Source organism: Megascapheus bottae, chromosome 9 (genome assembly GCF_031878675.1).
Source record: "Megascapheus bottae isolate mThoBot1 chromosome 9, mThoBot2.hap1, whole genome shotgun sequence".
Lineage (NCBI taxonomy): Eukaryota > Metazoa > Chordata > Mammalia > Rodentia > Geomyidae > Megascapheus > Megascapheus bottae.
In genome coordinates this window covers 9,676,445-9,820,623 of record NC_143517.1, presented here as the reverse complement: position 1 = coordinate 9,820,623, position 144,179 = coordinate 9,676,445, and the positions used below count along the sequence as shown (strand labels likewise).

General features: G+C 39.0%; 3 protein-coding genes and 1 pseudogene across 4 annotated transcripts in view; 3 read left to right on the top strand and 1 right to left on the bottom strand.

Annotated features, from left to right (window-relative positions):
• The first annotated feature begins 17,313 nt into the window (after positions 1–17,313).
• Positions 17,314–17,774, top strand: LOC150058767 (nucleoside diphosphate kinase B pseudogene; annotated as a pseudogene).
• A 6,749-nt stretch (positions 17,775–24,523) lies between these two features.
• Positions 24,524–90,878, top strand: Nsmaf (neutral sphingomyelinase activation associated factor). The gene is made up of 31 exons (XM_090338852.1): positions 24,524–24,654; positions 40,711–40,800; positions 42,707–42,785; positions 42,879–42,946; positions 43,027–43,063; positions 47,913–47,963; positions 50,464–50,535; positions 51,359–51,406; positions 51,494–51,546; positions 60,677–60,806; positions 62,709–62,780; positions 70,623–70,731; positions 72,894–73,070; positions 74,077–74,156; positions 74,640–74,730; positions 74,837–74,900; positions 76,716–76,767; positions 76,869–76,989; positions 77,336–77,467; positions 78,468–78,510; positions 78,804–78,955; positions 80,221–80,329; positions 81,589–81,647; positions 84,797–84,864; positions 86,700–86,767; positions 87,085–87,208; positions 87,624–87,707; positions 88,560–88,710; positions 89,089–89,191; positions 89,321–89,430; positions 90,216–90,878. The coding sequence occupies exons 1-31, from the start codon at positions 24,605–24,607 to the stop codon at positions 90,308–90,310; spliced, it is 2,742 nt and encodes a 913-aa protein (XP_090194978.1). The 5' UTR covers positions 24,524–24,604; the 3' UTR covers positions 90,311–90,878.
• An 849-nt stretch (positions 90,879–91,727) lies between these two features.
• Positions 91,728–112,498, bottom strand: Sdcbp (syndecan binding protein). 2 transcript variants are annotated; one of them, XM_090338849.1, is made up of 9 exons: positions 112,416–112,498; positions 106,337–106,403; positions 102,488–102,566; positions 99,689–99,798; positions 97,817–97,975; positions 96,402–96,577; positions 95,131–95,302; positions 94,509–94,600; positions 91,728–92,790 (listed from the first exon to the last, which is right to left on the bottom strand). In XM_090338849.1, exons 2-9 carry the CDS (start codon positions 106,385–106,387, stop codon positions 92,736–92,738), a joined length of 894 nt encoding a protein of 297 aa, XP_090194975.1. In that variant the 5' UTR covers positions 106,388–106,403; positions 112,416–112,498; the 3' UTR covers positions 91,728–92,735. The 2 variants fall into 2 exon arrangements, with proteins under 2 accessions (XP_090194975.1, XP_090194976.1); XM_090338850.1 differs by lacking the exon at positions 112,416–112,498 and adding an exon at positions 111,559–111,578.
• A 30,339-nt stretch (positions 112,499–142,837) lies between these two features.
• Positions 142,838–144,179, top strand: part of Cyp7a1 (cytochrome P450 family 7 subfamily A member 1) — a 35,645-nt gene continuing 34,303 nt past the window's right edge. The window contains exon 1 of the mRNA XM_090338639.1: positions 142,838–142,973. The gene's annotated coding sequence lies outside the window, so the exon portion shown is untranslated. The remainder of the gene's footprint in view (positions 142,974–144,179) is intronic.

Genomic DNA, 144,179 nt, shown 5'->3' with positions numbered 1-144,179 from the left:
AAAAGATCAATGCATTATATAAAACTGGAAGATAAAAACAGCAAAAAAAAAGACTAGAAACTCAGGGAAGAAATATAAGAAAAGTAAATAATCTGAATAATTAACATGGAAAAATAAGATCTACAAAATAAAAAGGAACTGTAGAATAAATAGAAAAATGTATACGTATGTCCCTCTAAAGTTTAGATAATCAAGAATAAAAAAGCAATTTCTAAAAGCCTCCAGAAAGAATAAATGGGTTGCCTATGAAAAGTCAAGAATCAACCTGACACCAAAAGCCCCTTCAACAACAGCGACTGTGAAACAACACTGAGGCCACTTTAATAATTTGATGTAATGTAACTTTTAACTCAAAGTTCTGTATCTGGCTCATTAATGTGAAAGCATGTAATTGAGTCAACCATAATACAAACCGGGTTAGGATTGCTATACTGATGTGGAACCATTCTTTGTGCCCATCTGAGGAATTGCTGTGCTTGGATGTATATTTCCTAGTTGTGAGGGCTTTCTTGGGTGCAGAACTAGGAGGGCATGCTCTATGCCCCTCCAAACCAGAGAATGCTGTCTACCCGAATCTGATAACAATTGTTGCCCCTCAACCATGTGTTATCTCAGCTGGCACTGTTAACCATGATTCAATCCAGTCCTTCCAGGCCTTATGGAGACCCACAAAAATTGCCATCATGCACTGTCCCAATCATCAAAAAGGGATTAACGTGGTGACCAGAGAAAATATTTGGCCGATTGAGGAGCCAAGATGATTCTGTCTCTGTCCCTACCCCCCATTTGTTCAGATCAGGTGACTGGGTGCTCATCTGGAGACACAATCCTAAGACTCTGAAACCATGGTGGAAAGGGCCCCACATGGTGTTGCCGACAGAGTCACCACCTGGGTCCATTACTCGCAAGCCAGACCAGCAGATCCCTTTGACCTGAAAGAAGATTATCGTGGAGATAACTGGAAGGCCAGCAGTAATGGTAATCCACATCTCCCCTGAAACCTTGCAGGAGAACTTCGGAATCCCTGGGATAGGACTCGTGCTCACCGCTCTACAAGAATCATTAACCTCCCTATCAGAAGTAGTGTTACAAAACAGGCGTGGGCTAGACTTACTGTTCATGAAAGAGGGAGGATTATGTGCAGCCCTAAAAGAAGAATGCTGTTTTTATGCTGACCATTTGGGGGTAGTAAAGGAATCCATGAATAGACTGCAGGAGTGCCTTAGAGAAAGGCAGAGAGAGAAAGAAGCCCAACAAGGATGGTTCGAAAGCTGGTTCAACAGATTGCCCTGGCTTACTACCTTGTCATCCATCACAGGCCCACTCATCATCCTGTTATTAATCCTGACTTTTGGCCCTTGCATCCTAAACAAGCTAGTACAATTCGTTAAGGATCGTCTGTCTGTTGTTCAGGCTATGGTCTTAACTCAGCAATACCAACTACTTAGACAAGTTGAGCCTCGAACTGACTCACTTGGGGAGCAGGACGAATGGATATAAGATTCTATCCATGGTAAAGAAAGAGGGGGGAATGAAAGACCCCAAGTCAGAATCATAGGACTGCCATTCTAAGTTTTAGCTCATGCTTATAACCAGGTGTTTTGCTAACTAAGGAATTGGAGCCTGCGGGCCATAAAACTACTCCTTGACAATTGAATGAGAACTTCCCGTCAGTTCCCCCAGCTTGGGAAGCTCCCTAATCTTTATCTTATCTCATTCAACCACCTGATGGGTGTAAACCTGAGATTTAGCCTAAACCTACCCTTTTCCCTTAGTAGTAAAAATGGATTGCAGCAAGAGCCCCTCACCCTCCAAAGCAAGAGCTCACATCTTGCTGAATACCAAGGATTGTTTCCTCATACCAAGGATTGTTTCCTCATACCAGGGGCCAGAGATGTGCAACTTAGCACGAACACTATCTAAATGGTGATTGGTCAAATTGTATGGTTTGTTCTAAAATTATTGGCTGCCTGCGTGCAGACCTTGTTGTAATGCTTTAAACTTATTGGCTAAAGAAGCGCGGGCTCTGCTGTAACGGAGTGTGTGGACCTATAAAAAAACCAGCCCCAGGACAGTTCGGGGCTCTCAGCCACTGACCCGAACCTTGTGGATCTCGAGGTCACGTGTACCTGGGAGCCCGAGCATGCCCGAATAAAACCCTCTTGCTCATTGCATCCAGTGGTCCGTGTGTGCATCCTTGGGTGCGGGTCTCCGTGGCTCTTTCAAATGATTAAGTATGAGGACAGAATAAAAACAAGCTGAGACATAGGAGGACTCAGAAAATGTTACTTCCTTCCTACCCTGATTTCATAGGAAGTCAGTTAAGACTGAAGAGAAAGACAACAGATGTAGTTAAAAATTGGAAGGCTGAGCAATGAAGACAAATTCAGAATTGACATAATGCAGAAGCTCTTGAGAATATGTAGGCCAGATGGAAGTAGAGGACTAAAGAATGGGGAGATGTCTCAGTTAAGAAACAAAACCCCAGGCAAAAGATCACCAAGCAACAAGTCAGTGCAAAGGCTGAGACAGGAAACTATGACAGGGCGCAAGATTATAATTTTGTAAATAAAAATTAAAATTTAGTCAGATACTCTAGGCAAAACCCAAAAGTTATTAGTAGAAAAATATAGTCCACTTCAGCAAATTTAAATATGCTGTTAAAAAAGTTAAGAATACAGTGATTGTATATAGAGATTCCCTTCTTGATCACTTGCTTGTTAAACTTGTTATTTGAAATATGATGTAAAAATCAATGTTAATAAATTCTTTAATAAAAAAATTAAAATTTCACTACAAAAAACTTAAGAATAATTTCTTCTTTTACACATTTTCTAGAAATTATTTTATAGTTACTAGACTTTTGATTTAGATTAGTGTATGTATTCTTTCTCTCTTTTGTTGTTGCTGTTGTTGTTGTCAGACACAGGGCTTGAGCTCAAGGTTTGGGCACTGTCCCTGAGCTTTTTTGCTCAAGGCTAGAATTCAACCACTTTGGGCCTTAGTGCCATTTCCTGTTTTCTGGTGGTTAATTGATGATAAGAATCTCAAGGGGGACTTTTCTGCCCCAGCTGGCTTCAAACCATGGTCCTTTCAGCTTAGCTAGAAATATGGGCATGAGCCACCTGGGCCTGGCTATATAAATTCTTTGAAATGTAACAAACTTCAAGAAACTGTGTGTGTATACTATTTAAGGCAATTCTGTGGTTGTTCTTGGTCACACATTTGCAGTTTCTTGAGAGCAGTGAAGATTACTGCCAGGCACAACATGAACTCTGCAGAAAAGTGAACTGTTAGCACTCCATCAAGAAAAAGTGGTTCGTATGGTCACAGAAGTGGTGAGTTCCAGTCTGCAGAGTACTTTCCAAGAGGTCTGACCTGGATAGGTAAACTTGAGTTCACTTCCTTCCTAATATTTCAGTATTACTGAATTAAAGGGCTGTCACTTCCTGCTAGGTGTCTTTCATTTCCCATCACTCTCAGCTTCACATGCAGAGTGCTGAGAAGTTCAAGGGAATAACTGAAGCATACTTCAGTGCATAAGATTCCTTATTACACACAATCAACCAATGTAACCTTAAATAAACTTATAGAGGAATTTAGGAAGTATGGAACCAGGAGTCAGTGATTCTCATCTAGAATCCTAGCTACTCAGATGGCTGAGAGCTGAGGATCACTATTCAAAGCCAACGTGGGCAGAAAAATTCAGAGACCTCTGTCTCCAGCAAAATCTGCAACTGAAGGTGTTATTTAAGTGGTAGAGCACCACTGAGGGGAAAAGCTAAGGGAGAACACCTAACAGACAGCACCGAAGTTCCAGACCATGAGTTCAAGCCCCAGTACTGGCAGCTAAAAAGAAAGTTTGAAGTCACCACTCAAGATATTAAGTGGAAATGGGCGCTGTTGGTTCACGCCTGTAATCCTAACTATGCAGGAGGCTGGGACCACAGTTCAAAGCCAGTCTGGGCACAAAAGTTCACCAGATTTTTATCTTCAATTAACTATCAGAAAGCTCAAAGTGGAGAAAACTCAGAATGGTAAAGTGCTACCCTTGAACTGAAGAGCGCAAGGACAGTGCCCAGGTCCAGAGTTCAAGCCCTGTGACAGACAAAGAAAGTAAGTTTCATAAAGAAACCTGGTTGTTGTATTGTCAGGGATTATGTTGTGGACTTTGGGAGAGTTTCAGTCCTTGTTTTCCTGGTACTAAGTGAAAGATGGAATATAAAGATGCAGTAGTTAATTCATAGATAAAAGTAGTGTGGAACATTTAACAGCAAGCAACTTTTGTATCTGAAGACATCTTAAAATGTAATACCTAAAATAAATTCCTAATAATAAGATTTCTGAATTTTTTATATATTTTCTATACTTAGTTGTTTTCAAATTTATTCTTCACTTGAATTGTAATTGGCACTTTCTCCCCTTCCTTTCCCACTCCTTCTGTGTCAAAAGCTCTAATATCCTAAAATTTCTTTTAAAAGAACAACAAATTGTGGACCTAACATTTTATTGTCTTAAACCTTATTTGTGGGTGGGGGTGGGGGGAGGGAAATGGGGACCAAGACATGGGAAAGGGTATCAATGTATGTGAATTAATGCACCTTCTATATGGCAAATATCATGTAACCCTTCTATTAATTACAATAAAAAATCTTAAATAAAAAACCTTATTTGCAAACAATGTATATTTCTGATTTAACAAACATATACATTGGTTTGAAAATAAGACAAAATTACTATGTCAACATCTGAGACTGCATAATTGGTAAAACTCTTTCAGGCTTTCTTCCTGTCGTTTAAATTTTAATATTGCAGATTTTTATTTAAGTGTTTACTTAAAGGTAATGCCTGTACTCCTGCTACTTAGCATTCTGAGATCTGGAGGATCACAATTCAAGGCCTACTGGCAGAAAAATGTATTAGATTCCATCTCCAAAATAACCAGCAAAAGGCTAGGGGTATAGCTCAACTGGTAGAATGACAGCAGATCAAGCAAGCCTGGGTCCAAATCTTAATACTGCCAACACATACACAGTATCTTAAAGAATATTCTTTCTAGTGCTTTCTCTGAAGGTTTAAAATGGAAATGAAAGTATATGGGATTTGCTCTCCTGTGCCCAGATTTATCAATTCAATACCTTGTCTATATTCTCAATCACAGGCTGGAGAAAAAAAAATTAATGTTAAAAATCGATTTTATCTATTCTCTTGTTTTATAATCAATATACAGTTGAACTTTGTAAATTCTAAATAGCTTGCAGATATCATTTCTATTAAAAAATGCTGTAATTTTCCAAAATATTTTCATATTTCCTCTTTTACAATTATATAAAGGCAATTAAATTGATTAGAATATATTATATACATATATAGAAATGTCACAATGAAATCCTTCTTGTACCCTAATTTAAAAAAAAAGAATTAGGGGCTGGGAGTTTGCCTAGTGGTAAAGTGCTTGCCTAGCATGCACGAGGACCTGGGTTCGAGTCCTCAGTACCATATATATAGAAAAAAGCTGGAAGTGGTGCCGTGGCTCAAGTGTTAGAGCACTAGCCTTTAGACAAGTCCAAGGACAGTGCTCAGGCCCTGAGTTCAAACCCCACGACTGGAAAAAAAGAAAGAATTGGCTGGGCACACTGGCTCACCCCTGTAATCCTAGCCACTCAGGAGGCTGAGATCTGAGGACCAAGGTTCAAAGCCAGTCTGGGCACAAAAGGACCTGAGACTCATCTCCAATTAACCTCTAGAAAAGGAGAAGTGGGGCTTGGCTCAAGGGTAGGGCAGTAGCCTTAAGCTGAAGAGCTCTGGGACAGTGCCCCAGCTGAGTTCACAAAAAAATAAAATAAAAAAAAAATAAGAGAACTTATGTTAAAAATAAGTGAAACTGGGCCGGGAGTTTGGCCTAGTGGTTAAAGTGCTTGCCTAGCATGCACGAAGACCCGGGTTCGATTCCTTGGTACCACATACATAGAAAAAAGCCGAAAGTGGTGCTGAGGCTCTAGTGGTAGAGCTCTAGCCTTGAGAAAGTCCAAGGACAGTGCTCAGGCCCTGAGCTCAAGCCCAGGACTGGCAAAAAAAAAAAAAAAAAGTGAAACTAAAAGGGCCTGATGGTGTGGCTCTAATAGTAGAGCATCAAACCTCAGCACCTAAAAAAAGATAGCAAAGTTTTACAGCATAATTTTTACCACTACATACATGTGAATATATATGCATGTTATATATAGTATATACATATATAATTATGCATATATAGACATATATGCACAAAGATATAGAAAACTAGATCATTAGTCAAGAGAAGTCTGAACTGAAGTTACTGAGCTCTGTCAACTAATATTTTATTAATAAGTAACAAAAATCTTGAAATGAACTAATGATTAGTTCTATTATGACTGTCCTCAAATATCACATTAATCTGAACAAAACTGTAACACAGGACCAAAGCCATTTGCAGCCCTTCATCCCTAACCATAGCCCATAATTGAAATATGAAATTTATCCTTTAGGATATATGCCAGCAGAAGACTACCCACAATCATTACAGGGTTGGTTACCTGTGTCTCCAAAATTCTCCTTTCCTAACAGTCATAAATTGAATAATTATTCTCCATTTGTAAAGCTGAACATCACTGTGTTGCATTATATTGCAAACACAGCTCATATTATTTTGTTTTGATGACCAGGTCTTAGCAAGCACTGTGAGATCAAATGGCTGCAGATGCTACAGATGGATGTTCCATAATAGCTTTATACCGCCAGAAGGAGCTCTAAAACAGACCACAGGGAAAGATGGGACCTGCTGGCAGAGAGAGGAAAATGATATACTGCCTACAGATGGAGAGTTTAAACCACATTAAAACTTAATAAAGAGTTACAGAGTGGCTGAGGGAATTACAACAGTAAAAAGTCTTCCATAGACAAAATACAAATGCCTACAGGCATTATGTTAGCACTGTGTTTGTATTCCTTTTAAAGGGAAAAACTACACAAGAAATATTGATTCAATTAGTGAAGCCAAATAAGCCATGAGATTGTAAATGAGAAAAAATTTACAGTTTCTCAACCCTTCCATTTGCCAAAATATTCCTTTCAGTGGAGTCATAGTCATGCATGAGCTACTGGATGGTATTTCAGAAGAGGCCCAAGCTTTCTTATTGTTTTATTTTGTCAGTTATGAGGCTTAAACTCTGGGCCTGGGAGCTGTCTCTGAGCTCTTCAGCTCAAGGTTTTTCCACTTTGAGCCATAGCACCACTTCTGGTTTTCTGGTAGTTAACTGGAAACAAGTCTCATGGACCTTTGTGCCTGAACTGACTTTGAACCCAGATCCTCAGATCTCAACCTCATAAGTAGCTTGGATTACAGGGGTGAGCCACCAGTGTCAGGCTATACAATGTATTCTTATGGTCATTCCACTCCTCTAGTCTAGTAGTAGTAGTAGTAGTAGTAGTAGTAGTAGTAGTAGTAGTTGTAGTAGTAGTTATTGTTGTTGTTGTGAGAAAAAGCAATCTTTTCTGCCACATTAAGATGCTTCCATCTTAGTGGGGCGTTGTGGCTCACACCTGTAATCCTAGCTACTCAGGAGGCTTAAATCTGAGGATCAAGGTTCAAAGCTGGCTCAGGCACAAAAGAACCTGAGACTCTTATCTCCAATTAATCTCCAGAAAGCAGGAAGTGGGGCTTGACTCGGGTAGGGAGGTAGCCTTGAGCTGGAGAACTCTGGGACAGCACCCAGGCCCAGGGGTAGGGTGGCAGCCTTTAGCTGAAGAGCTCAAGAGGAAGGAAGGAAGGAAGGAAGGAAGGAAGGAAGGAAGGAAGGAAGGAAGGAAGGAAGGAAGGAAGGAAGGAAGGAAGGAAGGAAGGAAGGAAGAAAGAAAGAAAGAAAGAAAGAAAGAAAGAAAGAAAGAAAGAAAGAAAGGCTTCTATCTTGTAACCAGTCACCATTTTATAGTGGTATTTCCTGGGAATTCTTTATCTCCTGACTTCAATTGTAACTATCAACTGTGTTGTGTAACTACCATCTGTGTTTGTAACCAGCTAGTCATGTCAAGGTTACGAGTACTTAAAAAATACCCCGGAGCAGGAGTTTGGCCTAGTGGTAGAGTGCTTGCCTAGCGTGCACAATGACCTGGGTTGAATTTCCTGATACCACATACATAAAAAAAAAGCCAAAAGTGGTGCTGTGGCTCAAGTGGTAGAGCACTAGCCTTGAGAAAGCCCAAGGACAGTGCCCAGGACTGGACAAAAAAAGACAAACAAAAAAGAATAGACACCCCCTTGAGTGGGAACTTTCCACCAACTTTACCTACTTACTTCAAGTACATTCCTAAGCATCCATGTTCCCATTCCTAACCAGCCTTGGTGAGAAAAATGTGTGCCTTTGCCTCCAAAAACACAGCTCCTCCCCCTTCCCTCCCCCCGCCCCACCCCATGTAGAGACTTTCCACTGATGGTTAGTGTGCTTTCTCATTGTTTTCTAATTATTCCATACTCTTGGTGAACAATTATTTTAAAAGTTGTGAGCCTGCCTTCTTCGCATCAGGAGTAGGTACATTACCCCTTGAGTCAAGATAAAACTAATCAGACCATCCTGCCTTTGTGCCTGCCTTCCTCTGGGGAGAGGAATGGCAGAGCATCCTTCTATACAGAAGTAAAATGTCATAATGAAATCTCCTGAGCCTCTTGTGTTTCTATGCATTGTCTGACATTAGAGAATTATTGTGTCTCTAACATTGCTAATGTCTTAATGTACCTAATTTATTTTATTTTTTTTGCCAGTCCTGGGCTTGAGCTCAGGGCCTGAGCACTGTCCTTGGACTTTCTCAAGGCTAGAGCTCTACCACTTGAGCCTCAGCACCACTTCCGGCTTTTTTCTATGTATGTGGTACTGAGGAATCGAACAAAGTTCTTCATGCATGCTAGGCAAGCACTTTAACCACTAGGCCAAACTCCCGGCCGTTAATGTACCTAATTTATAAAGTTAAATTTTATATGAGGATTGTATGGAAAGGGTTAATTCTGCCAAGGGTTTCAGGCCTGCCTTGAAATAAAGGGAAATTAGGTTTTGTGTAACACCAGCTAAGTGAAGAAGTGAAGCCAGACATTGATGATTCACACCTGTAATCCTAGTTACTCAGGATGCTGAGATATGGGGATTAAGGTTTGAAGCCAGCATCAGCAGGAGAAAAAAAAAAAAACATTAACTACCAAAAAGTTGGAAGGGGAATTGTGGCTGGAGTGGTAAAGTAGAATGCTAGCTTGGCATGTAAAAGCTAAGGAACAGTACCCAGGACCTGAGTTCAAGCCCTACTGGCACCAACAAAACAAAACAACACAATCTTAAGTTTGAGGTTGTGGTAAACAGGCCAGGTCCTTGCAACCAAAACCTCCCAACAAATTCATACTCCAGAAACTCCCTAGTTTTCCTCATTTCATTTGCATGGCTCTTCCCTCGTCACACTTAACAGCCTCTTGGTGTTTATTTAAAAATAACCTATCCACCACCCCAGGTGATTCCGATGGGAAGGAAATCAGAGTATGTCACACAGGTATTTCAGTCTTCTCACATGGTCTTACCAAACTTTTCATCTTTCTATCTTTATAATAATGACAACAAGTATAATTAAATAATTCATTGGACAATTTGTTGTTTAATCCTTGATTCTTCTCCAAAATGTAGGCTACGTGCCAAGAAAAACCATGTCTGCTTTGCCCAGTCTTCTGTACCTGGAAGCCCTTGTGTGCACTCAATACTATACCTGAATTAATCAAGAAGTCAACTTAGGCCAGACACAGTGGCCCATATCTATAATCCTAATTCATCAAGAGGCTGAGATCAGAAAATTAGGGTTTGAAGCCTAGCTAAGCAAAAGTTTGAGACTCCATCTCCAATTTAACTAGCAAAAAGCCAGACTAAAGGGGTAACAATGTTCAAGAAGTAATGTACTCACTACCATAGGAATGTAACTGTAACCCCCTCCATATATAAAATTTAAATAAAAGAAAAGCCAGACTAAGAGTGTGGCTCAAGAGGTAGAGCACCAATAAAAGCAAGCCTTAGTGAAAGCCTTCAGTTCAAGCTCAGGAATCCCTGGACAGATTTCTGATACTTTTTTTCTGCAAATGTCAACATAAATCTGTTTGCTTCTAATAGAAAATTGTCTCTAAGAAATTTTAAAATTTAGAATACTTGTATATATTTATGTCATTTACTGTAGGAACAAGAAATTCTGATGGAGTAAAAAGAATCATCACCAATACAAATGATGTACCTTTTTAGCCAGTAATAATAATAATAATAATAATAATAATAATAATAATAACCTTTCTGGAAATCACACCATAAGGAAAAGGCATATTATACCATATTGCTATCATTCGGATTAGAAATATCCCTCCACAGGTATAGGTACTAAAGCTTTAGTCACCAGTCTATGGTACGATTGGGCTGTGGCGGAATCTTTAGAAGGTGGAGCCTGTAGGAAGTCAAGTCACTGGTGCAATGTGCTTGAATGTGCTTCCCCTCTATCATTCTTTTTGTTTCAAGCACACAATAAGATGAGCAGCTGTGCTCTACCGCATGCCCCTGCCATGATACTACTAAACTACCACAGGCCCAATGTGACAGAAATAAAGTGACTATGAATTCTGGAACCATGAACCAAAGCAAACATTTCCTCTTTGGAAGATATGTACCTCACATATTTTGTCACAGTGATGAAAAGTTCATACATATCTCTTGCATAATGGGAAAACAAGACAACTGTACTTTGTCTTAGCTTTCAGAGTGGCATGCTTGAATGACATTTTTTTTCTATTTGTCCCTTTTTTTCATGAAACAGCTATTTCTGAAGAGAGGATGAAAGACAAAGTTGTTGAGAACACTGTTGTCACAAAACAGCCTTTTATTCTGGCTTCTGACATCTGCCATACAAGTTGTGGGCAGGATGTACCCTCCACATAATTTCTTTCAGTCACATAACTGACTCCGAGCTCACTGAAGCTCAACCACCATCCATATTCTGCACCAGCTGTTGTGTTAACAAGTACCCATTTAAACCCATAATAGAAACAGAATGCAGTTAGTTATATAATCTCAGTAGTTCAAGCTTAACTCTACGGAAATTTAAAATTAAGAACCTGGGACATTCCCAACAGGAGAAAAATGGATTGTGGCTACTGAGACCCACACGTTGATTGGCAGCCAACATAAGAGAGAAAAATTCTAGACCTAGAAAACTTCTTCACCCAACAAATTTCTGCTCCATACCTACTCTACTATCTTAGGTGTAGTAATAAAACTACAGTCTACAGCTGCAGACTCTGACTCTGTTGGGGATAGAAAAGGGGACTCATGCCAAGCGCAAGGCTCTGTCTCTGGGCCTGTTGCCACCCAGAAGATTTGGAGCACAATCACCCACCCATTCTGTAGCTCAGAAGTGTTCTGTCACTATTATTTTCCTATCTTAAACAAAATCATCATCTATCCATTGTCTCCAGCCTTCCAATCTTTCCCATCCTTTTCCAATTCATTTTCAGCCACATAGCCAAGCTAGCCATTTTGTCTCCTTTCTGTCCAGTCTTTGTTTGCTCTGAGTTGTTAATATATATAGAGAGAGCAAATTGATCACACATTTGACTCTCTTTTCCAATTCAACAGTGTCTAAGTGCCAAGCTCTGTGTTCAGACCCTAGGACTGGCAAACGCCAGGCACATGTGCACACACACACACACAGACACACACACACAGACACACACACAAAATCATCCCCAGATTCTTTTAATTTATGGAGGTGATTGGGTACCAATACATATGGTCAATGCCATGAAAAGGAGAATTTATTACTTAATATTTTCCAAGAGAAAATGACCACAGAACCTGGAGTCATAGGGGAAGCACCAAGTTTGGACAAGAAACAGAGGCAGGGGCAAAAGAAAAAAATGAAGATATCAGCTTTTCCCCAAGCCAGCCTTTATCCAAGCTTCTGCAGGGCAGGGATTTAAGGTACAGAGGCTGTCCTTAATTGCATGATACCTAGCCTTGGGTCATTAAGGGCAAGGTAAGTAATGCTTTGATGTATAAATTATATAAGAAGATGGGCAGAGAATAGCCTTGGATAAGCCAGCCAGCATATGAAAGACAGGCTCCACTACCCTTGGGAATTAGCCAAGTCACAAAAGATCTACCAGGCCCCTGACAGACATGAAAAAACTTTAAGGTACAGAAAGCTTAAAAAATTCTACTGAATACAATGTCTCCATGCCTATTGCCGCCAGACAGTTACAAAAAAAATTGAATTTATCACCCTGTATCAATGACCATGAATACTCTTTCACCATCTCACTATCTCTATTCTACATTTGTGGTTTACCCTTTGATTTCTCCTGCTCTTGCTCCTTTTCTTCTTCCTCCTCCTACTCCTTTAATTCTTGTTTTGAGGGATTTTTAAAAAATCTTTTTGGTGTTTTGTTTTTGTTTTAGTTTTGTTGTAAAAACAGGGTCTCACTATGTAGCCTAGGCTAATCTAGAGGTCTCTATGCAACATGAGCTGTCCATAAGTCAGTGGTCCTTCTGTCTCAGCCTCCAGTACCCTTCTGTATTCTGAATTCAATGCGTGAGAATGTCTTGTTCTTTTTCCATGGCCTTTTCATTCTGTTTTGTTTTTGTGCTGGTTCTGGGGCTTGAACTTGGAGCCTGGGCACTGTTCATGAGTTTTTTGTTGTTGTTGTTGTTGTTGTTTTTTGCTCAAGGCTAGCACTCTACCACTTTAGCCAAGGCTCCAAGTCTGACATTTTTGTTCATTAATCAGAGATTAATTGGAAATAAGAGTCTCATGGACTTTTCTACTAGGGTCAGCCTTGTACTTCAATCCTCAAATCTTAGTTTCCTGAGTAGCAATAATTATAGGTATAAACCATTGGTACCCAGCCAAGAATCTGTCATTTTAATCTCCCTGCATTCCGTTAACCAGAGATAACTTCCTCGGCCTCCCTATCTGGAGAAGTCCAATTTATTTGGGGGCAAATTTAATTTCAACTACTTGCTTTGAATGACTTGATGAAATCTTTGCTTCTGAGTTTCCATCATCCTTTCCCTATATTGACTGTATGTATGAGTTCCTGTTTACTCTATAGCTCTTCCAAGAATATGCAACTATTTTTATTATTTTTAAATTATTGTTATCTTTAAGTAGTTGTACAAAGGGGTTTCAATTCAGGGGCCAGGAGTTTGGCCTAGTGGTAGAGTGCTTGCCTAGCATGCAGGAAGACCTGGGTTTGATTCCTCAGTACCACATACATAGAAAAAAGCCAGAAGTGATGCTGAGACTCAGGTGGTAGAGCTCTAGCCTTGAGAAAGTCCAAGGACAGTGCTCAGGCCCCGAGCTCAAGCCCAGGACTGGCAAAAAAAGAAAAGAAAAGAAAAGAAAAAACAAAGGGGTTTCAATTCAACATGTGAGTGTGTAAATGCAATGAATCTTGACCAATGTCATCCCTTTCATCATTCTCCTCTATATCTTCCCACTCCATCCATCCTCTCAATTTACTTGGCTCCATGTTCACATATGTACATTGAATATTATGACTGTATTTGCCTATACATCCTCTCTCCATTTGTTGTGTACCTAGCCATTAGTTGCTGATGAACCTCCACTAGATTAAATCTGATGAGAGAGAAGACAGTCTCCAGAAGGAAATCAGCATTCTATGAGAAAGGCATTAGATGCTATGCACCAGAAAACCACCAATATCCCCTACACCGCTGTCCTAAGGTCAGGTTTAACTCAACACTAGCATTCATTACAATGCAATCTTTACCGAATCATGTCATTTTAATCTATAGCTTCTCATTCAAAGAAAATAGACCCTTTATCCAATAAAAGGCCTTTTTATTTGTCTAAACTAAGGGATAGGGCACTAGATAGCTTGTGACAGGGCTTGGTAAAAGAGTAGTGAAACAAATGGCTAGAAGGACAGTAATATCAGCACATTCAAGCCATCACCATCCATCTGGATCACCATGAAAGCATTACTGGCATAGCAGAAAAGTATGTGGCAATGGGATGCTGAAATAGCCTTTTCAACCTAGTGCTATTACAGCCCACTTAGCTCCTGTGTATGGTTATTAGAGTGTGAGCACTGAGGGACTCATCTGCTCAATTAGCCTGCATTAAAATTCTGTACCTTTAGAATTATAACTGGAGAACATGACCATTTACTCGGGAAATACCTGATGCATTTTCCCTATTGGATTGAGGGAAAATTAAATTATATAAAATAAATTCCCAGTTTTCCATGTGAGGACTCTCCATATGTTGTCAGTTCGATAGCTGCCATTTGTCACTGTGGCCATGGCCTTGAGCCAGATGGTCTAGAAGAGGCAGTTGAAAAACCCTATAGACCAAAAAATGTGTTTCCCTGGTTATTTATGTTGTATACTTTATTCTTAAAAAAACGACATAAAGAAAGAATATTTCTTCAGCTCAAGGCCTTATTTTACTTGGCATATTACTCTTCTTGTTGCAAGTATTCTTTCAGCCAAGTTAGAAATTCTAGTCTATGCATGTTCAGAATACCATTGATCCCCAATATGTGGCCTCCATACACTTACAAGTTATTACCTTACACATACACTCTTATTCCTGTATATTCTAACAATCTGCTCTCTTAGTTTAAAAATGTACTATTTTTCTCTTATAACAAAGTATTAGAAATGTGTCATACTTTCATATCATTTATTGCTTATAGGAAAGAAAACCCACTCATATTAAAGTAATAAACTCAGGATTCAGGATATCATAATCAGAAATCTGATCAGACATGTGGATGAGTGAGACTGTTTTTAGAACTATGGTATTTTTAGCCTCCTTGAAATGCTAGGTATATCAAGCAAGGCATAGAGACTATTTTCCTTTTAGGTCCCTTCATTTGCAACTATTAGATTCTACAACTTCATGGTTTTGTTTATCTAGGACTTCTTGAATGTTTGTTCTCTCAAAGCCATTCTATTCCCATAGTTTACTGAAAAACTTTTGATAATGTAGGTCATAGTAAGAAATACTGAAAGGTTTTTAAAATATCTAAAGGCTTTAAAATGACATTAATTAAAACGGAATTCATTAAAATGACATTACTGAAATTCTGAAATTATTGAAAATATGCTTCTAAAACATCATCAATTAGGAGAAGGGCAGACATTATTTTACATTTGGGACCGTGTGTGTGTGTGTGTGTGAGTGTGTGTGTGTGTGTGTGTGTGTCTGGCTTTAGAGAAAAAAAGGCTGGATTTTCTAATCAGCTTCTGATATGGGTCATTGTGTTGAAGTATTTGAAGTAAATCCATCTCCATGTAAATATGTAGAGAAAATGAGGAATTTGATAGGCTGGCAAGATAACTGGGTGTATGTAAGTTCTGTGGAAAGGAAACCTACTGCATGGTTCAGGCAGAAGAGAGTCTATTGGGGGGAGAGCAAACTGCAGGCTCACATATAAGGTGGAGACATGCAGAGACAGAAGGGAAAGAAAAAGAATAAAAGAAGAGGGACGGACGTTGAGCAAGATTATATTGAGAAAGATGGGAGAAGGAACCACAGCAGATGAAGAAATGATCTCAGAGCTTGGGGTACCTCCCATTGTCTTAGGAAGACATGACTAGAGTGGTTCAGGATGTGACCTCAGCCAATGAGGAAGTGACCTCAGAGTTTAGGGTCCTTTTCTGACTCACAGTCAAGTGAAAAGAAGATTAATTTTATTTCATGTAACGTATACCTTAATAAATCCAACTGAAAATGGATTTACAAATGTTTTAAGTGGCTACTAACAATCTAAGTAAAAGTAAAGTTGAAGATTGATGTTAGCAACTTAATCTTGCTTTTTGCTCTCCTTTCCTTTACCCGTAGAAGCCATAGTTTCCAGGGACAACTTTTGAGATAAGAATCTCTTTTATACTCAAGTTATTGAACTTCCCCTATAATTATTTGCAGAAAAAGAACAATTTGTTTTCTTCCACTGATCTCCCTTAAAGTTTTACTTCAACAATGAGAAATTCTGATTCTTATCAGTTTCTTTTAAAAGCCACAGAATTGCTGGCTCAAGAGACATAATTGCAAAGAAAGTAGACCCTGGGTCAGACAACCAGGAGGTTAAATCATGTCAGTGTCACTTATTTGTTGAGTAGTCCAACACACATTATTAAATGGCCAAAGCCTGTGGCTCTCTTCCAAAGATTGGAAATAACAGAATAATCTCATGAAGTGACCTATAAGATATGCAGAGAACTCAAGTGGTAGGTGTTAGATTGATTCTCCAGATGTTTCCAGAGTTGGTTGAGGAAACAACAAGCTCAAATGGATTTAAACAGCCTGTTATGGAAGGCAGGTAAGGCATCATGATCTCCATAATGCAGTTTTTCTTTGCTCCTCAACTACCATGGGGTAAAGCAGAGCACAAGTGGGTGCTTGCTGTTCACCAAGTCTGAGTAACACCTGAGATAAGGTAAAGTTATTAAGCTTGGACTTTTCTCAGAGCCTCTGGCAAACTACCCACCCTACCTCTGGAAACTAACTTGCTACCTGGAATGTGAGCAAATTCCCCTGGGAGCAGAAAGTGAGGTCTTTATCTTTATTATCATAAAATAGAGAGAACCAGAAAGCAAGAGTGAGAATGAGAAAGAGAAAGAAGGGGGGTGGGTAGATAGAGAGACTTACTCAGACTGCAAATAAAACTGGACAACTGATTACTGATATTTAACCATGGGGATATGTGGGTAGCCCACAGAGAATTTCCATCAGAATCAAAGAAGAAAAATGAATTCAAAGTATCAAACTCAGTGTTTTAAACACATAACAAATTCAGACAATTGATATTGATAATTACAGTGAAGCAACAATGCAAACAATAGGGTATTTTCTTTGGAACCATCTATGTGAAACAGATTAGAAGAATGTCCAAGTTTTTTGCTTTTTTTTTTTTTTTGCTGCTGTTAAAATAAAACCATTGACTGGGTAAATTTTAACAATACAAGTTTCTGGAGCTTGCAATCTGATCCCATAGGAGGTATTTAAGCACTTGTGTCTCTGTTCTAAGTCCTTCTCTTGACAGTCACTTTATGATTACCTTGATATCAGCAAAGCATAGGGTTGATTGACATACAACTTCATGACAAAGCACCAGGAGAGCCCACAAATCCTTTTATTTCCCTAGCCAGTGATAACTTCTCCAGAATTCTTCCCAAAATAAAAGTTGAAACAATGATCAACTAGGTCATATCTTAAATACACTTAATAATTATGCATGCGGAACCCCCAGCTACCCAAACCATGGCTAGCCTGGAGAGGACCTTTATCCCCATCAAGCTTGATGGTGTGCAGCGAGGCCCGGTGGGCCAGATCATCAAGCGCTTCTAGCAGAAGGGATTCCGCCTGGTGGCCATGAAGTTCCCGAGGACCTCTGAGGAACACCTGAAGAAGCCCTACTTTGACCTGAAGGACCGTCCCTTCTTCCCAGGGCTGGTGAAATAGATCAACTCCAGACCTGTGGTAGCCAGAGTCTGGGAGGGGTCGAATGTGGTGAAGACTGGCCGAACGACGCTTGGAGAGAACAATCCAGCAGATTCTAAGCAAGGCACCATGCGAGGGGACTTCTGCATCGGAAGTGGCAGGAACATCATTCACGTCAGTGACTCATAGTCAAAAGTGCTGAGAAGGAAATCAGTTCATGGTTTAAGCCTGAAGAATTGGTTGATTGTAAGTCTTATGCTCATCACTGGATCTATGAATAGAAGTGGACACAGCAGAGACTGGTCACTTTTTGCAATACCCAAGTCTCTGGACCCAGCTCTCCATTTTACTGACATGATGGAACTTTTCTAAAGCGTATTTACCAATAAAACCTTTAGAATTAGGAAAAAGAGAATTATGCATATCTCTCTTTGCTTACCTCAATCTTTTTCTAAAAACCCTTGAAGATGACTGAGGGTTAATTGTTTCACCCGGATGCTAGTGGTTCATGCCTGTAATCCTAGCTACTCAGGAGGCTGAGATCTCAGGATTACAGTTCAAAGCCAGCCTAGGCACCAAAGTCCATGAGATGCTCAGCTCCAACCAGAAAATTAGAAGTGGCTCTGTAGCTTAAAGTGGTAGAGTGCTAGCCTTGAGCAAAAAGAGCTCCAGGACAGCACCCTAGCCCTGAATTCAAGCCACACAATCAACAAAGAAAGAAAAAGGGAAGATAAAATGGAAGCACAAAAATCATATATCTGGGAATCAATGTACTTTAGCTTTTTTAAGCTTTTTAACTTTAATAACTAAAAACAGAAATTGCCACTGGTTGTGCATTCACCCTACACTTCCATTTTCTTGAAGTAAAACCATAAATATCTTTGCTTTCCTCTTCTGATTAATTTTTACTGAAGGTCAAATTTATGGCTTTTATACTCTTCCTTTGTTATATATAAAGATATCAATAAGCTGAGCAAATTATAATAAGATCCCATAAGTTAAATAAAAAGTTTTGGTCTCCAAACTTTTGACAGGTAATATCTCCTTCCATATGTTTTAATATTAGAGAAGAATGATTTTTTCCCTCGTATCCACTCACAGCCTTTGTTGGACTCATTATTGTCATATTCTTGTGGCTGTTGTGGTTTAGATCTTAAATGTCCCCCAAAGGTCTGTGTGCTGAAGGGGTTAGTCCCAGCCTGTAGTACTTTGGGGACTGCTGGAACCTTTAAGAGATGGGATCTCATGGAAGGAAGTTAGGTCACTGGGGATCCTGTAGTCCATCCTCTTTCTTTCTCTCTGCTCTCCCCTCAGGAGATAAATAGCTTTGCTCTATTCTGTATTCCCTGCGATTGTGGTTTGGTCTTACCACAGGCCACAAAGCAATGGCACCAACCAACTATGGATGAGACCTCAGAAACTATGAGCCAAAATAAGTCCTTCCAATCTTGTAAAATGATTTTCTCAGGCATTTTGTCACAGTGATGCTCAGGTAACTTTCACTGTCCCAGAACACCAGTTGACACCCTCTGTTCCAGAACTCTGATTTATAGATTAAATTGGCTGTAAGACTCATGGAATTTAAAGCCCTTTGCGAAATATCCCTCCTTTCGATACCCCTTCCTGAGGTACTATTTTGCTCAACTTTGCCTTTGCCTTTATAAGGAATTTCACTATGTGAAATGTCCTTTGAATTTATCTTATTTCAGTTTCATATGGACATTCAATTGCCATTACGACAGTAGTAAGAGGTGGAACTACTGGGTGCCAATGGCTCATGCCTGTAATCCTAGCTACTCAGGAGGCTGAGCTCTGAGAATTGTGTTTCAAAGCCAGCTCTGGCATATAAATCAGAAAAAGACTCATTTCCAATTAACTAGCAAAAGCTGGAAGTGGAGATGTGGCTCAAATAGTCCAGTGCCAGCCAACCTTGAGTGGGAAGTGCTAAATGAGAGCCAGAGGCCCTGAGTTCAAATCATAACAATACCATCAACAAAAGATGAGGAACCTGCAAGTTAGGTTTATCCTCATGAATAGATAAAAGAGAGAGAGGGTGAGTAGTGTTAGAGAATACAAGAAGGATGAGTTTGGCCTGATTCTCATGACTCATGTCTTGCATGAGTTCCCTTTCTCTTACAGAACAAGCTATTGGACTTGCTAGGCCTTGAAAGAAAAAAAAATTGTTAACATATTTAGGGGAAAATAAGCAGAGAGCTTTATTTGTTTGTTTTTATTATGGCCAAGCTTGAGTATAAACATCGCCAACTGATAACATATGTTCTGGGAATCAACAGGAGAAAGGAAATCAAGCTGAACTCTTAAGACCATAGCAACAGAGAAACCAGAAACCTAAGAGGCAAAATTGAGCTGGAGAAATAAGTGGCGAGGACTTAACAAAGAGGAAATTTAAAGAAACATATCTTCAGTGGTTTCCTACTCTAAAAACTGAGGAAAATGCAAAAAAAGAGAATGCTTTGGAGTTGCTTTCTAAAGCATTATTTATGTACTGTTTTTGTGACAAAATTACTACTAAAAGCTGTTTGCTTTCCAATTTCAGAAGTATACACAATCTTTGAAAATATATATATAGGAACATAAAGAAAACAAAAACATCTTTAGTATTTCCATTCAGAAGCAAACACTTCTATATTGCTTTCCAGAGTTTTTGAACAAGTTTACATTCCCACTAAAAGTGTAGTAATGTTCCCTTTTGGCTACATCCCTACCAGCCTCTGTTATTATTAGTTTTCTTAATAAGGGCCATTGTAACTGGAGTGAGATGGAATCTCAATGTTGTTTTGATTTTCATTTATTTTAAGGCCAGATATGTTGAATGTGTCTATTGGATATTCTTACTTCTTCCAAGAAATCTCCCTTTAAGATTTTCACCCATTTATTAATTGAGTAGTTGTTTCTTAGAGGGTTTATTTTTGGGGTAGGGGATTAAGTGTTTAGCTAGCAAGTCTTCCATTCTTTTTAATGTGTTTCTTTAGTTTTAGTACTTTCTAATGCATTTCTTTCCTTCTTATCAAAGATAATCAAAGTAATACCCTATAGATGTCAGGACAACTTTTACTCAGAAATATATTATTGTGATAGAGAAAAAGATTCAGCAAGAATTTCATTCACCTTGGAATTGTGTAAAGGGATAATGGGGAAGTAGGAAGAAGACCAATTGGTGGCTTAGTAGAGTCAGGAAAGTGAAAACCTTCAAAAGGATTTTCCCTATAAATGATTATGTAAGTGTATCTGCTAGCTGGCAATTATAGACATTAGGAATCTATTTTCCCATGAAACCTATGAGACAAAGGCCCTATGGTTCCTGGTGAGCACATTTCAAAGGATGGCTTTCAGGTCCTGGAGAAAGGTACTACTGAGTTGTAGGAGACATATATTTCACAAAGGAACAAAGGAGTGATTTACAGATCTAAGTCCCTTTTAGCAATTTTTCTGAGGAAGAGGCCTACAACAGAAGTTGACAGGAAGAACAAGTAAATTTTGAAAAAGCATTGAAAGAGAAAGCTAGAAACAAGGCCAGGGCTTGTTTAAAGCTATTACTGTGGAGAGAAAGAGTAGACAAAATCATGTGTGTTGGGAGTCAACAGTTCTTAAAGGTCAAGGTCAAGACCTAGTTATGAGGGCTCAGAGGAACTTGACTAGAATTTGCTTGGTCTAGGAGAAAATCTGTCATTCTCCACCTATTGGAATTAAAAGATGAAAACATTCTTGTCTGTTTTAATTTTTTTTCCTTGCCTTATTTCAGCTGAAGTAATTTTCTTCATAGCATCTTCTGTAGTACTTCTCATTTAGAAATTTGTCATGTGGTACATGGTATCGTTTTGAAATTTTTATCATATTATCATGTGTGTTCACATATATATTTGCTTCTTGGTTGTTTAACAATATTACAATTTCTTACAAGAACATTGAACCAATGTCGTCAATGATAATGCTAGTCCCGGGATTTGAACTCAGGACTTGGACTTTGTTCCTGAATTTCTTTTTGCTCAAGGATAGTGCTCTACCACTTGAGCCACAGCATCACTTCCAGTCTTTTCTGTTTATGTGGTACCGAGGAATCAAACCGGGGTCTTCTTCTATAGTACTTGGGTATATGGAAGGGATTCAAAGTCACAAGCTACACAGGCATCTTCATTCATTCTAAAATATGTAATAGATGTCCATTCTTTACATTGCATCATTGTCCAATGATGCTAGAGGTGAAATTCAAAACACCCAGTCCCAGATTTTATTCTTGATTCTCCCACCATCTCTTCAAAGTCCTGCATATACTACAGAAAGTCCCTAGAAATTTAAAAAAAATTCTGATACTGCAGAAGCTTGTCCTTAAGACAATATTAAGTTTGTTTTAGTATATATACAATTCAGAAGATTACTATTCATGAGTACAAGGTAAAACTCCTAGGCTCAGTCTCAGAACTTAAGAAATCATTATTCCTTTGATATAGCAGTCATATATGCTAGGGCAGTACTAATAAAACTCACATAATAACAAGTATTTGTGAAGTGGTAGAAATACTGGAATCCTTCTGTACTGCTAATTGAAGTGTTAATTGGTATAACCACTTTGGAAACCAGTCTGCTGGTTTTTCAAAATTTAGAGATGGAATTACTTAACTGGTCACCAATTACATGCTTAGACTTCAGTTTCACGCAAGAGAAATGAAAGCACATTCATACAAAAATAAGTACAGGGGCCAGGAATTTGGCCTAGTGGTACAATACCTGCGTAGCATGCATGAAGATTCAGGTTCAATTCCTCAGTGATGCTGTGGCTCAAGTGGTTGAGTGCTAGCCCTGAAGAAAGCCCAAGGACCTTGCCCAGGCCCTGAATTCAAGCCCTGGGACTGGCAAAAAATAATAATAAATACATAAATGCAATAGCTACCTTTTCTTTTTGGTGGGAGGGTTGTGGGGCTTGAACTCTGGGCCTGGGTGTTGTGCCTGAGCTCTTCAGCTCAAGCTATTGTCTACCATGTAGAGCCACAGCACCACTTCCCATTTTCTGGTGGTTAATTGGAGATAAGAGTTTCACAGCTTTGGGGCTGGGAGTTTAGCTTAGTGGTAGAGTGCTTGCCTAGCATGCACAAGTACCTGGGTTCGATTCCTCAGTACCACATACATAAGGGAAAAAAGCCAGAAGTGGGTGCTTTGGCTCAAGTGGTAGAGTTCTAGTCTTGAGAAAGGCCCCATATTCAGGCTCTGAGCTCAAAGCGAAGGACTGGCAAAAAAAAAAAAAAAAAAAAATGAGTTTCACAGCCTTTTGTTCCTAGGCTGGCTTTGGCTTTGAACCATTATCCTTAGATCTTTGCCTTCTAAGTAGCTAGAATTACAGGCGTGAGCCACTGGTACCTGGCAACTACATTATTCTTGATAGTCAAAAGTGGAGTCAGCAACCCAAGTCTCAGGGTTACAATCCCAGCTACACAAGAGTTCAACCTCACCTGGTGGATCATGATTCAAAGATAACCCTAAAAGAACATGTCCAAGACACTTTATCTCTAAAATAGCCAATAAAAAAAATGAGGCTGGAGTTGTGGTTCAAGAGGTACAACATCAGCAGATAGTAAATAGCCCAGCAAGTACAAGGCCCTGTGTTTAAACCCTGGTTCTGCAAAAGCAAAAGAGAAACAGCTGACATCATCTTGGGTTGCTAAACAGAAAAAGTAAGTGCAGAATATTCATACAGTGGAATACATTTCAAAAATAAAAAAGGGCTAAAATACCAGTTCATGCTACAGCTTGAATTATGCTTAAAGAAAGCATAATTTCAAGAACTTTGTAGGTACTATATTAAATGAATGAATCCAGACAAAAGTCAGACACATATTGTACAGTGGTCTTTATTTGAAATGTCCAGACTAGGCATGTTGCCCTAGCGGCCTCCTCTTATAGTTTAGCATGGCCCTTTCCCAGGCAATACGAGGTCCAATTGGTGAAAGCAGTAAATAATCAGCCTCCCTCCACCCCTTTACCTTGAGATGGCACTTCTTTGGGGCAGCTATAACAATATAAGGCAACAAGATCCCCTCAGTGTTACTGTAGGCTCCTAATCTACCATTTGGGTAGCAGCCATACATCCTAGTCTACCGTGATGAAACCCCTAGTTCTCATGTCCAAACCAGGGGCTCTGTCTCTGAGACCATTATACAGGTCACCTCAGACAGTATCCTGCACTTCTGTGAGAAGGGTTCTTGCCTGTCCCTTTGCAGGCAAGAAACCTTTCTTTGTTTTCTGTACCTGGATGCCTGCGTGGTATTCTGGCAATCTACTGTACTCTAACAAGGCAAATTCACAGAAACTGAAAGTTTATTAGTGTGTGTGTGTGTGTGTTGGGGTGTTTATTAGGTGAATGGTTTGAGGAAGGATGGTGTTGTGTTAATGATAATTAAATGATACAGGTTTGTTTTTGAAGCAATGAAAATAATATTTGGGTGACGATTGCATACACATCTTTGACTATTAACAAAAACCACTGAATAGTCTACTCTGAAAGGGGAAATCTGTATGAGTTATATCTCATTAAAGCTGTTCCCCCCAAAATTGAGGGTTGCTACCAGTTATTTCAACCGTTGAGATTGGGGACTGAGAAGCCCAAAGACTTGGTTATGTCAAGTCCCTGCAGCGAACAGTCCGGAAGTTCAGGGCTAGCTTTGGTTTCGGGTCCTAAATACTTGCCACGCAGCCCTGCCGTGGTCTCCTAGGGAAAGGATTAGTGCAGAGGGAAGAGCGGCGAGTCGCGGCCTGGGAGAACCCCTGGGGCGGCCCGAATCTGGGGCGCCACGGGTCAGCGCGCGCCCCTCCTCCGGCCTGAGTCACGGCGCCGCCGGCGGAGTCCCCACGCGAGGCTGCGGCGCTGAGCGCGGCCGGGACGCCGCGGGGCCCTGGCGCAGCGTCGGGCTCCCTGCCGCCCAGCGGCGCCGCCCGGGCAGCCAGGCCCGCAGCCGCGCACCCCCGGCGGGCCTCGCGATTCGCCCCCCCCCCCCCCTCGCCTCGCTCACTGCACGACCCGCGGCTGCTCCGGCCTAGTCCAGGACACGGCGGCTGGCGGCTGCGGGGCCTCCGGGCGCCCCATGCCCGCCGGCCCTCCATGGCGTTTATCCGGAAGGAGCAGCAGCTGCAGCTTTACTCCAAGGAGAGGTACGCGCTCGGGGGCCGGGAGACCCGGGAGAAGGAGAGGGAGTCTGGCTGAGATGTGGGGTAGTGGCGGAACCGCCGTGCCGGCCGGGCTCACAGGCCGCGTCGGAGCCGGGGGTCGTGGTAGGAGCCCGAGGCCGACTCGGAGAGACCCGGCGTCGGAGACCGGGCGGCGGCGTGGTCCCGGCTCACCCGGAAGGCCGCGCGGTGGGAAGCCGAGCCGTCGGCGGGCTCGCGGGCCCGGCGGGGGACGGGGCGCCGGCGGGCTGGACGCACGCCCCCTTTCGCACGCCCCCTCCCCAAACTGAGCGCGCGGCGCGGGGTCCGCGTCACACCGGGCGGAAGCGCTCGGGCCGGCGGTCGTCTCCGCCTGTTCCCGGGCCGACGCCTCAACCCCTGCGCCCTTTCCGCCGGCTTTCTGCCGACTGGCAACGCACGCAGCCCTGACCCGGGGAGGACGGGGGCGCCTTAGAGGCCGGGTTCCCCCGGCGGCTCCCCTGCGGCGAGCGCGGTTCTGACGCCGCCGCCTTGCAGGGAGGGCTGGGCGTCGGGAAGCGCAGCTGGTGGGACGCGCTCACTGGCACCGGCGGCGTCCGGAGGGCGCGGGGGTCCCAGGCGCCAGTGGGCAGGGTCCCGATGAGTTCCTGAGCCTGTGCACGCGGGGGCCGGCGCGCCCCGAGGCGCCTTGCTGGTGACCCCAGCAGACAGTCCGGCTGCGGTCACCGCCAGTGGGACCGGTGGAACTTGGGCCGAGTCTTTTTTTTTTTTTTTTTTTTACCAACACCGATTCTGAGAGCCACAGTCGGTCTAGCGGCGGCTGTCGGGTGACCCTGCGGAAGCCCACGGAACAGATGGCACCCTGGAACGCACGCGCGGGGTTCGATTCGGGGGTGATTTTTTCAGCTGGAACGCCACCCCATTCACTCGACCATTCGTACGCCTCGCTAACCTAGAGTTTTGTGATCCGGTCTGAAAGTTCATTTTCCTCCTGAACAAGGATAGGGATTTGGGGGTGTTTTACCACCCCCCTTAGGCCCAACAAGCTTATTGTTAAGACTTGTGCTCGTGTTTTTCAATAAAGAGATGAACACATCCACGTTAAGGTTTGAAGGACTTTGAAACACTTGAGTAGCCCTCGTGTTCTGCCACTCAGGAGGCATTTGTGACAGTTCTGTGGTTTCCTTGGTACACAGCAAAACCTGATTTCGATTATTTTAGTGGAAATAATTTGGCTAACTTTTTATAGCTTTGCAGAGGCAAGAAAACCTACTGTTGTATGGATTGCTTTATTAATTTTAATGTGCTCTGATCAAAGACTTCTTGACTGGGAAAAATATTCAAGATAAGAGTTCCTTACAACCAAGCATTTGTTTATCAGCAATGAGCCCCTATAGTCCTGTGTATCAGTGCTTCAGGGGGGAAATGGTGTCATGTGTTTTATAGTTGACCGCCCAGATTTTTAATACTCTGCCTCACAACTTTGCAACCTTAGGCAAGTGCTAAGGTAGGATATTAGTAGGGTGCCAGGCATAGAATGTGGATTTGAAGTACTGACATCTTTCAGAATTCATGAGGACTAGACTAAAATCGAGCGTCTTCATAAAGCTTACAACTGTTTCAAAAGACAAGAATATTTTAGATCAATTTTTGAACCCTGAATTGACCATTTCTGCCTAGATTTTTCCCCCCTCACTTATATGAGTTTGCAACAATGAATACTTACCCAGATTAGTGTAGGCCACTGGCTAGGGTATACTCAAAAGAACGGCTGCTTTTCTTGGGACACTTGAAAGTCTTTTTAAGAGGTTGCTCATCTTTCAGAGGCTTAACTCATTGTAAGTTAATTGGCTCTTCTCACGCTGTTAGGACTTTCAGATTTCATATTTTAAATGTTGCATTTTCTGTAAAAGTAAATTTGGAGAATTGATTGAGAGAATCTTGAATTGGTGGCTGAGATCTCAGTTATGGAAGAGGATGTAGAGGAAAAAGTGGATACATTTTAGATGTTTTTATGAGGTAGAAGGGACAGGTTTAACTATAATACTTTGTGTGTGTGTGTGTGTGTGTGTGTGTGTGTGTGTGTGTGTGTGTGTGTAGGTATATACATTCATATCCAGGCTTAAACACCCGTCCTTCCTTTTACCCTTGCTCATAGCTAGTGCTCTATCATTTGGGATGTTGCTGATTAATTAGATATGAATCTTGAAGACTTTTCTTCCAGGCTAGCTTGGAACGTGGATCTTACATGTCTCAGCCTCCAGAGTAGCCAGCATTACAGGTATGAATGAATCATTAACGCTGGCTAATATTTTGGTATATTGTAAGTAAAGGGGAACAGCTGGGATGTGAGAATTCCAGCTAGGATAGTCAGGTGCAATATGAAATACTCAATTGTATTTGAATTTCAGATAACTAAAAATGCAGGTATGCTTATCTGAAATTAAATTTCAGCTGGGCATCCTGTATTTTATTTGCTAAACTTGAGACTTCTATCAGGTTTCTGCTTTGCATTAACCACACAGACGTGCTATTTGTTTGTGATGTTCATAAAGAAATGTTTTAGTAATATGGCTAGAAAGCAAATAAGATCTTGCTCCATCCATATGATGTACAGCACTAGTATGGTTAAGCTGAAGATAGGAGGAGCCATATTGGTTTTACTAGTTATTATGTTCTAGGCAGATGTTGATGAGGGTAAATGAAGATAATTTCAAAAGACATTTACGTGCATTCCTTGGATTTGTTGGGAGTGGCAGATGTGGTAGTGGGTTAGCAGGTGAGGAATTTCTGTCATTTCAGCTACATCTACTGAAAGATCAAGGAATATAGTTTGTGTTTTTTTTTTCTTTTTATCTAGATGTGGCAGTAAAACTGTAGCTGTTTCCATCATGTTTGTAGAAATTTAAATAGTTGAGGCATTGCTCTGTTTCAACAATGCCATAACTAAATGATTTACCTGTGGTTTGTAAGCTGTTATTTGGGGCTAAAATATAAATAATCTTGAATTCTTTGCTCGGCCCCTAGACATCCCATTAATAGTTTTACAGCATTTTTGAGACACCACTCTTGCTTCAGAAGACATCTGAGTATATAATTCTCCCAGTTCTACTGACATTAAATTTCTTTTACTCAATATGCTTGCCTAACAAATTGAGTCATATTATTATAAATGAATATGTTAATGTATTCATTATATTAAAAACACTTGAGAAAGCAAAATATACTCCAGTTTAATCTTCCATTTCTTAGTTATGGGGATATGCCAGGCTTGGGACAAGGAAATAAAGTTACAGAATCAGTTAATTAGTTGGGAATTTACCCAAGAGGCATTTTGCTCACATGACCAAACAGTGGGAGAATAAATGCAAGTTGTAAATAATTTGAAATAGCTGTTTTAAATATTTTGAACAATAATTTTTCTTTTGTCTGATATTAATATAGCTATTTAAGTTTCTTGCAGTCCTATGTATTTGCACCATATACAGTTTTATTTGTGTTAGGTTTTAAGAATATTTCTTAGTTGGGTGTGGTGGCTCATGCCTGTAATCCTAGCTGCTTGGGAGGCTGAGATCTGAGGATCAAGGTTTAGAGCCAGCCCAGGCACAAAAGGACCTGAGACTCTTATCTCCAGTTAACCTCTAGAAAAACAGGAAGTGGGGCTTGGCTCAAGGGTAAAGCAATCGCCTTGAGCTGCATTGCTCTGGGACAACGCCCAGGTTGAGCTCAAGCCCCATGACCACACCTCCCCCCAAAATAAAAGACTATTTTTTATAGGACTTGGAATGTGACTTAGTGGTAGAGAACTTGCTTAACATTCATGGAGCCCTGGGTTCAATTCCTTAGAACCACATATACAGAAAAAGCCAGAAATGGTACTGTGGCTCAAGTGGTAGAGCAAAAGAAGCTCAGGTCCTGAATTCAAACCCGAAGCCAAAAAAAAAAAATCATCTTTTGTACTTTTTATAGTTCATTTTGATGATTTTTTTCTGAACAGATTGTTTATATTTATTACAAACATGAATGATTATTACAAAAATGAATACATTTATTTCTCCTTTTTTAAGACTTTGTTCTTGTCTCCCTCTACACTCCTTTCTTTGGATTCAATGTAGTCCCCTTGTTCTCTTTCACTTTTTTTCTTGCAAAGTATAGAGATTACATATTTTGTTTCTGTTCTCTGGTGCTTACCCCCCACCTTTTTTTTTTAAACAAATTTAAGATCTGAAGCTAATTGTTCTGTTTACTCACTTGTGTTAACACCTTGGATTAACTAACTCCTGTTTTCCCATCCTAACTTGTAGTCTGCTGTTGTCAAAAAATTTTGAGGTGTACTTTAAATATATTCACGAGACATGATTTTCTGGTTAGTGCTTTTTATAATTTTACATGCATAGTAACCATTGCCTTTGTTCAGTTTTCTCTTTCTTTCTTTCTTTCTTTCTTTCTTTCTTTCTTTCTTTCTTTCTTTTTTTCTCTCTTTCTTTCTTTCTTTCTTTTTGGCCAGTCCTGGGGCTTGAACTCAGGGCCTCAGCATTGTCCTTGGGCTTTCTGAAGGTGCTGAGCCTCAGGACCACGTCCAGCTTTTTCTATGTATGTGGTACGGGGAATGGAACCCAGGGCTTTCTTAAATGCTAGGCAGGCACTCTACCACTAGGCCACACTCCTGGTCCCTTCTTGCATTCTTCATGAAATTATTTTTTCTTTCTTTCCTGAAGGATAGCTATTAGAAATTACTCCAGTTAGCATCTGAAGATAGTGTGCTATGGTTTTATCTGTTTGAACATATCACTATTTGCCTTTGTGACAAAATCAGCCTTGTTAGATATGTCATTCCATGTTTTGAATGGTGTGCCAACAAATGCAAAGGGACTGGGACTATACTGTAGACTTGCTGGAGAAGCTTAACGCAAAAAAAAAAAAAAAAAAAAAAGTCACTACAGGTCTGACTTGCATAGTTGGTGCCTGTCTGACTTGGCTTCTTCAAACTCCAGGAGAAACCAAGACCCTATAGTCACCACGATGCAGAAAGGCTGTGGGCCTTGGTGGAACAGCTGCATTCCCTGTGAAGCTCAGATTTGTGACTGTGGGTTGTCTTTAGTCCTCCTCAGAGAGGGCAGCAAGGCCCAAATCCTGTGATAAGGCGGGAGCGGAAGCAGGAGTTATTGGTTATTGTATCTGAACTCATGGACAAGGAATCTGTAGCACTTTCCCTGGCATGATTAGGGCTGCCAAAATCCAAGTCTTGAGCTGATTAGGACTGAGTGCCTAAAACCTAAAGTCACAGTAGGATTCAGGGGACTCTTTTGTCTGATTTTTCCCCCTAGTCCTAGTCAAGGGCTGGGAAGTCCTTGAGATTTTTTTGCTCAAGGCCAGCACCCTACCACTGGAGTCACAGCTTCACTTCCAGCCTTTTGGATGTTTAATTGGAGATGAGTCTCATAGACTTTCCTGCCCAGGCTTGCTTTGAACTATGTCCTTAGATTTCAACCTCCTAAGTAGCTAGTATTATAGGCGTGAGCCACCCACTTCTGGCTCCGGAGCTTTGCCAAAGGTTTCCTCTTCTAGCAAGCCTGAAGCAAACACATATTGTTCAGGTCTAATTATTCTTTGTATGTGTTATGTATCTGTCTTTTCTCTGGATGCTTTTAAGACATCTTCTTTGTAGTCTTTAGCTGTTTGTCTACATATAGATTTCTTCTATTCTGCTTGAGGTTTCTAAAACTGAAGAAGATGGAAAATGTAGCACTAAGATATTAGAATATTGCTTTTCCACTCTTTTATGTTTCCTCATGCCTCTTTAGTATTTATCATATTCAGCTTCCTGTTGTGTACTGTGCTGATATAAATTCATTTTAAATTACTGATTTTTCTTTCCAGCTACTCAATTTGCTCATTACTTAAATACTAAATTTATTTTTTTAATTTGTAGCTTTCGTTCTTTAAAAAAATTTTTAACTTTGAAATTTGAGTCAGTCTCATTGCGTAGCTGAGAGTAACCTTGAACTCATGCTCTTCCTGAATCAGTTTCTAAATGCTGGGATTGTAAGTATGTGTCACCATACCAAGTTTGTTGATTCATTTGTATAACCTCCTGGTTATTTTTTCCTTAAACATATGGGATTGTCTGATGCATTGTATGAAAGCTATATAAGTTTGATTGAATAGTTCGTTGGTTCCTGAACTCTTAAATCCTTATGTATTAATGATTTATGTATTCATATTTTATTTATATAATCTTTTATTATCTTTAAATAGCTCTGCAAAGGGATTTCAATTCAAAATGTTAGTTTATAAGTACAGTGTATCTTGATGAGTGTCATTCTATCCATCCTTCTTAACTATCTACCCAACTTGTTTATTTTTGGTTGTAGCTTTTTGTTCCTTAGAAATTTTTCCTTTGGGAATTCTTCTAGCTTAACTGTAAAGTGCATTTTTCAGAAAGTTGGTATTTGTTACTTGTGCTGGTTTTCTGCTTTATGTGTGTTTCACACTTCTTTTTTTTTTTTTTTTCCATTCCTGGAGCTTGAACTTTGGGCTTGGGCACTGTCCTTGGGCTTTCTCAAGGTTAGAGCCCTACTTTTTGAGCCACAGTACTACTTCCAGCATTTTCTATGCATGTAGTACCAAGGAATTGAACCCAGGCCTTCATGCATGCTAAGGAAGCACTCTATCACTAGACCAAACTCCTGGCCCCTCACTTTTGTTTTTGAGATTGGTTTTCAAAATTTGGCCAGGCTGATCTCAAGTTCATTATGCAACCTTGATCTCACAAGCTTCTTGCCTCCACCTCTCAATTTCTGAAATTACAGGTGTGTACTACCATGCCTGGCTTCAGAGACTTCCCCTACTTATTCATTACCTCAGCCAAACATTTGCAAAAGTTTTTAGTACTTTTTTCCTAGCGATATCAGAGCAGTTAAATTGCTGTTGTGCCTGAAATGAAGTCTTATTAATGCCTTTAAACTCAGATTTATTTAACCCAGAGGATATTTAGAAAAGAAGAGATTTCTTCAACAGAAGAAAGGAACTCCCTCCTCAATTTTTCAAGCCTGCTATGACCCTCCAGAGTCTTACCAGAATAAGGAAGAAATGAATCTTGAAATTCTTCTGAAAGACGGTACATAAGTAGTGGCCACCACAGATTTATTTAGGGTAGACAGACAAGGCAAAATATTTAGAAAAGAGGGACAATAAGCCAGTACCATCTCTGACAAACTCTCAGAAGGTGGGAGCCAACGGCTCTTGGTTGAGCTTTAACCCAAAGATACTATGTTCTCTCACTGGACTAAGAATTTCCAGTTCAGAGCTGGTTACCCTAATGTACAGTTATGTACCAACTTCACATTTATCCTGTTTTGATACTGTTACTCAAATAAGTCAAAGGGTCTGGGTTGGCCTTATAATCAGATGGTCTTGTGACATGGATTTCTGGTCTTTGTGGTCCTTTTTAAGGTATTATTTCCATTCACATATCTACAAAAAAACATATTTTCTATTCTCAGATGTAATTTCTGTAGGATCACTTAACATCAGAAGAAGGGAGGGTGATAAGAATTATTGAATGGTTGATATAATTTCTTGTAATTCTGGCAATTTTTTAAGCCTTATTTTCTGGTTCTGTCTCAGTTCCTGAACCCAACTCAATTTTTAATGTAGTGTCTAATTTCCTTATCACTTTACCCTAGTTATCCCGACTCTGATTAGAGGTGACTTTTGAGGTAGTCGATTCTATATTTCAGTTTTTAAACCTAAGGCCTATCTCAGTAAAGTGATTCACTAAAACCAAACAGCGAAGTCATGTATCATGATTAATCACAATTACCAACTTTTGGTTGGATTGAGAAGTACCTAGGACATTAGTAGAATTAATACCTCTGGGAGGCATGTTCTGGAACATGCATCTGGGAGGGTCTTTCCAGAGAGGCTTAACTAATAGGGAAAAAATGGCCCTAAGTTTGGGCAGCACCATGCAGTCAGCAGCAGGTTGAGGTAGAAGGAAACGAATGAGATAGCCAGCTACTGTCATTTTCTCTTCTTTCTAGCTGCCATTGACATAAGCTATTTTTTCCCCATCTTCCCTGCCATAATGGACCCAAACCACTGAAACCTTGAGCCCAAAAGCAAATCTTTCCTTTCTTTAGGTTGCTTCTGTGATATATTTATCACAGTGACCAAAAAACTTCCTGGCTGAGCTAAGGTTAGCCAGTGATGTTCCTTAACCCAAGTTTGATTCCTATCGATGGTAACCATACAGCTTGTGTTTTAAACGTGAGGCATGTGGGTTGCTGGTCAGTACTTATGTTTTCATGGTCTGATGGTTGTGAAATGGCTCAACCTGGTTTGTATGATATTAGAACTTTGGTTTTCAAAGTTAATAGGCCATTGGCCAGCAAGATGAGCATGCCTGGAACTTGTTCAGACACATGGACTCTCAAGCGCCATCAGAATCTGGATTTTAACAAAATCACACACAAAAAGTGTGAGAAGGGTAACTCCAGATTAGACTTTTCATCTTCATTTTTTCATTGTTTTTCTTCAAAATATACCTTCCCTTCTTCAGCCTTCCTCATGAAGAGTCTGCTGGGCTAGGGCTCTTCATGTAAAAAAAAAACCTGAACAACTTCGCAAGTAGTGATGCTCTTTCTTACTTTCTCATAGATGATTGAGACCTGAAATTTGAAACAACTATCTATATGGATGGTGTCAACAAAAGAGATTTTGCTATGTCAAGTATTTTGGTTGGAAGTAACAGTGCTGTGCATGGTCAGAAGAGTTTGGTTGAATTGTAGAGTTGTTACTTTACCATAGAGGGGCAAGGCTACAAAGGCCAGATGAAATAGTGGAATTGGTTATGATAGAGAAGCCCAGCCATGAGATGGTGCCTCTTCAGGAGAGGAGGGACCATTAATTTACTTGAGAAAAAAATGGGTACTTGTAAAGTACTGCACCTTCTATCTGGCGAATATAATGTGACCCTTCTACTAATTACAATAGAAAAATGAAAAACAAATTTTAAAAATGGGTGCTGGGACTGGATACACACAATTTAGTCAATCAGATGTCTATATGCAAATGTTAGAATATATATAATAAAATGAGTTGGATTTTATTACAAAAGAAGATTAACATGGCTTTTGAAAGTGTCACTGAAACTTGACAGGATGGGATTTAAGATTAGAATGTAGTGCTAAAAGCACTAGATTCATGAAGAAATAAAAGACTTGTTATCAAGAGAAGGGAGTGGTTCTAAATGTCAAGAAAGTTCCACATCTAGACGGGAATTTATGACCAGAAGGGGGAAAAACATAAACACTTCAGGGAACATAATTGGAAAGAGAAACTGAGACTATTCAGTTACTAAAGGCTACATTAGTGTATAGAAAAAAATGGTGTGTACCTGATGTAGATCAGAAAACAAGTAGCAATACTAATACAGGCTGAGTTAGTGAGTTCTAATTACAGTTTCCCATGTTAATATATCTAAATGCTGCAGAGAGCTTGGAAAGTTAATTCTCAGTATTGAAGAGAAATATTAATTAAGTAGCAATGAAAAAAAAAACCTTAATCATACTGAGTTACTTATTGGTAGAGCTCAGAGGGATTAAAGATACTACCATGTATGGAATGAAAGCAGAAATTGAAATTTTCAAGGAAAGGAAAACGGTAGTACTACAAAACATTTTGACCCAAGAATTATGTGGAACTGTCAAAAATGTAATTCACGTGGGTCGTGGTGGCTCACCCCTATAATCCTAGCCTACTCAGGAGGCTGAGATCTGATGATCAAGGTTCAAAGCCAGCCCAGACACAAAAGGATCTGAGATTCTTATCTCCAATTAACCTCTAGAAAAAGGGAAGTGGGGCTTGGCTCATGGATAGGGTGGTAGCCTTGAGCTGAAGAACTCAAGGACAGTGCCCAGGATGAGTTCAAGCCCCATGACCTACAAAACAACAACAACAAAAAAGTAATTCAGAATTTCTAATCCGAATGATCTTTTCTGAAGAGTTACAGAAGTCAGACAAGCAAATAAAGAATGGTATTCAAGTAGATTTTCTGTGAATTTATAATTTTTTCTTAATATTGCATCAGGCCACACACTACTAACTTCAACAAAGCAAAACCCACACATAGAAGCTTTAAAAATGATACAAGTTAAGAAAAAAAATCCTGGAAGCATAAAAACAAAACAACACCAAAACAAAATTTTCTACCATTGTTTGAAATGAAATAATACTTGACTGCTGACATTGATTTATGGCAGAGAAAGTTAATGTCATTTTCCACGCTGTTCATGACACCATGAAACTGTCACAGTGAACTTGATAAGATGTGTGAGGAAGTAGAGGTCTTCATTGGCTTATGACTTTTGTCATAAAATCATGAGAGCATTTGAATGTAGAACCACTGAATTGTTTCAGAGATCTAGGAATTTTGAGAGATTTTGGAAGAATATGCACACTCATAAGTTTAGTGCTAGTTCTCCATATATCAGATTATCTATAAGCCACTAAAATCTTCAGCCTGAATTCACTATGAAGTCATGCCAAATTACTGATGGACTTTTCTGCTGACCGTTGTGTCATTAGGTCAGAAAAATATAAATTGCTATTGATTTTTATCACCTGAAAGTTTATCTTTGTGATGTCTTAGGAGCAGAATGAAGAAAGGACAAACTGATGTTAATAGAGATAGTTGGAATAATATTGTTTGACTGTGTTGGGACTCAGGAAATGATGCCTTAAAAGTATGAGTCTTTGGTGCATTGTATACTTTAAAGAGACTGGGAGACCTTAGCAGCTGCCTCAGGAACAGTCTCAGACTCCTACCTACTTTGTGTTGGACTCAGTGAGTCATGAAGCCAGAACTGCTTCCCCAAGCCGAACCATAGAAACAGGAACTCCTCTTTCCCAAAGCAATCCATAAAACTTATGGTCACTTTGTCTTCTCCCTTAAACACCTTTATTCTGTGCAAGTTCTGTCCATCATTTGCACGAGGGAAGAAGGCTACTTAGACCAAGAAGAATCTTTAATAGACAAATCCTGCTTGTTTCCCCTGCCTGTTACTCTTTGGTCCCATCACATTTCTACAGGGTTGTTTCATTTTTCTTTGAGCCTAGAAATTAAAATAGAATAATTTCCCCAAAGGTTGTTGAGCTTATTTATCACATTATATGAAACTTGGATTCAGTACATTGGTTGGGCTTTTGTCTTGTTGACTTGTCTTTGTTGTGGGAGTGTTGACTGGACCCCTAGTATCACACTGTCACACTGTTTTTGCCCCTGCATGTCCCCTCCCCCATAGATTGCTGTCAGTGTATTAATGGAAGAGGGAATACTTCCTGTGAGGAGGAGGCAGGATGGTGGTGTTGCCTTTTGCCTACCAGTTTTCTTGTTCTTCCTTATAAATCCTTTTCAGAATTTGTACATTGTTTTGCTAATTTGGTAAGCCAGCTCTTTGGTGGCACTGTAATATAGCTTAACCTAAGGGTGTCATAATACCCTCATGCAACTTGGAGATGGCACAGCACTTTCTCTTTTGAGCTGACCTCACATTTACATTTATAATCTAGACACAGGATTGGCTAGCAAGCTACATCCACTGTGGATAAGGCTGTGAATCTCAGGTCCATCCCTGACAGGCTCTCTGGAACAGAGAGGATAAAGAACCTTTTTTTCTTCTTTAATTGACTTGTGCAAGGAGAAAATTTACCTTAAAAGAATGACCCCACACTTCTCTTTACAGGAATTAAACTAGGGCTATGCCAGGACAAGTTTTCTTAACAATATAGAATGAAACCATACTATTGCAGAAAATTGATTGTATTCTTTTTAACATATGGAATCCATGAAGAATAGTTTACAAATCATTGTTAAAATTTAATTGTCATACGCTAAATGAAAGGATCTCTAGGATATAGAAACATAAGCCATATAATGAATGATTTGTTGTTCTTAAGGTACTATGTTATCTCTCATCTCTTTTGCTGTCCCTTGGATATCTCATATTGTTACACTATCTCACTTTGTTACCTGATATATCAGATATATTTGTATTTGGTTATTTGAAATTGGATAGGGAAGGGGGGAAAACAGGATGAGGGGTGGGGGTGGGGGAGGGAAATGGGGACCAAGACATGTGAAAGGGTATCAATGTATGGGAATTAATGCACCATCTATCTGGCAAATATCATGTAACCCTTCTATTAATTACAATAAATAATATATGAAAAAAATTTAATTGTCATAATTTTACATGGAAAAAGTCAACATTTTCTATTAAAAAGTTTAAATTTATTTGATTAAAAAAACTAAAAATAAACCCTTTATTATTGTTATTATTATTATTATTATTATTATTATTATTATTATTGCCAGTCCTATGGCTTAGACTCAGGGCCTGAGCACTGTCCTTTGGCTTTCCTCAAGGCTAGAACTCTATCACTTGAGCCACTGCACCACTTCCGGCTTCTTTTTCAGTGTATATGATACCGAGGAATTGAACCTGGGTCTTCGTGCATAATAGGCAAGCACTCTACCACCAGGCCAAACTCCCAAATAAGCCCTTTAATATATTACCTTTGACAGTACTCTTTCATTATGTCCCTTTTCTGTTACCTATTTGTGTGATCTATCTGCAAATTATACATATGGATAAATTTAGGAAGCAATAATTTATTAACCATCATGGTGGCTTTGGTTCATATTTTAGTTTTGGAAGAGCTAATTATCTCAGAAAATGGCTTGTGCTTTGTAACTATACTTTTTTTTTTTTAACCAGTCCTGGGCCTTGAACTCAGGGCCTGGGCACTGTCTTTGAGTTTTCTCAAGGCTAGAGCGCTACCATTTGAGCCACAGCACCATTCAGCTTTTTTTGTGTATATGGTACCCAGGAATTGAACCCAGGACTTTGTACATGCTAGGCGAGCACTGTCATTAGGCCACACTCCCAGTCTTAACTATACATTTTTGTAGCTGCCTTTGTGAAGAACATTAGTTTTCTTTTTTTAATAAAAGAAGTGGGGAGATAAGGAGAGAAGAAAGGATTGTATGGCCCCAGACCAAGCGAAGAGTTTCTTTTTTTTCATATATTTTGATTGTAATTAATGGAAGGGTTACATTATATTCACCAGGTGCATAATTTCATAAACATTGATACCCTTCCTCATGTATTAGTCCCCATTTCCCCCCCCCACCCTCAACCCTCACCTTGTTTTCCCCCTTCCCTATCTGATTTCAAATAACCAAATAAGCATATACGCAATATATCAGATAACAGGTAAAATGCTGTAACAATATGAGATAATGAAGGGATAGCAAAAGAGATGAGAGATTACATAGTATATTAAGGACAACAATCACTCATTATATGGCTTTTGTTTCTATATCCTGGAGGTCCTTTCATTTAATGTCATACTATATGGCCTGTGTATCTAGGTTTTGCTCTATTGCAAATCTCTGCTAAGAGAGCCCAAGGTTTCTACTGATTATGACAAATGAGGGAAACCATTGAGCCTATGTTCCTTTTGAGTCCAGCTTACTTCACTTAATATGATTTTTTCCAAGTCTTTCCATTTCCTTACAAATGGGGCAATGTTTTTCTTTCTGACAGCAACATAGAATTCCACTGTGTATAAATACCACATCTTGTTGATCCACTCATCACCTGAGGAGCAACTAGGTTGGTTCCCTATCTTTGCTATAGTAAACAGTGCTGCAATGAATATCATTGTGCTAGTGGATTTAGTATGTCCTTGTTTCTGGATGATTGGGTAAATGCAAAGGAGTGGAATTGCTGGGTCATAGGGAACAAAGAGTTTCTAGTCATTGAGACTTTAAAAAAAGGTGGGGGTCAGGGTAATTAGCAAGTCTTCCCCCTGATTTAAGCTTCCTGTAATCAGAGAACTATTCATCCCCAATCCTACATCTTCTGATTATACACACATATTTAAAAATAGAGGTCAGTAAAAGTAACCTATAAGTATGGTAAAGCTAGTTTCTGCAGTCATTAATTTTAACTTTATGAGTCAGTTTTTTGGGGGTCAGGTTGTTTTTTTAAATGAACAATCTCTCACTTATTAAATTCCTTCCGTTGTTTCCTGCATTGTCTCTAGTCTTTTAAGGTCCATTCTTCTGACTTGTTTTTGCTGTGTTTGTGTATTTATTAGAGGCTAGTGATCTGGAACTATTCTTTCACAAATAAGTGTCATCTTGTTACACAAGATTTTCTTCGGAAATTCTGTGACTTCACTGTTTTCTGCTTTGAGTGGTATCTTCATTACAAGCATCTGAGAGTCTCATCTCTGGGCTTTACTGATTGTGCCCATCTGCTTTCCATCTCACATCCATCAACTCATATCTCTTTGTAGCTTACATGTCTCTTTAGTTTGCTTTAATCTGAATTTTACCACTTAATATGTTTTTGTTCACATTTTAGTGGTAATTCAAAAGGATAGAAAGAAAACATATATATGTAACCTGAGTATTTAATCTAAATAGCCTTTTCCAATATATCAAGCTTCAACATCATCCACTTGAATTTTATGAAAGCTTTCTCCATATCTCTCAATACTGGGGATGTTCCATGGTATTTCTGTGAAACAAAGGATGTATCTATTTTCACCACTTTTCCTGCTAGCACCTTACCATTTTGAGCCACAGATCCATTTCTGGTGTTCTGGCAGTTAATTGGAGATGAAAGTCTCACAGACTTTCCTGCCCTGGCTGGCTTTGAATTGTGATCTTCAGATCTCAGCCTCCTGAGTAACTAGGATTACAGGTGTGAGCCACTGGTGCCCAGCTTGTTTTACTTGTTAAATACTGTTGTGTACAAAGAATTTTTTTTATTTACCATCTTTAAGAAGCATGTGGTCTGCCAGGAGTTTGGCCTAGTGGTAGAGTGCTTGCCTAAAATGCACGCAGACCCCGGTTCGATTCCTTGGTACCACATACATAAATTAAAAGCCAGAAATGGTGCTGAGGCCCAAGTGGTAGAGCTCTAGCCTTGAGAAAACCTAAGGACAGTGCCCAGACCCTCAGCACAAGCCCAGGACTGGAAAGAAAAAAAAAAAAAGAAGAATGTGGTCTTGGGGAAGTAACAAGAATTCAGGTCACCATGAAATGTGACCTTGAACAAGGAGATATATGGCAGAGTAGAGATGCAAAAACAGAAAGTAAGAGAGCAGAAAAAACGTTTGATGTCATGAAACTTGATATATTTATGTTAAAGATAGTGCATCCTCCTTGTGAAGAATTTTGTGTAGGGACCACGATGCGAGTACAGGGGCTTGAACACAGGACCTCATGTTTTCATTTAGCTTTTTTGCTCCAAAGTGGTGCTCTATCACTTGAGCTATGCCTCTTCTCCTAGCTTCTTGCTGGTTAATTGGGGATAATAGTCTCATGAGTTTGTCTATCTGAGCTGTCTTCGAAACATGATCCTCCAGATTTCAGTCTCTTGCATACTTGGGATTACAACTATAAGCCACTGCTATTCAACAAGAACTTCACCTTTTGGCATCATTTTGACTCATGGGATAGAGAGGAGTGTATCATTCAGTATATGTTTCACAAATGTCTTTTCAGTTACAGGCTGGGAAAGCACTGCAGTGTCCGCTAGTTTAATGCCAGGGCCAGCTGGCAGCAAACCAGGGTTCGCAGATTGGGATTCCTGAAATAGGGGCAAGGACTAGGAAAAATTAAAAGAGAGACAAACAGATGGAGTTCGGGAGGTCTGCAGCCCAGTTTATTTCAAGTCCGACCTTAAATACTCTTCTTAAAACTAGGGAACTGCCAGAGGCTACATTCATACAAAATAGTAAATAAGTCACATATAGGATAAATGAGAAAGGATTAACATTACTTAAAGTCATCCTGATAAGAACTGATTGACATTGCTTAAAGTTATCCTGATAAGAGTTACTTCCTTGTGTATACAGTTGTGTAGGTCCAAGGTCAGGTCCAAGGTCATTGACCCCACAGTAGGTCCCCAACAGTTTAAAAGTATTTTCTTCTTAAAGCCTTCAGAAAATATAACAGAAAGGTCTTTTCCCCCCACTTAGGTTTTCCTTGCTGCTGCTTAACTTGGAGGAATACTACTTTGAACAGCACACCGCTACTTATGTTCAGCATGTGGCCAGCGTGGAGGAAAGGTAAGAGAGCTTGTGAAGGCCTGTGCCCTAACTTACAAACCCCTGTGATGCCTGATACTGGTAAAACTCAATGTAAGACCACAGAGGGATTTAACTCTTCTTTATTATCCAGAATAAAATAGTAGTAGTTTTTGTTGTTGTTGTTGTTGTTTTGTTTTGTTTTTCCTCAAAACAAAAAGGACTCATTCTTGCTTCTGCAGAGTTCTGCAGAGTTCTTCATCCTAGGACTGTATGTAGGAAACAGAAATGAGCACATAAGGTCATTTGCTGATGTAATTGGTGATCGATACAGGGGTGTCTGTATTTGAAAATGTCTATAAATTATATAATTTTATTTTGAAAGTTATTGTGTAAGTTTGAGTATTAAAGTGCATACAGTAACTCAAAAATAACCTAGCATAAATTTCAAAAACTCTTTGAGAGATTATAAACCTTCAATATGGTGAATTTCCCCATCTATGTACATGGCACTGAATATGGAAAGCTAAGGTAAATATTTCCTTCCCATAAAAGAATAGGGTGTGTTTCTTTAGGAGATGGGCAAGGAAGAGACTTTCTCAGAATATAAAACTGAGTTTTTTAATGTTATTTGTTCGAAGTTTGTTTCTAACCAGTAGGCACTTTAAATTAAATGTATATGTGGATATACAGTTGTCCCCCTGAATCCAGACAGCATTGTTTCTTAGGCCTACACAGACGCCAAAATTCTTGAGTGCCGAAGCCCCTTCTGTAAAATGGCCTAGTATTTGCATATAACTTATACACATTCTCCTATTTAAGTTGCCTATAGGTTATAGTGCCTATTATACAACTTCATTCTCATGGATTCAGTACTCTGTATATAGCAAAATTCAAGTTTTGCTTTTATAACTTTCTGGAATAAATAAATTGGTCTGAGGTTAGCTCAATCTGTGGATATGGGACTTAGGGTATGGATGGCCAGCTGCAATTGGTTCAGTTAAGTCAAGGAGACAAGAGTATCTTAGGATGGACAAAGTGAGGGAACTGACGAGGACATCAGTGAGTGACTACTGAAAAAAACAGAGTCCCACTGGAGTTGAAGTGATTTTAAAGAACAGAGTATCTTTAAAATTATACCTAGAGACAAAATGTTCTCTTGAAACTGACCATGAGGTCATTTCTTTCTACTTTTTCATTTCATTTCATTATCTCCTGACCTAACATCTAACTACGTAATAAACAATTGTCTTGGTTTGATCCATAAAAGAAAAATAAAGTGTGTAAATTTTCATTAGATTCAGGCAGCTGAATGAATAGCAAAAATGAATAGCTGCTCCCTGAAATGCTTGAGGATGTTTCTTTCCAAAACTTACTAAGGCCACAAAAAATGTCCCAGGAAAAATATAAAAATGAAAAAGTCCATATCAGGTTAATTTAGTATTATAATACTTGCTTTGTAATCTTAAAAACTGCTTAATTGAGGCCATGAAATTTTTTTTCTGAAGTTTCGCCCCAAAATCACTGTCAAGGGAATTTTATGTGCTAAATTCAAACTTAATTTTTCTATTATTATAAAGAACAGCAACAAAGAAACCTTTTACCTAATCCATTTTAACTGCTTAATATTGCAGAATTAAAAGCCAACAGTATTTACTAAAAACATGGTAGACAAAGCATTTGGTGATGCTCCTTGTCCTTAATTTTCTTTGTAGAATAGTTGTGAAGACAAAATAAACTAATAAAGTTGGAATGTTACCACATGCACAGATTTCCCAAACTTCCAGGATGGTGGAGATAAGGGGAGGTGGTTGTTATTTTGTTTCCAGACTGTCATATTTTTCTTTTTAATCATGTTGTTGAACTTTTATTAGCTGATGTCTTAAAGTCTACTTTCTAATTAATATGCATCATTACCAATGTGTGACCCTTCTATTGTGATTCCTAGGAAAATCAGAGGATCTTTAAAAATATGTTCAAAGTCAGTTATTTTTGAACCAGATAAAATCTCCCAGCCCATCATTAAGGTAAATACATTTTAAATGTGAAAAAGAAACATGCCTATAGTTTTTTTGTATACATTATCTTTGCTTACAGTACTTTCTCTAAATTTTACCTAGATTCCTTTGAGAGATTGTATCAAAATAGGAAAATATGGAGAAAATGGAGCCAGTAGACACTTTGCTAAGTATGTCCTTTTTACTGATTGTTTAATTTTACTTCAGTCAAAAAGTTTTATATATCTGATGACTTTTATCTACATTCTAGGGAAAAATCAGGGGGAATTTTACTCATTTTCAATCAGGTAAGAAGTACCTTCCAACTTACATGAACATTGGTACATATATATGTGTGTGTTTATAATTTTTCATATGGCAAAATTGGTAGAAATATAAAATAAAGACTTAGATTAGATGTTTAAATGTCTTTAAATTTTAATCACTAAGAAATACATGCATTTATATACATGCAGCGAGTTATAGGCTTGTGGTTTTTTGTTTTTGTTTTTTTTGGGTCAGTTGTAGGCTTGAACTGTGGGCCTGAGGGGTGTTTCTGAGCTCTTCAGCTCAAGGCTAGTGCTCTACCACTTTGAGCTACAGTACCACTTCCTAGGCTTATGGTTTTGATGTCTGCTCCCACAGTGTGGGAGGGTTGAGATGAAGGAATTGTAGTTCTTCCTGTGGCCTCCCAGTCATCTTAAAGATGAAAAGGCAGTGCCAACCTACTTAATGAAGTCAGCCTGACTCATGACAACCCAGCACTGATACAAGATGGATAGTCTTCTATCATGACCCTTATGCTACAGTCTTTTATTCAATCCAGATAGACAGACAGATTGATTGATTGATTTTTTTCCCCCCCAGTTCTGGGGCTTGAACTGAGGTCCTGTGTTCAATGCTAGCACTTTACCACTTGAGCCACCGCATCACTTCTGGCTTTTGGGGGGTTTTTGTTTTGTTTTTTGTTTTTGAGTAGTTTATTGGAGATAAGAGTTTCACTGACTTTCCTGCCACCTGGCTTCAAACCATGATCCTCAGAACGTGACCTCCTGAGTTGCTAGGATGATAGGTGAGCCACTGGCACCCTGCTTCAGATATATTCTTTATTCATTTATGCATCCACTACTATGCTCAGTAGAGTACTGGCATTAGAGGACAGAGTAAAACATAGTTTCCTCCTTACATAATAGTCTATGTATGATTTTTTGTAAGAATGAAATGGGATCTACCATTTTCTTTTGGCTCTGGATTTTCCTTTCTTTCTTAAAAGGATACATTAGTTGTGTTGCCTTGACTCAAAGCTTTGAACTCAGGGCCTGTATGCTGTCTCTGAACTTTTTTGCTCAAGGCTGGCACTCCACCATTTGAGCCACAGTTCCACTTCTAGCTTTCTGGTGGTTCATTGGAAATAAGAGCCTCACAGATTTTTCTGCTCTGGTGAGCTTTGAGTCGTGGCCCTCAGATTTCAGCTTCCTAAGTATCCAGGATTACAGGCATGAGCCACCATCACCTGGATATTTACTTGTTTTTTAATTTGTTATACAAATGTGGTTTAACTCCACAAATCAGATGAGTACATTGCATTTTGACCAATGTTACCTTTTCTGTTGTTCTCCTTATCTTTGCCCAACCCATCTATAACCAAAAGTTATACAGCTCAATTTTTACATAATATATGCTGAATATAATGACTGTATTTGTTCAATTTTCCTCCCTCCTTCCATTTGGAATTCCAAGGTTTGTGTCTTACATTGTTCAGAGAAACATAAACCAAGAAAGTATAAGACAAGTTGTGGGAGACAAAGATACCCAGATGTCTTGGCTTCAAAACTTAACTCATAGCCTCTCACTTGAGTGCATGGAGGATTTAAAAAGAATAGACTCACATATAGGATGAGACTAAATGAAAGGATCTCTAGGATATGGAAACAAGAGCTTTATCTTGTATGATTGTTGTTCTTAATGTACTATTTTATTTCTCTTCTCTTTTGTTGTACTTTGGTTAATCTCATTTGTTACTATACCTGACTGTGTTACCTGATATATTGTATATATGTTTGATTACTTGAAATAGGAAAGGGAAGGGGAGAAACCAAGATGATTGGGAGAGGATGGGGAGAGGGAAATGGGGAAAAACATGAGAAGGGGTATCAATGTATGAGAAGTAATGCACCTACTATCTGGTAAATGTAACTGTAACCCCTCTATAAATTACAATAAAATTTTTTTAAAAAAAGAATAGACTCAGCTTGATGAGGATTGCTGAATGCTTTTTTTTGTAATGAAGAACACTTTTTAATATGTGTTGAAATTTGTTTTATGAAAACTAGGAAAATTCAGATTGGATAATTTTCTGCCAGCACTTTCTATTAAAAAAATAAAAGATATAAAATATTTAGGGAGATGTCTTCAACATTCTTATTGTCTATCTTGCACCAGTATTAATAATTCTGTTCAGCTCTGTATTCACATGTCTTTGTATCTTATCACTTCATGACCCTTTTCCCAGCCATTCTTTTTGACAAGAGAGGTGCCTTTTCAGTTGGAAATTACATTTTTGTTATAAAACTGATCCATTTTAGCAACGTTTTAATAACTTCAGGATTAGAAATAAAGCCCCCCAAGTCCTTTTTACCTACTTTTAATAGTTTGTAGAAGAGATTTCAAATCAAAGCAGCTGAAAGCCAGCCTAACATCAAGCTACTCATTCACGTATAAACTTCTCATATTAAGTGTACAACCAGGCAGCTTTTGTGTTGTTATTTTTTTAAACTATTACTTTCTAGGTTACAAGTCAGAAACATAATCTGATGCTCCAATTTTTTTGTTACTGCTAGAATAACAAGGTGTGTGTGTGTGCATGTGTTCACATGTTTGCATGTGCACACACAGGCATATGTGTGCTTGGGCATGCATGCAAGTATTACTTTTTTTTCACTCATTGATTCAATAGATATATTTATGGCCCCAAAGATGTAGATATTCAAAGCTTTACTACCTCCATGAACTTTTCTTTTCAATGGGAAAGACAGTCATATGTTCTCTCCAATGTTAAGTAATGATGAATGTTACAAAAAATGTAAATAAGACAAAAGGACATTAAAATGATAGAGAGCATTACTGTGTTACTTTTCATAGAGTGGTTAGGGAGTCCTTGCTGTGAAGTTGTCACAAGACCAGAGACTCTCAGGCTGGAGAGAAAGACTCTCAGGCTTAGAGAAAGAGAATCCCTGAGATCCTAGGGAGCCCTGGGGAGAATCACTGAGAAAGTTGTAGCACAGACGTGTGAGTACATGGGGCTGGGAGAGTCTAGAAAAGTGCTTTCAAGGAAGCTGGAACAGGGGAGCCTTATTCAGGTTTGAGAATAAGGGACAAAAGAGAAATCCACTTGGGGAGCTGGGAAAGAATTGACATCATCTGGTTTGTATGTGTTTGGAAATCTCTGGAGACTGGCAAAGAGCTGCCTATAGATTGTAAGGATGGAACAAGGAGATCTTGGAGGATTCACACCAAGTACCAAGTATGCCTAGCGTGCACAAAGCCCTGAATTCAATTCCTTAGTACTGCGTACACAGGAAAAGTGGCTCCGTGGCTCATGTGGTAGAGAGCTAGCCTTGAGAAAGCCCAAGGATAGTGCCCAGGCCCTAAGTTCAAGCACCAGAACTGGCAAAAATAAAAAATTAAAAAAAAAACAAACCCTAATCTGACTAGGTTAGTGGCAGGGCATAAAAACAATCAAGAAAGACTTATTTTGTACCTTTATTGCAGTAGAAACTTAGGAAGGAAGGGGAGGCTTGGTTTAGAATGTGAGATTTGCTCTACAGACCTCAAGAAAAGTCTGCGAAGCTGGGAATCACGTTTTTCTAGGCTTCAGTGAGAAAGCTGATGGTAGAAAGGTAAAATGGGAGAACTGAAAATTTCCAAAGAGTTTTTTTATGTCCTGGGACAGGACACGATTTGCCCGGGGCTCAGTATAGGCAGGGATGTCTAAAGACTTAACAGCTCAAAAGCATTAGCAGTTGGGAGGAAGGCTCAAAAAAGAGATAAGGAGCAGGCCCCCCTCGAAGCTATGTAGAAAAAGCTCTAGGAAGGGCTATGGGCTCTTCCATAGGCTCTGAGAAGGATAGCCAAGGAAGTCTTGAGAGTTGTCTGTTGGATTTGTGACCTGGAGGTCTTCTGTACTTCACATGTCCATCAGAGGAGTGGATTCAAAAGGGTGGTGGGTTGGCCAGGAGTTTAGCCTACCGGTAGAGTGCTTGCCCAGCATGCACAAAGACCTGGGTTTAATTCCTTGGTACCACATACATATAGAAAAGTCAAATGTGGTGCTGTGGCTCAAGTGGTAGAACTCTAGCCTTGAGAAAGCCCAAGGACAGTGCTCAGGCCCTGAGTTCAAGCCCCAGAACTGGCAAAAAAAAAAAAAAAAAAAAAAAAAAAAAAGGGTGGTGTGTTGAGAACCTGTTATGGGCCTGGGAGTAGGTACAAGCAGCTCTGGCAAACAGTTTTACCACAAAAAGGAATTAGAAAATAGCCAAAGGAGGATGTGAGACTACAGGGTGTGGTTACCTGTGGTTATCCTCTCCATGGAATGGGAGAGGATGCCAGATGCCAGTTACTCTTGGACTGCATGCGCCCCCCCCCCCGCCATGCTATGCCCTAATAGAGAAGCCGGCCTTTGAGACAGCCCTCCATTGTGAACAGAAGAAAGGCAGGGATGGGGTAGAGGCGTGAGGAGGTCCAAGGTTTGGCAGATGCTGTTGCTTGTTCTACGGAATTAACATAAGCAGTGAAGCCTAGCCGCCCAGTATGAACACTGTGCACCCAGTGTACTTGAAGGAAGAGATATTTTGTGTATTTCCTACCAATGCCTGTTTAGCCCTTTCTCATCTAAGCAGCACCTAGATGAGCATCCTTCTTTGTCTGTTTGGTGCAAATGATAACATTCATTTACCCAATAACTGTTACTATTTTGCTGCCTTGCTGGATCTCTTTAGTATTTTAATATCAGAACTTTAAAATCCTACTAATACTGATGAAAATACTTTTGCAAATAGTGAGTAAAAACATTTCATTTTATAGCATTCTAATGTATACTTACTCTTGACAAGAAAAGTTTTTGATATGACTTTACAAGTATTGATTTATCTTTCTCAGGTATATTTCATTAAAGAACATAATATTGTTGCACCATATAAAATAGAAAGGGTAAGTAAAGTGTTTCAAACAATCCCGAAAATTTATATAGTGATTTTAAGCAGTAAGATTTTGTGATTCTCTTAACACTTTTAATCAAATCTAATAATTTAGTACCTCAGAGATTATCACACAGTTAAAATTATCCAAGGGAGCTACAGACTTGAGTCCAAGAACATTCAATTAACTTGGACCAATGCCTGGTTCTTACAACTGGAACAATGTCTAGTTCCTTAGGACTTTTCTTTTTTTGCCAGTCATGGGGCTTAGGGCCTGGGCACTATCTGAACTTCTTTGTGCTCAAGGCTAATGTGCTACCACTTGAGTCACAGCTCCACTTCTGGCTTATTCTGTGTATGTGGTACTGAACCTAGGGCTTCATGCATGCTAGGCAAGTACTCTACTACTCTACTACTAAGCCACCTTTCCAGCCCTCCGCAGGACTTTTCAAACAAGCATAAAGGCATTCTTTCAACAATTCCTCCTCCTCCTCCTCCTCTTCCTCCTCCACTTCCTCTTCCTCCTCTTCCTCCTCTTCCTCTTCTTCCTCTTCTTCCTCATCCTCTTTATAATTTTGTACTGGTCCTGGCACTTGAACTCAAGGCCTCCATACTGTTCCTGAGAGCTTTTGTGCTCTAAGGCTAATGCTCCTAACCACTTGAGCTACACCTTCACTTCTGCCTTTATGGTCAATAATCGGAGCTAAGAGTTTTAGCCAGGTTGGCTTCAAACTGTGAAGGGGTGTTTTTTTTTTATAGGACTTGGGGACATGGCTAACTCTGAATTACAAATGTCACTCTGGGAAAATACAGCTTCACAGGCTGAATGGTGGCCTCAGTTATATGGTCAGCAGTTCATGGAAGGCAGAAACTGTATGTGTAGTGTTTTATAGGTGTTTTACTCAAAAATGATAAGGACTGGCTTAATCACCCACAGGAGGTGCTGTAGTCATTTTGAGCAAGATAATTCTTGACTATGTGGGATTATCCTTTCTTATCGCCTCTTCCTACCTCTCATCTCTACTCTTCTGTTGTTGTAACAGTATCTGGGTACATTAACAAAATCTTCTGAGACTTTTTCCTCACTACTCGTGGGGTGCTTTCCCTCTGAAATCTCTACTGAGACTGTCTGTACTACAAGTGCATCTAGGGTATAATCTGTCCACTTACAAATGTGTGTACTAGGATTCTTTAGAAAAACAGAGCCTGGGGCTGGGAGTTTGGCCTAGTAGTAGAATGCTTGCCTAGCACTCACAAAGACCAGGGTTCAATTCCTCAGTACCACACACATAAAAAAAAAGCCGGAAATCGTACTGTGGCTCACGTGGTAGAGCTCTAGCCTTGAGAAGGATAGCACTCAGACCCTGAGTTCAAGCCCCAGAAAGAAAAGAAAAACAGAGCCAATGGGATGTATATGTATGTGTACTCACATACATGCGAATGTATGCCACATACACATGTGGACACATAAGGATATGTGTAAAAAGATTATTATAAGAAATTATCTCATGTGCTAGTTGCTAAGACATCCAGCCCCAGGCGGGCTAATGTTCTAAGTTCTATTTTAAGTTGAGGAAAGACCAGTAATCCAGTTTGAAAACAATGAGTAGTTTTTCTTTACACTTAAATAATTTATTCTAGGCAGGCCCTAGACAGATTAGATGAGGTCCACATATCAAGGGATAGTCACTGTGCTTTCTTCATTCTATACATTATTCATCTCATTCAGAAACATTCTCTCCCATACATACCTAGAAATAATATTTCAACTCTATGTGACTGGTTGTCATAAAACCTATTAACCCATCCTCAGAATACCTAGATATATGAAGTGACAGAACTGAAGATAGAAACAAACATCAGCATAGGGATAGTAGGAGATTCTCATACCCCACTTTCAACCATGGGGAGAACATTGATGAGGGAAACAGAACTTGAACACTGTGGACCTAATAGACATATGCAGAGCATCTCCTAAACAACCATAGAGCACAAGTTCATCTCAAGCATATAGGATATTTTCCAAGACAAAGCATATCATTGGTCATTTAAATCTTTACAAATTTAAGAAACTAGAGCTCAGAAATTCACAGATATATATGTATTCATTAAACAACACATTTCAAACAACAGTAGATCGAAGAAGGACAAGAAGCAAAATATCTTAACATAAATGAAAACAAGGCAAAACAAAACACCAGTGTACTACAATATGAGATTAGAAACCGTTTTGAGAGAATTTTATAAGGATAACTGCCTCCATGAAAAGAAAAGAAAGACCTCAAGATAAAAACCCTAACTCTACCTTTCCAGGAGTCAGAACAAGAACAGATTTTAGTCCTCAGCAGTGGAAAGCAATGAGTCTGTAGCCTCCTTGGGGCTCTCATTCCAGAGACCTTAAGCAGGAACAGACAGAGTGTTGTCTGGTTGTGCAGGTGTTGTGCAGATTATAGTAAATGGCAGGGCTGGCTTGTACCTTTTCTCGTTGTTTTGAAATTTTCCCCTTTTGCCAGGGCAAAATGGAATACCTCTTTGAGTTGGATGTTTCTGGGAAGGTAGAAGATGTTGTGGAGACATTGCTGCAGGTAAGCCCTTGCAAGACTCAGTCACTGAGGCAGAAACTGTTTTTGAATTTGAAATTTTCTTCTTGCCTACATTTGTTTTTTTTTTTTAACTCAGAGTCTGGACATTGTCCCTTAGCGTGTTCACCCTGCTGCTCTATCCCTTAAGCCAGAGCTCCATTTCCTGCTTTTCTGGTGGTGGTTAATTGGAAATAAGTCTCAAGGATTTTTCCTGCCTGTGTTGGCTTTGAACTTGGATCCTCAGTTCTTTGCCTTCTGAGCCACTAGTGCCCCACTTAACCTCTCTTTAAAATAGCTTGCAGGGGGCTGGGAGCATGGCCTACTGGTAGAGTGCTTGCATAGCATGCAGGATTCCTTAGTATCACATACGCAGGAAAAAAAAAAAGTAGCACTGTACTTCTCACCAGGCACTGGTGGCTCACACCTGTAACCCTAGCTACTCAGGAGGCTGAGATCTGAGGATCACGGTTCAAAACCAGCCCAGGTACAAAAAGTCTGTGAGGCTCTTATCTCCAGTTAACTACCGGAAAACTGGAAGTAGCACTGTGGAACACAGTGCTAGCCTTGAGCTGAAGAGCTCAGGGTCAGTGCTGAGGCTCAGAGTTCAAGCCCTAGGACTGACATAAACAAACAAACAAAATAGGTTGCAGACTTACTTGAATACATTGAATTTGAAAACTGAGTATTAGGAGCAAGCCATAGACATATCAGAAATCCTATTGAGCATTACTGTTGCTTCATGGTGTGATAATGTTCATTGCTTCTTAAGAAGTAACTTACTGTCACCTTCCAGGAAAACTAATCGCGTGTGTTTTTGATATTGTAGCTTCACAGAGCATCCTGCCTTGATAAACTGGGTGACCAAACAGCCATGGTAAATCTTCTTACATTTTTCTTTTTTGGTTGTAAATTTACTTACATTGATATTTTACTACACTTACTTAATGGTTTCTTCTCACAGATAACAGCTATCTTGCAGTCTCGTTTGGCTAGGACATCATTTGATAAAAATAGGTACGTTGTTTTTGTTTGTTTGTTTGTTTTTCAGATTTTGTTTCCCCATTAGGAAAACAGTGGATAGTTTCCTTGTGGGCCTCATTGAGCATGTTCAAAATGGCCTTGGGTTTTGGATTGCCAGCACTGCAAACAAAAAGAAATATTGAGAAGAAAAGAATATGGGAAAGCAACGCTGAGGTTGTCTTTGAGAATGCTTCAGCTTAAGAACATGAGGACTCTATGGGACTTCCTCCACGTTCCTCCACTCAGCTATCTGTCATCCAGGAGTGACAATTACTGGCACCAGCACAGTTCAAATTATCCCAGTTCATGCCACTGTTACCTTCCACTCAGAACACGACTCTTAGTCTATCCACTTGACTCTTGACTCCCTGTCTTCTCTCCTGTAGCTCTCATTATCTATGGATCAAATGTCCTTTTCAAGCCTGCTCTTTCTAAAAAACCTGTTCATCATCTCATTTGCCTGTTGAAAGTTCTTCAAGATGTGCCACTGCCTTCAGTAGAAGTGAACACTTTTACATGAGCACAACTCTTGGATGCCAGGGTTTTTCAGTACTCCTATTGGCTAGTTGTTCAGTGCTCTAACTTCTTACCACATTTGTTGGTTGTAAATCAACTTACGTTGATATTTTACTTATGTCTACTTTTTTTTTATTATTTTTTTTATTGTGGGCCTTGAATTCTGGGCCTGGGTACTATCCCTGAGCTCTTCAGCTCAAGGCTAGTACTCTACCACTTTGCGCCACAGAGCCACTTCCGGCTTTCTGATGGTTAATTGGAGATAAGAGTCTCGTGCACTTTCTTGCTTGAGCTGGCTTTGAACTGTAATCCTCAGATCTCAGCCTCCTGAGAAAGTTAGGATTACAGGCATGAGGCCACCAGCACCTGCCTTTATGTCTACTATTGTTTAAAAAATGGTTCACCTCTTGGCTGGGGGTTTGGCCTAGTGGTAGAGTGCTTACCTAGCATGCATGAAGACTAGGGTTCTATTCCTCAGTATCACATACATAGAAAAAAGCCAGAAGTGGTTCTAAGGCTCAAATGGTAGAGCTTTGGCCTTGAGAAAGTCCAAGACAGTGCTCAGGCCCTGAGCTCAAGCCCAGGATTGGCAAAAAAAAAAAAAAAAAAAAAAGTTCACTTCTTACAATTTCCTCTGCTTACAACATGTACCTTCTTCTCCTTTGCACATGGCCAACTCTTATTTTACCTTAGCTGTCAGTTCTTCAAGATAGTGTTTTTGCTTGTGCAAGTTACATTAGGGACTTTCATTATCATGTCCACAGGGATGGAGAGTGATCTTATTATTCTAATGGGTTTTGTATTGATTTTTTAAGAATACTAAAGTGGGCAATGTATATTCTGCAAATAATGGTAACTTTATAGTCTCCTATTCACTTATTGTTTCTTCCTTAATATTTGGTCTATTCGAATTTTCATCTTTGCGTATTCTATGTTCATGGAAACTTGATGGCTAATAGTTCAGGATCCCACATCTTATTTTTCTATTTTAACAATTTATTCATTGTTCTTGGTCCAACTTATTTCTTTTGGATCAGCTTGTCAGTTTCTATAAAATGAAGTCTTTGGATTTTCTTATGATTGTAGTGGGGTTTTTTTTTGTATTGTTTTGGGGTTTCTTTGCCAGTCCTGGGCACGAGCTCAGGACCTGAGCACTCTCCCTGGATTTTCTCAAGGCTAGGGCTCTACCACTTGAGCCACAGCACCACTGGCTTTTTTTCTATGTATGGGGTACTGAGGAATCAAACCTAGGTCTTCGTGCATGCTAGGCAAGCACTCTACCACTAGGCCAAACTCCTGGCCGATCTATAGTGTTTTATCTCTTAAACTTCCTTCCATGGTTTTTCTTATGAGAGTCTTTTGTCTTATATTAGATTTTTTGTAAGTGTTATATTTTTGAGGGACTTATTAATGATCTGTCCTAAAACTTGATATTCTAATTGTTATTGATAGGTACAATGAATAGATTTCTTTTTTTTTTTTTGCAATGAATAGATTTCTATGTCCTCATCCTATTCCCATCAATCTGTGATTAGTTCCAGTAGTTTTAGATTGTTTATATGTGTACAGTCTCATTTATGAGCTATTGCCAGTCTATTTGCTAGCATTTTTATTTTGCTTATGTAATCATTCATGCATAGGACAAAGTAGAAAGCATTGGTTGAGTAAATTAATTCATTTATGGATCATTTTGTGCTAGGCTTTCATGAAGCTTATGTTTATAAATAAGACTACTTTGTAATATTGTTTTATTTCCATCTTTGTAAGATTTGGGAATTAGTCTCATCCTGACCTTTACCCTACATTATTACATGTTAAAGAGCTTACTACTAAAGCTATCTGGCTAGTAAGTGATTTTTGTGTTTGTTTCACTGCACAGTATTAATTTTTGTTCTAATTTTCTAGAGGCAGAGATTGTTACTTGGATTGCTGAGGTAGAAATAGTTTCCTTTCAAGAAAGGAACAGAAATAGAAAAAAATTTTCTTCTCTTGACTCTGAGTGTATACTCTGTTCAGTGATTTAGACTTCATTTCTGAGCATCAGCATGGTATTCATTAAAAATGTGGTTTGCGGGGCTGGGAGTTTGGCCTAGTGGTAGAGTGCTTGCCTAGCATGCACGAAGACCTGGGTTCGATTCCTCGGCACCACATACATAGAAAAAAACCAGAAGGGGTGCTGAGGCTCAAGTGGTAGAGCTCTAGCCTTGAGAAAGTCCAAGAACAGTGGTCAGGCCCTGAGCTCAAGCCAAGACTGGCAAAAACAAAAAAGAAAAATGTGGTTTGCTAGGAAGGTTAAAAATTTCTTAGTCTCTGGGCCGGGAGTTTGGCCTAGTGATAGAGTGCTTACCAGCATGCACAAAGCCCTGGGTTCAATTCCTTAGTGCCACATACACAGAAAAAGCTGGAAGTAGCAGTGTGACTCAAGTGGCAGGGCCCTAACCTTGAGCAAAAAGTGTCCGAGGACAGTGCCCAGGCCCTGAGTTCAAGCTCCAGCACTGGCAAAAAAATAAAATTAAATAAAAAAATACAATTATCAGTCTCTGAAATGTTAAACTGAGGAATTCCAAGGATATTTTTGCAATTATGAAATGAAGTATCTTAATACTTTAGACTTTCTGAAACTATTGCAGTATTCTATATTTTCCCCCCCAAAAAACCCCAAAAACAAACAATAACAAAAAAAAAAACCCTGATGATAAACTTGCCATCCTTTCATCATTCTTTTTTTTTCCTTGCCAGTCCTTGGGCTTGAACTCAGGGCCGGAGCACTGTCCCTGGGCTTTCCTCAAGGCTACCACTTGAGCCACAACACCACTTCTAGCTTTTTCTGTGGATGTGGTACTGAAGAATTGAATCTAGGGCTTCATACATGGTAAGCAAGTACTCTTATCACTCGGCCGAACTCCCAGCCCGAGCTTTCATCATTCTTAATAATACTTTTGCAGAAAGAAAACTTAATACTTCCTGACCACTATTTATGTAGCTCTTAGATAGTCACTTATAATGCCAGGGAGGTTTTACAATATGCAGGATGTGTATGTAAATGCTATACTATTGTATATAACACCAGTGGATTTTGTGTGTATGTGTATATATATGTGTGTATTAATATATATATATACTTAGATATTATATTATGTACATTTTATATATAATTAGTTATATACTATGTATGTGTAATAGTATATGCATGTTTGTGTGATGTAGGCAATATATAATTCTTGGATCATTAGAAACTGAATTGTTAGGCATCATGGCATTACCCTGTGAGTCCTTCAGCATAAATCCATTGGCATAGATCCATTAAGGGGTATTGTTCTTTATCTCCTGATACCATCTAATATGTAGCTACATATTTACATTTCTCTCTTTTTTTTTTTTTTGCCAGTCCTGGGGCTTGCACTTAGGGCCCGGGCACTGTCCTTGAGCTTTCTCTACCACTTGAGCCACAGCACCACTTCCAGTTTTGGTGTGTATGTGGTCCCAAGGAATCAAACCCAGGGCTTCATGCATGCTAGGCAAGCACTTTACCATTCAGGCCAAACACCTGGACCTTCCCATTTTTTAATTCTCAAAATATCCTTTTAAAATACTTTGATTCGTTACCAAGACATGTGAAAGGGTATCAATGTATGTGAATTAATGCACCTTCTATCTGGCAAATATCATGTAACCCTTTTACTAATTACAATAAAAAAAATAAAATAAAATACTTTGATTCGAGATTTTTATAAAAGGGCAGGATAAAGCAGCATTGTCTTTATGTCTTATCCAGTGTTCCCCATTATTATATGCTTAGTATGGAGGTACTCCTAAATTTCCTTCAGAAAATTCCAGATATTTCCCTGTTACTACTGAAAAATTATCCAATTATTTTTATTGGTATATAAAAACAATATAATTTTTAAATAAAATATTAGATAACTTTCTCAAATTTACTCATGAGTCCTAGAGGAATTTTTCAGAGTTCACTCAGTTCTCATATCTGTAGTCATTTAGTATGTAAATAATGACACTTTGAAAGAAATCTCTGTTCATGTGGGTTATAGGCTTGAACTCAAGGCTGAGGCACTGTCTCTTAATTCTTTTTGCTCAAGGCTGGTGCTTTATACTTTGAACCATAGCTCCACTTCTGGTTTTCTGGTAGTTAATTGGAAATAAAAGTCTCATGAATTTTCCTACCTGAGCTGGTTATGAACTTCCATCCTCAAATCTCAGCCTTTTGGGCAGCTAGGATTACAGGTGTGGGCCACTAGAGTTGGCTATCCCTGTGGCTTTCTTTTTCTACTTCTTATCTTATTGTACTGTCTTAATAATAAATGTGGTGGAAAGGATACATTTGTGTTCTAGAACTTAGAAATTGTTTAATGCTTTCTTGTTAAAGAGAGATACTGGCTCTGGTTTTTCCATAGATACTTTTTAAAAAGTATTGAAAGCTTCTATTTCGTATTACTAAAAGTATAATTTTAATTGTATTTTTAAGGTTATATCAGTTACATAGGGGGAGATTTCACTGTTGTATCTCATACATATTTACATTGTATTCTACTTGATCTCACCTTCCCTGCCAGACACTACATGGATGCTTTTTATCATAGTGAGAAGGTGCCCTTTTGTTTTCAGTTTGCTGTGATCATACTTTGTCAAACATCTTTTCTGTGTTTATGGACATTATCATATTTTCCTTTGTTTGTTCATACTGTGAATTACATTGATTGTTAAATCAGCTTTGTATAAGTGTAATTTGAGATCATGATGTACTGTCTTCACATATTGCTGAATTGCTTTGTTGCTGTTTCAGGAAGTATTTTTGCATCTATATTCATGAAGGATATTGATCTTTCATTCTCCAGTAATGTTGGAGGTTGGTCAGGTTTGGGAACAGGGCTCTGCTGATCTCATATGTTTGTAGCCATTTCTTTACTATTCAGAAAGTGCGGGTGGGATTGGTGTTATTTCCTTCTTACATTTTTAGGATTTATAGGATTTATTTTATTTAGGATGCCCAAGTTTTCTTGGAGATTTTGTACTATTTTTTTTTGAGGAAATGTTATTATGTGTAGCCCTGTCTAGCCTCTAACTTAATATCTTCTTACCTCAACCTTCTGAATGCTAGAATTGCAGGTATGGACAACTAAGTTTGGCTTAATTTATTTCTAAACTAGATATAGGGCTATTTAGTTTGTTTCTTCTTGTACCTGTTTTGGCAAGTATAGTTTTAAAACAGTGTCCATTTCACTTAAGCTGTCAGATTTATTGGCATATATATGTCAGCAGAATCCATAGTAGTGATTGCTCTGTGTGTGTGTGTGTGTGTGTGTGTGTGTGTGTGTGTGTGTATTTTGGTTTTTATGCTTTCCTTATTTTTACTTTTTTTTTATCGGTATTAGCCAGTATTTTATTGACTCTTCAAATAACAACCTTGGAATTAGTTGTCCTTTTTCTATTCTATTTTACTTAAGGCTGATTTCTATTTTTTTCTCTTACTTTCTTTAGATTATGAAGGATAGACTTCCATTGGCTTCTTGAGAACAAGGCCAAGCTAGCTGACATGATACCTTCTTTTGTAATAGAAGCACTTAAACCTACAAAACTTTCTCAGTACAGCTTTAGCAGTATTGGACCCATTTTGTTATATTTGCATTATCATATAAAATATTTTATAAATACCATCCATCCATATATGATTAGAGGAAGGCTGTGAGCCACCAGTGACTTAGTTTTGTTTTTTAAATGATCACTTTAACGATTTTTATTCCATGGTTTCTTATGCAGGGTCACAGGAACTGTTGTTACCTCTAAGTCCAGTGTGATTTCCTTGTTCATTCTGCTTTGAGATGCAGAATGTGTAAAGAGAAAACACGCACTATAATTAGCTAGTGCAGTCATAACTTTCCTACTCTGTTTCCAATGTATATAGTCAGCCTGGGCATTAAAGACCGTGAGATGCTTTTCTCAAATTAATCACTAGAAAATCAGAAATGGTCCTGTGGCTGAAGAGCTCAGGGACAGTACTCAGGCCCAGAGTTCAAGCCCCACAACTGACAAAAAAAAAAGTACACTTCCATTTCTATTTGGACAACATTACTCCTTCCCTTCCTCTCCCAGTTTTTCCTTCCTATCCCTACCCACAAGTTGTATAGTGCAATTTTAACATAGTGTCCCTTGAATACCATTTCTGCATTGTTCATCCTTTGTCTCTCCATTTCTCTGCCTCCTTCTTACCCCCAAAAAATATAAACAAAGAAGAGACAAAGAAAACAAAAACAGCAACAAAGAAAAATCCTCTTGTTTCCATTTCCTCCTTTCCTATGCTCCTGACAGAGCCAACATTTGTGTTTCTTTCCCTTGAGTCTTTTGTTTTTTGAGCATAGATCATAGTGTCTTGTTCCTTCATGTGTCTTGTAAGTGTTTATGGTATGCCGGACAGTTTGCTTAAAAGGAACTTATAAAGACTGAACAAAACAATATTTACCTTCATAAATGTCATGCCTAACCTTTATTTTGTCAGGTTGCTTTACTAGGAAATAGAGTGAGACTTTATGGTAGCTCAGGCTAACTTCTCCCCACTGCTGCCTGCACAGTATTTATCTATTTATTTATTGGGGAGGGGCGATCTTGGGGCCTGAACTCTAGCCTGGGCGCTGTCCCTGAGCTCTTCAGCTCAAGGTTACTCCCCTACCCTTGAGCCAGGTCCCACTTCCCGTTTTCCATAGGTTGATTGGAGATAAGAGTTTCTTGGCTTCGTATTGCCCAGGCTGGCTTTGAACCTTGATCCTCAGATCTCAGCCTCCTGAGTAGCTAGGATTACAGGCGTGAGCCATCACACTGGCTTGCCTGCACTTTATGAAGGGAATGGTCTAGATTTTTCAAAGGGACATAGGATCTTGAGCAAATCACTTGAGCAACTCTGAAGATGGTTCTGTGCTTTAAGGTGGAGCCAGACACACCAGCTTTCTAAATGGTGGAGTTGAGTCTTCCTGTCACTGCAGTCAAGAGCCTTTTAACATCCTTGGGAGCTCTCTTTTCCTTCCCGCTCTTAAGGTGGCTTTCTCTGAAAAAATCTTATTGTACAACTCTTATTCTTACCTGTTTTAAGCTACTCTTTTCCTGCCACTTACCTGCCACTTTTTTTCCTCTGATTAAGTTCATTTAGGTTTCTCTGCATGCTCAGGTTTCTGATGGGTTTTAAGCATTGTGCGGAGTTGAGCTTACCAATTGGGTTTGGTCATTTCAGGGAAAGTTTCAGGGCTGTCTTTCCATTTTTACATGCTAGCTTAAAAAGCTTGTTATCTCCTGTTACTCACTAGATATTCATTCCTTTATTTTTTGCCAGTCCTCAGACTTGAACTCAGGACCTGAACACTGTCCTTGGGCTTTCCTCAAGGCTAGCACTCTACCACTTGAGCCACAGAACCACTTCCAGCTTTTTCTATGTATGTGGTACCAAAGAATTGAACCTAGGTCTTTGTGCATACTAGGCAAGCACTCTTACCACTAGGCCAAACTCCTGGTCCTTTATTCATTTTTGGTTAAGTGGAGTGATGTATGCTCTCATGCATACTAAATTACCACTAAGCTCTATCTTCAGCCCAGGAGATTTATTTTTAATATAGTGATTTAAATAATTACCCTAAAACATTATTTGCTTGTTTCCCTGTTAACTTAGTAAAATAATAAAAAGAATAGACTTTTCCAATGAGGTACTATATGGATTGGTATTAGAAAGCTCATCTTACCACAATAAATTCAAAAGCCAATATTTTATCAAACTAAGCTTTGAGTTGTTATATATTTGGAGCTTAATAAAAGTATGTATGGAATAATTGAAATCTATGCCAAAGACTATAATAATAGATCATTCTTTTTTTTTAAATTATAGATGTATTTATAAGTGGTGAGTTAGGTTAAATCAGTTCTTTTTTTTTTTTTTGCCAGTCCTGGGCTTGAGCTCAGGGCCTGAGCACTGTCCTTGGACTTTCTCAAGGCTAGAGATCTACCACTTGAGCCTCAGCACCACTTCCGGCTTTTTTTTTTCTATGTATGAGGTACCGAGGAATCGAACCCGGGTCTTCATGCATGTTAGGCAAGCACTTTAACCACTAGGCCAAACTCCCGGCCCTAAATCAGTTCTTTTATTGCTTTTAGTACTTGGATTTTGAATTCAGGGCCTGGTGCTTGTTAGGCAAGTAAGTGTTCTATCATTTGAGCTGCCTGAGGGTCTTGCTACAAATCTCAGGCTGGCCTGTATTCACAATCCTCTTATCTTTCCCTGCCATGGCTGGGATCATAATTGTATGCAGGGCCTAAACAACACAAAACTTGAAATTATATGAATGTAAGAATAGTTTCAAGGACAATTTGACAGGAATTCAAATAGTTATTTGATGTTACTTGTGTATATGTGCCTCTGTGATACATAGTATATCTTCTGTTCTTAAGAAATCAAGTTTTCATTTTACCGCCAAAAAGCATCAGCTTTATCCAAGTAGCTAAGTTATATCATGATGTCGCTCATTGAAATGTACTGTTTAGACAAATGTCTGTCATACCACCTAGATTGTGTAGCAACTTCTGACTTTTCTCATGTTGCAAAACATCTTTTCAGATTCCAAAGTGTTTCTGAAAAGCTACATATGGAATGCAAAGCAGAAATGGTGACACCGCTAGTGACAAATCCTGGACATGTGTGCATCACGGATACCAACCTCTATTTTCAGCCTCTCAATGGGTACCCGGTACGTAGACCACACGCCCAGGTCTGGAACAACCTCCATCTTTAGGTGAAGTTTTCTACGTGTTGCCCAACATGGTCCTTACACCTTTGAATTTTGGTGATGATGAAAATCACTTACTGCTTTCCAGTGCCTTTGTATTTGCCCAGCCTCCCTGTGAACACATACCTGAATTTACGCTTCTCTAGTTCACTTTTGGTATTCTGATACCCTTGCTCCCAGTGCTAGGAAAAGATGCCCTCTATGTCCAGATTTTAGTCAAGAATCACTGGGAACGTATTTTTCTCCTATGAAGCATCTCTGGAAAAGAAATGGATGTTTCCTGCACTCATCTAGGTGTCGGTGGTATTTGCCTCTATTTACTGTAAGCACAGTTGGTAGTAGATCCAAATCTTCTCTGAGGCAGCACTGGCATTATCCAGTCTACAAGACATGAGATAGAGATGCTGCAATCCAGTTTTACAAAGACTTCAGATTTAGGACTAGGCCACAAAGGAAAGGTAAATGTAGACTTCAAAAGCACTACTTATAAAGAGTTGTTACGTATCTAGAACTACTCCTTTTTCTTTTTTTCTTTTTCTTTTTTCCAGTCAGGGCCTGGGCACTGTTGTTGGACATTTTTTGCTCAAGGCTGCTGCTCTACCACTTGAGTCATAGCCGCCACTTCTGGCTTTTTCTGTGTATGTGGTACCAGGGAATTGAACCCAGGGCTTTGTGCACGCTAGGCCAGCATGCTGCCATTAGGCCAAACCCCCAGCCCCTGAACTAGTCTCTTTTTGAAGTAGATCCTTGAACAGAGAGCAATCCTAATACTCTCTCACCGTGCATTTGGGCTATTTGTCAGGCCTGCTTAACAACTCAGGAGTATTTTCCACTATTATTCATGGCACTAAAACAGAAGAGATGTTAGAAGAATTCTGTCCACTAGGTGGTGGCACATACTTGCCAAGTGTGCTTGTCTAGAGAGGCCTTCTTTATTAGTAGAATACATTCGGCTAGGCTACTACCATTATTGCTGCTCAAGTAAAACATTTATAGAAAAATATATAAGTACTCATTACACCTTCAGAATCCATTGTACAAGCACTAATCCCTTCCCAGGGCTCTGGGTGAGGATCATTAGCCGGAGTGAAAGACTTGAAGGTAGTTTCCACAATTATGTAACACAGCCTCCATGCTTCTACTTCTTCTCACTGGGAGAAGGGAATGGAAGCTTTGCCTTTGGGCCAATCACTTATAAATCTACTGGGTGTTTTTTTTGTCAGTCATGGGGCTTAAACCTGGGCACTATCCCTGAGCTCTTCAGCGCAAAGCTATCACTCTATCACTTGAACCACAGTGCCACTTCCGATTTTCTGGTGGCTAACTGGAGATTAGTCTCACAGACTTTCCTGCCTGGCCTGGCTTTGAACTGCAGTCCTCAAATCTCAGCCTCCTGAGTAGCTAGGATTACAGGCGTGAGCCACTGACACCTGGGTGTTTTAAAAGTTCTAGGGATTGAAGAAAGAGACCCTGCCTTTCATACCCTGAAATTGTTGAGATTGTGAAAGATTCTAACAAGATAAATGTGTACTAAGCAAACCATTGGTCTGGAAAAAAAAGCAGAACTCCTGCATATTTAGTGGTTATTTTTGCCCTTCAGTATTCTGCATCATCCAGCTGTCTCAATACCCTGACAGGTGATTGCATTGGTGTTTGGGAGGTACTGTGTCAGATGTAGATTACAAAACTGAAAAATGGCAAAGCAGAATGCAAAACCAGATGTGTATTCTGTTGAGCGTTCCCTTTCTAGTTCTTTAGACAATATACTGGGAAGATTTTATTACCCCCCCTCATATAATATTAAGTGATTTCTAGTTGTGTTAGAATGGTGATAATTTGACATTGTCTTTCTACTTTGTAAAGAAACCTGTGGTCCAGATAACACTTCAAGATATCCGCCGAATTTACAAGAGGAGGCACGGCCTCATGCCTTTGGTGAGTTCAAGTGCATTCCCAGGGCTAAGTGAATGGTTGCCATACCTTCAGTTTGGCTGGTGGCTTATGGACTTAACTCTTTATAAGGAAAAGTCTAAAAACATGCAAGTATATTATAGGCAGATGAACTTTTTATAGGCAAGTGCCTTTTTTTCTTTTGAGGAATTGATAAAGGAAAAGAGGTTCTGTTGCTTAAAAATATTTTTTGGCTATATAACATACATATTATATAGATTGATATCTGTGACATACAAACCCTCAATTGTAATTATATTCTGAAAGATCTATGTGCCAGTGATTGCATAGAGAGTCCCTTCTTGAATCTTGTTTGTTAAACATGGCACTTGAAATATGTAAAAATCAGTGTTAATAAAATCTTTCAAAAAAAAAAAAACATTGTTGGTTCCACACACATGAAGGCTCAGACCGAGTTTCTCACTACTAAATTCCTATGGTAATGTTTGTGAAGCACTCCAGTGCTGTTTACTCCCTTCTCCACACTGTGGCTAGTTCTCAGAGTAAATAGATTTTAAAGAAAATGACTCGAGTTTTTAGTGGGACCATAAGTCAGCCTTTGAGCATAGAAATCTGGGGAATCACTACTTGAATCTTGTGCACAGCCTTTTCCCTATTGTCTACCATGAACTTCATTCATCTTAACTTTAGAAAGCAGTGTCTATGGAAGTGGTGATCCTCTTTTACATGGACATCAGTATAAATTCATTTTCTTCTTTGAATAACTTGCAGACATTACAAAAGCATTGCAGACATTACAAAAGCATTGTAGAATTTTATCTTTATAATTCTTTTTTCTTTTGGGTCATGGGGCTTGAACTTGGCCTGGGCACTGTCCCTGAACTGTTCAGGTCAAGGCTACCACCTTATCCCGGGCTTGAGCATTGTCCCTGAGCTCTACAGCTCAAGGCTACCTCCCTACCCTTGAGCCAAGTCTCACTTCCCCATTTTCTTGAGGTTAATTGGAGAGAAGTCCTTTTGTGTTCGGCCTGGCTTTGCACCTTGATCCTCAGATCTCCTGAGTAGGTAGGAGTACCCTAGGATTACCCTTTAACACTTTTTACATTTTAAAATTTTTTTCCATGTATTTTTATTGTAATTAATAGAAGGGTTACATGATATTCACCAAATAGAGGGTGAATTACTTCACATACATTGATACCCTTTCTTGTCTTGGTCCCCATTTCCCTCTCCCCACCCCTCATCTTGTTTTCCTCCCTTCCCTATCTGACTTCAAATAACCAAATATGCATATATACAATATATCAGATAACAAGGTGAAATACCGTAACAATGAGATAACCAAGGACAGGGACAGCAAAAGAGATGAGAGATAACATAGTACATTAAGGACAACAATCACTCACTATATGGCTTTTGTTTCTATATCCTGGAGGTCCTTTCATTTAGCATCATTCTGTATGGCCTTATGGATCTAGGTTTTGTTTTATTGCAAATCTCTGCTAGGAGAACCCAAGGTTTCTACTGATTATGACAAATGAGGGAAACCATTGAGCCTATGTTCCTTTGAGTCTGGCTTACTTCACTTAATATGATTTTTTCTAAGTCTTTCCATTTCCTTACAAATGGGGTGATGTTGTTCTTTCTGACAGCAGCATAGAATTCCATTGTGTATAAATACCACATCTTGTTGATCCACTCATCAACTGAGGGGCATCTGGGTTGGTTCCATATCTTTGCTATGGTAAATAGTGCTGCAGTGAACATCATTGTGCTAGTGGATTTAGTATGTCCTTGTTTCTGGAAGGGTGGGTAAATGCCTAGTAGTGGAATTGCTGGGTCATAGGGGAGCTCTATGTTTAGTCTTTTTGAGGAACTGCCATACTGCTTTCTATAGTGGATGAACGAGTTTGCACTCCCACCAACAGTGTATTAGTGATCCCTCCTGGCCACATCCCCTCCAGCATCTGTTATTAGATTTCTTGATCCTGGCCATTCTAACTGGAGTGAGGTGGAATCTTAAGAGTTGTTTTGATTTGCATTTCTTTTATGTGTCTATAGGCCATTCTTATTTCTTCTTCAGAGAAGACTCTCTTTAAGTCTTTGGTCCATCTTTTAATACGATGGTTGTTTTTTGGAGATTAGTATTGGAGTGATTCAATTTTTCGAGCTGTTGATATATTTTAGCTATAAGGCCTTTGTCTGTTGTATGGTTAGTGAAGATCTTCTCCCACTCTGTAGGCTTTCTAGTTAATTTGGTAGCTATGTCCTTTGCCATATAGATGCTCTGAAGTTTAATGCAATCCCACTTTTCCAGCTTTTTTCTGATTTGTTGTGTTTCTTGGTCCTTATTAAGAAAGTTTCGACCTGTGCCAAGAAGACCTAATGTATCTCCTATTCCTTCTTGTAAAATTTTCAGTGTATCTGCTTTTACCTTGAGGTATTTGATCCATTCAGAGTTAATCCTAGTTTAGGGTGACAAAGGAGGATCCAACTTTAGTTTTCTGCAGATGCTTAACCAGTTCTGCCAGCATCACTTGTTGAAGAGGCTGTCTTTCTTCCTTTGTTTTTTGGGCTCCTTTATCAAAGATTAGGTGGCCATAGGTCTGTGGGTTAATATCAAGGTCCCCAGTTTTATTCCATTGGTCTTCAGGCCTGTTCTTATGCCAGTACCAAGCTGTTTTGGTCACTATAGCTCTGTAGTAGAGTTTAAAGTTTGGTGTTGAAATTCCTCCTGCGCTGTTCTTTCTGCTAAGAATTGTGTTTGCTATACGGGGTCTTTTATTACATATGAAATTTTGGATTACCTCTTCTATTTCTTTAAAGAATGACATTGGGATATTAATGGGTATTGTGTTGAATTTGTAGATAGCCCTTGGCAAGATTGCCATTTTCACAATGTTAATTCTTCCTATCCAGGAGCATGGGAGGTTTTTCCATTTCCTCAGTTCTGCTTTAATTTCCTTTTTCAGCATTTTCCAGTTTTCATCAAAAAGGTCCTTTATATTCATAGTTAATTTCTAGGTACTTTATTTTCTTTGAGGCTATTGCAAAAGGAGTTGCTTTCCTGATTATTGCCTCGTTCCTCTCATTGTTGGCATATACGAAGGCAGTTGATTTTTGAGGGTTAGTTTTATACTCTGCTACCTTGCCAAAGTTTTAATAATTTTTTATTAAAGAATTAACATTGATTTTTACATCATATTTTAAATGACATGTTTAACAAACAGATATTTAGGAAGGGAAACCTATATATAATCACTGGCACTTAGATTTTAGAACATAATTAAAATTAGGCTGGGGGTTTGTATGTCATAGATACATATTAATCTATGTAATACATTATGTCTATAGAGGCAAATTTTTATATCTATGTTTATATCATGTTTATATTTTCAGTACTATGTCAGGTTTTATTTTCATTTGCAGTATTGAAGCACTAGACACAGCCTGTGCCCTGGGTCATCTATTTTAAAATAGGCCATTAGGAGAACCTTTGAATTAAAATGACAGGTTTTTTTTTGGTTATACAAAAATTACCAGCACCATCACTGTACTAAGAATTCCAGACTAGTACATGCCTCCTTAAGAGAAATACATTACAAAATAGTATTGAGAACAATTACAAAATAGTACTGAGAACAAATTACATCACACAGATAAACTTTTAACTGTCTTTTAAACCTTTTTAACCCTCTTTTTACAGTTTCCTAAGCGTCCTAAGGAACCCGGGCAGGGCCTTCTAAGCCTAGCTGTAAACATTCCATCATGGACTCAGCAGAAGAACACTTCATGGCCCTTTACCTCATTTAGACCTTATAGAAGCCTAACTCCTGTTTGTAGCTCCAACAGTCTCCCAGCCCAAGAAAAGCCTGTGTCCCTCACTGCTCTATCTCAATAACAGTGCTTGCCTGTAGCAGATCAAATTTGGCATATTTCCTTTCTCCATTTTCCTAACAATACTTACACTCAGATTTTAAACCTAGATTTTAGCCAAACAAAATAAATCCCAAATTCCCTGATGTTTTTCTTAAGCCCGGATAACCTGATTACAGTGTAAACAACTTTATGCCTTAAAATACCAGATCTCACTTTGCAAATCAAAATATCCTCAAAAAGCCCTTCCCCCCCCCCCCCTTGGGTCTGTCTTGGGCCTTCACCTTAGGACCTGAGCACTGTCCTTTGCTTTCTCAGGATTAGAGCTCTACCACTTGAGCCATAGCACCAGGCTTCTATGTATGTGGTATCAAGGAATCGAACCCAGATTTTCATGCATGCTAAGCATGCACTCTTACTACTAGGGCAAACTCCCGGACCCCCCAAAATCCCTTTAAGTACTAAAACCTGATCTTTGGAGCTTAAATTCACTCACCTATTTCCCTTTGAGTGTCAAGTCTATTCTAGGAGTTCTTTGTTTTTCCTGGAGATATAGGGACATGAGCTGCAAATGCTGGCCCATTGTCCGATCCAGCTATCTGTAGGAGGCCATGCCTAGGCACTGCCTCCTGCAACAACGTCTGGGCCATCTCTTAATTGGGTAAGCCTCCAACTTACCTGAGAAAATGGCTTACAAAGACAAGCAAATACCTATACACGGATTTCCCTGGCTCTACCTCAGTGAAACCTAGTTCCCAGAACTCTCCAGGCAGAAGTCTCATAGCTCTCAACACTCCTTCTGGAATAGAGGTTTATCTACTCACTGGAAGCTGACACATCTAGAAACAATACCATACACAAGATTTTTTCAGGTGGGGAATAAAGTAGATGCATGATAATTGTTAAAGCTTCGTTTCCCTCATCGTGGGTGTTTTGATGTGCTTATTGCACAAGTTTTCCTAGTACATGAGAAATGAAAAATTCTTTGGTCTCCGAATGTCTTCACCCTGAAGGCAAAATGTTTAGAAGCATTTGTTCTTCCACCTGTAGGTCCTCATCTAAGTGAGCAGGCTTTTGAAGAGTTGTGGAAGAAGGGTCATGACTAAAACATTGCTAGGTTTTACCTCTCCTTTTGCTATTGGCCTGGATGTTTCATCAGTATCCTTGTTTCAGCTTTCCTTGAGGGAATCATTCCTTTTGTGGCCAGGGCAATGTATAATGGACACCTTCCAGAGGAGCCAGATTCTGTCCAACATTGCAAAGATCTGTTCCACATTGTTTTCCTGCTGAGGTTTATCGGCCCCTCATGGGCTTGAGCTGTGGCAAAAGCACACCAAGCATACCTGCTATCTGTGAAAATGTTTTATACCCTTTCCTTTTGTCTACCTTTCAACTTCAGGGTCATCAGTTCTGCTTTCTGGGCAGAGGTGCCTCTGCTTAGGGCCTGGAATAAGTTCTCAGGGGACCCAAGTCCTGAGCCAGCACTTTTTATTCCCCTTTGCTCAGAGACGGAAAGCCGGAAAGGCTTTTGCAAATTGGGAAGGGCCAAGGCTGGTGGCTCCTGCTTTAATGAGTTAAAGGCCTGTTCCTCTCCTAAATTGGGGAGGAGCATCTCCTCCAGCTGTAGTCAAATACAAAGGCTTAGCTACTTCAGCAAATCGTGGTTGAAGGGGGAGGTATCTTTAGAATGTCTTCAGTTCTCCTTTTGGACAGGGTTCACTGTTCTTCCTAAAGCTCATAGGCCAGCTAAGTAGCCTGGTATACAAAGTTGTGCTTTCTTTAGCTAATACCTTGTAGCTCAAATGCTCAAGTTTTTAAGCAAGTCTCAGGTAGCCTCACAAACCTTGCTTGAGTCTTCCAGGAGGAGGTCATCAACATTGTAGGAGTTACTTTTGGAAGTAACTCCAGTAACCAGTCAGGTCTTGACTGGTCTTTCTTAGGGCTTCAAAGCGTTGAAGAGTTCTTGAAACCTTGCAGAAGCCTTGCCTAGGTTAGCTAGCCAAAGAAGCTGCCTTTAGGGTCTGTCTATTCGAAGATAAAGATGAGCTGATTGGCTTTTGCCAAAGGCAGGCTTCAGGCTGTTTTTCGGTCACCCTGGTTTCAGTCTCCTGGAAGGTGATATCATGCAGCTTTGAAGACACTGGATGGCTAGCCCATTCCTCAGATATAAAGAGGATCTATAAAACCTGCTATCAGTCATTCCTCAGATGTAAAGAGGATCTGTAAAACCTGCTATCCATCATTCCAAGTGGTTTAATGAATAAGGAGAAGAGTTAAAACCTGGGCTTTTTAGAAAAAGGAGAGGGTAAGTCATCCTTGAGATTCCTGTGCTCTTGAACTGGAGGATCTGGTTTAGATGGCCAGGCTTCCCAAAGATGATCTTATGAACTGTGTAAAGGAGAGGTAGATTAAAGGAACCCTCAGATGGCCAGTTTACAGTTTACATGCTCACCAAGAGGGCCCGTGAGCACTAGCTCTACTCCTGAAATCAGAGAAACTTTCACGCATTAATTCCACCCAGATGTCAGTTGGCCTATGTTGTCCCATTGGTGAATGGAAACAGCTATGCAGAGACAAACAGTAAACAAAGGACCACACAAACAATCTTCAAGTGGGACTCAAACCCACCCAAAGTCAGCACTTACCTGTCCTGGTCCAGTTCTTGCTCATTTCAGGTTCAGTTCGGGTTCATTTTGTACACAGTGTAACTGGTGCCAACCTGTTTTAGTTGTAACACGAGACAGTTCACCAGTCTATTTCAACCAGTGCCAATTAGGTTCAGTTAGTCCAACAATGGGACAATGTCTCACCACCACCTCAAGTTGGGGTGTATAGCCGAGGCCAATTTACCCAGAAACCCATCCAAGGCCAGCACACACCAACCTGTTTCAACCAGTACACAAAACACCCACCAGTCTGTTTGAACTGGTACACTAGCATAAGACTAGACTCTCTCTGTTTCAACCAGAGCACAGGACACGAGACACTCACCAGTCAGTCGGTACACAAAACACAGAACACTCATCAGTCTTAGAATACAAAACGCTCACCTCCAGAGGATTTGAAACAGAGTCTTGCTTAACATTGACCAGGGGAAGTCTCCAGCTAGAAAAGCTACTGCTACTACCCAGGGCTGCTCTGGGAATTTCTCTCAATGGCCACCCCCTTTGAAAGATCGGGGCTCACCCATTCCGGACTTCCCAAAATCAAGACCTGAGGCTGGGATCTCACTGGGGCCTCCATATGTAATATCCCAAGCACTTTGGGGCCCACGAACTCAGCAATAGAGTCACCAGTACTCTGAATGGAGCTAGGAGTCAGTTCAATAGCAGCACAGAGGCTCCTTTCCACTTTGGGGCTGATATTGAGCAGCCCTGACCTTCCGTGGGGCTGAGCTTTTAAAGGAGAGCACCACACACAGGTGGTCACAAGGGAAACACCAAAGACGGGATCGAGCAATTTAGATATTTTTTACAAAACAGAATTAGATAGCTAATCCCAACAGGTTACTACAGTTAGCAGTGCTGAGGTTTGAACTCCACACCTTGTAATTATTAGGCAGATGCTCTACCACTTGAGCCACATCCCCAGTCCCTTTGTTCTGTTTAGTTTATAGTCTTGCAATGCCTGGGCCAGCTGAAATGACAGCTACATCCCATCACATCCAGCTTTATTGGTTGGCATGGAGTCTCTTTGCCTCTGGCCTCAAATCACAATACTCCTGATCTCTCCCTCTCAAGTATCTGAGATTATCAGGATTACCAAAGAACATTTTGCATTTTACAGTATATGTAAATGCATGTCTTCTTTTTAGAAAGTTTGTAAGCACAGTGTGAATATTTAAGAGAGATAGATGTCCATAAATCTGAATCAAAGTATAAATGCAAATTATTAATACAGGATCTACAAAGTAAGAATATATTTTTAAAGGTATTTGTAGTTTTTTTTCAATATAAACATGATGTTATTTTATTCTTTCTGAATTTATAGGGCTTGGAGGTATTTTGCACTGAAGACGATCTGTGTTCTGACATCTACCTAAAGTTCTATGAACCTCAAGACAGAGATGACCTCTATTATTTTATCGCCACCTACCTAGGTTTGCTGTTTGCCCTTCATTATATCTTCTCATGTGATGCTAGTTCATTCCTAAAGAGCGCTTAGCAGACAAGAGAATGCTCTTGTGGTTCTGCTTCCTTCCTCCATCAGTAATGGCAGTTGCTGAAATTGTATCTTAAAAACCAAGGGAAATTTTAAATTCATTTAGGTAATAGTTTATTCTAGTTATGTGTTTCAAAAACTCTAGGTAATTGTTTTATCTGGGTTAACACTTTGAGTGACCTAATTGAATGGATTATGAAGAACCTACCAAAATATTTTTTTATATTCACTTACGTCTTCTGTTGATCTAATGGAAACTAAAGACTGTGTGTCTGAATATGAGACAATCCATTTACAATCACTGATTTTGGTGAACGGTGCATAAGCAACACTTGAACTCAGAGTAGCACCTTTGGGCCAGCAGAATCATTTCATTATTGATTACCCATTGTTTCATGGATAACATGAAATTTTCTACCTCTATGTTGCTTGAACTCTGTAGTCTAATTGTATGACTAAATTAAATCACTGCTGGCTTATGAAGTGGTCAGGTTAGTAGAATGGATTTTTTTAATGGCTATTAGGACTTGATTACTATCTGAATTTTAATTTTTCATGTACAGTGAAATCTATATGAGGCATATGGTAAAATACATCTTCCCCTAGATATGAAATTTTTCCCTAAGAAGGAATAATGTATTTCCAAGAAGTAATCTATCTTATTGTACAAGTTTGTAGTTAATAGTTTTTTGTTCTCACTCCTTGAGCCATTTGAGTTAACTTAATATATAAATATAGCTTTCCTATAGATTTGTGTTTATCTTCTGATTCCTGATTTTTATTTTAGCTTATGATTTTTATTTTAATCTTATCTTTCTGACTGTAGCAAAATTACAGCAAAAAATTCAACTTTGTGGTTGAATATCAAGTCAGAACTGTGCTGAGACCTAAAACACGCTTTTCTCAAGCTGTCAGCTCCCTGTGAGCTATAGTTAAGGTTGTTCCTAAGTGGGCAGAGGTTTTTCCAGAGTGGAAAGGAAGGGTGACCAACACTTAAATTTTCCTGTTAGCTGATTTGTAACTTGGTATTACTAAGTAAGGGTTAAGATGCTTGGTAAAAATTTGAAAGCAGAATTTTCTAAATGAAATGCAAAATGCAGTTGTTTTAAGGATAGTTGATTCCTTCTGTACTCTGAAAAGGATGGTGAGGTTATTTATTCTTTCTGAATGTATAGGGCTTGGAAATGCTTTGTATGAAAGATAATCTGTGCATATCATCTATGATTTCATCTTTCCATAGAGGTATGCCCTCTCTAGTTCTATGCTGAGAATCCTTTCTATGCTCTTCTTCTTCTTCTTTTCTTCCTCCTCCTCCTCCTCTTCTTCTTTGTAACAGTTTGTTTTCCTTTCCTTAGTCCTGTCTTGCATATATAGGTGCTGGCACAGTAGTAGTTTACCTCTTCAAGATCTAAAAGAACACAAAGATGGTTTTATTCTGACTTAATACAAAATGAGAGAAATAATTGTTCCTTTATCTGTTTCTTAAAATGAATTATAACAATATATTTGTAAGAATTCTATGTTATTGTGTGAATACTATTTACTACCAAGCCATATTTACATATTCGCAATACTTTCATTTATTTAGGTTATATCACATTGGTAAGTGTAGGATAATAATTCAATACATTTATTAATTTTTTCTCTCCTGGGTCTTACACATATTCATATCATGCATATATTTATGAATATTCATGCAGATATTTGTAAGCGACTACTTTGGGAAAACTAATGAACAACCTACATTTCATTACTTTAAAATGTATATTCTAGCTGGCTGTTGGTGGATTAAACCTGTAGAATCCTAGCTTCTCAGGAGCCTGAGGTCTGAGGGCAGTTCTAGGCAGGAAAGTCTATGAGACTCTTACCTACAACTTAAAAAAAAAAAAGCCAGAAATGTGGTGTGGCTCATGTAGTAGAGCTTGACAGCAACCAGGCTCTGAGTTCAAGCTCCAGTAACTGGAACAATACGAAAAAAATACACTCAAGAAGTTTGTGGCAGAGGCTCAGTTTTTAAGCAGCTAGTCTTACGTGTGAAATAAAAGTGAGTCAATTACTTATGAAGTGCAGTAACCAGCCCCTGGGCCTGTGTCCCGTTAGAGAACCACGTTACAGAGCACACTGCTGAGAGCTACATGCTGCAGTGGCAGCGAGGACATCTATCCAACTACCAGTATCTCCTGCACCTCAACAACCTGGCCGACCGCAGCTGCAATGACCTCTCTCAGTACCCCGTGTTTCCCTGGATAATTCATGATTATCACAGCACAGAGCTGGGTAAGGACTGCATATGTGGATGCTGACAGAGCCAAATCTCCCACTTTCATCTTCACTGATAGTTTTTAAGGAGAGATGACATTCCAGTTTAGAATTATGATGTGGTAAGTGAAGAAGGTAGAGCTTATTCATCTTCATTTCTAAATATACAAAAAAGATTTTAATCAGTTTTTCTAAGTATAAGCATCCAAGTTTTGAAATATTTAATTTTTTCAATGAAAATTATGACTGTCGATCAAATTATTTTCAAATAGTAATAAAAATTATGATTACTCCCCTCAAACTGTTCATTATAAAAGATCAAAAAGGAAGAAATAAAAATCATCTGTTAATTACTGAAAGCCATTTTAGTTTTGTGGTACATGGACTTCTATCTTGTTCCCTCAAATTGTTTTAATAAAAATGCAATTATATTTTGAATTTTATTTTATAATTTTTTAAAATAAAATTAGTTGCTTTTGACAGTTTCTTGAGTTGAACCTTTGTAATTAAAAGAAGTAACAGATTATCTTAGGAATTTAAGAAGAGTATGATAAAGAGCTTTTTAATTCCTTTAATATTTTGTTCATTTAAAAAAATTTAAAGCATATTTTCTTTGCCAGTCCTGGGGCTTGAATTCAGAGTCTCAGCACTGTCCCTGAGCCATTTTGCTCAAAGCTAGCCTCTACCCCTTGAGCTATAGCTCTGCTTCTGGCTTTTGGTGGTTCATAGGAGATGAGTCTCATAGACTTCCTTACCAGAGCTGGGTTCCAAGTAGCCACGATTATAGGTGTGAGTCAATCAGTCCCTGGAAATTGTTTATTTATTTTTTTTAGCAGAAATCATTGTTTAAAGAAATGCACGAAGTGTTGCCAGGTTAGAGTTGGCATTTTTAAGGAGATGTTGCTATATAATTAATATTCTTCATGGATTTATATCTATTTAAAATGACTTGTTAGAAATAAGTATGTATATTTGGATCAGTTCAAGAGCAGTATAAGCTGAAGTTACTTATTTATACTTACAGACTTGACAAATCCAGCCACCTTCCGGGATCTTAGTAAGCCAGTGGGAGCCCTGAATAAGGATCGACTAGAGAGACTGCTGGTATGTGGACAGGATGCAGGATGCTTGGTTTTTAAGTATCTCAGTGAGCCCTGGACTGTGCTTTCTCCCGGCCTCAGAGGAGAGCTTGTAGGAATACCTCACTGGGCCTACAGAATGGGTTGTCATTCTTCTTCCTACCACCAATGTCACTTCTTATTACTATTTGCATCTTTGGTCTAGTATTCATTCTGGAACTAGGAGGGAGACCCCTCTAAGGCTTTTCTGAATTCTTTTCATGAAAGTACAAAATCCATTCTGTTTTCATCCAGTCCAAATGCTGTTACCACAAAGTTAAGTAATCTGAAGAACCTATAGCAGGAATGGTCACTGATTCTCTTCCTTTGTTGTCCTCAGTTCTTCCTGCCTAGAAGGGACTGAAGGGGAAGACACTGTGGTTGGACCAGTTCTCTTTCAGGCAGCGACTTCTTGTGTCAGTCACTATTTTCTGGCAAGCACTTAGCCCTGTTTCTTCCTCTGTTATAGACACGCTACCAGGAAATGCCCGAGCCCAAGTTCATGTATGGAAGTCACTACTCTTCCCCAGGCTACGTGCTCTTTTACCTCGTCAGGATTGGTAAGGCTGCTCAGCAACCCCCAATGCAGTCAGTTCCACTTGGCCTCTCAGATTACACTCTAGTGTCAAGATATACAAATGGTAATCTGTCTCTCTCTCTCTCTAGCTCCAGAGTATATGCTATGTCTGCAGAATGGAAGATTTGATAATGCAGATAGAATGTTCAACAGGTTCGATATAAATGTCTCTTTTACCTTTTTGATGCTTTCTAATTCCACATGCATGAGATGCTTATTTTAATTAACTACATACAAACAAAACTAAAATATTGTAAAAGTTACTGAGAGCCATTCTCTTTCACGACATGGGTGTGAGTATATATGTGTGTGTATAAATGGTAGAACTTATTTTTAAATAGAGACTTTTTTCCCTCTTGTAGGTTAATAGTAGGTCTCGATGTTTTCCCCATATTAGATATACTTCAAAACTGATTTTTTTTCAAAACAGTTACTTTTGTTGTTGTTGTTGTTGTTTTTATTTTTTTGCCAGTCCTGGGCTTGAGCTCAGGGCTTGCGCACTGTCCTTGGACTTTCTCAAGGCTAGAGCTCTACCACTTGAGCCTCAGCACCAATTCCGGCTTTTTTCTATGTATGTGGTACCAAGGAATCGAACCCAGGTCTTCGTGCATGCTTGGCAAGCACTTTAACGCTAGGCCAAACTCCCGGCCCCAAAATAGTTACTTTTTAAAATTAATATATCATGTTCTAACATAGAACATAATTTATTTAAGCTATTTTTCTTTGTTGAGAATTGAGATTGGTTTTAACTATTTATCATTTTAAGTTTTTCGTTTTCTGGTTTTTTTTTTACAGCAGAGTGTGGTTAGTAGGTAGTGGGCACATTTGAACTCAGGGCCTTATATTAGCTAGGCAGGTGTTTACTGCCAAAGCATACCTTCAGCCCTATTTCTTCTGATTTTTTTTTTTTTTGGTTGGCCATGGGGCTTGAACTCTAGGCCTGGGTGCTATCCCTGAGCTCTGCAGCTCAAGGCTACCCCTTGAGCTACAGTGCCACTTACAGTTTTCTAGTGGTCTCTAGTGCCCTTGCTGGCTTTGAACTACAATTCTCAGATCTCAGCATCCTGAGTAGCTAGGATTACAGGTGCAAGCCAGCTAGTCTGCTGGTTATTTTTAAGGTAAGGTCTTGCTTCCTGCCTGGGCACATGTGTAGACTGCCTGGATAGATTTCCTATGTAGCCATACCCAACTTCTTTCCATTAAGATGGAGCCTCATGAACTTTTCTACCCAGACTGGCCTGGAACTGCTATACTTTTAATTTCAGGCTCCATCCAGCAGGTACATGCCATTGCATGCAGCTATTGGATGAGAAGGTCATTTTGTGAACTCTTCTGCTGCCTGCACTGGCCTTGAACTGAGATCTTCTTCTTCTCAGCTTCCCAAGTGGTAGAATCAGAGACATGAGGTAGTAGCATCTAGCATAAACATTTTATGATTCTTAGTAACTCCGCTACAAACTGAAAATAACTTACAGCAAATACACACGTATTCGTAACCCAAATAGATAATATTTCCTTTTTAAAAAATTTAAAATGCAAAGAAGAAAATCAAGTTCCTTTGGTATCCTATCCCCACATACATTATAATGTTGTTCTTTTGGTTTATATCTGTCTGGTCTTTTCTGGAACACTTCGCACATCTGTGACCTCTTAAATCTGCTGTTAAAGTTGTTGTGCTGACCTCAGGCACTTTGAATGAGGCAGTGTGCGTGTGGTAAGTGGGTGTGGTAGTCAGTGGGACTGGGCCTCCACACTCAGCCCTGTGACCACAGAACTCACACACAGAGCTCCCTGGGCCCATTTTTCTCCTCTGTTGAGGGAAGAGGATATTCCCATGATGCTGAGAGTGATGAGTGAATGAGGTGCCTGCCACAGTAGATGTTGCAGGCATAACTGCCCAGGAAGTCCTGTAGCTGCTGTTGCCATTAATTAGATTTTACTTCCTGGGAATCTGTTTCTCACGCTTAGTATTGCAGAAACCTGGAAAAACTGTCTGGATGGTGCCACCGATTTCAAAGAGGTAAGGGTTCATGAAGCTTAATGATTCCCAGGGCTTGTAGTTTTTGAACTGCTTTAAAAACATGTCCTCACTATTCTTTACTTTTCCCTTTGAACTTACAGTTGATTCCAGAATTCTATGGAGATGATGTCAGCTTTTTAATCAACAGTCTGAAATTGGATTTGGGAAAGAGGCAAGGAGGGCAGATGGTGGATGATGTTGAACTTCCCCCGTGGGCCTCAGGTAGGTACCACCTTGCAGCCTCTGTGTCCTGTATGTCATTAATTATTTTGTGGCTTCATAATAATATTCTCTAAATGAAACAATATCAGTCTGTTTGGAAGTACTCTGAGTCTATGAGTTAATAATCATATATTCAAGAGGCCTAAATGTTATGCAAAGGGTTCTTGCCATTTCTTCCTCTCCTCTCCCCCCAAAAGCTTTGTTTCATGTCATGGAGAAAAATCTTCATTAGAAATATGTACTTCTTGCTTCTCCTAGAAGCTTCACCTATGTATGGATACCCAAAAGAAATGAGAGGAAATAAAGTGGAGGCAGTGTGATGTTCTGATTGAATCTAATCTGGTAGGTCCTAAGGACTTTCTCCAGAAGAGTAAGGATGCACTAGAGAGCAATTATGTGTCTGAGCACCTTCACGAGTGGATTGATCTGGTATTTGGCTACAAGCAAAAAGGGAGTGATGCTGTTAAAGCCCATAATGGTATGTAGTGTTCATTTACATCTCAGTGTTTGGTAGAACAAAAACAAAATAAAACAAGTATGGTAGTGCAGGCCTATAATCCTAGCAACTTAAGAGACTGAGACAAGAGGATTGTGAGTTGAGGCCAGCCTGAACTACATAGAGATTTTTGTCTCAGAGAAAACAAAAAAAATCTAGAACAATCAAATTTTTTTCTACAGAAGGATGGACTTACCTTAGAAAATATGGTTCCATAGATACTGAGAAGGAAAGAGGCTCTTTACCTACCTCTCCGTGATCCCCAAATATAAGTTTTCTGATTTAGTCTATAGAGTCATCTCTTAGTATCCGTTACCGGGACTGGTTAGGGAGGTGAGGACTGGTCCTAGAACCGCTGAGGATACCAGAATCTATGGAAGTTCAAGTTCTATGTGATGTTGTAGTGTCTGCATATTATCACACACATCTTCCCATATATTTCACACCTTCCCTAGACTACTTATAATTACACTACAGTGTAAGGACTGTGCAAACTGTGATCACACTGTATTGTTTAGAGAACAGTAAAAGAGTCTGTAGTGATCTGTGTAGACGCAGCTTTTCTTTGAGTAGTTCCCAGGTGCAGTTGTGTGAATTCACGGATTAGACCTGTGGGTACCTGCGTGTGTCCATGAGAGGTTCTCATCCCATTTAATGTCTCCAATTAAAATGCAATCAAATTGAGGACAGTGACCTCACTTCCATTGAAGGGCTCCAGAGTTTCTTTTTAATTAAACAGCCAAGAAAATAGCAATTTCCCTCCTCTTAAGCTTCACCGTGTCCCCAGGTTTCTCTGAAAATCCAACCTGGGGGCTATCCTGGCCTTCCAGTTATTAATGCTATGAGGCGAGGAGAGGTTTTCACAATGCAAAATTAAATCTCCGTGAGCACAGTTTTGAATTGTTAGTTGTTTTGTTTAAATTCTAAACAGGAGACCTACTGAATGGCACACTTTTCAATAGTGTTTATATCTCTCTTTCAGTATTCCATCCACTGACTTATGAAGGAGGTGTTGATTTGAACAGGTACTTACATGTCCATAAGGTGTTCTTCTCTGAATTATAAAATACCTCTGTTATGAATACAGTTATTTGAGAATGTTAAGATACAAACATTTAAAAACTGAACTCTGTCTTGTTTTCACAATGGTGAAATCAAAGTTTGAAGACTCAGAAGATAATGTAAAGGTCAGGGATGAGGCAGTCCTGACTTAGTGTTGCTCTTTCCTTCGAGGGTTCCTCTTTCCCCTGATTGTTTGAGACTGCTTTTAGGGAACTTGAGTCTGGTGGCTCACTGCGTTATCTGTTCTGTTCTAAAGCATCGAGGACCCCGATGAGAAAGTGGCCATGTTGACCCAAATCTTGGAATTCGGGCAGACACCAAAACAGCTGTTTGTGACACCGCATCCTCGGAGGATCACCTCCAGGTTTAAAGCCCCCAGTTATAATGCTTCGGTAGAAGATTCTCCGGGTAAGTTGTATGAGGACAATATGCATAATGGTTCCTGAAGAGGAAAGGAGAAATGAACACTTGTGTTTAGAAAGAAGTGTTTTTCTTGTTCTCTTTTTTGTTTTATTTGTTTATCATTGACTTTCAGAGAAATCAGACCACTTTGTTTTTCTGGTCATTCAGTGGCTGAGAAGTGGCTGTGTTTCTTTGTTTGTTGCTCTGGTTCTCTTCCTTTTCTGTGGGTTGACAAACTCATATTTCCATCTTACCACTTCCCTTTTCATGCCTACAGACCTGGCCTTGGTTCATTTTACCAGTTATCATGCACCTCCTCTTTTCTGGAAGTGACTTCCTCTGTCCCCAGCCACCTGCCAAGTCCACATACAGATCTTGAGTGCATTTCAATCTCCTCTGCCTCTTTGTATGACTGTTGCTTATTCATCACATGACAAACACGCATAACATTGTTCAGTCCATGTATTACTAAGTGTTAACATGAATGTGACAGGGGTTACCTCACCTCCAGAATTAAGAGAAGGGGGAAAGGACTCTCACACACTCACCTTCCTTCCATTATTCATCCTTCCTCTTTCATGTAAGAAAGCCTTGGGCACGCAGGCTCCTAGGAAAAGCCAATAACACCCTGTGACACCTTGGCAGCTAAGTCACTGCTCACTTTTTGCCTACAGGCTGCTCCACTGAGAGCTGAGTCACTCTCCAGCATGCAGGCGCAATGTCCTGTGGTAACCCAAGTAAGCCAGGAGTGCAGCTCTAAGACACTCTTATGTTTCAGGGCTAAGGCAGGAAGACTTGTGATGCCATCACACCCTGTGCTCGCCTTAGTCATTAGACATAACCACCTTCACATGACTTCACATGAAACAAAGGGGAAGCTGTTCTTAATAAGAAGTGAAAGCATAACCTCTCCAGCAACCCTGGAAGACATGGATTTCTTCTGTGCATTCTAAGGCAACTGTGGGGGATTTGCAAAGAATGCTGAGAAAGAAATGGTTACTCAGTCTTCATTGTCTGGAATTCCTAAGTTGACATATAAGTGAAAACTTTGTCCATGGTTTTAAGAACCTAGCATTCTAAGATAACTTCTAAATCTTGCTGTTCAGGATTTGTTTCTTTGATGATCATGGAACATTCCAGCAAGTGCATTTGAATGCAGTTATATTTTGGTTGGATGATTTTTCTTGTTTGACTTTTATACAAAATATTGTTGCATTGCCAATAGTTGTGTGTTGGTAATTTAGTTGACTCACTCTGATGATTTACTGTAGTCTCCCCTGGTGAAGAGTCTTTTGAAGACTTGACTGAAGAAAGCAAGTCCCTGGCCTGGAATAACATTACTAAGCTGCAGCTGCACGAACAGCATAAAATCCACAAAGAGTAAGCATGTCTCTATGTCAAAGTTGTCATCTCAGGCGTGTGATTTAACTTTCAGCCAAGTCACCAGGGAAAGTTTCCTGTCAGAGATGCCTTTGGTTGGTTTTTATACCCTCTGTATGTCTATGGTGAGCTGCCACCTAAAATGGAACTAGCAAGGGAAGGTTTGGCACTATATGATCTGTGTTAATCTCCAGTGTGCTATGAGATGGGCTCAAGACAGCAGCTGGCACCATAGATACATGGCCCTTCTAGTTTAAACCCTGTGAAGCTACATGACAAATTTGGTCTGTCCTCTAGTCCTGAACTCATTGATAATGTGGGAGAAATACACCCTTTTAAATAGATGAAAACAAAGATGGATATTTATGTATGTATATAATTATTGTATGTTTATATATTTCATATAGGTATGAGAGAACACTTTTCTGAGTTTTCATGAATTTTTTTGACAGTCCTGGGGCTTGAACTCAGGGCCTGGGCACTGGCCCTGAGCCTCTTTATGCTCAAAGCTAGCACTCTAACACTTGAGCCACAATGCCACTTCTGGCTTTTTCTGCATATGTGGTACTGAGGAATCAAATCCAGGGCTTCATGTATGCTAGGCAAGCACTGTACCACTAAGACACATTCCCAACCTACAAGAACTTTACAATACTTGTAGGTCAAATTAATTGGACTTGCAGTTGGACATTGGGTAGGTAGAGCTGTTCCCTGTGCTCTCTGTAGAGAGTGCTGATGGACGCAGCTGGCAGGTTCAAGAGGCAGTGGCCTAGCAGCACAATGGCATCTTTCCGTCTTCTCCAGTGGCCTGTAGATTTTATAATCCAGGACACTGGATGACATGAATATTCCTCAATATTGTGCATGGGATATCCTATACCTTTTAAAAAGACATACCAAAGCCACATAAATGCAGCTTCAAGAAGGCTGTTAGGGAAGTTAGATTCTGATGGTCAGAGAAGACAGCACAGAGGGAGTTGCATTGAACAGGAAGAAGCATTTGCCAATTGTCAGAAACATATCACACTTTGCCTGTGACAGCTTTTGAAGCTAAAAGTTAGAAATGTTTTGGGAATGTAAGATGCTGTCTGAGCAAAGCGGCATTGTGAGGCAATGATTTGGTAATGGCAAGTGTACCCAGGAGACCGATCCTGCAGACAAGTTCTAAAGAGAACATTAAGGAGACTTGGAAAATTAAGGCAGAGCCAGTGTCCCAGCACAAGGCTGTTAGTCTTTTATGGATCTTTGTTTTTAAACAGGGCCGTTACAGGGATCGCTGTGTCTCGCAATGGATCCTCAGTCTTCACAACATCACAAGGTATGTTTTCTACCCAGAATATCTTAATTGGAATCATCAAGTGCCTGCATATTGAACTCTTGGTCAAGGAGGGTATTTGAAGTGCTGCCTCCACAAAGAAAGTAGACCTAATGCCATTTACCTGTGGTATGTCATGTAAAATTTCTTTATAGTTTACCAGAAGCCAAAGAAAAGATCTGCTTGTTGGTTGTGTTCCTGTTTTTCTGTATCTGTGATTAGTTGTGGTCTTTCTCTCCTGCCAGGAAAGGCTCTATATCTACTTGCTGGCTCTTGCCATGCCAGGGTCATGCCAGACATATATATGTGTGCTAACACACGTGTGCAAAGACAGATCTGTGTTGAATTTTTTAGTTTATCTTTCATCATGTGTCTTTTTTTGGTAACATTTAGCTTGAAATGAGTCCATGTATTGCTAGTAGACCTATACCTTATCAAAAGTATAAACACAAAAATGCTTTTGGTAACCATATAAATGCCTTTGCACCCATATTTTATGGCTAAATCAGAATTTGGCTATCTTTACCTTATAAAAAAATAAGCAAAATGCAGTTCTTGCTGTGCATACTCTATGCCCTTACAGCTCTGTGTAATAGATAAAGTGTGTAGCTCATGTTGTATTCGAGTGCTGGAAGGTGTGTAGATACGGAGTCGCTACCTTAGTTATCCTGCTTGAGTATTAAGACAGCCAGTTTTGGTCTCCTTTGTAGCTGTTTACAGTGAGGTTATTTGGTTCTATCCTTGTTTACCACAGAATTACATTCTTCACCCATTTGGGGCTAGTGTTATCTAACTAAGCACTTCCAAGTAAATGAGTTACTACCCCTAGAAACCCTCACTGTGGTTTGCTGTGTGGAACATTTCATCCCCTTCTCTTCAGGATTTTCCATAACACATAGAAAGAGATTCTAACGTGGAAATTCCTGTGACTTTCTTTAGGATACAGATCCTCATCATTCCAATCCGGGTCCCAAGAAGGGAATTCAGGTCTTGTCGAAGGGAACACTTCAGGTCTTCTCAGGATGTCTACTTGCTGAGTTTGCCAGCCTTTGAGCAGCTGACAGAAGGCTTGATCTCTTAGCAAAGCCTATGCTGTTAGCTAGATTTGTCTCACATGCTTTGGTAATCCTTCAGCTCATTGTACTTATGTCATCTGTGGACCACAGGTTTTGTGGGAATCGAGGCTTCAGATCTCTCATGCTTAGTATTAAGTACTGTATCACTTCCTGGTGGATTTGCCAAATGCAGGAAAGGGAGTTCGGAAGGGTTGTTTGATTTTGTGTCTTAAGTGAAAGCTTTTGCTTTTTGTGTTGTTTTTTTTTCCACATTTGGATTTTCATGGTTTGCGTTACTCATTGATATGCATCCTGGTGCATTTGGTATGTTCAGGCATTTGGTATGCCATTCCTAGCACTGGTCACTTATGAGATGGGCTCTTCCTGAGGTCTTTCTGTGATCTCTTGTGGTATAGAGAGAAAATCTTCAAGGAAAACATCTTTCCACACCTGGCCTGCTTACAGTGTATGCTGTAGGCTGCCCAGACTAATTACATTTACTAGTCTTTGCGGTGAACTCTCAAAGGCAAGTTTAGGAAGATTTCCAACATTAATTAGAGCCCCCAGGCAATGCCATGTTCATTCCTCTGTCTTGGTTTTCAAGTTAATCCTGTGGAATGTCTGCTTGAGCTTGTATTTATAAATTCTTAGTAAATCTGAGTAGCTTTGTTACTCAGAAGGAATTCTGTAAGATTTATTCTGGTATTGTTTTGCATTTAAAAATTAAGAAAGGGATTGTTACCTATATCTACTATGGAACATTTACAGCACAGTAGAGCATCATAATTTGTGAGTCTGAGCTTTTGTTGTTTTGTGGTGCCTGACACATTGAATACATGACTGGCAAATGCTCTATTTTGAGCTACACTCCTTGCCCCGTGGCCCTGTAGGGTGTGTGTGTGTGTGTGTATGTGTGGGCGCGCACACGTGCGCGTGTGTGTGTATCTGAACCTTTTCTACCTTATTTTTACATTAGTCTTGGTTTTGCCTGATCTGGCCTCAGATGGCCATCCTTCTACCTCAGTTTTATGCATAGCTGAGATTATAGGCATACACCACCATACTTAGCTTGCTCTTTTGAGATAGAATCTTGTTAACTTTTATGGAGACTGACCTTGAACTTTCGTTCTTACATCTCCTCTCCCCCTGTAACTGTAATTAAGCATGCCCAACCATGACTAGTCTTGTTTTATAGGAGATTATTTTGGCAAATTCATAAACCTTGTATGAGGCAAGGAAATTAAATCTTGGACATTTTAATTTTTTTATCCTTTTGAAAGTGATTCTTTTGGCTGGGAGCATAGCCTAGTGGTAGAGTTCCCGCCTAGCATGCATGAAGCTCTGGGTTCAATTCTTGGTACCACATACACAGAAAAAGCCAGAAGTGGTGTTGTGGCTCAAGTAGCAGAACACTAGCCTAGAGAAAAAAGTGTCCAAGGACAGTGCCCAGGCCCTGAATTCAAGCCCCAGGACTGGCAAAAAAAATGTGTGTGGGGGGGGGGAGAGCAGGAGTTAGACCTAGTGATAGAGTGCTTGTCTACCATGCATGAAGACCTGGGTTTGATTCCTCAGTACCACATACATAGAAAAAAACCAGAAGTGGTGCTGTCGCTCAGGTGGTAGAGCTCTAGCCTTGAGAAAGCCCAAGGGCAGTGCTCAGGCCCTGAACCAAAAGCCAGGACTGGCAAAAAGAGAAGAGAGAGAGAGAGATAAAAAGCAAAACAAGAAAGTGATTCTCTTGATAAATGTTGGCTCTGTACAAGAGTGTCAGTATATAATTAGGCTATTCGTTAAAGTATTTCAGAGTGCTATATTAAGATTCCCCTCTCCCTCCTCTGTAACTGTTGAACTCATTTCGGTTACCCAGCTCACTCTGCATGCAATCGTGCTGCATTGTCAGCAGTATACCTGTCTGTGTTGAGGTTTCTAGGGTTAAAATTTTGTTCCTTCATGTTCACAAGGCCTTAGGTCATCCAGACACATCTGTTCCAGTTCCCCTTAGAAGTACACTGCTGGCTTCTGGGAACAAAACGGGCAACCATCATGTAATGTCTGTCATGGTTAGGAAATCTTATACTTCTTCTTTCTCATTGTAAGATTCCACGTTGAAGATGTTTTCGAAAGAATCCAAAACATTGCAAAGAAGTATATCATTTTCAAATATGGTAAGTTGGATTTTCCAGTGTGATAAGAGAATCCCATGTCATACTTTGTTTTATAGCCACATAATAGTGTTTGATTTTTATATTCCCATGTTGCATCTACATAATTTAAATTAGATTATTTCTATATTTGATTTAATTTTTTTCAGGTTGGTTTTTCTTGTGCTCTTATTTTCAACATAGTTTAAAAAAAAATTGCCTATAGACACAAAGGATTCATGTTTTCCCTTACATGTGGAAGCTAGATTTAGCTTCTGAACTTTTAAGTAAATACATATTGGGGGGGTATATGAGTATATACAAATACATTTACTGAAATATGATAGATTCGAGGGAGAACTGAAATAGTGTAGTTCCTTTAAAAGGTAGTCACAGTTCAGCAAAATAACACTGGCAGGTACTTGAAAGTGTTAGAATGGGGCCAAGGGAAAAAGGGTGGACAAATGAAGAGGGGAGCATGCAGTCAAGAATCCAAGGGGCATCCTACAAAGTTAAGAAAAGTGAGGGAAGGACATACTAAATCCATTAGCACAACGATGTTCATTGCAGCACTATTTACCATAGCAAAGATATGGAACCAACCCAGATGTCCCTTAGTTGATGAGTGGATCAACAAGATGTGGTATTTGTACACAATGGAATTCTATGCTGCTGTCAGAAAGAATGACATCGCCCCATATGTTAGGGAATGGAAAGACTTAGAAAAAATCATATTAAGTGAAGTAAGCCAGACTCAAAGGAACATAGGCCCAAGAGTCTCCCTCATTTGTCAAATTCAGTAGAAACCTTGGGCTTTCCTAGCAGAGATTTACAATAGAACAAAATCTAGAGACATAAGGCCAAATAGTATGACGCTAAATGTAAGGACCTCCAGGATAAGGAAACAAAAGCCATATAATGAATGATTGTTGTCCTTAATGTACTATGTTATCTCTTATCTCTTTTGCTATCCCTTGGTTATCTCATATTGTTATAATATTTCACCTTGTTATCTGATATATTTTATATATGCTTAATTGGTTATTTGAAATTGGATAGGGAAGGGGGAAATCAAAAAGAGCAGGGGGAGGGGTGAGGGAAATGGGGACCATGTCATGAGAAAGGGTATCAATGTTTGTGAAGTAATACACCTTCTATCTGGTGAATACAATGTAACCCTTCTATTAATTACAATAAAAAAAAAGTGAGGGAAGGAATGGGTAGGGGAAAGATGGGTGAGAATGTTGAAAGGAGTACAGTGAGCAAAATATATTGTATTCATAAATTGCTTAATTAAGTGGCATCTCTTTTATACATCTACATAGATAATAAAACCTTAAAGTAAAAAAAAAAATGAAGAGCTACCTAGTGTAATTCTCCTTAATAAAGCTTTTAACTACAGGAAGAAATGTTTGTCAGTTAAATAACTGAATTTCTGATTTAGTTGGCATACAGTGCAACAAGCCAATTCTTCTAAAAGGATCTATTTTTAATGTAAATCATCCAAAAGGTTTGAAATTCCCCAAGGAATTTGTAAGTTTTTCTTGCATACATGACTTGATAATCCTTTTCATGGTTGAAGATTATCCCCAACACCCTTTCATCAACCCAGTGCTTCAGGGTCCAAGAGTTGTCAGACTAGACTTCACCCACTTGACACATTTGGATAGCTGAGAGGAAAGTGTACTTTTACAGTTTGTCGTGATAGACAAACTGCATAATTATGAGCAAAGCCACCAGGGAATTGGAGCATTGACTTTGGTGGTGGGGATGGGGGTGGGAACCTATAAAATAGCTGTCCCATGTTGCAGGTTTACAAAGTAATGCAAATTGTTAACATCAAGTCATTTGTATTTCAGGCTTTATCATCGTGTTTACTTTTACCAGGAGACACCACTGTCATCAGCTCTTCTTGGGACAACAACATGTACGTACCTACCTTTCAGCATGTTCGTGTAATTCTGCACGTGGAGTGGCTGCCCGTGGACACGGGCACAGGGGGGAGTTAGAGTCAAATATCATTATTAATTACTCCAACTATAATCTTTTTGTTTCTAATTTTAAACACAGGCCACATGAGGAAATTGCTAGTTTAAATTCCATGTTGAATATTCTAGTTTACTAGGAGAACAAGTAGCTTGTAATTTTAGTGGGCCGTAATAGTATAGAATTAAACAATATTATTTCTTAAATGTGAGCCTTATATGCTGGAAGATTATGTTAATTGCTCTTGTTGTTTCTTAGCTATTTCTATTCGATAGCATTTGGAAGACGCCAGGACACATTAATGGGACACGATGATGCTGTTAGTAAGATCTGTTGGCATGACAACAGGCTATATTCTGCATCATGGGATTCTACAGTGAAGGTTTATATCTAATTTTTAACTCAGTATGTATGGATATATTATATTAAAAAACATTGTAAACACCTGTTGTTAAAGTGTTTTCACTTTTCTCACAACAATGAAAGGACTTGTATGGATGTTTTGTTTATTTTTTCTTGAAATGTGTGCATGTTAATAGGCAAGTTATCACCATTTCTGAGCAGTGTTTAACTGGTGGGGTGGGGGTAGAAGGGGGGCAACTAGACAGGTGTAGTGTTCATTCAATAAAGAGTTGTAGAGAAGTGCACAGAGGCAAGTCCTCTTAGTGGTATGACGAGCTAGTAACTCATAACTCAGAAGGTTCGAGTAGTCATTCATAGATATATTTTACAAAAATCTGAAACATACAAAGGCTTATTCTTTAGGTGGGCATACTCTGCAATATGTTTCATCCTAGGTGTGGTCTGGTGTTCCTGCAGAGATGCCAGGCACCAAAAGACACCAGTTTGACTTGCTAGCCGAGCTGGAACATGAAGTCAGTGTGAGTACAGCCATAAAGCTCTGTGGGAAGCTGAGTTTCCAAGGCCCTGGGAAGAAGGCTGGGAGAAGTCTCTTGGTGTTTGTTATATGAGCTCTTTCCCTTTATTTTGCTTATTTGGGAAGATTATAGGTTAACTATGTTCTATTTTTATTTAGTTGACTCATTAGATTTATAAGTATACATTACTTTTTTTATTCCTTCCCATTTTTTTGTGCTTTTCAATAATTAGCTTCTAACCAACTAGATTTCTGAAATGTCCATTTTAAGGTGAGCTCTGTTATCCTATGTTTCCTGGCCTGAAGGGTGGAGGGGACCATGTGTCTAGAAGGCCCCCTTCCCACAGCCAAGGACAGTGACTTGTTAGGATGGCCACGTGTACTGGCTTAGTGGCAGCCGAACAGAACTATGGCCCATTTTCTTTACTTCGGTCACATTGCTGCATCTTAAGACTCTGAATTGATACCTAATTTTTATAGTCATCAGATTATGAGCAGAAATATTTAGTGAGATCTCCCACTCCACAGATCCCTCAGTTTGGCATCTCACTGTACTAAATCCTTCATAAAGTTTTCTGAGGTCAGATTTAGGCTATTTGAAAAGAAAAAAAAAACAGTATTGCAGCTACCCTAGCAGTTCTTTATTTTCATTGTTGCTTTATAGTCACAAGCCTATGAAAAATACTTTGTATCATGTAGTAGTATACTATTGAAATGCACCTGAATTAGGCACTGCAGTGTACTCAGTGCACAGTAGTGTTACCTCTCCTTGTGATCAGCTCTTTGAATCAGCCTAGGATAGCCACTATAATGACCTTTAATTCTAAGTGGGTGTTTGTCTCTTATTCTTCCTCAGGTAGATACAATCAGTTTAAATGCTGTAGGCACACTGCTGGCCTCAGGCACCAAAGAAGGTACAGTGACTATCTGGGATCTCAGCACCGCCACATTATTGCACCAGATCTCATGCCATTCAAAGAGTGTATGTGATACTGCGTTTAGCCCAGGTAAGAATTCAGAGCAGGTCAATTCAAGTTTTAAACTTAAAAAGAAATGGTTCAAAGGAAAGCACTGCTTGCAGCTAAGAGGTTTTGTCTATCACTATGCCTGTTTGTGCCAGGGTACTGGGTACTTGTGGCATTGGTTCCTTGTAGAAAAGCAGAATTGCACTTCTCATTAGCGAAATCAGTGAACAAGACGTAAATGAGTTCATACCAGAGGGTCATCTCATTCCTGGATCTCAGGAACAGACAGAAGAAGCATTTCAAGGAGAGTGTTGTCATTGCATAAGTACAGAGGATAAGGGAAAACAGACATCAACTCTCAGAATAATCTAAAGCACTCACTGAGGCTGTCTTCCCCATCCAACTCCCCTTCTGTTGCAGACAGTCGCCATGTTCTCAGCACAGGAGCCGATGGCTCTCTAAAGGTGATTGATGTGCAGACAGGAATGCTTATCTCCACCATGACATCAGAAGAGCCCCAGAGGTACAGTTCCTGCAATGGTGAAGACGTTTCCCAGCACCTTCTTGGTTATTTCGTGAATGTTGGTTTGACCAGTGTAACATTCTCTTCCTTCATGATGCTAAGCAGATTATTTCCTCATAATTCTTGCAGGTGCTTCATCTGGGATGGAAATTCTGTTTTATCCGGAAGTCAGTCTGGTGAGCTGCTTGTTTGGGACCTCCTTGGAGCAAGAATCAGCGAGCGAATACAGGGTCATGCAGGTAGTGTGTAGTTGTCTTGGTCCTTCCTGCTGAGACACTCAGGCCCTTTTCCATCCAGAAACCACCCTCCTCCTCCGACAGAAAACACCTCATGTATTCTTCAGGCACTGAACACTTCCCTTGAGTAGTGTTGGCAGAGGTGATCTCTTCTGAGGCTCAGGGTTGAGAATGTAATGCCACGGTGTGGACTCTTAGGAGATGCGCAGCGTGATCATACATCGATGGTGTATGTGAATAGAACTATCTACTATACAAGGCGGCATTGAATGTGGATTCACTCTTGTTCTGCTTGCTGACATCTGCATGCTTTCTTCCTGAGCATTTGGATTGTCTTGAGTTTTCCATTCTTGTTTCATCTCTCCACCTCTTCATTGTCAGGAGTGAGCCGTTAGTTACTTCCCACCTTTGTTTTCTAGTATGTGGTCATTTCTTTTGAAACTACACATCTATGCCTTCCCCTCCTAAATGAGTAGCTTGACAGCTCTAGTTCACACATCAGGAGAGGAGGTGAATCAGCACGTGGTCATTGGTCATTTCTTCCCTTGTGACCTGTTGTAGTTCATTGCATTATTCCATGCTGTACCTGTATGTCTGTACTTTTAAGCTTTCAATATAAATGGCTTATTGTTTTCAAGTTCTCTTTACCAAGTACTTAAGTAACACAAAGATTTAAGAGCAACAATGAAGAGGTTAGTTCTTTTCTCTGCAAATTCCTAGCAAGAAGCCTCACAGTTTATCTTTGCTATCTTTATTCCTTCCTAATCAGACTTTATTTTTCCTCTCAGGTGCTGTAACGTGTATATGGATGAATGAACAGTGTAGCAGTATCATCACAGGAGGGGAAGACAGACAAATTATGTTCTGGAAATTGCAGTATTAAGTGCCTTTTCCACTTCTGAGTGTTACCGTGAACTCTAGAGTTTGATATTTTAAACCAAATGTTTAAATGAACTGGTGAATGTGCAATGATACTAATTCGAAGTCTTGCCACCACATGGAAAGTTTGTGGGTTTTAACTTTCTGAATCATGGTGACTTTACTGAAAGCCATTTGTTGCCATCCTCTGAATCAGAAAAAATAAGTAGAGTTAGGAAGGAGCATTGTGTTTTAAGGCAGAAAACTGCCCCAGTATAATGATGATTTGAAGATGGACTGGCCCTTAGAGAAGCTTAAGAGATAAGTGAACAGCTTAGAACTTTCCAAGACAGGGCACTATGTCCTCTGCCACTTTGGAATCACTTCTTCCTAATCTGTTACAGTTGCTGCCACTAGTTTGTGGGTGTGTGTTCATATAGTGGTAACTTTCTATAATGCTATACCCAAATTCTAAGAACCTGGGGAAAGATTAGCAGATCTTAACAGTTTCACTGTGTATGGGAACCGTTTGTATTTCATTAAGCTATTAAATGCTCATCTTTTCTACATTAAAATATTTTTCTGTAATGAAAGCAGTGTTCCTTTTATTCAAATGATTAGACCAAGAGATTTGGAACTACAAGCATTAATTCTTTTTTTTTTTTTTGCCAGTCCTGGGTTTGAGCTCAGGGCTTGAGCACTGTCCTTGGACTTTCTCAAGGCTAGAGCTCTACCACTTGAGCCTCAGCACCACTTCCAGCTTTTTTTTTTTGTATGTATGTGGTACTAAGGAATCGAACCCGGGTCTTTGTGCATGCTAGGCAAGCACTTTAACCACTAGGCCAAACTCCCAGCCCAAGCATTAATTCTTCTAGAAAACATGTAATGACATGTTAGGAAAGATATCCTTTCCTCCACTTGATCTTTCCTAACATCATGACTGTAATACTTTTGAAGTATCTTCAGACTGAAGTGCAGATATGAAGGGAGATAATCTAACTGGGAAATGTTCCAAGGGAGGCAGGCTTTTTTTCTCAAGTTGAGTCTGAATCGCAGTACTTACATGGTTTTAAATTTTCCGCATTCTTTACAAGCACTGCTTTATCTTGGAGACAGTGTGACAAAGAAGGAAAGTTCATGGATCAGATGGAAGTAAATAAATTTTTAAAGTCTAAGTGTCACAATACACAACACATGGCCTGGGGTGGATAGATGAACCAGTAACTTAGGCTGGCCATGTAGAGCTGGGCCACTCCAGTGGCAGCACATTTCTAGTCTCTCAGCTCCAGCTGTTCTCAGGGTCCCCGATGTGAGATCTTGGGGAGAAAACTGCTACAGGCTCACAAGTTCACATGCTCGTGTTCAACTCAAGAAAACACAAGTTGGGTGATGACTCGCAAAGTCCCCAAATGATAGAGTACAACAGACTTTACTTATACATATTTAATTAATGCAGGATAGACATAAAAAGGAAAGGAATCAGGATAAAGTTATTGCAATATTTTGTTTGGAGGGTGGAAAGCAGAACAAATATTAAGATAACATTCCAAGACCATTGCAAAGTATCTAGGTTACATAATGAATTACCTCACTGAATCTACAAATGAAAAAAAAAGGAGCTCAGAGTTCATCCTATTTAGTATAAGAAGTTTTCCATTAAATATATAGTGATTTGTTCAGAAAGTGATAGTGGCAACTTTTACAAGAAGTTTCCATTATGCAGTGACTACAAAATCTCAAAATACAGCTAAGCAGCTATGTTATAGCTCAGTAAGTACCATTCAATTATTCTGGACTAGTACATTTCAGTTTAACATAGAACTAACATTCTGGGTTTTAGAAAGGCAGCAATAATCATTTGGCTTTTTAATTCTAAATGCTCAACATAGTTAAGGCGATAGTTGAAGCATACTGAAAAATGAAGGTAGTTAGAATTTAATGACAACCCTTACAATCCCTTGCATACTACATACACTGTATAATGCTTACATGGAATGAAATCAGTAACTTAATTAGGTATTTTACGCAGTCAGAACTTCAGTCATCCTAAGTGTACTATGGGTAATGTGTTGAAATGCAAGTAGCACTAAAGTAATATGAACAGTATTACGTATTATCTATGAGAAAGGTAACCAATCTCACACAGCTAAGTCTGTATCAGTCATCCTAATCACAATGGCTTATAAAAGAAAGTAAAAGTTTCTAGTAGAGAAACTGTTGTAGGAGTCAGTAAATCCCTTGAAAGTTTCACATCCATACAGTCAGGATAAGGCTACAACTACGTTGAAATCTGAAGATACCAGGTGAATCAGGAAGACTCTAGCCATGGTGTACAGACAGGTCCCCATGTAGCATAAGCTCCCTGGCTCTGGGAAAGCTTCGTGTGCATAATGCCGGAGTTGCTGAAGAAGGAAGCTGAAGTTGGACTACGGTTTTGCTGTCTGTGTCTTTTAAACCTCAGGAATGGTGTGATCCATCAAGCTTTTCATAATGCCTGGAGCCATCCTACAAAAAAAAAAGTCATTTTCATTATATACTGAGGTTTCTTTTCAAAATGTTAACCTAAGAAAACACATAAACTCCAATTTAGCATAAGACTAGGGGAAGAAAAGCCCTTTTTAAAATGTGAGCTTAGATCCCAAAGTCTCTGGTAATGTAAAATTGGCAAATACTCAGTGTGAACAGCTGTTTGTATCTCCATTAGACGAGTAACATAGGGAACAAATCCTCATATGTTAAGACTGGTGATTAAACAAAGAAAGAAGCTTAAGCTTATAAACCTAGTTACTTGGGACTCAAAGAGTGGGAATCATTCTGAGGCCAGCATAGAAGTTCCTAAGACTTCATCTTAAACAGTTGAGTGCAGTGGTGTGTACATTACCCAGCTACAGAAGACGAACACTGATGTACATGTCACAGCAGTGGGAGGAACATAAGCAGGAAGGCAGCAGCCCAAGAGTGCCCTGACATAAGGTGAGATTCTATCTTAAAAATAATGCAAAGGGCTGGGAAGCTGGCTTAGTGGTAGAGTGCTTGCCTAGCATGCATGAAGCTCCAGGTTCAATTCCTCAGTACCACATACAGAGAAAAAGCCAGACGTGACACTGGCTCAAGTGGTAGAGTGCTAGTCTTGAGCAAAAGCTCAGAGACACTGCCCAGGCCTTGAATTCAAAAGCCCCATAACTGGCAAGAAAGAACATAATAATGCAATAATGCAAAAAGTGGCAGGAGGCATGGCTCAAGTGGTAAAGAATCTGCCACTAAAAAAGAACCAGGTGTGGTGGTGTATGCCTGTAACACAAGCACTCAAGGTGGACAGTCAGTAGGAGGGGGAGTGAGACTAGTCTGGGAAAACCTGTCTCAAAAACAATAGGAAAGACTAGGGGTACAGGTCAAGTTGCAGAGGCAAGCATCAATCTGTGATTACTCCCAATATGCCAAAATAAATTCAAAATTTAAAAAAAAATGAAATAAAGCTGTAATGAATTGGAGAGGAAATAGAAAAGCAGAGACCAATTAGCGGCTTAAGAGAACTGTACAACAATTAGTCTTGACAATAACATTTTTGTCAAAGAAGAGCTGGCTGTCTTCTGCAGAAGCCAACACCAATGAAACTTTCATTATATTTGTGGATTTTTAAAATATCATTTCTACACACTGAACAGAAAACCAAAGGAGGATTCCAAGTTGGCTTGGTAGAAAGAAGCTGAGCCAAAAGCAACTGAAAAGCTCTGGAGCAGCTAACCCTTGAGTGCTTTTTTTTGGTTTTCTCTTCAAGTTCCTGGGGGCAGTTAGCACCACTTGCTACACGCTTCTCCCCACCTCCTCAGGTACTAGAGAGAATACAAGCTGGTACCCCAACTCCACAAAGGCAAGAAATATTCACCTTCAACCCCCAGAGCCACATTTCTACTGAGCAAGCAGAGAAGTAAAGACAGCGGGATGGCTGTTAGCTATATATGCAAATGGAAGATAGCCTTGGAATCTTTTTTTTTAAGTGGGGCATTTTCAACATTTATCAAGGATATGGTAAATTTTACTTCATACTTGTGAAAATAGGTCATCCTTACCAACCAAATCCTCTGATTTAAATAGTTTCCGACTGCTAGAGAGATACCAAAGTTATTCCTTAGGTAAAAGAACCAAAGGTTCAGGAAGTGAAAGAAAATACAGTATATGTGATGTCACACAACTAACTGTATGAAGCTAAATCACCCACTTACCGTTTAATAATATGTTCAAAAATAAAAGCAGGCATGATTGTAATGGTGATGACAGTCCCAGAGGTGGATAGTATATCTGCGATTTGAGAGTCCTGATGAAAACACAAGAGAAAGTGACTTTTGCTGAGGCTTTATCTCATAAGTATGAAACTCTAATTGGTATAGAAACCTGCAACTTATGTGTCCAGGTTCAATTCTACAAAATACTACCTTTCAGCTGGTAACAATCTTTTCTTTTTCTGTGGGTTATGGGCCTGGACATTGTCCCCGAGCTCTTCAGCTCAGGCTACCACCCTGACCTTGAGCCAATCCCACTTCCTGTTTTCTAGAGGTTAACTGGAGGTAAGAGTCTCAGGTCCTTTTGTGCCCAGGCTGGCTTTGAACCTTGATCCAGAGATCTCAGCTTCCTGAGTAGCTAAGATTATAGGCATGAGCCACCACGCTCAGCTCATTCTTTTTTTAAAAAGGAAAAACAATACCACCTAAAAAGAAACCAGGCATCGTCTTCATTTTATTGACTGAACAACTTTCTCCGAGTCCCACCCCTTCTGCTAAATTTCTGTATTTCAAGGTCAACGTGAAAGCTATACTATGTAAAAAGCAGACTCAGGTCTGTCCTTACCTTCAGTCCAATGACATTCTGTCCATTGACTTCGCAGATGTTATGTTCAGTGAGAAGACCATTTCTGGCTGCAGAACTATCTTTTACAATGGATGTTATTTTTCCATTTTTAAAGATAAAACCAACATGTCCGCTGCTATCTTTATGCATAGTAATTGTCCGTTCAAAAGGTCTGCAAATATAACAGCAGGTGAGGTAAAATTTTTCTTCTAAGGTAAACATTTCATTGCATTTATACATCATAAATTCTGGATATTTTCTTATAGGTGCTTGTCATAAGAAAGCTGGTTCTATGCCTGTACAGTACCAGAGGTATAGTATCTTTATGTAAAAAGATGTTCTTAACTCTTCATTATGAGCTGAAGGACTTGCTAATCAAGATATCCTTTAAGTATGAGAGATAACATAATCTGTCACGGAATTTATGTATTTTCCCTTTAAAATTCATTATACTTTGAATATTAGCAGAGATGGGTTTTTAAAATCACAGAAGCTGAATATCTACTTTTCATTAATCTGTTAAAATCTTAACGCTCACACTTGTCATAGCTATGAAGGAGACAGAGACAGGATAATAGTCTGAGGTTAGCCTGGGTAAAAGGCTTCATATTTCAACAAATAGCCATCAAAGGCTAGTTCCAGACCAGGTACAAAAAAGAAAATGTTTACTGAGTGAAATGTATAAGAAATACAAATACAAAGTCAAATAAAATGTAACTTACTGAATGTAACCTTGAGGCCCAGTTTCACTTCAATACTTGTGGGGGCTGGGAAAGAACACAAATGGAGGCCTCTCTTTCACGTGCTAACTGTCCAACCAGAAGGACTGCTACCCAGAATGCATTATCCTCTTGACAACTAGTTTCGCAGACCAGATTTGGTTTTAGAGCTTCTGGAGTCAATGAGGGATGCTGACACTGCATGGGGACACTCTAGGCTACGAGATGTCTACCCAGTATGTTAGAAAGTGAGACTACTGCTGCCAGCCTGAGTAACCTCTTCAACCTGTGTTTTCTACTTTCTAAGGCATTAGAAAAGAGGAAAAATTTGCTTAGAGGACAACTTCTTAGAAACTTTGAAATAAAGTATGTTGCAAAATCAGGACTCTTTAAGAAAAATCTACACGACACAACTGTAAGGTTCATCAATAATATCATTTTGTCATTTTCTACAAAAAGAAAAGTATTATTTATAAAACCTTTCAGGGGTTTCTGCAAGAAAACAGGAAAGTGGTCTTGAATTTCCATCTGAAATGTCTAGTATCAGCTCACCTGTCACGAATAGCCATCGTGATCTTCTCTCCAAAAGCCTGTTTGAGCACCTTGTGTGCTTTGTCTGAGCTCCAACCCGCACAGTTTTCACCATTGATCTGGAGCACCTGGTCTCCAAATCTCAGACCAACCAGTGAGGCTGGAGAATTAGCCTGAACTAACTGAACAAATATGCCCTAGAAAACAAAGATATAACTGTCATTTACCATTGTTATTATACAATTTAAAAATGATAGGATATGATTAAAATACTAAGTAGAACTCTCTCCTAGCAAGCAAGGTGAAGAAAAACAAAAATATGATATACCAAGTAACTAACAAATTTTTACCACAAATGGTAATTTCTACCCAAATCATGACTCAAATGACCAACCACACCCACTTCCCATCTGATAATTGAAAGACCAATGAATATATAATAAAGGGGAGACTTTAATAAACATGAACCATTAGAAGTCTGGTAGAATACCAAACAGGTGTTACCATGTGACCATTATTGGTTAGAAAGTCAAGTGTTATAAATTTGCTGAGTTCTTGTTCTGTTCTTTAAAAAAAAAAAATGACACTTTAAACTTCAGGAATGGGAAAATCATTAGGTACCACAATGGGATAGACATGTAATGCTTCTTGATGTCTGTGGCCCATCTGCATGTTTTGATAATTTTGCATGGCTTACAAATAATATAATAAATATCCAAATGATTCTTAGCAGAAAAAATGTTTCCCACCACTGACAAACATTTCTGCCTTTTGAGCTGGAAGATTACTGTATTTGCTAAATCATGAATCACGGAGCAATATTATGGTATAACAGTCTAAAGTGATGTACATATTAAATAAAACATGAGCATCAAATAATGCATTATAATTTTTTTGGCCATGCCTGGTATTTGAACTAGGAGCCCTGGCATTGTCCCTGAGCTTGTCCTTGTTTCCTCAAGGTTAACAGGCTAACACCCTCACTTGAGCCATAGTTCCACTTCAGGATTACAGGTATGACACAGCACCAGGCTAAATTTGAACCTGAAGGACAGAAATAAACCTTCAAAACCATCTGCTAAGTTTAACAGTGATCATGTAACTTAAAAATGGACACTTGCATTCTCATTGGTCATTTTTCCTTAATTTTAATGCTACATTACACCTTGATTACAGAGCTTATTATATAAACTTTGATATATCTAATGTAGTTTGTAATGTACAACAGCAAAACTTAGTTTGGTATCAAAAAAAGAAAAATCAAAGAATGTCACTCCTGCCTCCTTGTAATAAGATGTCTCCAAGTACACAGATTCAAGTCAGCAGTTATTGGAACCAAGGGGTGCTCCATTACAATTAAAGCATTCCCACATCCAGCTGTTGTCATCTCATATTTTGTAAGCTATTTAAGTTCAAATAAACAAAAATATACTCACATTATCTATTGATTTAAGCCTGAGCCCAAGTTTCCCATCTTGATCCTTACACAAAATGACTTCACGAATTCCTTGCTTAACTTCCGCTCTGCGAATTCCAACATCATTACCTGTTACGGGAGCCACCATGTAGTTCATACTGGATGGTCTTGCTACCAACTGTGACAAAGACAGTGTATGTCAGTATTTAGAAATACTCTCCTTGAAAAAAAAAATCTGAAACTCTTAACTAGAATGTATGTTTTTCCACAAATTAATCCAGAAACAATTTCCCTCATGTAATGTGGCACTGTTTTCTTTATTTAAAGTTCTTCAGGTAACTTATCACATATTATCATTTCTGGGAGATTTGATGACTGCCTCTTTGTATGCTCCCCTGAGCTCAATGTATTATGAACTGCTGCAGAATGTCACTGACAACAGACCCCATCTACAGCAGTGTCCCATAGAGTGCAATGCCCAGAAATGTCATGGTCACTTTGTTTGCTACATACACCCTGGTGTGAACACAACATTGAAATCAGCCGAAGAATCATTTCTCAGAATATATTATCACTCAACAACTTTGCTTTCATTTGTCTTCATCTCAAATGCACTATCCTTGAATTTAAAGGACATATTATACTTTGAAACACACATTTTTATGTGGTATGCATGAATTTTATGTGGTATATATGCATGTATATTCTGCACACATATGTTTTATATATGTCTATGTATGTGTGTGTGTGTGTGTGTATCTTTGATACTGAGACTGTCTATAAAAGAAGCCACATTCTTACAGTGAAAATTCCTTTAGTAATATTCTATGGATTAACAAACTGTATGCGCAAACCAGACTGCCCCAGAATAGCAATGCTAGAGATTTTCAGTGAAGGGAAAGCTTAACAAGTCTTATTATTTTAAGTACATCACAGAGGAGAGATAAAAAGCTCTTATCAGCTAAGAACTGAGTAGCTACAAAACATCACTCTAATTTTATATATTCAGAGTCAATGAGAACCTGACAGCACATTCTAAATCTTAGGCTGTAATAACAACAGTAAATACAGCTATAGACACACAAAAATACTACATGTGAGAATGCAGTGTCAGAGAAATATTAAGGTTTAATGATAACAGCTAGAGACAAAAGAAAATTAAGCAATGGAATTAAAAAATGAATTTACTTAAGTTTTAATTCACATGCTTCAGAATCACCATGAATTCAGAATGAATAAACACACTAATGCTGGCAGTGTAATAAACACAAACTAGAATTCTTTCTGAACCAGTCATGATAGCTCCCTAAGCAGAACATCATACCCTTGGTTCAGTTTAGGAAACAGAAATGTAAACTCTGAAAGGCTAACCAATTAGAACTTATAGGGCAGAGTCTGAAAAGAAAAAAAATTATATATAAAGAACCCCGAAAGTATGCACTGGGCTCCCCATCTGAAACACCCTACAGCACACGGGATCATGTAAGTCCTACAAAATGACTTATCTAGAAACGGGATAGAGAGCACAGTCTGAAACAAGTTACTACCTAAAATGTATGCGATCAATGTTATAGTCTAGGTTGGAAGTAGAACACAGTAGAATGGAGAAAATGAACACAAGAAACATGACAGTGACTGAATCACTAGGTCTCAACAATTCACTGCATACAAAAAAGCAAAGGAAAATCAGTCTTCAAGTCTGAGTTTTCTAGTCCTAATAAATTCCAAGATTGGTAAGAGCATAAAACAACAATGTCACGGAGTAATATCAAGAAGATCTAAAATCTGGTAAAACATCAAAGCAAATGTTATAAATCTGTAAGCTAGCTACCAGAAAGAGAGCTGTGTCTATGTCTAGTGTACCATTCTACAGTAATTATACTCTACCTACCCCTTGAGTTGTTGCTCCAGGAACCACAGCCATATTTGCACGGATTTCTTCTTCATTTAAACTCAGTCCCATGTACTGGGAGAGCTCCGGATACAGTTTAGGATAGAGACCTAAAGTAAACAAATGAATGACAGAGGGAGAATAATCAACATAGTGACAATGTTATTATGGGTTTCTTGCATTTAAAAACATAACATCATGGGGACCAAAACCAAGACATGAGAAAGGGTATCAATGTATGTGAAGTAATGCATCTGATATCTGGTGAATATAATATAACCCTTCTATTAATTACAATAAAAAATATATGGAAGAAAAAAATAAAAAGTAATGTAACATCAAAGTTTACAAAATTCAGGATGCATTTAAAGTAGAAAGGCACCAACCCATCTATGTAATAAGACTGGAAACTATAGAAAAATCTTTAAAGAAGAAAGCCATAAAATAATCTCAGATTTCTAAAAGTCATTGCTTGATACCCATAGGGAACTGGTTTCAGGAAGTCCCACAGATCCTAAGACTTAACTCAAGTCCTATATGAAATGACATAGTAGTTACATACTTACGTATAATCTGTGCACATCCTCATGTATATTTCAAATCACTGCTATATCACTTATAATACTACACACAACAGCTGGTGTACAGTATTAAGACTAAAGAAACCTTTGCATATGCTCACACTACAGTATACTATTTTAATTCTAGTAATTTTCATCCTGAAGTTGCTTGAATATGTGGTTCTGGAACCCTTGGACATACCATAAAGTAGAAATAATGTTTTCCAAATATATTATTTTTGTCTTTACTGTGTCTTAAACCTATATTTGTAAGTAATTTTATAAGATTACCACTCATCCTCCAATTCAAAGCTGATCAAAATTTCTCTCAAGCCAACTACTTTACATCTCATTCGGTAAACATGAGCATGGAACAATTCTTAAGAAAAACATTGAAGGTTTGTAAACTTAACAATTTAACATGTTATGAATGTTAATTACATTCTAATGAAGTAATCAAAATGGCATTTTTTTTGGAACACATACATTTATGTATTCACTTATTCATTCATTTATTGTCCATTGTGGGGCTTGAACTCTGGGCCTGGGCACTGTCCCTGAGCTCTTCAGCTCAAGTCTAGTGCTCTACCACTTGAACAACAGTGGCACTTCCTCAAAATGGTATTTTTAAAGATGGGGGACGGGAGCGTAGCCTAGTAGTAGAGTGCTCACCTAGCATGCACAAAGCCCTAGGTTCGATTCACTGGTACTACATACTGAGAAAAAGCCGAAAGTGGTGCTGTGGCTCGTGGCAGAGCACTAGCCTTGAACAAAAATGTCCAAGGACAGTGCCCAGGCCCTGAGTTCAAGACTCAGGACTCGCAAAAAAAAAAAAAAAAAAAAAAAAGAAAAGAAAAGTCTTTAACTTTTTACTGTACTGTGTGATGTTATTTCTTTCCTCTTTATACCCTGTTGTTACTCTATCTGACTTTGGTACCTGGTATATTGTATATACATTTATTTCTTTATTTAAATTAGGGAAGGGGAAAAAAACAAAGGACAAAGGGTGAAAAATATAACCAATATTCTCAAGACAATACATTGGAAATGAACTTTACAATTTGGGAGGGAGTGGGGGAAGTGGAAGAAAAACATGGGAAGGGGTAATAATGTTCAAGAACTAGTGTACTCACTACTTTCAAATGTAACTGTAATCCCTCTATACATCACCCTGACAACAAAAATTTTTTAAAAATTTACAAGAAAACTAAGAGGAAAAAAAGAAATACTGAATTGTGTCTGATCCAAGTTCATTTTCTCTATTAGCTATGATTTATATAAAAATATCCTTGAATTGTTTCAAAATTTGTTTTCATAAATCCCAACTGTAAATGCATTTTTAATTCCATGTAGTTTTAAACAATTAATTGAAATATTCTACAAATTGAAACAGTACTTTGTATATAACACATTCAATAATTATACCAAAAATAAATGATTGGCATATTTTAAAAAGTCTTCCTCAACATGTATATATACTTCTAAATGCTTATATATTATATATTGGTGACTGAAAATGGGTTTTTTAAAGGACCAATGTCATCATAGCTACTCAAGAAACTTGAGATCTGAGGATCAAGGTCTGAATTCTTCCTGGGTAGTAAAGTCCATGAGACTCTTACCTAACTAACCAGCAAAAAGCTGTATGTGAAGCTGTGGCTAACAAGTAATAGTAGAACACCAGCTTTGAGCCCAAAAGCTAAGGGACAGCACCCAGCCCTGAAAGGCTGCAAACACCCACTCTGCATTTACACTGACTCAAGTCACACTATCTGGAGACTGTGTCCTAAATTTCTCTGAACCTTACAGAAAAAAAGGACCCAGAACCAAACATGCAGGTCAAAAAGATTCAGGTAGAAGAAAATCCCCAAAACGGGGTGGTTGAAAACCACAGAAGCTCCTCTGACAGGATAAACAACAGAAAATTCAAGAGCACTGGTGTAGAAAATGAATTTCCATGTGAAGTTTTTTCATTAAAAGTATCAGTTCTGGTAGTCAGGCTAAACTATCAGGAATCAAGCTAAACTTAATTTGCTTATGCTATAAAACATTTTCACAGTTCTCACTCTTTAAGTATATAAGGGTTACTTTTTGGAATAAGCAATTGTTTTCCTTATTGCTCTTAGGCTTTTACTCACAAATTTTATGTAGTTCATAAAAATATTAAATTCAATTTGTAATTTCTTATTTCCACAAAATATTTCTCTGGGAGAATGGACCCAAAGTGGTGTAAACCTACTTCCATCTTGAGGGATGGGAGCTGAAGCTTCCGACAAAATTGCAGGATTGGCAGGATTTGCAGAAAAGGCAGTTTGAGCCTGAAAAAGAAAGAAAAGTTCTACCAACACTTGCATATAATTGATAAACCCATCCAATACTTCCAAAAAGTCACTAAAATTTGAAGTTCTAGTCAAAAAAGTTTCATTTCATATTCTTTAGTGATTTTTTAAAGGAAATCTACAGATCATTAGTATTTCATATTCCATTATGTTTAAGGCTAGCATGTAAATTGAATAAGTACTATTCCATCTATCTTACAAGCAAGTGTTTAATAGTGCACTGCAATAAAGTAATACTTTCCAGAACATTCCCAAATAGACAAAATGTTTCACATTTTCATTATGCTTTTACTAATTGCTCCAAATAAAAACATTTCATATGCATAAGAAAAAAGCTCACTAAATTGCCAAATTTTATTTTCATTTCAGCATATCCTATTGAAATAATCTATATCTTCATTTAGTCAGTACAGGAAGGATTTAACATAGACTATGTAAAAGCAGTTTTACAACTGACATAAAAGAATGATAACAATGCAATTTGTTAAACTTGCTAAAATTGCTTGGACAAAGTATGTATATACTTCCTCTTACTCATGCTGTGCATGTGACTTCCACCCTCTTTAAGGTTTCACAGCTTTGTTGTACTTAGTATTCCACTGAGCAAATAACTGTCTTTACAGATAAATATTCTGAAATAGTCTGTCATTTAGAGCTATTTGTAGTAAGTTATATGAGCATTCCTCAACTTGTAATTACTGTTTATTTAGAAATGTCTAATTATGAAATAAAGTTTACATTTATTTCTCAATCCAACTCTGAAATCAATGCCCAAAAGTGGACATCTAAGAGAGGTGCAAGCTTAATTTAAGTAAGCACACCTACAAGAGCTTTAGGCTAGACTGCAAATGTTCTAACATACTGTGCTATTCTTTAAAATTCATCATCTTAAAATTTCTTAAACATTCTAAATTCAAACAAAAAGTACCATGGAAATCTTTATAGCTACAAAAATTAATTTTGAATTTTGGCAGTTGTTTTACCAAATAACTAAAAGGAGTTAGTAGCCAACTAGACATTTTCTTGAATCTCTAAAACAAATACTATTTAATGCCAAAAAGAAATGAGCTATCAAGCCATGAAAGCACAAGAGGAAGCTTAAGTCCCATGGCTATTGTAAAAGTTTATAAAATATGAATTTATGAATTTTTGCCTTTAATCTACTTACTAAGGAGGCTGAAATCTCAAAGGATCTCTGTCTGAAGCCAGACCAAGAAAGGAAAGTCTGCAAATTCTATACATCTCCAAAATAACCTGTAAAAACTGAGGCTGAGATCTGAGGATCAAGGTTCAAAGCCAGCCCAGGGACAAAAAGACCTAAGACTCTTACCTCCAATTAACCTCTAGAAAACGGGAAGTAGGGCTGTGGCTCAAGGGTAGGGCAGCAGCCTTGAACTGAAGAGCTCAGGGACAGTACCCAGGCCAAGTTCAAGCCCCATGGCAAACAAAAAAAGAAAAAAATAGATTGTTGTTCTTAATGTACTATTTTATTTCTTTTCTCTTTTTTTGCCCTTTGGTTAATCTCATACTGTTAATGTCTCTGACTCTGTTACCTGGTGTATTGTATATACATTTATTTGTTTATTTGAAATAGGAAAGAGAAGGGTGGAAAACAAGATGATTGGGAGGGGGTATGGAGAAGGAAATGGGGACAAAAACATGAGAAGGGGTATCAATGTGTGAGAAGTAATGCACCTACTACCTGACGAATGTAACTGTAACCCCTCTATACATTCCCCCAACAATAAAAAACAAAAGAACAAAATCTGTAAAAAGGCTGAAAGCCACACTCAAGTGATAAAGCACCAATAAAGCCAGTGAGTCAGTACAGCAAAGCCAAGGCCCTAAGTTCAAACCTCAGTGATAGCAAAAAATAAAATACCCTACCCTAGTTTTGTTATTTGGGCATTTGGGAGAAAATGAACACTATTCCTCTATAAAACCTTTTCAGGGCCATTTCAGGAACAAAAATGAATTTTAGCTATCATCTATGCTAGAAAATACATTTAAAAAATACAGGCCAAGATTATTAAGTGTAGGTGAGGAGTATTTTTTCATCTAGGGCAAGTATGAATCATGTTTCCCCCCCCTCCCCACTCACTCATTATCTCTCAACAGCTAGCTTTCTGCTCTGAACATAAAAGATTCTCTACTGGAAATGTACATGAAGTTTGCTTTTATTTAAAAGGGTTAGACATAGATAGTAGCCGCCTTTTTTAGCCAACATTGGAAACATTAAAAAAGAAAAAAATGATGGTGAGCAGAGCCTGGTGTCTCATGCCTGTAATCCTAGCTACTCAGGAGGCTAAGAACTGAGGATCAAGGTTTAAAGCCAGCCCGGGCACAAAAGGACCTGAGACTCTTATCTCCAATTAACATGTAGAAAATGGGAAGTGAGGCCTGGATCAAGGTGGTAGCCTTAAGCTGAAGAGCTCAGGGACAGTAGCCCAGGCCAAGTTCAAGCCCCCCCCAAGAAAAAAAAAGAAAAAAAAATTGATGTTGACACAAAAAGAACAACAACAACAAAAGATTGATCTTTTATATTCATCCCAAATTTTTATCAGATGATGTACTGGTGTCATATTAATTGTTTACTGGTTAGTTTAGAAAGCAAAACATGACAGATAAAAGCTTCATGAAAAGAAAAGAGTGCCTGTTCTGGTGAACTTAACTTGACAAAGTAACAAAGAAAGTAGTGTTAGAGCACTTAAAACAAATAGCAAGCCACAGGAAACTTAGAAGCATCAAAGCCTTGGTGGCTAAACTGCAGATTTCAGAGATTTTATAAACCACACATCCACTCTGAATCTATGATGGAAAATAATTGTCTTTACAGCAGTCTGCCCATCTACTGCCACAATTTCCACAACAGCAAGAACTGATGCCAACTACCTATTTTCTTAAGCAGAAGCACCTGTCTTCAAAGCTAAAAAAAAGCAATAAAAATCTGACTTATTGTAGTTAGAAAGACTATAATCTCTGCTACTTGTCTCTGAAAGAAAAGAAACCACTGTACTTTCTTGTGCTTTTATACCTCCATTATCTCTGCAATCTAACTTCAGAAAGAAGGCTTACAGTTATTATAGTCTTATCACATCTAAAGACCCCCTCAAAAAATACACCAATTCTACACAAAACTATGACTACCTGAAAAGATGGGTATATTTCAATTGAAATAGATAAAATTTTAATTTTTATTAGACAAACCAAGCAATATTTAAAGTTTAAAACTTTCAAAAACGCAATACCCCAATGGCCATTTATTCACAGTGAGATAAAATAATTACTAGTATATAATAGAAATAAAAGGTTTATAAATTATACAAATAAATATATCTGCAGTTCTTGGTTAACATCACAAATAATTAGAATGTATGTTAGGGTATTTTTTTTAATTTCAGTAAATAATTCACACCAAAAAAACAAATGACAGCCTAGTAACACAGGTTGTAGTTGATAGAAAAGTTAGTAGGAGAGGTGAGAACTTATGAAGGGGGTAAATAAATATGATCCAAGCAGCTGAACAGAATAATGAAACCTGTTGAAACTTTTTGAGGAGGAAGGAGATAAAGAAGTATGTTAGAGGGGGTGAGTTTGATCGGGGGATATACATCTATCTATCTATCTATACAGTGTATGTGTGTTTACACATATGTATGGAAAAGTCACAGGGAAATCCTCCTTGTACAACTAATATATGCTAAAAGTATGTCTTAAAAAACATAAAATTTCCAAGTATTTAAACGTACCTGAATTACTTTGTCTACCTTCAAATCTTCGAGAGATGGATAGAGAGACATTTTTGCAGAATTTCTTCTAAATAAAAAGAAACAATTATTCAAATGTCTTAGAAACTGACCCTGTAGGCAATGGCAGCAATATATATTTAAATATGTACAATCACTTAATACAGTAAAAAAAAATCTGAATTGAAAAACACATCATAAAATGGGAGAATGTAGGCTATGGTCTATACCTCTTCTTCCCAATACTTTTAAAAATTACATCCATCACAGATAATAAAGTTGTCTTCAAGTACAAGTCCCTTCATTTCATAAGTTTAGGAAAGCATAGAAAAGTTATACCAAGTTCTAGTTTATGCAAGTGCTTGGCAACTAAACCAGGACAAGGAGACCACTGTTAGTACAATTCTCTTAGTCACTGAAGATGTTATTTCCTTATAACAACAAACATACAAGAATATATACAATATCATTATACAAAATCTCTATCACCAAGAAATATATATATATATATATATATATATATAGAGAGAGAGAGAGAGAGAGAAAGAGAGAGAGATACAGAAAAACAAAATGTGCCATCTTTTTTGTAGCAGTTTCTCCCCCACTCCAATATTGTCAATGTGACTTTGAATCCAGCCATGCTAGTGGACTGAATCTTGATTTTCATGTTTCATCTTTTCATATTTAACCACTTGCATATTTTATTATCTCTGCATCTTACTGACCAAGAGAGAAATGTCTATTATATCAACTATCTTTCCTTTTCCAATATCTCTGTATGAACATACAACTTTCCAGGGCTGATTACCAATGTAAAAGGCCCACCCATGAGAAGTGACAACAGACAGGGCCACTGCAGGAGAGGGTCCCCAGGAACAACCAAATGGTCCATCAATGACCTCCTCTGGCAGGTTCAACATTAGCTGGCAGTCACTGAGACCAGCCTCTCTGTTTCCCAAAGTTATCTTGTTATTTATGAGATAACAGTGTTTCTAAATTCCAGCAAAATCTCCCAAACTCTCTACTTATGTTTACAGGACTACAACTTCAAGGGCTTTTAACTTTCATACCTCAATTGGAAAAGCAAACATGTCTCACTTTCAAAAATAAGTATGCTATTTAATTACTATTTCCTTATCAAATCAATCATTAAACCATCATAGAGGATCCCATGTCAACTCATGGAAATGAGAATTTAACTCCCAAGTTCAGGTGATGGAGTTGTTAGCTGAACAGAACTATCTACTGTGATGCTCATTTCTAGCTTTCCAGATTACTCAAGAATCTGCAGGTCTCAGGCTACAGTACCGTCTAAATAATGTATATAAAATCTTTTGATACCAAGTGTCAGAACCACAAACTACCTTTTGACTGGATTTTCACAATTGATGAGAGGAAGAGTCTGAAAACAACTATTACATCAGTGAAGAATTCCATTTCATACAAAGGTACTTGACAGAAGGCAGAGTAATCAACAGAAAGACATTGTTCTCATGGCTTCTGAAATCAGAGAGCAAAGCACAGGCCATCTACCAGAATTTGATTACAATCTTTCTGATGCTAATGGCTGTTTTCCATATTCCCTAGAAAGAATTTTCTCAACTTACCCTTTAACAAGGTTTGACCAATCTCACACTTCTGAAACTTTCTGGATTCTCTTCAAGCTGTATGAAAGATCCCTAAATCTAGTGTAGCACTGAGTCTTAAAAACAACCTATTAAGAGATTTATCAGTGATTAGGGTATGTCTGGGTTACTTCAAAATATTTGAAGACAAACAACAATAAAACCCCTCCATTGCAGAAGAATCAAGATTCCCCTCAATCTTGTGACCTCAATCCCCTCAGACCTAAGACTTCCACAATTCAAATACAGTATGTGCTATTTTGGAACATCTAGTCATTTTTCTTTCTTAGCTGAAATACTTCGATTAACAAAGTAGGAAGCACACTATTGAAGTTTTCAGATACTACCACTTGGAATGGCAATGTTCACTGGCCTCATCCTTCTCAAAATAACCCACTACAACTACACATACAAATTATGTGACTAATTTAAATGTGGGATTGCTTGCTTAATCTGTGTAGTAAAAACACATTGTTGAATTGTGAAAGTTCAAAACTGCACAATCACCTGTCTTCAAAACAAAGCAGTGGCAAGAGCCAAAACACCAGAGTCCTAGTCACAGCTGCCATCAACCAAGGGTGCTTTCCAAGGTCTCAGCTTCAGGTGTAAAGTATTTAATCAGAATTAATCAAAATTTCTGCAGCAAGAAGTCCGGGGCATATTTGTTTGTTAATTACTATTACAAGCTATATTCCTAACTTCACCAACTTTCTAGACCCCTAAATCATTTCCACATGAATAGGCATATCAAACTATCCCTTTATTTAAGCAAAGTAAGTTAATTGGCTTCAATTAAGTATAAATTAAAAATAGTCCAAAACTTCTGCACTGGCACAAAAACAAGTGAAATGCACACAACAGTAGCCTAAAGTGCTACCATATGGCATCAAAGGAAAAACCAGCATAAGCCCTAAAATAGTATGTTTCCTCAACTTTAAAGTGCAGTAACTGAGTCCCAAGGCTAGCAGCATAAACTACAACCAAGGCAGGGAACAGGCCTAGGGTGGGGTCCAGGAACTTCCTTCAATTCTTACTAGAATGGATTCAATTTCAAATTTTAAGGTTCACACACACACACACACACACTTAGAGATATTCCAAAGAAAAATAAAACACAGGAATTTTTTTTAACATATTAAAAATCTGGCCAGGCACAGTGGCTCACGCTTGTAATCCTAGCTACTCAGGAGGCTAAGACCTGAGGATCTTGGTTCAATTCAAAGCCAGCTTGGGCATTAAAGTCTGTGAGACTATTATCTCCAGCCAACCACCAGAAAACCAGAAGTGGTGCTGTGTGGCTCAAGGGGTAGGGCGGTAACCTTGCGCTGAAGAGCTCAGGGATAACACCCAGGGCCCAGAGTTCAAGTCCCACCACCACCAACTGCAAAAAGAATCCACCCATACAAGCTTGCTAGAAATTCTTAAAACTGTATTGGTCATACAAGTAAAAATCTAAAGACTATGCTTTTGGTTATTATATACTAATTTAAATTCTTCAAACTTAAGAATATTGAATAGACAACACATTTCTAATCTGTAGAAAGAAATATGATTTTCATTCAGGAGGAATAACCTAAGTCCCTGAAGCCTGGTATAAAATCAAAAGCAACAATAAACTAGAATATATAAGAAATGTATTTGAAATCTGGAATGTTGCTGTTAATGAGCAATTAATTGAATTCAAAGATGTCCATTTTAGTTATGAAACCAGGATAATCGGTAATAGTAAGGGCTTGTGTTGCAATCAAGTGTTTTTCTTAAATTTGTTAATCACCTTTTCATACTTCTACAAATTATTTATGAAATGTAAAAATGTAAACAAAAAGTATCAGTGCGTCCCATATTGGAAAGTATTAATGACTTTGCTTTTTAGTATACTGAGGATTAATAAATATTCCCAGTGATCATACAGGGTGTCAAACACTTTGATAAAGTCCTAAACAGTTTCCTTTTTTTTTCTTTTTTTTTTGTGGAAGCAAAGCATATTTATTTAAGATTTGACCTGTTTCCAAACCAAGAAATATTTCCAGTTCTATGAGGGGCACGTTCATGTTGAAAGGATTCTGCTACCGGGCTCTTTTGAAGAATGAGAGGATGTAATTGCAAAGGAATATAGACATATATCTAAAACTTGTCAAAATTAAATTCAGTTTCTTTGGGACACTTTGCAGAAATGACTGGAGCTTCGTCACAGTAACTTTGGAACCCACATGAAGCTCCCTATAGGGATATATCATATTAATTGCTACAAAACATTTCAAACCAAAGGGTAAAGACCTAAACAGTTTTCTAAAGCAGTGTTTCTCATCAGAACAGAACTACCGAGGGCACTAAACAAAAATAGCTCCCAGACTGACACAAATCTCATAAAGGGACTTGGGGATTGCTCTTTTTTTTTTTTAAAGAAGTATCCAAAAAGATTATGATGGCCAGCCATTAAGAAATATGAACACATGAATTCTACTTCAGGTAGGATGGTTAATTCTCACCCAGAAGATTCCATTTCTCGCCTACTGCACTCACTGAAATATTTGACAACACTCTCTTAGAACAAGACTTTGGGAAACATACATTACCAGTGGAAGTGTAAACTAGTACAATTTACATGGTAAATGAGTTTGCTGCATCTAGCAAACTATAAATTCAGATGGTCACAGCAGCTAGTAAGTCTTTAGTCTGCAAATGTACTTGTAAGGCAATAAAATACTTATAAGCACTAACTATAACAGCAAGAATTTGAAGGGGGAAAAAAACACAAAATGCACACTATTCTGAAGGTCTTTCGGTAATTTGGAAGGGGTTCCTTGTGTGTGGATATACTCCCCCCACTCCACTCAGGTAGAGGTGTGTGTGTACACTGAGGCTCGAGTTGGGGACCTGGCCAGCTTTTTGCTGGTGAACAATAGGGAGGAGTTTTTATGGCCTTTCCTGCCCCTGAATATCCACCCTCATAGTATAAAGTCTCCGGAGTTGCTAGGGTTACAGGTGCTGAATGAGTCACCAGGTCTTGCTATTTCTTCCCATATGCACAAATGTTAGCATACTTAATATACTGCTCTACAACATGCATTTGTTTTTCAACTGAGAAATATTTTAGAACTCAATATCAGTTTAAACGGACACTTTTTTTTTCAGATTCTTGGAATTTATTACCCAAAACAACTGCCCAAACCTGGCAAAAACAGGAAAGAATAGTTGTGTCATGTTCATTTCAAAGCAACTACTAAAAAAATACATGTCATGGTAAAAAAAAAAAAAAAAACCAATCAACTCTTCCTTCCCTTTTTGTGATATTTACATCACTTCTTACAGTGCCTAACATAGAACTAAAATCTGGTGCTCCCAAAGTTAAATATGAATTTTAAGACTATTTAGATGATTTCAGTCAATCCACTTCCTTACCACGTGACCTGCAATATTTATGCATCAAGTGCCACACAATTTCATAGAACTATTCGCTCTACAGTTAACCAAACTATCATTTGGTAACGAGACACATTTTCACTGTGTGTCCTAGACCTCGAACCTGAAAAAGAAAACCATGAGCAAACGTTGAGTTTTAACGGATCACAGTTGTATTTTAAAATCAAATCAATTTACCAGGGCTGCTGTGACCTTCCATGGCGACTTTCCCCAGGAATCAATTAATGGTCTCTGAGACCAGTGAGTGGATGGTGCACAGGCTAATTTTTACGATGTTAAAAAAAGAAGAAGAGTGCGCGGAGTTCACTGAATGGGGGAGAAAACAACCCTAGCGTGCAGATGATACCATGCAAACTGTGACTGGACGGTTCCCCTCGGGAGAACCGCGCGCCCGCCCTTTCCCAGGATCCGAGCTGCAGGCTGTTGAGTCACCAGATCGCCGGGGACACGGCCTTGGACGCGAGCCCGACGGGAAGCGCGCGCGTCCCGCCGCTCCAACTTCCCCGTGACGGAGCGCCCGGAGGGCCGCCCGCACCTCCTTCCTTCCTCCTTCCCGGACTCGGACGTGCCCCGGGGCCGTGCGGGGGACCGTGCGGAGCCCCGGGCCCGCGGCTGCCCGTTCCCCACCTCCGGAGGGCTGAGCCGGGAGGAACCGGGACGCGGGGCCGCTACCCGGGGTGGGGGAGAGAGGGGAGAAGGCGGGGAAAGGGGTGCGGGGGGGGGGGAGCGTCCGGGCCGGGCCTCGGGACTCTGCCCACCTCAGCCCCACCGGGACCCCGGAAAACATGGGGTCCCCTGCAGGCAGAATGCGGTCGCTAAGGCAAAGTTTCCCTGCCCGGCCCGGCCCTGGCCCGGCTGGGAGCCCGGAGGACCGCGGAACCCCTTGAGGAAGAGGCGCGTCCCGGCCCCCGCGTCGCTGCCACCCCAACACTGTCGTGACCGGGACGCTCTCCGTTAAGTAGGCGGCTGCGCCAGGGTCCCCGCGCCCCGCACGTAAAACTGCGTCCCTGGGGTTCCCCCTGGGAGTGGCTCACCTCGAGCACCGGGACCAGCTGGTCGCCTCCGCCGCCGCCTCTGGTCACTAGTATCGACTTCCGAGCCCCGGGCTGGGGGGGGGGGGGGGGGGGGGAGGAGAGCGATCGCGCGCGCTCCCGAGGACCGCCCGAACGCGCGTCACGGCGCCGCCCGCGCCTTCCGCCCGCGCAGGCGCGCGCGACCACAGGGCTCTCGCGTCCCCATGGCAACCGGCTGTGAGACCCGGCGGGGCGGGGCCTGGGGCCCCTGGATGGTGTGGTGCGCGGTGCGGTCCCGGTGCCCCTCCGCAGTCGCGCACTGCCTCCGGTGCCTGCCCCAAAGCCCTGCCCACGGGCTCTGTGTCACTCTCTCACCGTTGTCTTTCCGCTTAGGGTCACCTGGTTCCTGCCACCTTCGACCAAAAGAGGTCCGAAGAAGCCGAGCTTCCTCCTCGGAGACGCTCTCTCGCCCAGCCTTTGTCTCCCACTGTCCCGTCTCCAGCCTATCCAATGGCTCTTCACCAAAGGGCTGAGGCGGTCTTCTCTACCCTGCCCCGTTCTAGTTTTTCTTTTTCCCCCCCGTTAGCTTTTATGACTCTTTGTTCACCTGAGCTAATGTTCATTGGCTGTTGAGGATGAGAATGTGGCATTACGCAAGAATAATCGGAGTATCCTAATACAAAATACAGACGATGGTTTCCTAAGCGTTATCTGCCACGGATCTGTTAAAACTAATTTAATAAAATGACTCTTGGTCTTTATATCACATCCATCAATGAGATAGATGCAACATCCATTCTAAAGAAAAGCTTACAAGCAAGTTATTTCTGGTTAAATTGTTTGATGCCACACTAACTCAATCCGTGATGAAGCCAGTAAAAATATGAGCATGAAATCCTTGACAAGCTTTGTCTGCAGTGATTTTGTGGATTAAGTCATAAAATACACATTGAAAAACAACTATGTCACTGAAAAAGGAAGATGACTTTTTGTTATCAGATGACATGATGGTTTAGGAAGAAATTTCCAAGAATTAACAGAAAAGAAGCTAATAAGCAATTATGGAAAGTCTGAAGGGCACGGCTTAATAGAAAAGTCCATTGTTTTCCTATATACTAGGACAAACAACCATTTATTTGAGATTAAAAACAGGCCACTGCATATAAAATGAAATGAAGCCCTTAACTAAAAATCTAATAGATTGTGTTATAATGAGAAAAAAACTACTGGGGGAAAAAAAGCAAAGCTCTAATGGAAAAATTCTATACTCATGGATAGGAAGATGCAATATTGTTAAGATATCCGTCATTTCCAACTTGTTGTATAGATTTCACATAATCTCAACTAAATCCTAGGGAAATTTTGTGCATATCAATAAACTGATTCTAAAGTTTACATAGAAAAAGGAAAAGACATAAAAAAAACTTACAGTGAAAAAGAGGAAAAGTATAAGGTTTGACTTTTTTGGGGGGGGGTTTGGCTACCAAGACAAATTAACAAGGACCAGATAATTTAGCTCTCAGAGTTCTAGAAGCTGGAAAGTCCAAGCTCAATGTGCCAGAAGATCTGGGGCAGAATGAGGGCCCATTCCCAAATTTCCAAGGGGCTACTGTCCACTGCATACTCACATGACTCAGAAGAGGGAAGGAGGAAGACAGAGGGAGGGGAAAGGAAGGAGAAAGGAGGGGATAATGTCCCTCCTGTCAATTCTCCTGAGGGCACTGATCCCAGCATGAAGGTTATACCCTTCTGACAGCTTTATCTTCCAAAGACCTCATCTCCAAATTATATCGCTGTAGAATAAGCTTCAACACAAAAACTTAAATGAAAGGACACATTCTGTCCATAGCTCTGCTCAACTCAAAAGATAATAATAAAGCTATAGTAATCAAGGGAGGAGTGCTTTGGGCAAAACAACAGACAAGTGCATCAATGAAATACAATACAAAAGCAAGAAAGAAACCCAACAAATATATCCAGTGGACCTTTGACAAAGGATCAAAAGCATTTGTGGGAAAAAAAATGTCTTCACTGAGACTGGAACTTAAAGGGATAGCAAATGGTTAAGAAGCGGGAAGTCCTAGGTTTAAACTCAACATTGCAAGAGAAGGAAAGGGGAAAGGAGGAAAGAGAAGAGCAGGAGATGGGAGAGAAATAATGAAACTCTTTCTCAACAAGTAGTGATGGAACAAAAGAGGACTTCCACATGTAAAAACGGAAATGAGACACAGACCTCGGTCTCTTTAGTAAAATGATCTTGAAATGTATTGCAGATATCATGCAAAACTATAAATTTCTGGGAGATAAAAATCTAGGAAAAAATCTAGAAGACTAAGTGTGTCAAAAAAAAGTTTTTAGTTGCAACAAGAAACAGTCTTTGGAAGAAAAAATAACAAGTGAACTTCAATGAAAACTTTGCTCTGAAAGACAATTTCAAGAAAAAGACATGCTACAAAAATAAATTTCAAAAATCACCTGAAAAATTATTCAGAATATATGTGTTAATGCTTTAATCTCAACAATAAGAAAAGAAGCCAATTTAAAATTGGGTGAAAGGGCTGAGAGTGTGGCCTAGTGGTAGAATGCTTACCTAGCGTGAATGAAGCCCTGGGTTCAATTCATAGTCACCACATACACAGAAAAAACTGAAAGTGGTGCTGTGGCTCAAGTGATAGAGTGCTAGCCTTGAGAAAGCCCAAGGACAGTGCTCAGATCCTGAGTTCAAGCCCCAGGATTGGCAAAAAATAAAATTCTGTGAAAGGTCTGAGAAGGCATCTCATCAAAGAACATACAGTTGGCAGATAAATACTTGAAAAAACATTCAATATCATATAATGCTAGGGAACTGCAAATTTAAACTACAGTAGCACACTGAAAAGAAAAGAAAGGAAGAAGAGCTGTGATTGACTCTTAAGTGCATTTTTTAAAGGTATTGGGGATAGAAATTAGGGTCTTATGTTTTCTAGGCATGCTCTCATCCTTAAATGAATTGTTTTAAGTGAAACAAGCTCTTCATATATGATTTCAAAGATACTACATGTAGAAAAGGCAAAACTATAAAGATGGTAAAGAAACAAATACCAGTTTTCCAGGGGTTGGAGAAGATTGAGAGAGGTAGGAAGTGAAGTTATAAATCCACGCATTTCTAACTCTTTGTACAAAAAACATTTGCCAAAAACCATAGTATAGTATACAGTATACTAAATTATTTTTTGCCAGTCCTAGGGCTGAAGTCAGGGCCTGAGCACTGTCATTGGGTTTTTCTCAAGGCTAGAGCTCTACCACTTGAGCCACAGCACCACTTCCAGCTTTTTCTATGTATGTGATATTGAGGAATTGAACCCAGGTCTTAGTGCATGCTAGGCAAGCACTTTATCAGTAGGCCAAACTCCCCACCCTACTAAATTAATTAATGTCCTCATTTCCCACTTACATAGAGCTTCAAAAATCCTTAGCACTTCCTGAGTAAGCCATCTTTGCCACTGGGTGTCAGTTGACTCACACCTGTAATTCTAGCTACTCAGGAGGCTGAGATCTGGTTCAAATTCAGTCCGAGTAAGAAAGTCCCTTAGATTCTTATCTCCAGTTAACCCCAAAAAACCTGAAGCAGAGCTGTGGCTCAAAGTGGTAGAGTACTACCACTTTTGCCTTGAGCAAAAGAACAAGTCTGTTTTATCAGTGTCCTCAATTATGGAAGTGAAGCGAGATAAGACTCTAGAAAATTTCAAAATGGAACCTGGCCCCTAGAAACACTCAGCATGTGATTGCTAAGAACTTTCAGCTTTAACCACAGGATTCCAAAGAGGTTTGATTTTATGCCCTTGGACAAATGAATTTACTCAACTATGCTTTTTATAATAAAATTCTATTTAAAAGCTAGCTGCCAAGACTCAAGTACATAACCTGGTTGGTGGGTGTATCTTAGGACATGACGAGAGTTGTGCCATCTAACTCCAAATAATGAGAACAAAAGCTCTGGCACTTGGAACCTTTCCAGTTCTTCCTCCTGTATTTCATCTACTCATTTGTGTCCTTTATAATAGAACTGTAATACAGTACTAAGTACAGTGCTTTCAGTGAGTTCTAGTGAGTCATTCTAGCTAATTATTGAACCTGAAGGGAGGATGTGGGAGCCCTCATATTTGTAGTCTCGATTATGAGGAACTTTGGGAAATTTTGTGGGTGAACATATAATTTACTTTGTGGATTCTACCCGCTTTGTGAATACTATATGGTTAGTGTCAGGAATAAGTTGAACTCTAGGCTAGAGGATGGTTTAGCAATACCTTGCTTCCCTAGCAAGAACACAGTCCTAAGTTCAACTGTGAGAAGACAGAGAGAGAGAGAGAGAGAGAGAGAGAGAGAGAGAGAGAGAGAGAGAGAGAGAGATTTTTTTAAAATAAAGAAATGAACAGTAGAACACTCAGTTGGTGTCAGACAGTTGTGACAGAGTAGACCACAATTATAAAACACAGAGAACTTGGATGAAGTTGGGTTTTAGTTAACAATATTATGTATACATTGGTTCATCGGTTCTAACAAATATACCACATTACTACATGTTTATAATAGAGGAAACTGCAAAATAGAGATAGTACATGGCAACTCTGTACTATTAGATCAATATTCTTGTAAGTCTAACACTGTTGTGAAATAGTTAAATGAAAAACATTATGTGTCTAAGAGCTAAAGAATGCTTCCTAGAGTTGTGGAATTAGCTGAGCTTTTAACAAATGCAGAAGCATTGGAGTGGAAGTAAACCTTGATGCATTCCAGGAGCTGAAAGGCCATCAAAGCCTAGAGCACCACGATAAGAGAAGGAAAAGCTTACGATGAGGCTGGGCAAGTAAAAGGAAATGTACTGGAGCTAGGGAAAGAAACATGATTCTTTGCCATTTACAATCTGATTGCTGTTTGGAGGATGGGTCGGATGTAAAGATAAGTATGTGCCATGTCTTCAGATACACTCTGTACTTCCAAAGGTCATCTGCTTGCCATCTGTTTGCCTTAATGGAACTTTGAAGAGGTAGTACTTAGTTGGAGGTGATCAAGTCACTGGTGGCATTGCCCTAGAACAAGATTAATACTTGTTTCTTGCAGTTAGTTCTCAAAGAGCAATTTAAAAACAAGGCCTCTCCATTGCTCCTGGGCATCCTATGCCATCTATATAGTCTTCTCCTGCACTCAGCAATTCCTCTCCATTTCCAGGCCACACTGTGATCCCACCAAGCAGGGCCTCCCCAGGGACTGATCACATGGGAACATTAGATGGTGGACACTCCGCCTCCAGTGAATTTGAATTTTGATGGTTAGCTTTCTTCAGCCAAATCAATCTATTTTCTAAGTTGTCCAGCCTCAGGTATTTGGTGATAGTAAAAAAAAAAATATGAACTAGCCTAGCGCGGTGGCTCATGCCTGTAATCCTAGCTACTTAGGAGATTGAGATCTGAGGATTGAGGTTCAAAGGCAGCCTGGGCATCAAAGAATGTGAGACTCTTACCTCCAATTAATCACTAGAAAAGGGGATGTGGGGCTGTGATTCAAGGGGTAGGGCAGTAGCCTTGAGCTAAAGAGCTCAGGGACAATGCCCAGAGTACAAGCCCCATGATCCACACACAAAAAAGAAAAGAAAAGAAATATGAACTACTACAGAATGGAATGTGGAGTGATATAGAAGGGGCCACTGTAGTAGTCTTGATGTGTCCATTGCAGTAGAGATGGGGAACATCAGAAATTTAAACATTATTGGATTAAAGAATAAGGAAGACCTGGTGATTGTTCAGGTGTGGATTAATTCCAGGGATTAACATAATCTTTTAAAATCAGATGCAGATATCTGAATGCAAAATAAAGGGACAGAATATTTTGAGGAAATATTCAAAATTCTGTGTTTAAAATTAGTAGGCTTTTCAGCCTGACTAAACTTGGTATAAACCCATTGATCAATTAGCAGGCAGTATAACATAAAGAACATTAGGACATCAAAACATGTCTGTACTGGATTGTGGATAGTACTGAGAGTGGGTGGGCAAATGCAGAGGGTGGAAGACAAATGTAGTCATAATAGTCCATGTACATGTGCAAAATGGAACAAGAAAAAGTTGCTGACAATGACTGAGAAAGGAGGATGGGGAGAAGAGGGAAGGATGGGGGGGTGAATTCTGATTGATGTACATTATATCCAGAAATGGACATGTTTGAAATGAAACACCCTTGTGAAATTGGTTGATGATAATTAAAATGAAATAAAGTCCGATATCTTTGATATTAGAAAAAACTAACAAATGTAAAAGAATTTCCTAAGAAGTTTAAAAGGTAAATTCAATGCAATCATTCCAAAATGAAAACTGAAATTTGAAAGATGATAAATAGGAGAAGAAAAAAGTGATCATGGATTGATCTAAGAAGTACAGAACTAAAGTTTCAGAAAGAAAAACAAATGAAGAGAAGGAAACTAACAAGCTAGGGTAAGAAATAGCCACAGAGCTGGAAAACATAGCCCCAGGCTCATAGAGTACATTAAATTTATAGAAAAATTAATTCTAAGACTCACACCATTAGACACCATTGTGAAATTCTGAAACATTAGAGAAGATCCTGAAAGTTCCCAGATAATAGAACAGATTACAGCCCCCAAGTGAAAACCAGGTGACACTGACTCTTCAAGAGAAATGTTTGAAGCCAGAAGACAAGGGCTCAACTAGTGTTCTGACCTAGAACACCAATACTGTCACTCAGGTATGACAGGTGTAAGATCCATGTAAGGAACCAAAGGATTTTCTCATATTCCTGTCAAAGCTAATGACATATTTACTTAACAAGAAGATACCTACAAGACCAAGGCAGGCCAGGAGTTGTGGCTTAGTGGTAGAGTGCTTGCCTGACATGCAGGAAGCCCTGGGTTCAATTCCTTGCTACCACATGCACAGAAAAAAGCAGGAAGTGGTGTTGTGGCTCAAGTGGTAGAGCACTAGCCTTGAGAAAGCTCAGGGACAGTGCCCAGGCCCTGTGTTCAAATCCCAGGACTGGTAGGGGGAAAAAAAAGAAGAAAGAAAGAAAAAAAGGCAAAGAGGCTGTGAAGCAGGGAGCCAAGATACACACAAAGGAGCTAGGGGATATTGTCAGAGTGAGAGCTGAAATGATGATTATGTGAAGGCTTAGAGAGCAGAGATTCAGAAAAAGGAGAAAGGAATAGTGGGTACAATAATAACACTCAATGGATATATGTGCAATGGAACCAGGCAACTTGAGGGCATAAGTGAAGTTGGCATCAATGTGGGGAGAAGGATGGAAAAGATGACACTGACTATGATTGCACTGTGCTCACAAACTGACATGTTTAATTGAAACTGTTTTGTACAAATACTTAAAGATAATGATAATATGATGATAATAATAGTAAATAGTAATATAATATTAAATATAATAGTAGTAATAAGACAAAGTGGAAATCCAAATTAGAATTAGATCATAAAAGGCACTATGGGGGATATCTTTAAGTAAAGTGTACTTTTTTTTTTAATCATACTGAAAGATTCCTTTATCTGGTAGAACATAGGAAGATTAATTCTGCAGGCTAAGAGTACAAAACAGGAAGATAAAGGACAGACACATCAAGAAAAAATATTAATTATCTGGGTGTTATAGTGCATGTCTCTAACTGTAGCATTCCAAAGGCCAAGGTAGCAAGAGTCAGTAGTTCAGAGCCAGGTACACAGTGAGTCCCTGTCTAAAGTAGAGAGAGTGAGAAAAAGAGGGAGAATTAAAAAGGGGGAGAAATACAGAGGAAGAGAGAAGACGAAAGGGGAGAGAAAGGGAAAAATTCCTATCATTCTACATGACTCATCCTTGAATATTTATATAGATATACTAAGGTATTTGTTTATGCCCAAAGCAGAATCATAAGTTAGCTATAGAGACTAATATAGTTAGTTTCCAAAATATGTTTCTTTCTTTAGGATTTTCAAAAGTCTGATTTAAAAATAAAATCCACAAACAGGAATATACTCTAAAAATCACTGTGGTAGGATATGACTACCAAAGATATTACTACTTATAAAAATATCTTTAATATTTCATCATCTGCCTAGAGTATAATATTCTTTATTAAAAGACTGCCTCTTTGCTTTCTTCTTAGATTATAATAGTTTTTTACAAGTTGTAATAAAACTGCAAATAATTATAAATTTCTGTTCAATTTTCAGAACTAGAATTTTTATCTTTTCTCTAATATCATGCTACTACTATCAAAATTAATATTCTTGCTTTTTCTAAAAATTTTATTTCACCAAGCCAGGCACTGTAGGCCGGTGGTTCAGGCCTATAATCCTAGCTACTCAAGAAACTAAGATCTAGGGATCTCAGTTCAAAGCTATCCCTGGCACTAAAGCCAATTAACCACCAGAAAACTGGAAGGCGCTGTGGCTCAAGTGGTAGAATGCTAGCCTTGAGTTGAAGAGCTCAGGGACAGTTCCCAAACTCAGAGTTCAAGCCCCATGACTGACCAAAGGGAGGGTGGGAGGAAGAAGATTTTATTTCACCATAAAGCTCAAAAAAGTTCATCATTTGCAAGTCATCTGATCTATTACATTGTGCATTTCCTCTTCTTTAGTAAAAAAAAAATCTCTGCACATGACTACAAATCATGCTCCAAACTATTTATATAAGCCTTTATTCCAGAACACACCCCATCCCAGAGGTTTATGGTAATATCAGCAAGATTACAAACCATGTTTTACTAAACACTGAAACTAGCATTTATGACATCCCTCAGCTGACTATATGTGCATTCAAGAGAATTGCATTTGAAAGAGAATTTGTACCTGAAAGCAGGTATGTCAATTCTATTTTTGTCTATTTGATAACGTTCTAACTATACCTTTTAACTTTTTAAAAAGAATATTGAAGCAAGTGGGGTGGCTTATACCTATAATCCTAGCTACTGTGGCGGCTGAATTCAAAGAATTGCAGTTTCAAGCCAGCTGGGGCAAAAAAAAAAAAAATCTATGAGACCCTTATCTCCAATTAACCACTGAAATGTATGTGGTGGTGTGGCTCAAGCGCTAGAACACTCAAGCCCCAGGATGTGTTTATGAGTGTGCAGGTGCGTGCACAAACACACATGGAACATTGATAGGCTTGGAGAAAGAATCAAGCTTGAGGCCCCAATTTCAGACCCCAATACCACCAAGAAAGACTATGAGGGCTGAGGGCTGGGAGTTTGGCTTAGTGGTAGAGTGCTTGGCTGGCATGCACGAAGACCCGTGTTTGATTCCTCAGTACCATATATACAGAAAAAGCCAGAAGTGATGCTGTGACTCAAGTGGTAGAGCTCTAGTCTTGAGAAAGCCCCAAAACAGTGCTGAGTTCAAGCTCCAGGACTGGCAGGGAAAAAAAAAGAATATGAGGGCTGAGGGCATAGCTCAGTGATAGAGTGCTTGTCTGGCAAGTGGAAAACCCATGGCTTCAATGCATTGCACTGAAAGAACAAAAACTATTTACTTAAACAAACATAGAAACAAATGGTGAATATTATTCCTTAGCTTATATGTACATATAATTTTTAGAAGTTTGGATTTAGTGGAAAATATTCCTGTGTAATTTATAATCCCTATTGCTGAATTATTTTCTCTGGTTGTGATGTTACAAGGCTATTTTTAAAAATTCTTCCATCATGGATTATCTTGCTCTGTTATTTAGTGTCGATGATTTTCTCTCTACACTAAGGTTAAAAATTATTTGTAGGGCTGGGAGTTTGGCCTAGTGGTAGAGTGCTTGCCTAGCATGCACAAAGACCTGGGTTCCATTCTTTGGTACTACATACATAGAAAAAAGCCGGAAGTGGTGCTGAGGCTCAAGTGGTAGAGTGCTAGCTTTGAGAAAGTCCAAGGACAGGGCTCAGGCCCTGAGCTCAAGACTAGGACTTGCGAAAAAATTTTATTTGTACATGTAAGCTATTTTACACAACATTTGAATCCCTAGATATTGTACAGATGGTAAAATATTGTTGGTTGATATGCCAATAAAGTTGTACATAATTAATTGTGACATTTTTATCTCCTTTCAAAAGTCTGTGTTGGATTCTGGTCAGTTGGGACCAGTGGCTCATATACCTGTAATCTTAGGTATTCAGAAACCAAGAATGAGCAAGGATAGCAGTTTGAGGCTCTCCCTGACCAAAAAAGTTCATATCCCCAACCCCCTACCCCTTAACCCAATCTCAACAACTAGTTGGGTTTGGTGTTACATGCCTGTCATCCTAGCTATGTGAGATCACAGTTTCAGGCCAACCAAAATTATATATATATTTTTGCAAGATACCATATCAACAGAAAAAGCTAGTCATGGTGGTATATGACTTTCATTCCTGCTTTACGAGGAAGCATACAAAGAAGAATTGCAATCTTGCCTGGCACCAGCAAAAAAGCATGACAAAAAAATAACCAGAGCAAGAAGGGTTGAGGGCGTGTGTCTCAACTAATAGAGAACGCCTAGTAGAGTCAAGGCTCTGAGTTCAAACTTTGGTACCTCCACCACCAACAACAAAAAGGTAAATTTTACTCTATTAAGATATGTTTCCCCCTCCACAAAATACATTTAAAATCTTTAAAAATGTTAAAGCAGCTGAGCACTAGCAGCTCATATCTATAATCCTAGACATGGAGGGTTGTGATTTGAAGCCAGCCTGGGCAGAAAAATCCATCTCCAATTAACCAGAAAAATGCCAGACTAGAGGTGTGGCTAAAGTAGCAGAGCATCAGCCATGAGCAAAGAAGTCAAGCCAGAACATGAGGGAATTGACACACACACACACACACACATACACACACACACACACACACACACAGAGCAAAGTAACGTGACATTTTTTTTTTTTTTTTGCCAGTCCTGGGCTTGAGCTCAGGGCCTGAGCACTGTCCTTGGACTTTCTCAAGGCTAGAGCTCTACCACTTGAGCCTCAGTACCACTTCCGGCTTTTTTTCTATGTATGTGGTACCGAGGAATCGAACCCGGGTCTTCATGCATGCTAGGCAAACACTTTAACCACTAGGCCAAACTCCCGGCCCCTAACGTGACATTTTTTAAAAAGAGTTCCAGTTGCTAAGTGGGTCCTAGCTTTTGTTTCAGTGTTCTATTGTTCCCTTCTTAGATTGACTATTATGAACAATACTTATGTGAATTAAAAATTTTAATATATTATTAATCACTTCATACAAAATAACTATACAAAAATACATAAAGATGTGTCAATTAAATGCAAAGAAGCACTGTAGGGGGCTTGTAACAGCCATATATTAGTACACAGAATTTGTTCTTTATTGATGTTCAAAACAAGGTGTTTTCTTTATTATTTTTTTCTTTTTCTTTTTTGCCAGTCCTGGGGCTTGATCTCAGGAGGGCCTGGACAACTGTCCTTGAGCTTTCTCAAGGACAGGGCTAGCACTCTGCTACTTGAGCCACAGCACCACTTCTGGCTTTTTCTGTGTATGTGGTATCAAAGAATGGAACCTAGGGCTTCATGCATGTTAGGTAGGCACTCTGCTGCTAGGCCACACTTCAGGCCCTAAGGTAGCTGTGTGTGTGTGTGTGTGTGTGTGTGTGTGTGTGTGTTCTTTAAATAGGAACACTAATAATTTGTGGCCACTTACATTCAGTCAAAAATTTAATAGTATGTGAGTATTTAGCAGCACCTAAGTTCCATGAGGAAGTACAGTCATTAGCATCTCTGAATGGCTCTGCTGTCTGCAGGAGTCAAGTCATTTTATTTGACTAGCTTTTTTTTTTTTTTTCAGTCGCCCAGGACAGTACTCTTTCAGTGTGTAAAAACTTGTGTTTTTACTGTGGAATTTATTTGGGGATTTTCCCCTAGGTTCTGAATGCACACACACCCTTAAAAAAGGATGCCAAATACTCAGTTCCAAGTTACATGTAGCCAAATCCACCACACTAATTATATTTACACAGCCATGAGAAGGTGTGATTTGTGACTCTGTTCAGATGGAAAATTACTAGAGTTTCTTTTCATCCACTTAGTTTTTTGGTGTGTAGATACTTGAGCAGTTATTTTAATTCAACCTCTGGATCTCATCCCCGTCCTTCAGCTCATGTTCTAATCCTTACTGTGTAATTTTACATGTGCTCAGAAGTGGCCGTTGCTTCACTTTTCTTCCCTGTTGTTTCTTGAATATTAGTCATTCCTTCATCAGACAGGAACTTCCTGAGGGCTGTGGCTGGCTTTGCTTTAAGTGCTTTCAGATCCTGGCACAGTGCCTAAGAGTTCAAGTCTAGAATTACCATATTTTCTTGGTTCTAAGAGCCACATCGTTTTAGCAATTCAGAACTTTCTATAATCATCCTGTTAAAGGATTGTTCCACCTGACTACTATGGCAATACATGACTAAAATCCCAGCTACTCAAGAGATTTAGAGGCAAGAAGAGATTCCAGGCTAGCACCAGGCAAAGTTATGGAGACTCAAAAACTAAATACAAAAGGGCTGGCAGGGTCCAGCTTAGTGGCACAGTGCTTGCCTAATAAACATTAGGCCCTGCCTCCAACTGTTAGGTTGAAAAGTTGAGATTGTATACTTAGCTTGCTGGAGTGTAACCAAAGTATATGCCTTCTACAGATTAGTTGTGTTAAAGCACTCTGTTAATTTGTTGACAAATTGGGATTCCTTATTGTTGCTGAAAATGCCTTCAAAACTTAGACAATGAGGTAATTCAATACCAAGAGGTAACAAGATTTCCTATGTAATAGATAATGAGGTGAAAGAGAGGATTTCCCTGTCTCATCTTGCAAGTATATTAAGTAGTTCCTCTTTAAGACTCAAACTCTTCTCCAATCACTTACTATATGAAACGCTGACATTGCCAGTGGAATGCTGGAGGCCTACATCTCAATAAGCACACAGAAAATGAGCCAGGTATATAGGGCTTAAAACCTGTGATCTAAGCTATTCAGCAGATTAAGGTCTGAGAGATCTCAGTTTGAAGCCCTTTTGGGATTGGCTATTTTTAGAAAATAATCCTCAAAACTCCATTAGGTGGTAGAATCCAATTGAACAAGCCAATGTGAGACCCTGAGTTCAAGCCTTGGGACCAACAGGAAAAAAAAAATGAGAGGGGCAGAAGAGGGAGAGGAAGAGGAAGAAGAAGAGGGAAAGGGACATAGAAAGGGAAAGAGAAGGAGGGAGGGAGGGAGAAAGGAAGGGAGGGAGGGAGGGAGGGAGAAAGGAAGGGGGGGAGGGAGGGCGGGAGAAAGGAAGGGAGGGAGGAAGGAGGGAAGGGAGGGAGGGAGGGAGGGAGGGTATAGTTCACAGCAGGGGATCTTGCAGGAGTAATATCTGGGCTGCACATTAGAACTGGGAGATAATGAGTTCTGTTGTGGATTAAAACCACAGTCTCAGTTTTTATAGTCCTTATTCACTTTCTCACTCAGGATGTGGGCATCCTCTAGTAGGTCCTCTAGAAAGGGACTATGAAATGTAGAATACTTAAGGCTTTGCTTTAAAAAAACAAAAAACAAAAAAACCCCAACATTTGATTTTAAATATTAAGTAAACTGAAATTGTGGGATTTGAAAAGTCTACCTTGGCTGAAAATAGTGTTATGATATGAAAAGGGTCTACTTTGTCAGTTATAGTTTGCTTTGAACCTATTCTTGCTTGTTTATATATACTCCTCTCTTCCCACACCACCTCTTCCTTTTCTGTGCACATTTTGGAACTTAAAGCAAGGCCTTGAGCTCTCTTGCTTGGCATTTTAGTGCACAGCAGTTCTCTGCTACTTGAACCACATCTTCCCTTGTTTTTGCTAATTAGTTGAAGAAGGAGTCTCCAGACTTTTCTGCCCTAGTTGGCTTCACAACCTTCACCCTCAACTCTCAGCCTCCAGTGTAGTTAGAATACCAAGCCTGAGTCACTGGTTACCAAATCAATTACTCTTTGTCAACCTTCTCCTAATCTTCCCCGCCCCCCCCCCTTTTTTTTGTAACACAGGGCTTGAATTCAGCCTGGGTGCTGTCCTGAACTCTTCAGCTCAAGGCTATCACCCTACCCTTGAGCCAAGCTCCACTTCCCATTTTCTAGAGGTTAATTGGAGATAAGAGTCTCCGATCCTTCTATGCTCAGCTGGCTTTGAACCTTGATCCTCAAATTTCAGCCTCCGAAATAGCTAGGATTACAGGGTTGAGCCACAGTGCCTGGCTTCTCCTCCCACTTTTAAACAGGTTTCTGATGGTTTTGTTATGCTATTCTCATACTACATATAATATTTTTTATCATATTCATTCACATCATTCTCTTTTTCCCACTCCTCTCTGTGGCTGGTTCCTCTCCCACACAGTTCCCTTTAATAATTATGCATTAACTTATATTAACATTCTTATTAGGTTTAGAGTCTGCATATGAGAGAAAAGTTGCCATGTTCATCTTTGTGAGCTTGCATAGCTTGTGGAGCCTGATAATCTCTAGTTCCACTCATTTTCTTGCAAACAATGTACAAGTAATAATTTGTTTTACTGATCCTGGGACTTGAACTCAAGGCCTAGGTCCTATTGCTCTGCCACTTGAACCACACACAGCTCTATTCCTAGCCTTTTGGTGATTCATTGTAGAAAAAAAATCTCATAAATATTCTTGCTCAGGCTAGCTTAGAACCATAGTTCATTTTCAACATAATGTCTAGTGAGTACCACTGCTGCATTTGTTCATTCTTCGTCCTCCCAGTTGAGTTTAGGTCTTTGAGCTTTCATATTGAAGTCTTGATTCCTGCCTTATTCCCTCAGGTCAAGCAAGACACCAGGTGCACACAAACAAGCCTGATCACATGCCTGTCTGCAGGCATGTTTTTCCTAATCTAGGCCTAGCCAAGGACACTGCTCTTGGCCTCCAGGAGACCATAGCCCCTCACCCCAGGTGGAGTATTCCACTCTAGACCTGGCCAAGACACCACTGTTGGCTCCAAAGAAACTATAGCCCATTTTTTATTTTCTGTTTACTTGTTGAGCCCTATATAACTCCACTTCACAATCCAGCCTCTTGTACAATCTTCAATCCCAAGGGAAGGTCTGTGCCCCACCGTGTTTCTCAATAAAGAGTCCTCATCTGATGACAATCAAGTCCAGCCTATTCCTTTTCCATTCTCCTCCATTTTCCTGCCACATACATTCTATATGAATTATTCCGACCAATGAATAGTTCGAAAAGCATTTCCCCCCCCCTCTGTGAATATTCTCTTCATTCTAGCAAGTTTCCTTTGGAAGCCTTAATTTGATGCATTCTCATTCATCAATTCTTGCTCTAATTTCTGAGCAATTGGAGTTCTGTTCACAAAGCTGTGGTCTACATCTAGATCTGCAAGTGACATATAATATTTCTTTATAAACTCTCCTATAAAACTTACACTGACATAATAGGGCAGATGGCCATAGGGTTAGGAACAAACCAGATTAACCAATTTTATAACAAAATCACTAACCAAAATAAAAATAAAAAGATAGTCCATCTCTCCTAGCAATCAACCGTGGCAGCTTTGCAAGCTGTATTTTGAGGTAGAAGAACATTTGATTTTAATAGACCAGTTTTATAAAAATTAGGAAGGGCTGGGAAGGTGGCCTAGTGGTAGAGTGTTTACCTAGCTTTCATAAGGGTTGGATTCCTCAGTACCACATACACAGAAAAAAACTAGAAATGGTGTTGTGGCTCAAGTGGTAGAGCACTAGCCTTAAGAAAGCTCAGAATAGTGCCCAGGTTCTGAGTTCAAGCCCCAGGTTTGGCAAAAATAAAAATAAAGGGAATGTGAGCTGGGTGCCTTTGGTTCACACTTGCAATCTTCACTTCTCAGGAAGCTGAGATCTGAGAAGTGTGGTTCAAACCCAGCCTGGGCAGGAAAGTCTATGAGACTCTATTATCCACTTAGTCACAAAAAAAAACAAAAGTGGAGCTGTGACTTAAGCAGTAGAGTGCTAGCCTTGAGCAAAAGAGCTCAGGGACACCACCCAGGTCCTGAGTTCAAGCCCCAGTATCAGCACACACACAAACACACACACAGTTAAAATTGGAATAAGAGGCATTCACTATAAAGAATTAAAAACAATAAACAAAGAGAAAAAGAGAAGCATCTTCTTTATCTGTCTCACACTTTACCAAATAGCTTAACATCTTAAAATACATAGTACTTACTGGAGCTACTAACTAAACTTCTGTCTTCACTAACAGAAGTTGCCACTGTAGGAGTTTTCTTAAGGTGTTTGTCTGTTGGTAAGGTTTGTTCTTTAATTCTGGAAAAGATTTGCTCCTAAGTTTATCATAAAGACATACAAAACAAAGCTTTCTGTATATATGTGAGCCATAGAAAATTTGAAGATATTGTTACACTGCTATTATCCCCCCTCATTTATCCATTTTGTCAGTTCCCATCACTGAAGCACATATGGTAGCAGATCAGGCTGTCTGGTTTTCCAAAATATAACTACACCATCCCCTTTATCCTGCCATGTTTGGATTTTCCTTAAAACAAAAGAACAAAAAAACCTCCTCAGAGGTTTTAATCCATTATTCTGGTTTTCTTTTTTGTTGTTTTTTTTTTTGGTGTGTTTGTTTTTGTGTTCTTTTTTTCTGTGTGGAAAAGTTGATGTACTTGGAAATTTATTCAGCTGCACACAGAAACCCAAAATAACATGGCTTAAGTAACATAGGCCGTTTTGTCATATAGAAGAACTCTAGAAGAAAGGATTATGTCATGTTGCAAAAATTTCTTCTCTACAACAGTCACCACACCCTCATTTTCCCAGATAGCAAGCAGGAACAAGGGCAAATAGTAGGCAGGAACAAGGCAAGTAGGCCAAAGACATGTCTCTCAGCTGGTCTGTGCTGCCCTCCAGAAATTTCAAAGCACCTAGATTACTTCTCATTGGCCATATATGGCTGACAAATGCCAAAGAAATACCAGAACTTTAGCCAAGAACTGTTACTAAGGAAGAAGGAAAATAGCTTTGTGTACCCTCAGCTTTCCCAGGGTTAATAAAAAATATTTGTACAAATGTAGCACCTGTGATATATCATAAAATATTATCAGGGTGGAAAATTCAGATTTAATGTATAACTTGGCAGTGACCATTAATGATATACTGCAATGTGATGTGCAATCCTCTGCCATAAGAATCCACAGAAATAAGAAATCCACTAAATAAAGATTTGTTCATTCTGGAGTGCCTCACTCAAAGTGCGTTACCAAACATTATGTTTGTTGAATTGATTGTTACCTGCTTCTAGGTAGAGACAGAAAAGTTACCCTGAAACAGATATTCCTCATGTGGGAGAATCAAGAACTTAATTTGGTGAAAGAAATAGAAGACTGGAATCTGTGATGAAAAAGGGAATTCAGGTCCTAATTCTGGTCTTTAAGATTCTACATTGTAGAACTTTAGATCCAGATAAAGTTTCAAAAGTAGGCCTAGAAAATGAAGCCTGACATAGAGTAGCTCTAGAGTTCAGTCAGCACCCAACTCTGATGATGAGGTGAAAAGAAAGGAAACAGGGCCGGGAGTTTGGCCTAGTGGTAGAGTGCTTGCCTCGCATGCACAAAGACCCAGGTTCAATTCCTTGGTACCACATACATAGAAAAAAAAGGCCAGAAGTGGTGCTGAGGCTCAAGTGGTAGAGCTCTAGCCTTGAGAAAGTCCAAGGACAGTGCTCAGGCCCTGAGCTCAAGCCCAGGACTAGAAAAAAAAAAAAAGAAAGAAAGAAAAAAGAAAGAAAGAAAGAAAGAAAAGAAAAAGAAAGGAAACAAAGAATGGAGAAACTGAGTCTAGTTGAGGAGGGATCCAAACCTAACTCAGCTTCCAGCAGTCAGCTTGTCAGTCAAAAGTACTGGCCCACTTCTTATTGAGCAATTGGCTTTTAGACGTAAAAACTGAAGTTCAGAACCATAAAAATAATCTGAAGATATTGTCTTCCCAGAAAGAGTCTCAGATAAGTGTTGGTGTGAGCCATGCTTTTGGAAACAGTAACTAGAAATTGCTTTATTAGAGTTGGCAGCCTTTCTTTTGCTTGCTTCCTTCTCTGCACTTTTCTAAACAACCTTTCAATTCTCCTCCCATGCCAATTGTATTTTGGAACCATTCTCCCACCTTAGTAACTCCCACTTTAGCAAGACTCAACTGTGTTATTCCACTGAAGTGCAAACCATCATGGCTCTCTATATGTGAACTGCCTAGGATGATTCCTGTCCCTCCTCTACACTTGGGCAGGGAGGGCAACATACAAAAGTCTAGCTAGGAGCCGGGAGTTTGGCCTAGTGGTAGAGTGCTTGCCTAGCATGCACGAATACCCAGGTTCAATTCCTAGGTACCACATAGAAAAAAAAACCCAGAAGTGGTGCTGAAGCTCAAGTGGTAGAGCTCTAGCCTTGAGAAAGTCCAAGGGCAGTGCTCAGGCCCTGAGCCCAAGCCCAGGACTGGCAAAAAAAAAAGTCTAACTGGCTCATCTGAGAGCATACTGCACTGAAAATACCAGGAGAACAGAAACCTACACCCAGAGAAAACCACCATTTTAGAGAAAGATATCACCTGTATTGCTATATGAAATAGTCAAAATTTAGTGACCTCATACAACACAAGTCTGAAATGGAACTGATGAGCAAAAACTCAAAATGTTGCCAGAACTTTGTCCTTTCTGGAGATTCTAGAGGAATATTCATTTATTTGCCTTTTCAAGTTCTAGAAGCTTCCCGAATTTCTTGGTTCATGACCTCTTCCTCATCTTCAAAATGACTGATTCCAAAATTTGCTTTTGTGATACATCTAGCTTTCCAACTCTAACTCTTTTGCTTCTCTCTACTGATTACCTTGAGCAAGACTTGATAAACCAGGAGAATATCTTTATCTCATGACCCTTAGTCATTATTGCTTAAGTCCCTATTGTCCTGCCATTTTATGCATTTTTGAATTCTCGGGACTAGTCCACAAACATCTTTGGAAGGCCATTATTTTGGGCAATAAGCTCTCTGGCACATACATGTAGAATGGAACCAAGAGACTGCTTAGTTTCTCTGGGTTGAAAATATACCAAATTCATATCCTCCTTCACAAGCAAACCCTCTGCTATGTGCACAGGAGGCATCAGTGACACAGACTCTTCTTGAGATACTTTGGAGCACTCAGATAAAGGGAAGAGGTGCTCAGTGTTAGGGTCCGTGACCAAAGGAACGAGTCTGACACAAAAGCGGAATTTAGAAGTTAAGTTAAACAAAGTTTTATTCCGCGCCTAGCATCAAGAATCATACTGACCGGTCAGGGCCGCCTCTAAGATGTGAGTGAGAGAGCGACCCCCGCCTGATCTTACAGGCTACTTTTATAGGCCCCAGCCATGTGGTTGGGCTGGCCATATACAGGTGGCCAATGGAATTCAGCATGGTTGATTGATGGCTGGGGCAACCACTTTGCTGTTTGAATTGACCTATCATTTCGGTGGGCTTCTGGCGCACTGCTCTGACGACAAAGGAAGGGGAGGGAATTCCCTGGCAGGCCAAGGGGGGTGGGGTGGGGAGGAATTCTGGTAACTCCACCTGGCTTAACTGGTTTTGTAATCTGAGCTGTTATCAGAGATTCTGCAGCCCCTGCCTCAGGTCAAGTCCTCCTCTGTCATAAAGATGGGAAATGCCTAGAGTGAATGGATTTTGGGAAGTCAAGAAAGGGGTCCCTTCACTCAGATGGCTTCTTTTCTTCCCAGACATCAACATGAAAATAAATTGTATCCCTAAGCACTAGCAAAAGGCTTTTGAATTGGAGCATGTGTCTTTTACAGCAACCCCAAGCCCAAACAAGGAAATTAGAATGTTTGGCAGAACTATTTATGAGGAACTAGGTATATAACAGGTTCTTTATCCCTGTCTTTTTGTCTGTCTGTCTGTCTGTCTGTCTGTCTGTCTGTCTGTCTGTCTGTATCATTATCTCCCAAATACACACAGTCATCCTCTCTCTCTCACACTCCTCTTTCTTTCTCTCTTCCCCCTCCCTGAACAAAGGTCAATGACAATGACTTCATAGATAAATCACCAAACATGGAAACTAAAGCCATATAAGTCAGAAACTGCTTCAGGTGACTGATCCCAAATACAACAGCACTCAAAGACATGGAAGTTAAAGGCATACTCACATTTTTTTTCCCTCTGTCTCAGGGCATGAATTCAGGACCTGTACATTGTCCGTTAAGCTTTTACATAAAGCTAGTTAGTGCTCTACCACTTTGAGCCTCAGCACTACTTCTGGTTTTCTGGTGGTTAATTGGAGACAAGAGTCTCATGGATTCTCTTGCCTGGGCTGGCTTTAATTGGTGATCTTCAGATCTCAGCCTCCTGAGTAGCTAGGATTATTGACATGACCACCAGTGTCCAGTCTCATTTAAAAAAATTAATCAATTTTTAGTTGTATTTTATTGTCAGGATAATGCATAATGAAGTTACAATTACATTTTTCAGGTAATGGGTATATTACCTTTAGAAGCTTGATATTTCTTTAACCAATTTTTTTAAAGAACTGAGAATATGTGTAGTAAATTAAACAATGACTTTAAGAAAAAATATGAAAGCCAAAAGAAGTGGAGTTACCAGAAAAGTATGTTAGTTTATATGAAAATGCAAGAGGCTTTAAAATAACAACCTGGACCTTAAATTATAAATGATCTCTACATAACTTCTGAGAATTAAGGATGAAGAAAAACAAATCCTGCTAAACCTTTCTGATGTTAGAGAAGACAGAAAAACACTGAATATGTCTAGTTATTGCTAGAACAAAATTAAATACAGGACTTAAAATGTGAGTAGAACATTATATATAAAGGACAGTCAACTCCATTGTTGCAAGAAAGTTTGATAATGAAATATGAGAGGAATCCTCAATTCAACAAAGGTAGGAGATATAAAAAATATTGTTCTGAAGAAAGTAAAAACTAAAAATAGACAGATATGGGAAATCAAATAAACATGAAAATAATTACTTTATCATGTTAAAAGTCAGAAACTCTAGTATTAGATCAACAATGAATTCTACTTCATCACCATTAAAAAACTGAAAGAGGAAAAACCTCAGAAACAATGGGAAAGGTATTTAAGGTAAACAGTAGCAAAAATAAAACTAATGTAACCATATGGCAAAATGTTTTATTACTGAGAAAGATAGTTTATTTTAATTATGAGCCTATATGTCCACACAACCTCTATCAACACAGCTTCCAATATGAAGAGAGAAAGTTGGCTAATGACAATGAGAAATCAGCAGATCTCCAACAGTTTCTTACAACTAATCAATCAAAATGTCAAAGTAAGAATATTAAGTTTATCCAAAAATGTAAGCAGAATCAAGAATTTTGAATAACAGAAAGCATAACATATAGAAACAGAGACTTCATCTTGAAATCCACATGGCACCTTCACTAATACTGATGATGCAGTAGCCATTTTAGAAAATTTGTTTCAAAAAAACCCTCCACAAGTTACTTATGACCATAATCTCTGTCCACAGCTATAATAACTGTTGGAATTGATTATAAAGTGATAAAAAATCAAAACAAAGCAAAATTCTTTGATTTGAAAATCTGTAATCGGTTTTGGGGTAAAGATAAAATTGAAACAATTCTAAATTAACTGGTAGTCTTCTTCCTATATTATATATTATACATTAAAACAAAGCAGACAATAGTTTTAGCACTATTATTTGGATTAAAATCCAACTTTTTATTTGCTTAGACTTTATGAATCTGCGTGTGTGTGTGTGTGTGTGTGTGTGTGTGTGTGTGTGTGTGTGTGTGTGAAAGAGTCTTACAGACTTTCTTACCCGGTCTGACTTCAAACCAAGATCCTCAGAACTCAACTTCCTAAGTGACTACAATTAGAGGTGTGAATCACTGACTCCAGGCTTAGACTTTGTAATCCACACAAACTAGGAAAATAATTCAATGATAGCCTAGTTAGTAAAACCAGAATAAGAACTCATTACTTTAATATGCTCTGAAAAGGTTTAGCTTAAAATGGGAAGTTGCCCTTCTCCAAATCTAGAAACTAAGCTACAAACTGGAGAATGGAGAGCTACCTAATACCAAATACACAGATGAAGACTACAGATCAAGAACCTGAAACTATTTTAAGTTGGTTCTTTAACCTGAATCTCTTTTTCTGTTACGTTCAAAGAATTCACTTTCTCTTCATGAAAACAACTATTCTTAAAAGTTAAATTTCTGGAGTTGGAGGCATAGCTTGGTTTGCAGAACACTAGACAATGAGTGAAAGCCTCAGGTACTGAGTTAGAGTCACACTCTGGCTACAGCCTGGTCAAAGAACACTAGACCCCATGAAAACCAATGATAAAAATCAATGACCATTATTATCAATATTGATATAAAGCCTAAATGGTCTAAAAGATAACAGAAAACATTGAAGGGAGAATTTGATGTTTAAATCAAAACTTGTAAGAGCCATAAATAGCATCACTGGGTCCAGAAGCTTAAAAACTTAGATCATATTTATTAGTTCAAAGCAAACCTAAAACCATGTTATCTACCACTAGATAAAAATAAACCTTGTCGGCGAAACTTTTTACATTTTTCTCAGCAGCACATGGAACACACTCCAAAACAGATTATATAATAGTTCATACAGAAAACTTAAGCAGATACAAGAGAACTGATATAATCCCATGCATTCTATCAGACCACAGTGGAGTCAGACTAATCCCGAACAATACAGTCAAAGTCAAAAAACATTCAATCACTTGGAAGCTGAACAACACACTTCTGAATAACTCCTGGGTTACAGATCAGATCAGAAATGAAATTAAAAACTTCCTTGAATGTAATGACAATCAAGAAACATCACAAAGGAACTTATGGGACACAGCAAAGGCAGTTCTAAGAGGCAAATTTATCGCACTAGGAGTGCATATTAAAAAGACAGAAGAAGAGCATGTAAATAACCTTAAAAAACCTGAAACACCTAGAGAAGCAAGAAAAAGTGAATTCTAAAACAACGAGAAGAACAGAAATAACAAAAATAAAATCAGAAATATCAGAGATCGAAATAAGATCTACTATACACAAAATTGATAAATCAAAAAGTTGGTTCTTTGAAAGAGTCAACAAAATAGACAGACCCCTGGCAAGATTAATAAAAAAAAAAAGGAAAGGGGAGACTCAAATAAACAAGATTAGTGACCCCATGGGAACAATCAACCGATTTCCAAGAAATCCAGTCCATAATGAATAGGTACTACCAGGGCCTATATTCAAAGAAACAAGAAAATCTAGTAGAAATGGATGATTTTTTAAATAAATATAGGCTACCCACATTGAACAATGATGAGGTAAACAAATTAAATAAACCAATCTCTTACAATGAAATTGTGGAAGCAATCAGGGAAATGCCAACCAAAAAGAGCCCAGGTCCAGGTGGTTTCACTGCAGAATTCTACAAGACGTTTAAAGATGAAATAACACCTATACTCTTGAAACTCTTCCAAGAAATAGAAACAGAAGGAGCAACACCAAACTCATTTTATGAAGCTAATATTACTCTCATCCCCAAACCAGAGAAAGATCCAACAAAAAAAGAAAACTACAGACATATCTCTCTAATGAACACAGACACAAAACTCCTCAATAAAATATTAGCCAACAGAATACAGAAACAAATTTAAAAAATCACACACTATGATCAAGTGGGCTTCATCCCACAAATGCAAGGCTGGTTTAACATTTGCAAACCAATCAATATAATACATCGTATCAATAGAGCTAAGGATAAGAATCATATGATAATTTCTCTGGACGCAGAGAAGGCATTTGACAAAATATGACATCCATTCATGTTGAAAGCACTAGAAAAAATAGGAAGAAGAGGTACATTCCTCAAAATAGTTAAAGCCATATATGAAAAACCTACAGCCAGTATTATACTAAATGGTGAAAGACTGGAACCATTCACCTTAAAATCAGGAACTAGACAGGGATGCCCACTCTCTCCACTTCTCTTCAATATAGTGCTGGAACCCTTAGCCAGAGCAATAAGGCAAGAAAAGGACATCAAAAGGATCCACATAAGGAAAGAAGAAATTAAACTATCCCTATTCGCAGATGACATGATCCTCTACTTGAGTGACCCAACAAACTCCATTTCCAAACTTCTAGAATTAGCAAAGTGACAGGATACAAAATTAACCTTCAGAAGTCAGTAGCCTTCTTGTACACCAATAATACTCAAATAGAAGGTCAAATCAAGAAAATGATCCCATTCGCAATAGCCCCCAAAAGAATAAAATACTTAGGAATATACTTAACCAAAGATGTAAAGGAATTATTCAATGAAAACTATAAAAGCCTAATGAAGGAAATTAAAGAGAACACTAGGAAATGGAAAGACATCCCATGCTCATGGCTAGGGAGAACCAACATAGTGAAAGTGGATATACTGCTAAAATTGATATACAAATTCAATGCAATCCCCATCAAAATCCCAAAGACATTCTTCACTGAAATAGAAGATATAATCCAAAGATTCATATGGAACAAGAAAAGACCTAGAATAGCCAAAACAATTCTAGGCAAAAAGAGCAATGCTGGTGGTATTACAATACCAGACTTCAAACTCTACTATAGAGCTATAATAACAAAAACCGCTTGGTATTGGCACAAAAACAGACCAGAAGATCAGTGGAACAGAATAGAAGACCCAGAAATAGAACCACATACCTATAGGCAACTTGTATTTGACAAAGGAGCAAAAGATATACAGTGGAACAAACACAGTCTATTCAATTATTGGTGCTGGCAAAACTGGACAACCACATGCACAAGACTAAAAATTGACCCTAGCCTTTCACCATGCACAAGCATTAACTCAAAGTGGATCAAAGACCTCAACGTCAGACCGCAAACCGCGAAACTGCTACATGATAAATTAGGAGAGACACTGGAACTCATAGGCACAGGCAAAAGATTCCTGAACAGAATCCCAGGGTCACAACAGATTGGAGAGAGACTCAGTAAATGGGACTACCTAAAAATAAAAAGTTTCTGTACAGATAAAAACATAGTTGCAAAAGTAGAGAGACAGCCAACCAACTGGGAAAAGATATTCACCAATAATACATCTGACAAATGCTTAATATCCAGTATCTACAAGGAACTCAAGAAACTAATCCCCCCAAACCCAACAAACTATTCACTAAATGGTCAAAGGAACTAAAGAAAAACTTATCAAAAGAAGAGATTAAAATGGCAGAAAAGCATATGAGAAAATGTTCATCATCCATGGTCATAAAGGAAATGCAAATAAAAACAACCCTAAGATACCACCTTACCCCAACAAGAGTGGCCAAGATTTTGAACTCAGACAATGAAAGTTGCTGTCAAGGTTGTGGAGAAAAAGGAACCCTACTACACTGCTGGTGGGAATGTAAACTAGTTCAGCCACTCTGGAAAGCAGTGTGGAGGTTTCTTAAAGAACTGGAAATGGACCTTCCCTACGATCCCACCATACCACTTCTGGGCATCTATCCTGAACATCATGACCCAAGATATCATAAGGACACCTGCTCAGCTATGTTCATCTCTGCACTATTCACAATAGCCAGGTGATGGAAACAATCCAGATGCCCTACTGCAGATGAATGGATACAGAAAATGTGTTATATATATACATAATGGAATTCTACATAGCCAACAGATAAGATAAAATAATGGCATTCGCAGGGAAGTGGATGAATCTAGAGCGAATCATGTTGAGTGAGACAAGTCAAGACCTAAGGAACAAAAGGCGCATGGCATCCTTAATATGTGGTTATTAAATCCAAAGACTACAAGAGTGAGGACTCAATAACTGCATACCCAATGCTATGGACATGGTAATGGAAATATAAACATAGCTATATAGACAAAAAAACCTATGACTCTATAATCATAATGTTTTATTTCATAAACTGATATGTTTCTATGACATACAAACCCTTAGCCTAATTTTGATTAAGTTCTAAATACTAAGTCCCAGTGATTGTAAATAGAGAATCCCGTCTTGAACACTTGTTTGTTGAACTTGTCATTTAAAATATGATGTAAAAATCAATGTTAATAAATTCTTTAATAAAAAAATAAACCTGTGTGCTAGACATATAGCACATGTCTAGTAGCATTCACAAGTTATTAAAAAAGTGGGTGAAAGGAAGGGAGGGAGGAGGAGAAGAAAAGGAGGCAGAGAAGGAGAGGTAGAACAAAGAGAAGGAGTGAAGCAGGATGGGAGGAAAGGCAAAATGGGAAGAAAGAAAGGAAGGAATGAAAGAAGGAAGAAAGGAAGGAAAGAAGGAAGAGGAAAGGAAGAGGAAGGGGAAAAAGTATGCAATCTTCAGTCAAAAGTCCTATAATCCTAGCTACTCAGGAGGCTAAGATCTGAGGATCAAGGTTCAAAGCCAGCCCAGGCACAAAAGGACCTGAGACGCTTATCTCCAGTTAACCTCTAGAAAACGGGAAGTGGGGCTTGACTCAAGGGTAGGATGGTAGCCTTGAGCTGAAGAGTTCAGAGACAGTGCCCAGGCCAAGTACAAGCCCCATGACCCACAATAAATAAATAAATAAATAAATAAATAAATAAATAAATAAATAAATAAAATGAAAATAAAACAGCAATCAAGTGAAAATAGTTTTAGAAAATATTAGGATATTAGATTTTTTAAATGATAGTTACAATTCGGGAAAACAGGTGAATTAAATCCCAGGAAAAAAAATAGTCTTATCAAATAACCCCAAAGAAAAGACTCAATAAAGAGAGAACTTAAATCACAAAATGAATACATAGGTTTGAATAGCATAGTTACAATCTTATCTTTTGAAATGTTAAAATATCCTCTATACCAGTTAATCTTATGAAGAAGAGAAGAAATAATAGAAATAGCAAGAAACAGATGTAACTGCAGAGATATTATTAACATTTAAAAGAAAATACTACGTAAATTTCTAGCAACACCTTGGGCGTTTAGAGGAAATGATTACCCAGAAAATATGTATTGAATGTATTTATTGAATAGGTTCTGTTCATGAAGGATGATATCTAAAATAATTCTTTTTTCTTTTCCTGAATGATGAGGCTGCGCATTGATCTCAACTCTTCCTCTTAGTTATTAATCTGTTTGCTTTTTATTATTATGTTAAAATATTGTCAAGTAAAGATGTAATATGTTACAGTTGTACAACATAATGATTTCATGTGTGTGTGCGTGTGTATACATTGTGGAATGATTGCCACAATTTTCAAATCCTTTCAAGATGACTGAACATCAATGATTTTGTCTGAGAATAACCTGTGCTCCTTGGCTGCTTTCTGTGCAGCCCTTTCTCAAGTCCCCGGGTAGATATAGAAATCCTCTGGAACTGGGCCATGCAAATACAAAGGAGTAATACTATAAGCTCCTGGGGTTTTCTCTGAAAATCCTTCATTTGATTTGAGGGGAAGTGACAAGAGCTTCTCAACCTTCCCTTCCACTGTCTGGGGTGCAGACAGCACACTGAGAATTGTCAAGAGACTTCTCAGAATTTTCTCATTTCCTCAAGGTCTGCAAGGAATTGAGGTTGCACATGTGTTTTACCATCCCTTGGTCTGTCTTATATTAAAGCAGCTGGCACCTGTGTTTCTTGGTCAGAAAGTTCTGAGACACCAGACGTGTCATATAGTTTCTTTTTGTATATCAATAACTAAAATCAGTTCAAAGTTTAGAAAATCAAAAGGACCAGCTTCTTTGACTGCTTGGGGCTCATTCCTGTAATCCTACCTACACAAGAGGCTGAGGTCTGAGGATCACAGTTGGAAAATCTCTGAGATTCTTACCTCCAATTAACTACCAAAGAGCCAGAAGTGGAGCTGTGGCTCAAGTGATACTCTGCTAACCTTGAACAAGAAAGCTTCAGGGATTGTATCTATGCCCTGGTCTAAGTCCCAGAACTGTTATAAAACAAAACAAAACAATAAAAAAAAGACTGATACAAAAGGGTAGTCAAAGGATTTAACTCTAAAAAAGAAAACGTTATTTTGACAGTAGCATAGAATTCCATTGTGTATAAATACCACATCTTGTTGATCCACTCATCAACTGAGGGGCATCTGGGTTGGTTCCATATCTTTGCTATGGTAAATAGTGCTGCAATGAACATCATTGTACTAGTGGATTTAGTATGCCCTTGTTTCTGGATGATTGGGTAAATGCCAAGTAGTGCAATTGCTGGGTCATAGGGGAGTTCTATGTATAGTCTTTTGAGGAATTGTCTTTCATAGTGGTTGAACAAGTTTGCACTCCACCAACGGTGTAGTAGTGATCCCTCCTGGCCACATCCCCTCCAACATCTGTTGTTATTAGATTTCTTGATGAGTGATTGTTGTCCTTAATGTACTATGTTATCTCTCATCTCTTTTGCTGTCCCTTGGTTATCTCATATTGTTACAGTATTTCACCTTGTTATCTGGTATTTTGTATATTTGCATATTTGGTTATTTGAAATTGGATAGGGAAGGGGGGAAAACAAGATGAGGGGTGGGGATGGGGGAGCAAAATGGTGACCAAGACATGAGAAAGGGTATCAATATTTGTGAAGTAATGCACCTTCTATCTGGTGAATATAATATAACCCTTCTATTAATTACAATAAAAATACATGGAAAAAAAATTTAAAAAAGGCTTAGAACAGTGGCTCAAACTTATATAGTTACTTGTGGCACAGAGATCAGGGTCATAATTCCAGGTCAATTCAGGGAAAAGGTTTTGAAGACTCCACCTTGACCCATGGCTGAATATGGTGACATGTGTTTGCCATCCCAGCAGCACAAGGAATCACTTGACGACTGTGTGGGCATAAAATAAAACCCTATTTAGAAAAATAAACAGTACAAAATTCAAGTGACTGAAGTGGTAGTGTGCTTGCCCAGAAATCCATAAGGCCCAGTGCCACAAAAAGAAAAACAAAGAAAGGATGGAAGGAAGGAAGGAAAGAAGGAAGGAAGGAGTGAGGGAGGGAGTGAGGGAGGGAGGGAAGGCAGGCAGGCAGGCAGGCAGGCAGAAAAATAACTGGGCTTGGTGGCTCACACCAGTAATCCTAGCTACTCAGGAGGTTGAGGTATGAGAATTGTAGTTCAAAGCCAGCCTGTCACAAAAAGTCTGAGAGACTCTTATGTTCAGTTAATCTCTAGAAAAGGGAACTGGGGCCTTGGTTCCTGGTGTAGGATGGTAGCCTTGAGCTGAAGAGATCAGGGACAGCACCATGTTCAAACCCACAAAGAAGAAAGAAAGAAAGAAAGAAAGGAAGGAAGGAAGGAAGGAAGGAAGGAAGGAAGGAAGGAAGGAAGGAAAAAAAAGATGTGATAGTTTTCATAAATATTTAAGAAATTATCCTATATAAAAATTTTCAAGGCATATACCAGGCTGAAAAACTGACCCTCTTACCTAGGTAAGGGAGTTATTAGACAAATTGTGAATTGTTAGACAAATATCTCACAACAAAATTATTGACCAGTGTTATTTCAGACTGTAAAGAAGAGTCCTAACTAAAATATTGGCAAATAAAATTCAATCATATTTTTTAAATGAGCATACCTTCGCTTCACAGGGAGAGGTTTCATTTCAACATTTCCACCTACCTCTACTTCCTCACATCACTCTCCTTTACCCTCCTCCCCTGCTCTAACACAATTTCAAGAGGTTTCATTGTTCTATTTGTATTTGTACTGACATTTATTGTAACAACATCCATCCTCTTTCATCCTGTTATCCCTCATCTCCTTGCCCTCATTTCCAAACCCCATCTGAGCTTGGTTCTCTTTCCCTGTGTTCTAAGATCCTTTTGATCAACACTGTTCACCATTTTCAAATATAGTTGCAATAGATTTCAATAATGCACCCTCTAGCTTGGGTTGATAAAATATGAAATTAGGTTAGTATCATGATCAGACAGTCATGTGAGAGTTGAAATAGCATTTCATCATAATTTGAAGTGAGGAAGTCAAAACTTTACCCTTGCCCCACCATGTGATATGTGATTGAGTCTGGCTGTCCCCAAGATGAGAGATGACACAGAATCTTGGGTAAGAGTCTTACCTTTGAGGAACATTCCAGGCATAGACCAGCTCTGAGAATTTGAGCTTTTTCCAGAGCTATAGGGCAATCTTGGTCCTAAAGAGAAGTTCCACAGCTATGGGGTAATCCTGAGCATTTACTTCTGCCTCACTTTCCTCTAAAAATGTTTATAAAGAAAACATTTAAGCATTTACTCTGCCATTTTGAAATGAAGCAACAATGTAACCCATGCAATTTAGCCAGTTGAGTGGGAGGTTCCAGAAAGAAGAACCCAGTTAACTAATGTAAGACTTAGAAATCAACAATTTGCAACCTCCAAGTAAAAGTCTTGTGTCTGAACACAGACACCAGCAGATGGCAAAATCCTTAGGGGAAGTTCGGAAGGAAACTCCATAGTGAAAGAAACCGAGTTGCCTCTCCTGCACGCAGAAGATACAGTACTGTGAAAGAAAGAAACAAGGGGAACTTCCCCACAAAGAAGGTAAGAATCAAACTCAGAGTGAGCCCTTAGGGAGATAAATTTATGTGTGCCAAGGGCTTGGAAAAGCAAGATGGGATCAGGTATAAGTACAGGGAATGATCTTGAGAGGACCAAGAATTTATGTGGGAAGTACCCGGTTTACACCCCTAAATAAGCTGTAAGAAGCAATTCTGAAAAAATAGTTTTAAAATATGTTAATAGAGCTACCATTAAGTATTAAGAAACTATTCACTCATTCTATTAATATGATATTACCATTGTGGCTATGTTAGAGATTTTTACATATTTGAAAATGTATTAAGGCTAATGTGTTGAGATAAAATTCATATGATTTTCTTTTGTACTTTCTTTAAAAAGTAAGACAAAAGTAAGAAAAAGTGATGTGAGGTAGCAGGAATGGGGTATACAGAAGTCTTTTTGTGTGTGCGTTTGCTTTTTAAAAAGTATTTAAAAATATTTTCATTTTTTATTGAGTAGTTGTATTCATTTTTATTGAGTAGTTGTGTAAAGGTTTGTGTTTTATTTTTGGTTTCTTGTGTGCGTATGTGTATGTGTATGTGTGCATGTGCGCGTGCATGTGTGTGCGTGCGTGTGTGTGTGTGTGTGTGTGTGTGTGTGTGTGTGTGTGTGCATGCCTGCCAGTACTAAAGCTTAAACTCAGGGCTCAGGTGCTATCCTTAAGATTTTCTGCCCAAGGCTGACTCTCTACTACTTGAGCTATATCTCCAGTTCCAACATTTTGGTGTTTAGCTGGTGATAAATATCTCGTGGATTTTCTTTCCCAGGCTGGCTTTGAACAGGGATCATCAGATCTCAGTTTTCTGAGTAGCTAAGATAATAGACATGAGTCACCGGTGCTTGGCTAGACATGTTTTTGTTATTCAGAATCTTTCGTAAAATCTAACAATATTTCCAAGACTGGCTGATTCTAGGAATGCCAGGAGGGATTGAAATTTAAAAATTTATTAATGTATTTCAAACATTCACTGGTAAAATTCTTGAGATAGCTGAAGCTAAATAACCTGAAAGCCTTTCTTTTATAATCCGTCTAAATATTAGGTAAAATATAGCCAGTCATACTTTAAATTAAATATCTAATTTGGTAATGCTTTCTCATCCACCTCTTGTCTTATCTTTCTCTTAAGATCCTCAAGGTCTCTCTTTTTTTTGGGAGGTGGGGGGAGTACTGGGGACTGAACTCAGGGC

Excerpts from the sequence above, each read along its gene's own strand:
- Nsmaf (XM_090338852.1), top strand. The coding sequence starts at position 24,605 with ATGGCGTTTATCCGGAAGGAGCAGCAGCTGCAGCTTTACTCCAAGGAG. Across the intron at positions 70,732-72,893 it reads TTTTATCGCCACCTACCTAG|AGAACCACGTTACAGAGCAC; the intron begins GTTTGCTGTTTG and ends GTGTCCCGTTAG. Across the intron at positions 84,865-86,699 it reads GTATATCATTTTCAAATATG|GCTTTATCATCGTGTTTACT; the intron begins GTAAGTTGGATT and ends TTTGTATTTCAG.
- Sdcbp (XM_090338849.1), bottom strand. The coding sequence starts at position 106,387 with ATGTCTCTCTATCCATCTCTCGAAGATTTGAAGGTAGACAAAGTAATT. Across the intron at positions 99,799-102,487 it reads TCCCATCCCTCAAGATGGAA|GTCTCTATCCTAAACTGTAT; the intron begins GTAGGTTTACAC and ends TGTTTACTTTAG. Across the intron at positions 96,578-97,816 it reads GGCTTAAATCAATAGATAAT|GGCATATTTGTTCAGTTAGT; the intron begins GTGAGTATATTT and ends TTTGTTTTCTAG.